Consider the following 144,179-nt stretch of genomic DNA (forward strand, 5'->3'; position numbering starts at 1 on the left):
TAACAACAGAACAAATATTCGTGTTCATAATCACAAAATAAACAAGAAAAAATTAAAGAGAATGAATTAGGAAACAAATCCCGGTGTTTATCCGAAGTCAAACTGGTGCGCTCCTCTTCTTCTCTACTCGTTCTATTGATTCAAGGCTTTCACGAACACTTGAATGTTGCTACTCCAAGAGGGATGCAAGCTCTCTTTCAAGAGGGGAAATCGGCAAGGGAAGGAAACAAAAAAAATAGGAAGACAGAGAAGGAAATGGAAGAGAAAAAGGTGAGAAATGTGTGGGACGTGAGTTGTGTGAAATGAGGAAGGGAAGAGGGGTATTTATAAGTGGGGATGACTGCTAAAAATAGCAAAGAAATATCAGCCACTCCCTCTCCCTTGGCTGGCCATGCTTGGTGCAAGTTTGAATGATTCATACTTGCTATTTTTAGTTTGGGGCTAAAAATAGAAGGCACGAAAAGATGAGGGGTTTGAAAGAAATTAAGAAAAACTTCAAGGGTTGTTTTGTAATTAATAAAATTAGTTAAATAAGTTGATTGGGCCAGCTTATATGGACGGTTTAGGCCTCCAAATCCCTTCGTGGATAGATCATCTTCTTAACACAATTTGGGCCCATTTTCTTCTTCAGGCTTATAACTAATTTTTAACTCAATTATTGTTGGACCAAAATTAATTATAAGATATATTCGATACATATTTTTGGACCATCTATGGCTGGAAAATTATTTAGCCATGTCTTGTTTCATTTGATACAAAAATTGCCCCAACGATTCAAGCCTTTCAAGGTGATTGTTGAGCTGATTTTCACCCTTTGTGCAAAATTGTCAAAAATAAATCAATTTTGTGTAAATTCATTATAAAAATAATTAAATTTCAATATGTTAATAATTTGAATGCAAATTAATTATTTTATAAATAAAGTATGAAATTTGATAAAAAAATTACTACGAAACTGCATGAATTGAAGCTCAAAAGGTGTTGAAAAGGTCTATTTATATTTTTTTGTTTTTCCATCTACTCTAAGAACGAAGTTGATCATGAGGAACATTTTAAGATTGTACTGAGAACTCTGTGTGATGATCAATTGTATGCTAAGTTCAATAAATGTGAATTTTGGCTGAGAGAAGTACATTTTATGGGCCATGCAGTCTCTGCTGAAGGTATTAAAGTAGGCCATGATAAAGTTAAAGTAGTACATGAGTGGAATCCGTTCAAAAATGTATCTGAAGCTCGTAGTTTTTTTGGGCTAGCAGGTTATTACAGATGATTTGCGAAAAGTTTTTCAATGATTACAATACCCCTTACTCACCTGTTGAAAAAGAAAGAAAAGTTTGAGTGGACAGATGAATGTCAGCAAAGTTTCAAGAAGTTCAAAGACGTTCTAACTAAAGCTCTAATTTTAGAACAGCCAGAGTCTGGTGTAAAGCATACAATTTTTTACAGATGCATCTTTGAATGGACTTGGTTGTGTACTTATGCAGAAAGGCAAGGTTATAGCTTATGCATCACGCCAACTTAAACCTTATAAGAAGAATTATCCCACTTATGATTTGCAATTAGCAGTTGTGGGATTAGCATTAAAGATATGAAGACACTATTTGTATGGTGAAAAGTGTCATGTGTTCTTTGATTATAAAAGTTTAAAGTACTTGATGACACAAAAAGATCTAAATCTTCGACAAATGTGTTGGATGGAATTGCTGAAGGACTATGATTTTGCCATTAAGTATCATCCTGGTAAAATAAATTTGTGGCTGATGTTTTAAGTAGGAAAACAATGGCAGCACTAACATCACTGCGAGCAAGAGTAAATATGGTTAATGATAGATCAACATTGGCAGAGTTAACTGTTAAGCCAACGTTTCTTTCTCAGATTCTAGATGAGTAGATAAAAGATGCACAGTGTGATTTGTATAAGCAACGAATGATGTTTGGCAAAGCAACAAATTTTAGTTTAGGTAAGGATAGTAAATTGAAATTCATGGGAAGAATGTTTGTACCAGCTGGAAATAATTTGAGGAATGATTTATTGAAATAACTCATTAGGGACCCTTCTCACTCCATCCAATAAGTATTAAAATGTATATAGATCTAAAGAGCTTATATTGGTGGCATGGGATGAAAAGAGAAATTGTAGAGTATGTTTCAACTTGTCTAACATGTCAAAGAGTTAAAGCAAAGCATCAGGTTCCCTCAGGTAAGTTGTATCCTCTAAAGATACCAAAGTAGTAGTGGGATAGAATCACCATGGATTTTGTGTCAGAGTTACCTCTCAGTCCTTCAAAGAAAAATTCAGTTTGGTTAATAGTTGGTTGGCTTACTAAGTCAGCTCATTTTCTTCCAGTGAACACTACTTATTCTCTGGAAAGGTTAGCTGAACTTTACATTTTTTAGATAGTACATCTACATGGAATCCCATCTTCTATAATTTCTGACAAAGATTCAAGATTTACTTCAAGATTCTAGAAGCAACTACAAGGATCATTGGGAACTAAGTTGCAATTCAGTACTGCATTTCATCCTTAGACAGATAGTCAATCTGGAAGAGTTATTCAAGTTTTGAAGGATATGTTAAGAAGCCGTGTAATTGATTTTAGGCTGAGCTAGGAAAGGTATGTTCTTTTGGTTGAATTTTCTTACAACAATAGTTATCATGCCAGTTTGAAAATGTCTCCATTTGAAGCTCTATATGGTAGAAGATGTAGAACGTCTACATGTTGGATGGAAATCAGTGAAAGAAAATTAGTAGGTCCTGAATTAGTGCATGAAACAGAAGAAAAAGTCTTTATCATTCGTAGTCACTTAAAAGCTACACAAGATCGTCAAAAAGCCTATGCTGGTCTGAAAAGAAAGGAGATTTCATTTGAAGTTGGTGATAAAATATTTTTACAGGTTTCTCCTTGGAAGAAGATTATCAGGTTTGGTTAGAAGGGAAAATTGAATCCACGATTTGTAGACCCATATGAAGTCTTAGAACAAGTTGGACCAATGGTTTGTAAATCGACTTTGCCTCTAGAATTGTCAAATATTCACAATGTGTTTCATATGTCTATGCTGAAAGGATATAGATCAAATACATATCATATTATACAAATTGAAGAGTTTGAGGTATAACCAAATCTATCTTATGAAGAAGAGCCTATTTGTATTCTGGCAAGATAAGTAAAAGAGCTAATGAATAAAAGGATTCCATTAGTGAAAGTATTGTGGAGAAATCATAATACAGAGGAAGCTACTTGGGAAAGAGAAAGTATAATGATAGAGAAGTATCCTCAGTTGTTCACAGGTACAATTTCCAGGGACAATTTTCTAATTAGGGGAGAATTATAACAGCCCGCCCAGCGAAGTCTCTATATCTGGCTACTGTTTGATGTGTTTTGGTAAAATAAGGATAGATGAGAGTAAGTAATGTGTTGTTTTGACAAGTATAGGATTCTGTGTGTATGTGTCATTTGATGAACTATTTGTTTTGGCATGGTCTATATTTGGCGAGCTCTTCTGTTAAGTATCCACCCAACTCAAATATTTTGGCGAACTCAATAAGTTCGTAGTTGTTATTACTTAAGTTTGGTAATTTGGCTAGTTAAGTTGAGACTTAGTTAGAATGGAACTAGACTACTATAGATGATAAAACTTAAATTAAATTAAGAGCATTTAATCACAGGAATTAAAAGAGTTAGTGGATTTATCTGATTTTCCCACTAATCCTTGTCTCTAAAATTAAAAATATAAGGTCAAGCGATGGTCTTTCTGAACATTTTTACGATTTCATATTCTTTCTAGATTTTCTTTGAAAAACTCTTCCAAAACTTAAGTTTAGAAAAAAAAACCTAATTGGAGTAGCGTTCGTAGTGATCAACTAACTAATACGTTAGTGCCAATTTACTGGTAATTACTGATGAACTGTAGGCTATTCTTTAATTCATTTATGTGTTCTTCGTTTTGCATGCTTAAGTATTAAAATGGTGTGTGAAAAAGGAAACTTCCTGATTCTATGTAAGCGTTGTTGATAGAATGATGATCTGATATGTTGAATTATCTTCATTTTAGCTTAAGAAGATAACGAAGGTCCAAGTGAATAGAGCAAGGGCCTGCTTTATAGACTTGTGTTAGAGTTTTTGGTGAGTTCCTTCTACTTCCATGTGTTGTAACTTTATTATTTTATATTACATGTAAGGTAAGTGTTCTTCCTTTGTAAAGGATGAAAAGTGTGTGTGTACGTGTGTGTGTGTGTGTAATGAATGGAAGTTGTTGTGTGGATAATGGTTATCTAAAGTCATCAGTCTAAATGCAGTATGTTTATGATATGAAATAAACGCCACTCTTCACGTTCAAGCCACTACCATCTTCTACTGATATGTATGAACTGATATGATTTGATATGTGAATGAGGAGATATGAAGATATGCTTGTGTAGCCTCCAGTAGGGCAGATGTATTGCAAACCGTATTGACAAATCACAATAAAACATGCTGTTCAGAATGAAGATTATATGAGGAGATAAGGGGGAAAGAATGAATGTGAATAAGTCTGAAAGATATGCTTTTGATTCTGAATTCCGAGGACGTGGCTGACATGAAGATAGATTTGTCTTGATTTATGTTAAGTCGGTGTTTAGTATAAGCCCAAGTTATGAGTTGGTGTACCGAGTTTGTCTAAGTTCTGTATACACCATTGGGCGTACCCTATGTGATGTATATGATCTCTGGAAAAGTTAATATATTATACTAAGTAATGTGTTGAATGATTTTTCTTTGGAATTCACTAAGTTCATATGAACTTATTCTGTTTTTCTTTTTCGTTCTCAAAATATGTTGATTGAAGGAAGTTTGATCAAGGGATACACCAAAGAGCTGTTTAGATTGTGAAATGTTTGTTTTGTGTCCGTATCATGCATGCTTTAAGGGGGTGGCGCCTACTTGTATTTTGAAAATGATGTGTATATAAAACTTCTGTTATTTAAGACCTTGTTTTGATGAAACTTTATAAAGTATTAATGTTTGAGTTAAGTCAATGTATTTTATTACTAAAGTATGCCTAGGTATTTTTTATATTTTATATAAAAAAATAAGAATATTTCAAAATAATATTTATTGTTTTATAAAAGTAATGGATTTTTATAAATTTACAAATCAATTGGAATTTAGTTGATAAGTATGTCATGATCTAGTACAAACTATTTATATCATTCACATGGTGGGTGTGTAAGAATGGCAGTAAATGTTTGTAATTTTTAAATTACGTAAATCGAAATTTGTAAATCTATCTAAAATTTAAATTTATTTATTATCTATAATATTATTTGAGTAATATTATTTATAAATTATCTATCGATATTCGAATTTATAAAAAATTAATTTCAAAAAATTTAATTATCTTTAGGAATGCCAAATTTGCAAAAATAAAACTAATTTCAATTTTTTTTTGGATATCCTAATTTGCAAAAGTTTGAATTTGAATTGGCTAGAATAATTTAGGTTTAAAGGTGTAAAAAACCCTCAAACTTTTTAAAAAAAAAACAATTAAGTCTCTGTCTCTCTCTCTCGCACTCAATTATGTAGTTGAACTTTCAAAATGCATCAAACAGGCCCTCAAACTTCTTAAAAAAAAAAAGCAATTAAGCCCCTGCTTTTTTTCACTCAATTGGATACTTGAACTTTCAAAATACATCAAGAAGACCCTTAAAAGTTTTCAAAAAAGCAATTAAACCCATGCTCTTATTAAAATTAGAAAAAAATTAAAAAATAAAAATTATTAAATTTTAGAAAATTATTAAATTTTAAAATATAAAATTGTAAAATTTTATAAAAATCATAAAAAAACTAGGGTCGTTAATTTGATTATGATTTTATAAAAATTTACAATTTTTATATTTTATGATTTTTATAAAAAATTTCTAAAGTTTAATAAATTTTAATTTTTTCGTATTTTTATTAAAATTTAATAATTTAATAAATTTTTTATTTTTTATAATTTTTTTCTAATTTTAATAAAGCCAAGGGATTAATTACTTTTTTTAAAAGTTTGAGGTTTTTTTATGCATTTTGAAAGTTCAAGTACCCAATTGAATGTAAAAAAAAGTAGGGGCTTAATTGCTTTTTGAAAAAGGTTTGAGGTTTTTTGATGCATTTTAAAATTCAAGTACACAAATGAGTGCAAAAAATGCAAAAATTAATTACTTTTTTTTTAAGTTCGAAAGCTTTTTAGACATTAAGCTAATATTTTATATTCATAATCAAATTTATAAGCATTTTACAACATGTGAATTTAAATATCCGGATTTTAGACTGTTATTCAAATTAATAATATAAATTTAAGTAATAAATGTGTAAAATACCAATCCACATCTACTTCCAATCCATAATTTTAAAATCTAAATTCAAATATAATTCCAAATATTAAATAGGGAATATCTGAATTCGTTGTACAAATTGCCAAGATCTAATAAAAATTACCAAAATTAAATTGGTGGGATTGTCCAAGTTCGGTGTAGGCCGAATCTAGGTGGGCTTGGCCTATAACACCCATCGTCAGTTACCGCTCTCAGATCTCTCTCTTCGTTTTTCTTTTTAATTTCATTTCAAATTTCCGTTTGTTTCTTCTAGTCTTTGATTCTCCGTCATTTCTTTTTCATACTTGATTTGAATCCCTACACTGACTTCGCATTCTCGTTCATTGTAATTATCCGAATTATAAAAGTAGAGATCATCAGAGACTGGCGATCAATTCTCTGTTTCGATTCTGTATATGCGTTAAGAGTGTGATATGGAGGGTTTACCTACAACCACTAAAGGAGATAAACGATGGAGATCGAAGAATCTGCAAACATCCAAGCCTTCTTTGTTGATGGCTTTTTTCTCTTGCATCGCTTGGCTCTATGTCGCTGGCCGGTTCGTATTCTTTCTCTTCGTTTTTATTTTTTGCTTCTCGATATTCAAATCCATTGCGCAAGTTTCGTCGAATTTTTCATTTTGGTTTGTATTTAGAAAGGGAAAAAGAAGATCGTAAAATCTAAATTCGCATTCAATTAAATCAGCTTAACATTTTTTTGTTGTTTATTGGTTTTTTAATAAATTTCCGTAGCTAGCAAATTTATTAATCTGAATTATTTTTTATTTTACGAAAATTTGATGAACATTAGGTTTTTTTCTTTTTCTTCATTTTTCTTTCTCAATTGTTAATTCCTCCGTCTGTTCGTGGAATTTGGTTTTCCATTTCGGACTGTATTTAGGGAAAAGTTAGGATCGTAGACTCTAATTTTATATTCAATTTCACCTTTTTAAAATAAATCTTCATAGCTGAAATTTTGATTAATCTGAATTTTTTTTTTGTGAAAAAGTGATGAAAATTAGGGGGTTTTTTCCCCCATTTTCTTCATTTTTATTTCTCAATTGTTTATTTCACCGTCTGTTCGTGGGATTTGGTTTTCCATTTCTGACAGTATTTAGGGCAAAAATAGGATCGTAGAATTCTAAATTTATATTCAATTAAATCAGCCTAACATTTTTGTTAATAATTGTTTTTAATAAAGTTTCGTAGCTAATAAATTTATTAATCTGAATTATTATTTATTTTGCGAAATTTGATAAAAATTATGTTGTTTTTCTTTGTCTTCATTTTTGTTTCTCAATTGTTAATTCCAATGCGCTAGTTCGTGGAATTAGGTTTTTCATTTCGAGTTGTATATAGGGAAAAGAAAAGATCGTAGAATCTAAATTTATAGTCAATTATATCAGCCTAACATTTTTGTTAATTATTGTTTCATTTCCGTACCTAACAAATTGATTAATCTGAATAAGTTATTTATTATTTATTTTGCACTGATAAAAGATTAGGTTGTTTTTCTTTGTCTTCATTTTTCTTCTCAATTATTAATTTCAATGCGCCATTTTGTGGAATTTGGTTTTTCATTTTGGATTGTATTTAGGGGAAAAAATAGGATCGTGGAATTGAAATTTATATTCAATTAAATCAGCCTAACATTTTTGTTAATTATTGTTTGTTTCTAATCAATTTCCATAGCGAGCAAATTGATTAATCTGAATTACTTATTTACTATTTATTTTGCAAAATATACTGATGAAAATTAGGTTGTGGCAAGATGCGGAAAACAGAACATTACTTGCTAATCTTCTTAAGAAGAACATGGAACAGGTTAGGACTCAAAAGCCAAACAAATTGTTCTTGTCATAGCCTATGTCCTTAGTTACTATTTGTTGTAGAATAGAATGTGTAGTATTTGATTATTGCTCACTGTAAAGTACGATGCTAAGTAATTAGAATGTGTCTATTTTCCCTATGATGTTTGTCTTTCCTATTTGTAGAGACCAAAGGTTCTTACTGTTGAAGATAAGCTGATGGTCCTAGGATGCAAGTACGCTCTTCAATTCTCATTCTTACCACCCATCTCGCTATTTTTATGGTATAATATGACTGTTTCTGTTTTCTTGCATCGTGCTAAAAAATAAACTTGAACTTTAGGGATCTAGAGAAGAGGATTGTAGAAGCAGAGATGGACTTGACGTTAGCTAAGAATCAAGGATACCTCAAGAACCAGTTGCGACAAAGTGAGTCTTTTTCAGAAAAAAAGCTTCTTGCAGTTATTGGCGTTTATACTGGATTTGGTAGTTACTTGAAGCGACAAACATCTAGAGGATCTTGGATGCCTAGAGGTTAGCCCTTCTACTAGTCTACTACTATGCTGTTTTGTTGTTTGAACATATACATGGCTAAATAAACCACATTTTTCTGGTTTTGACAGGTGATGCGTTAAAAAAACTGGAGGAAAGAGGAGTAGTGGTACGATTTGTAATTGGTCGGAGGTATATCATAATCTTTTACATTTAATTCTCATGTTTTTTATATGAATTATTTCTCTTCCTTGTTCTGTTTCATTCCTCTGCTATTGAAAATGCTGCAATTGTTGGGCACAAATGGGATTAATTACTCTGTAATTTGTAGTGCTAATCGAGGTGATAGCTTGGATCGCCATATTGATGAGGAAAATCATAGGACAAAGGATTTCTTTATTCTTGTAAGTGATAAAATTTGAATATGATTGCAAATTTGATTGCTAAATTTTTCTTTGAAGGCCTAGATATCCTGCATGAATGCTAAATCTTTTGTTTGCATGGATAACAAAACCATTCTCGCAATGTTTCTGTAATTGGATGCAAGACTTTGGCTTTTGTATAATTTTCCTTTTCCATTTCCTTATTGAAACCTGACTGACTTAAATGTTGACTTACCTCATTTGATTAATCAGGAGGGTCATGAGGAGGCTCAAGAGGAGCTCCCTAAGAAAGTAAAATTCTTCTTCAGTACCGCAGTTCAAAATTGGGATGCTGAGTTTTATGTAAAAGTTAATGATAATATTGATATTGATCTAGGTGGGACTTCTGCCCTTTTTAGTTGTATAGAATTTCACAACTTTTTGGCTCTTGGCTTATTTATATTTATCCACTAGAAGTCTAGAACTCTAATATATCATCTACCTTTTTCCTACTTGACAGAGGGATTGATTGGACTTCTCGAACACCGACGTGGACAAGACAGTGCTTATGTTGGATGCATGAAGTCAGGAGAAGTGGTTTCTGAAGAGTATGTATATTTGATATGTAGTTTGTTATTGTCTGTTACCTGAAATAGATCTCAACATAAACCTATATAGTTCTTTATACATTTCCCAATTCCTTTAATTGCTTATACCATGTTCAATCTTCTCAACCAAAAAAACAAAAAAGATCCCAATTATAGAAGCTAGAAAATAATAATCATACTCCAGTTTAAATATATTGATAATGCATCAATGAGGACATATAATCATACAATCTACCTATTTTTTTACCTTCCACAACTGTTCCTTTGTTGATTGAAGCATGTCTGGACAGTTTTGTATATATATCTTTGAATGTTTGATTGTGGTTTCTTTTCCTAACTACATCCGGGAAGATATTCATTCTTTTAAATGGTACTTTGAGCTTGAGTTGTTTACATCCTAAGGTTCTGAGTTCAGCTTTTGAGTACTTAAAATTTGTTTATTCCAGGGGAAAGGATTGGCATGAACCTGATTGGTGGAAATTTGGGGATGAGAAATCGTAAGTTATCTAGCTTCTGGATGATTGCACAACCATATTTGTGCTTTTTGTATTTTTCGTACTATACTCTTTTCCCTTTAGAGTGTCATCTTGCTTCATAGGGGTTCCTGTCCTCTTTAATAGTTTCCGGTTATATGATAACTTGATTGGCGTTCTTCTGTTCAGGTACTTCCAACATGCCTCTGGTTCCCTTTTTATTCTCTCCAAAAATCTTGCTCAGTATATCAATGTAAACAGGTTAGTTGTTATTTGTTAATGTATATCTTTTAAAGAATGAGATACACACTACTATGAGCTTCTGAATCTATCAAGAAACTAAGGGGTCTTGACATTAGCGATTAAAATAGTTTGTTGATTCGTTTTTGAAAAGTTTGTGCCATGAACTATTCTGTAATGCGATTAAATTGCTCAAATGTCTTGAGTGAATTTGAATTTTACCTCAGCTTATAATACCTGCAGTGCATCTTTGAAGACTTATGCATATGATGATACATCTGTGGGATCTTGGATGATGGGTGTTAAGGCAACTTATATAGACGATAATCGTCTTTGCTGTGGTAGCATCAGACAAGGTGAACTTGCCTCCATAATATATTCTTGTTAAAACTTTTTACAGCTTTTACATATATATCTGATCTTCTAATTTGCTTGGATAAAAAATTGCAATTTCAGAAAAAGATATAGACAAGTTAACACACAAATCACTTCAATCATTGAATAACTGTCTCTTATTTCACCCTCATTCAGATACTGCATATGAGCTCTAGGACTTGGCCGGTAGTTGCTTTACCTGTTTGATCTTTGGTTGGCTATTAGAAGCATGCACTTTAGCCTTTTGTTTTTATGATATATGGTTTACGGATTTATTTAGGGTTAATTGCACCGAACGTCCTCTACCTATAGCTCAGATTCTAAATTGGTCTTGAAGTACACTAGTATCACATCAATCAAGTTCTTTCATCAAGGTAGCAATTAGCTTGAGCCTTAAATGTCATCTCAAATTTGATGCAAAGCATATTTAAAAGATGTGGATCAAATTGTAATCATGTGCGTACCAATTGCATAGATAGCTTGATATGACGTGTCAAAAAAATGAGCATTCTATTTTTTGTAGCCACATCATATCCAAGGTGTTCATGCAATAGGTACACATGTATTTACAATTTGATCTACATGTTTTAAATGTGCTTCATGTCTTATTCGAACTGCCATTTAACGCTTAAACTGCTAGTTAAACAATATTTTAAGAATATTCGGTGCAATTAACTCATTTGTTTGTCAAATATTCATTTTATGATGCAGGGGGAGCTACTAACTTAACAATGCAGCTTTACATTAACAACCTATATCTTCTACTGTCTAATTTTCAGATAAGGTGTGTTCTTTGGCTTGAGAAGAGAACATGGCTAACTTTTTATCAGTTTAAAGGCCAACTAATTTGAGGGTTATCCGAGCTAGTTCAGATAGATGTTCGAGTGTCAAAATTACTCTTTTGCAACATCATGCGGACATCTTTTTACCGGATACAGCGGCATTAAGGTACTTTTGAGAGTGTCGGATGGATCATTTTATTAGTAGATATTGATATACGATTTATTTAGGGGGGTTAAACACAGCTTAATACTTTTTTCACAAGCTCCATTCTAGTATTTCATTTCTTCAATGTAGTAGCTTCAAGCCTCCAATACATTTTTCACAAGTGACTGCTATTGATTCCTTTCTTTGAGTTAATTCTGAATGCAGATTGGCTCGATAATTACCCAATCAGACTTGAGTACTTTTTTAGTTGAACTCAAATAGCTTACAAGCACTAGTGTCTCACTTACATCTTTATGTTGAAATGGCAGTGTTGAGGCTTTGATGATTTTGGTGTCTTAGGTTCAAGTCTCCACTTATGATTCTTTCTAGGATTAAATTGTTTTTTTTATAGATTTTATATAAAAATCTAAAAGAACAAAAATATTATCATAAGAATATTTGTTACCTTTTAAATAGAAAGATTTTTGTCATTTTTCAATTAAGTTGATGTTCAATTAAATTGTGACAACGACTCAGTTGAAGACTTAAATGATTTTATATTATCGGACAGTAAAATATGAATTGTGGTGGTATGCTAAACTAAAACCATTGGTTGCAAATTTTGTCAAAGTATAGGGACTAGGAGCAAAATTTGACTCTTTGGTAAATGAATAATTTTTCTTCAATTTCCTCTAAAAGAAGAACTCATAATTTTCGCCCTATTGCCTAAATTTAACCCCATCAGGTGGGCATGGGCAATTGGGTTATTAATTAATATAGCTCACAAGGATTATGGTTCCAATTAACAAAACTAAAGTTAAAATATTTGTAGAAATTCAAAAGAAACAAATAACAAGAATATCTGCGACTGTTTGAAAGAACTATTATAGGTTTTCATTTATCATGATTCTGTTTAAGGGCTCTGTAAGATGAAACCAAAACATAAATTAAAAAGAGATGTAAATTCTTGAATTCCAAAATCCATTTTGATTACTTGATTTAATCATGCAATAATTAAGCTAACCAAATATAATTTTTGAGTTCATTCAACCAATAATTTAAACTCCAAAAATCTAAAATAAAATATGTAAATCCGAATTAAATGAGTGACTCTAAAATGCAAGTGAAAGAAGAAACAGAGAAGTAGGGGTTTATTAGTTTATGGCCTGCTACCTTCTTGTTTCTATCAAACAGGGTTCTCGGAGATGATATTAAATAAGAGACCACTGTTTACGTGGATAAGTAGACTAACTTATCATGATAAGTCCTTTACCTATGACAATGCTTTTTGGTGTTCGCACGTGCTGGAAGTGGGTCCTTTGATTAAAACAAAAAGACCGCCCGACAGCTGTCTCTACTATGTTTAAAACATGACAACAGTTGAGGATTCACACCATTTTTTAACTTTGAGCTATAACCCTATTTTATTGTTTAAAACAATTTATATAATTTTTTATAATTAAATTTAAATAAAAAATTCATTTCTAGAACAATGAAATAAGCTATTTGGGGGAGTTCAGGCATGGGTTTGAAAATTTAAAAAAAAAAAAAATCTCAACTTAACCCCATTCGATGAATGAACATTTTATGTGTAAAGTTTAATCACTGTCAAAAAATAAGTGAGAACAATAAACGACTTTAAGAGTAACAAAATAAGCTAAGTGGGTATTTGGTCTTTAAAATGTAAGACAATCACATCGACTCAAGGTAATATTCGAAATCTAAAAGGAGAATGCAATTATGTAATCTTACATTACTGTTGGAAATCGATTCCATGAATCAAAAATACCCTAAGAATTTTCCTGGATTTAATATAGATGTAGGTGTCAGTTATAGATTTAATATCAATACAGGTATTTGTGATAACACCGATTATTTAACGAGGTTTAGGTTAAATGTATTATTAAATTTATAATTTCAAACTAAATATATTAATTAAGGGAAAAATTAAAATAAACCTTTTAAAATAATTGAAAATTATAGAAATTCAAATTCAAATACACTTTATTTTAAAATGATAATATAAAGAATGAATGGTGCATTTGGTTAAAAGAATCTAAGATTCACTATTCTTGAAATTATATTATTATGTTTGGGTAAATAAGATTACCCTGAACCAATAATATATTTGACAAACACATAATTTTGAACTAACATACATATGGCTCTCATTTTCTCCCCGGTTATCATTTCAATTGGGAAAGATTGGTTTTTATGCATTAGGACGGAAAATGGCCATCCCTCCTATTTTCTTTCCTCTCACTTTTCTTTCCAACAAAACACACTCAAAATTTATTTTTTTCCCCACTTTTTCACTCTTTCCTCCCATTCGTCTACTTTTCCACTTAACCAAACATAGCCTAAAGGATAAAACATAAAGCAAACCAACCAAAGCTCTAGCCTCATTTAACAAATAACTCAAACTAGAAAAATCTAATTGATCATACTTAAAGCTTATTTATCACAAGTGCACAATCACTTTCAAGTATAATGTTGCGGAAGTCCAAGAATGACAAAGAGACATTTAATCCTTGAATTTGATAATTTTTTCCATCATGATCATTGAACTTTTCTTTGTCCACATTATTCATGAAATTTGGTAGCTTTTTTCAATCTTCTCCTTAAACTTGTATTCCATTGAAGTGTAATGACATGGCACCGAAATTGTCATTTCATCACCTAAAATTTTTTAATTTTTTGTGTATCTTTTAGATTTTATATTAATTTTTTTAAATGTCAAGTGATGAAATGATACTTTAAGAAAGTACCACGTCGTCACACTTTAATGAAATCCAAGTTTATGAACCAAATTAGAAAGGTTTACCAACTTACAAAACTAATGTGGAGCCAAAGAACAATTTAAGGACCAAATGAAAAATATTACCAAATTTAAAGACTAAATCTTAGTTTATCCAAAGTTTTGATGAAATTTAAGGCAGGTAGGCCCCTGCCTCCTGGCAACCCACATCCTCAATTGAGTACACCTGGTCAGTGTGTGTAAATGCCATAACTTTATCAATCAGAAAAGCAGCGGTGGAGCCCACCTGTGGGACCCGCCACTAGTAACGACTTTTATAAGGCCACTGACTTATCATATTCCATTTTTACCTGAAAAGAAATTAAATTTCGCAATCTAGTCCCTGCCTTTTTTTTCTTCTTTAAATTTTAATTTTTTAATTTTTGAGTATTTCACTATTTCTCTCTATTTATATTCCATTTCAAAAATCGAAGTCTAGAGCTTCAAACACTGATTTTCGCCTGAAAATTTTCTTTTCATTTTCCACTCAGGTATGTATGATTCTTTGAAAACAGAAAAGCTTTTCCTTTTTCCTTATTTATTTCCACTTTAATTTTTCTTTTTAAAATTTTTTCCATCGATTTTAAGTTCAAAAGTAAAGGCTCTAATTGATCAAGAATCAAGATTAGGTTTCCGTTTAAATTCCACGTTATTATCGATCTAATCTCGATCCTTTGGGTGATTTTGAATTAGATCAGTTCTTTCTTTGTTTTTTTTTTTTTTGGTTGTCTGCTTTGTATCTGTTTGTTTTGATCTTTGAATCGAATCTTTATGTTCTGTTTGGTTATTGAGAAAATGGACGAATCGTGGACGTAGAAAACTAAAATCATTTCAGCTTTGACGGTAACTTTTCGCTTTCTCTTTTTTCAGTCGGAGCTGCGTTGTTATCTTTGTTCGCTGTTTTGTTGATGATCAGTCTTGATTCTTGATATCTTTTAATTATAATCAGTTCCAATGGTTTTTAAAAGCATTACTTTGTGAAAGCTAAACACGCTAGAATTCACTCGAATTTTGAATTCTTTAAGTTAAACTGCACTAGACTCTGTTTTAACGATAATATCAAAAGGTATTTACAATAATTATCGAATAGGATACATATGCAAGGATACTCTAAAGATTATTATTTGTTGATTGGAATCAATTGACTCTCCTACTAAGGAATCTAAGACATTTTATCGAATTTGATACTTGTTTGCATAGAATTTGGAGTGCAGGTATGATCAATTTGTGTTTTTTCTTTTCTTTTCTTTCTTGGGTTGCCAAACTTACTCATGTTAATATTTGGTGAAGTTTCACAGAGGAGGAATGGCTTCTGAGAAGAGGTCTGCTCTCAATAAAGAACTTCTTTTCTTAATCTTACAGTTTTGCAACGATGAAGGATATAAACGAACAGCTCATATGTAAGTTTCAGTTCAATCATGTTCTAGAATGGATGTTTTACTTCTATGTCTTCTGTTTTGATGCTTGGAACTGATTTGATTTGTAGATTTGAGCGTGAGAGTGGATGTTACTTTGACATGGAGTTTTTTGAAGACTTGGTGCTGAACGGAAAGTGGAATAAAGTCGAGAAATATCTTTCTGGTTTCGCAAGCATCAATGACAACAAGTACTCGACCAAGATTTATTTTGAAATCAGAAAGCTGAATTTCCTTGAGGCATTGGACAAGTGAGGGATATTGGTTCTCTTCTATAAGCATTTAGATAAGCATCTTCATGCAAATGTGCGCGTCAAGCATTTATTTTACATGCAATTGGTTGATTGTTGCATCAGAAATGATCGTGCAAAGGCTTTGGATATCCTGATGAAGGACTTGAAAGTTTTTGCTCAGGACAATGAAGAGTTATATAGAGAAATGACTCAGCTTTTAACATTAGATAATTTCAGGTACATGTTTCACACAAATGGTTAACTTCGGATTTTTGCAGCATTAGCATGATGATATGAGAGTTAAAAGATCCACCTGGGTTTTACAGGGAACATGAGTTGCTCTCTATGTATGAAGATGCAGAGTCTTCAAGGAAAATTTTGATGGATGAACTCAAGAAACTTATTGAAGTGAATCCAATTTTCCATGGAAAACTGAAATTTCCTGTCATCAAAAGCCAAAGGTTGAGACGTCTCATTAATCAAGGGTAGCAGCCTTTCTCTCAGTTTGTTGGTTTCCCTTCTTCTTTATGTTACGTTAGCCTTTTCTGAATAGATTTTATTCATCTCTTCAATAAAGTTAATTGAAATTACTTTTTAAATCTGTCTGTTGCAGCTTCAGCATCTACTGAAATTTTCCTTATTTCTAGACTTAAAGAACTAACTTTTTATTGTGATCTAACAGCCTAAACTGGCAGCACATTCAATGTAAATATCCTCAGCCTAATCCTGATATAGAAACTCTCTTTGAGGATCATGTTTGCCAATGGCCACATGATCATTTGTTCATGCAATCCACTGACAATCCACAGGTAAGGGAAGGGGAAAATTTCCTTTTGGTTTCCTTCTCCCAACAATTATAAGGACAGCAATTATCTATACAATGATGCTTATGGAATGCTTTTAAATTTTAATGTTTAGCTAGATGCATCACTACCTGTTTTCCCGTCCAGCTGGTTTTGTGGCCCTTCTACTGTAACTCAAGCTGTTTCTAGAGAAGATATCTGTGTCAGTGGTCCAATAACATCAGGTAGGGGTTATAATAATCATATTGGTGAGTTTCAGGTCTCAGAATTGAGGTGATTTAATGTATTCATTCTGTACATTTAACAATGTTTTTCTTACCTTTATTGCCACCTATTTAGTAGCTACAACTTCAGTTAATATGAGGGATTCCAATACCATGTCTCAGAATAGCCTACTGGGAGCTGAATATGAGGTAAGGAGGGCCAAGGTTACTGCAGCTTTATTTTTCACTGCTAACTCTAAAATTATTCATTTACCTTGATGCTTAGGTCGCATCTACTGTTCTTCATTCTGGTCGAAATCACAGCCCTGAATCCAGTGTTTCTGATGACTTGCCAATTATCTCCATGAATAATGGTATGCTTCAAAATTTTGAACCAGTCAGCCATACCGACTTGCCCAAGACTGTTGCACGGATATTGAATGAGTCATCTTCTCCAATGAGCATGGATTTTCATCCTGTACAGCAGACATTTCTTCTAGGTTAGTTGCCCTGCATGTCCTCCCCCTAAGCGCTTGTCATCGTTATAGGGATTATTTGATTGAATAGTCTATCTTGAATGATGTTCACCTATTAGTTTTGGTTCTTTCAGTTGGAACCGACATTGGGGACATTGGGTTGTGGGATGTTAATTTAGGGGTAAAAATGCTCTCAAGAAATTTTACGGTTTGGAATATTGGAGCATGCTCCACAATGTTCAAGGTTTGTCCCTTTGAATTTGATTTACATATCTTTGCAAGAAATGTTTTGTTACTTGCATCATATTAAACCTGAACATATTTGAATAAATGCAGACAGCCATGATGAAAGATCCTTGTATGTCTGTTAATTGTATTTCTTGGAGTCCAAATGGTTCTTTCTTTGGTAAGTTCAATGTATTATTGGAAAACTTTATTTAGAAATAATATCTAATGAATCGGATATTGTTTTAATTGTACAACAAACTTTTTCTCTTCTTGAAAATAGGGATTGCTTATTCAAAACATATTGTGCAATTATATTCGTACCATGGTGTCACTGATGTTCAGCAGAAGTTGGAGGTAGCTTCATGTTTTTTATCTGGTTCTACAATTATTGATTTCAATGGCCTGGACCTGATATTAACTTCTTATTTTCTTTTCTTTTTTAAATTTTAGATTGATGCTCATGTTGGTGGTGTTAATGATTTAGCATTTGCTACACCTAGCAAGCAACAGTTGGTCATAACTGGTGGCGATGACAAGCTAATTAAGGTGGTTTTTTAATCTTTCTCTCGGATAGAAATTTTTCATCATAGAGGAACTGATCCATCAACTAGCTGATTTCTTTTTCTTTTTTTTTTTAAGGTATGGGATGTGATTACTGGAGTACAAATGCATAATTTAGAAGGCCATGAAGCTCCTGTTTATTCTCTCTGCCCTCATTGCAAGGATGGTATTCATGTAAGAGTTACTCTTGATTTACTATACTAATAATGTGTGGCATTTTAGATCTGTTGGTGATCATATAACATATTTGATACCTTTTCTTCCAGTTTATATTTTCAACATCAGTGGATGGAAAGATAAAAGCATGGCTATATGACAACATGGGTGCCAGAGTTCATATTGATGCTCCAGGTCTGGCATGCACAACAATAGCATATAGTGCTGATAATAAAAGGTTTGATCTGTTTTCCATGAATCTTCATTCAATGATATAGAATGTTATTTTTTCAAATGATAGATGTACTAATTTTTGGTGTTTTAAATGGATATTTTCACAGGCTGTTTTCATGTGGGACGAATAAAAATGGAGAATCATTCCTTGTTGAATGGAATGAAAGTGAAGGTGATGCTAAAAGAACCTACCAAGGACTTTGTGAAAATTCTTCAGCTGTTGTGCAGTTTAGTCCAATTAAGGAGAATTTCCTGGCGGCAGCTGATGACCATGTTATTAAAATATGGGATATGGATAAGGTTGAGCAATTGACAATTATTGATGCAGGAGACTTACCAGTAAGTTCTTTAGTCTTTCAGTCTTACTTCTTTAGAAGTGTTATGCAGAGAAAGTTTCTAAAATTTCAGGTTGAAATTACATTTATGTTGAAATTCAAGTAAAGGTTTCACTGTAGTACATATAAAGGATAGTCTAAGATATCTACTTCTTTTCTAATTTGAAGGCAAACCCACATATACGATTCAACAAGGATGGGACCTTGCTGGCTGTTATTGCAAGCGAAAACAAAATCAAGATCTTGGCAACAGCCTATGGCCTTCAGTTGCTGAATGCATCAGTAACTGGTTTTGTTAATTCCTCTTCAGATGTCTCTGATGGTCCAAGAAAGGTCTGCATTTTAGTTGTTATCCTACTGCTGCTGGTAGAAATTCACATTTCCTGATTCTTTTTGTTTGGTTTAGCATGTAATAAATCCAAGTGTTGCTAATTTCGGAGAAGCTGATGCCCATGTCCCAACCGTGAGTAATCATGAACTGAAATTTTCCTTTTTGTGGGATAAATATCAAAGCTACCCATGAACTTTGGTCTATATATGGTACATGAATTTTGATTTTGTGCAGTTGCATACATGAAATTTCAATTTAATTCAATTTTCACAAAACACTAACACTGTTTGGTTGTTATCCTATTGCTGCTAGTAGAAATTCACATTTCCTGATTCTTTTTGTTTGGTTTAGCATGTAATAAATCCAAGTGTTGCTAATTCCGGAGAAGCTGATGCCCATGTCCCAACCGTGAGTAATCATGAACTGAATTTTTTCTTTTTGTGGGATAAATATCAAAGCTACCCATGAACTTTGGTCTATATATGGTACATGAATTTTGATTTTGTGCAATTGCATACATGAAATTTCAATTTAATTCAATTTTCACATAGCACTGACACTGTTTTCGACATAACACCATTTTGCATTTACATATTGCATATATAGATAATTATGTTTATCCAACATGAAAATAAATGAATGTGTTCATCTTTGCAAATGTTTACGATTGAATCAATATCAAAGTTTCATATATATAATTGAATTAAAATCAAATTTTCATGTGTATAATACTATCACATCAAAGTTCATATATTACAATGTACATTGGATCAAAGTCCATGTGTAAAATTTGAGATGCCCAGTTTTTTTTCTAGGATTCATACGGTGTCACCTTGTGCAAATTGTCCATTTTTGTTCGAGAACATGTCCTATGCTAACTTATCAGCCTCCCTGCAGAACTGCGATGAGGAAAGGATAAAGGATGCAAAGCAAAAAATTATTGATAACGCCAATAACAAATCAGGTGTTTGTAAGATCATCCAAATCAGCATGCCTTCTCAGTGCAAGTCCTTGCAACTCAATGGTTATGGGGAAGCAGACAAGGTAAATATCCTCAGTAAGAAATTTCATGGTATGAGGACTTAACAAGTTCAAATTTATTTGCAAATATTTTCGTTCAATGCTTTCATCCGGGTTATATCCTCTTTCTAAATATTTGCTTTGAGAGAGCGAAACCTCTAAAGCTTAGTTAACCTGGTTACATACTGCAAAGTAATTTTATCATTATCTCTTTCTCTGACCACTGCAGATATCAAGGCTGATATACACCAATGCAGGTAATGCCATTTTGGCATTAGCTTCAAATGGCACACATTTGTTATGGAAATGGCCTCAAAATGACCTTAATTTGAGTGGAAAGGTAACAAAGAACCAATTAATATTCAAAACTTCCGGGTTTCAATTTATAATTCTTCATTAGTTGGATGTTTAGACGTAATTTTGTGGAAACATTCTATGTAGGCTACAACCGATGTTCCCCCTCAACTGTGGCAACCAAGAAGCTGCTCGCGAATGATGACCAATGACCTTACAGACAGCACGCCTGAAGAAGCCGTGCCTTGTTTTGCTTTGTCAAAGAATGATTCATATCTGTTGTCAGCATCAGGAGGGATAATTTCCCTATTCAACATGCTGACATTTAAGGTTACTTTCCAATTTCTTCTATGCAACCGTTTGTTAAAGTTTGTACGAAATCCATGCGAATCACGGTCCACTAACTTTCTAGTTTCTACTGATTAAAAAGAAATTACAGTCAACTAGATAATCTCGATCTTTTCTTGAGCAGAGGATGATGTCTTTCATGTCACCATCACCTGCGGCAACAAGCCTAGCTTTCCACCCTCAGGATAACAACATAGTTGCTATTGGAATGGATGACTCCACTATATTGATATATCATGTCCGTTTCACAAAGGCATGTTTCTCCCCCTTTAAAGAGAAATATATAGTTGTCTGCAAGATAATGTTTTGAAGAGACGTCCTGAGACAAGGTGGTTGTTTTTTATTCACGCAGGTTAAAAGCAAGCTCAAGGGTCATTCTGGAAGAGTCACCGGGCTTGCTTTCTCTACTGCCATGGATTTGCTTGTTTCTTCTGGAGAAGATGCTCAGGTTGGTTTTTCTTTATACCTTAAATCAGACCTATAAATTAAGCAAGTCAGGTTAGTTGTAGATGGGGTCAATTATGATTTTAAAACTTTCAGGTCATTTTGGGTTCACGTCATCTGGATTTATCAGTCGGTTTCTTCAAATTGGGTCATTTTAGTTGAGTTGGGCGGGTTCAGGTTATTGATCAAGTTGGGTATTTGGGTCAGAATTGATTGGTCTAACTTAGATATAAACCATCTCACTATCATAACCCTGCTCTATTGAGAAATCATTGGCAAATTGTAGTCTGATTTTTCAAGGTGACAGAAACTCATAAATTATGTTTTGTACTTTGTTTCCCCCCTATAACTGCAGATTTTCACATGGAATCTTGGTGGATGGGGGAAATGTAAAAGCAAACAATTGCAGTTCCCCGATGAGAGAATCCCAGTAAGGGGTTCAAATACCATGGTTCAGTTTCATCAGGATCAAGTAAACTTCCTCGTTGTGCATGAGACTCAACTTTCAATTTATGAAGCCAAAGAATTAGGATGTGTACAGCAGGTATGCCTCTCTCCCTCTCATTGATATGCAAAGATGCTTTGTTGAATGAAGAAGTGGAAGGACGGAAAGATAAGAGTGGAAATGCGGAAAGAAAATAGCATTTAGCGTGGTTAGTAGGATAGAAAAGTGAGGGAACAAAAATAGGAAATCCGTATTTCATAGTAATGCATAAAAAAAAAAATTTAAACTTTCTAAATTGGGATGATAAGAGAAAATAAACTGAGAAAATTTTAAGTGTGTTTATCTCTAATTAATCAACGGAAAGAAGATTACTTTTTTTTTCTTTTCATATTTTTATCTTTTAATTTTTCCAATTTTTGTCGAGTGTAGTAAGGAAAGTTTAAGGGTTTGTTTGGTAGAATAGAAAAATTGAAGGGTGGAAAGAAGAGTGTAAAAGTGGAAAAAAAATCAATTTTGATTGTGGTTAGTGAAAAAGAAAAATGAGGGTAAAGAAAATAAGAAATATAATCATTTTTTTATTTTCGTGAATAAAGAATACGCCATTTCAATTTGAAATGATAGGAGGATCAACCTATTAGTTCAACCTAGAACCGACTGGTTGTCATATAATTGGAATGCACAAAACGAAGCTGAAAAAACCGGGTATAAAACCAGATGAACCGGCTTCAATATTTTCCGAGTTTTTAACTTTTTCTTTTGTTAATTTAGCCCATATTAATTATTTCTTCTAAGTGTGCTTGTTTTCTAAAAATTTTTCTGTTTTCTTTTAATTTTAATGAAATTTTTGTTTTTTACGTGACAATTGTTGAACCAAAAGTTCAGTCGGTTAAATTAATAATTTGATCGATTCAATCATCGATAATATTGGTTTAATCATTTAAGTAGAATATTTAATCTACTCTTGTATTCACAGTGGATTCCTGAAGATTCTACAAGAATATCGCAAGCAACATTGTCATGCGATAGCCAGATGGTATTTGCGTGCTTTCTAGGGGGAATAGTGTCAATATTCGGTGCTTCAGATCTCCAGTTAAAATGCCAGATCCTTCCCATTTCCTATCTTCCTTATACTCCAAGGTATGTCCACATGGTTCATCTGCAATTGCATGCATAGCCTTCCCCTTTCTGAATTCTATTTTTAACTGTTTATTTGATAATTTTAAACACAAATAAGACCAGATAAAAATAATCAATACTTTTTATACAAAACACAAAATTGACTAAATGTTCAAATTGAAGGGTTTTGTTTTTGTTTTAAAAGCATCTCTAGGGATTAGATTATTTACATAAGGATTAAATCTTTTTAAATGTGATCAAATAAGGACCAAGGCTTTTTAAATGGTTAAGTAAGAGCCAATTTTTTTCGAATTTGCTCGAATTAGGGCTTTCCGAATGTTGTTTGAAATCATGTTGTTTACTCTTTTTCTTTTCTAAGTAATATCTGGCTTGGTTTTCATATGTTATATTTCAAACAATTTTGTATTACAAATTGGGGCGAAATGCTTGAAAAAAGCCCCTAATTTGAACAATGTTGAAAAGGTCAACTCGTAAAAGGTTTGGTTTCAATTTGCGGATATCGAACAAAATATGAAGATACAAATGTTAGAACTTGAAAAATCATGTAAGCTATTAAGTTTAATAGTAGGTTTTCTGAATATAATGAATGGTGGGTGCAGAGGAAATGTGCACCCCCTTGCCGTAGCTGCAAATCCACATAAACCAACACAATTTGCAGTGGGACTGACAGATGGTGCAGCAATCGTTTTTGAGCCTCAAAAACCTGGTAATTCATGGTACCTTGCTGAATATGAGCCTGCAACTGCAAGCAGCTGCTTGCTCCAAGATGATTAAAAATATGTGAACCAATATTTTTAATTGCGCGTATACATAGAGAAAGACACACACGCATATATGTTTTAGATTTCAGAATCTTTATACATATCTTTTTGTCCCGTGTAATATTTGTTTGTCTTAGATTCGACAATCTTTATATTTGCATCTGTTTTAGTCTTTATTTTTCCTTTAAATTAACTCAAATCACCTTCTAAATTAATGTATCAGATTGTTGATTTTAAAATGATTAATCAAATTTTAAGTTCAGATAATTTCGAAATCGAATAAGTTATTTCTAGCGTAAGCTATTTTGATTCAATTGGACAAAATGACAATTTAAATTGTGGATTTAAATATCTACCATTCTAATTTGAATATTAATCTGAATTACTTATTTTGCGGATTTGGAAATGAATATATGAGTCTACCCTCCATAATTTTAGTTTCAGATTTATTTAAATATTTGATGGATAATACAAATTGTATTTAATTACTTAGATAATTGGCGAGGTTAAATCAATTAGATATTTTCAAAAAGTTGGAAATATTTACACGTTCATATGGAACGGGAAGTGAGGTTAAATTGAGTTAATGGGATTCAAATAAAACTGGAAAGCTGTTCAGTGTTCACTACTACATCTATGTCATGCAAGCACAATTGTAACACCAAAACAAACATAAGCAAATCATCAGTACCTTAAAGAAAACATGAGTACCATTATTTAAATTGCCATTAAGTTCTAACCCACACTTTTCTTTTCTTTTTTACAATCTTCAAGCATCCACCTTTGCTGCTGCAGATGCATAACTTACACTACTGTCTCGTGTACTTTTGCACTGACTCGATTGCTCGTACCGTAAGAATTTTATCTTTATTTTCGTCGAGCTGTTGCTCAGCATCTGAAATATACTCCAACATAACCGAACGACCATTAATAAAAAGTTTGGGAACTCAAAAGTGCCATTAATAAAATTGATATAATAGGTAGTTTGGGCAATTTTTATTGTTGTTAAAAGGGTTGAAAACTTGGCTTTCAAGAAAGCTTAAAACACTTACATGAAGAAAAACACTAATAGGATGACGTCCGCAGATCGTGTTGTCGTACTCAGATAAATATTGTTTGAATGCATCTGCATCTCCAGTTTCTATTATATCCATACCCATCTTGTCTAGCGCCTCAATTGATTTGTGTATGGCCCCGTACTTCTTGTCATAGTACATATAATTGAACCTGGCACAAAAAGCAAATATTACTTGGACTGGGGTGCAAGTGTCGGATGCATGTGGGTATGGTTAGATTTTTCTAGGTTTTTTCATGTATCTGGAGGATCCTTGGAGGTGATATCCCCATATCTATGTGTAAGGCATGAGTGTCCGATAGAGGTACTTCAGGAAAAAAGAAGGGCCAGAACAACCTAGGTTTGCAACACAATGTAGAAAACCATAACCGATATTGGTCTATACTCCATATCCATCCAAACATTGATTAACTTCGGCTAGGGCAAATCATAGAATAGAACCATGGACCAAATTTAAACCGTTGAACAATAAAATTTCTTTAAAAGAAAAGGACGTTTATTTTTGATAGGGTATGGAGTGAATAAACATCATCATTCGCCAGTCAGATGACTGGTGTTTTGAAAATTTTAAAGAGCAGCGAGTAAAATAAGAACTCAGAATAACATTTCATGTCGCCAGGAAAAGTTTACAGTCTACATCACATGCTACTTTCTTCTTAGGAGTTCGAGGGTGGTGTTGCTAGTAAACTAGGCCGCAGCAATATTCTAAAGTGTAGCTTGTATGCATGTAAGACATATTTTAGCTGCATGTGCATTGTTATAAATTAAGATGAAAGTTATAGGGAACAAGCGGCTGAATCAAACATACCGAGAACCCCAGTGACAAAAATCTGATGACACGGAGAAGAAATTATGAGGATCATCTACATATTTGGCCAACAACTTCCCGTACATTGCTTCATTTTCAGCGCTAAGAGCACCGACCAAAATGGGTATGATTTTCACTGGATGCCTGTAACATCAGCACCCAAATCAGCTTCAATTAGAAACAAGTTTAGAGCCTCTTTGATTATAAGGGGGGAAAAAAAAGAGGTTTTACCCCTCAAATACTTTTGAAAGATATGGCAAGTGCATTTCCATGCTATGCTCAGCTTCATCAACCCGGAGATTCATCAATTCAAATTTTCCTGTAGCTTTCAGCTCTTCAATGACTGAAATATTAAACAAATATAACTCACTTAAGTTTAGTATAAAGGACCACTTAAACACACAGAGAACTGCAGAGCTTTAGGGATAAAAAGTTAGAAGAGGGCAATATATTAGACATTTCAAACAACAAAAGGTCAATTCACACACTATTCATCTCAACCCGAAGGAAATAAAATAACACACAAGACCAAAAACCACAGTCAATCAGCTGCAACTAACGTATGAGAAATCATGCTGGAGTTAGTAACAAAGCTAATATATGATATGATAAGACAAGAAGAAAGGTGGGGTTTCAGCGTCAAAGAAAAATGGACATCACTTTACCTTCCAAATCAATGGGTAGGTCCCCTATTGGTGTCTTGTAAACCGTAGCTGTCGAGAGAGCGCATTTTGGAGTGTAATAATGGTGAGAAGGACCAAGAAGGAATACCCGAGTGCTGAAATTGAAAAATTTTCCAACATGTCAGCAAGTTTTGGAAATGAATGAATCCGATGAAGTAGTTACCTTTTCTTGTTCAAATACTATAATTTGAGCAATCAGTTCCACAATTTTGCATGACATTTGAACAAAATTTGGCTCAAAACTGGAAGTAATGATAAAAGAAAAATGAATGAGGATATTTCCTGAGAATTGAAATACATTCTAGCAATTTAAAGAGGAGAAATATAATAAAAAGACGCACATGTTTGTCGGGTCAATGTTACCAAAAGCATACGCAGCAGCACGACCTGAATATGAGTAGCCGGCATGCCTGAATTCCCAAGCCACCGTTTCAAACAAAACCAACACAACATATTAGAATATACATACATACATACATACATACATAAATACATACATACATACATTAATGTTAGAATAGGAACACACGATGAGGTGAAGCAACAAACTTACGGAGCAATTACGCCTCTTACATCAGAAGATTTAGGCAAGCCAGCCGCCCTGATCCATCCATCAAGCTCTTCCGATAACTTGTTCGCTGAAAAAAAGAATGTATATATATACACACATATACTAATATGGGAATCGGCAAGGTAACAGTTTAAGAACTAAACAATATTAGCATAGCGAAGAAAAAGGTTCAAACATACTCCACGTCCCTGTACCTTTTGTACATTTGAAATTTAGTCCTACTACTTTCATTGAACTTAGAAAAATGAAAGGAGTTAATAGTTGGACCTAAAATTTGAAATATGAAAAGTAAAAGATAATTAAAAGATTTCGGTTTTGTTTTACAAGTTATGGAGAATGAATTACCCAAATCCTTTCAAATACAAGTCGAAATTATTAATCTTTTCAACTTCAGAAGAGCAGTGCAGTAAATAATATCCTAATGTAACACTTAAAATTATTAAAATTTTTCATCTCTTAAAGCTTTATTTAATTTATGTTCCATAAATAACCCTACGAAATTACTTAGCTCAGCTCCTATTTTTTCCCTTTTTTAAAAAAAAAAACCTTCTCTCGAATTAAACGATATTTTTGCTACGATTTCATCATTCGTAGAAAAAGATGAGCAAAATCCAGAACCGAAATTAGATTATGAAAATCGATAGGGTTTCGAAGGAAGCAAAGAGAAGATAAGTAAAGCGCGCTGTAAAAGGACTTACGGTTATCAGTGTACCAAGATCCTGCATGCGAAGCTCTTCTGATTTTCTCCATTGAGAATCGGACCAAAGCCCTAATTTTTTTAAAAAAGAAATTATTTTTGCCGACGGAATTGGATTTTAGATTCAGATAATATATTAGCAATGAAAAAAGAAAAGAAAAATATAAATTAAAATAGGACTCTGTTTAAAGATTAACTGAATCTATCTGTAGTGGAAGCTTTGCGAAGTGTGAAGTGGAAGAGACGTGATTTTAAGAATTTAGTTAAGGGTAAATTCTAGATTTAGTCACTTATGTATATTTTAAATTACGTTTTGATTATCGAACTTTAAAAATTACGATATAATCACTAAAATAAAAAGAAAACTACTTCTATAATCAACAAGCGAGAAATCTCCAAAGAGAAAAACTTAAAAGAGTTATATTGAATGAATCAAAATAATGAAGGTGTGTTTAATGAATAATGAAAATATCTTTATATAAATTAACGAAGTAATTCCAGTTGAACAAAATAACTAAACAATTAGAAATATTCAAAATGTTTTAAATTTCGAAATAAATAAAGAAGAAAAACATAAAACTTAATAAATAAAATATTATATATATATATATATATTCAAAATTAAGTCTTAAAATCAAATGCAATATGATTTAAACTCGGATTAAAATGTGAAACTTGTAATTTCTCATAATAATCCCATCCAGAAAATTTACTTTGTAGCTTTCAATAAAATGATATAACTTGAGCCCCCAACTCAAAATCAAGTGATTAAAAGAGCATTTTGAAGCTAAGAGTTAGCTCTATCATCAGTCAGAAGACATCTCGACCCAGAAATGTCTAAATCTCATTCAAAAATGCATCGCAAGTTAACTGATTTTTTAGACTTGAAAATTGGTTAATTTGGTAAACTTAATTTAATAAATTTCACCCTATCCGTGTATGTATAAAGAGGATAATGACTCATTGACCAAAATGCAATAAACCAATAACGTTAGTGATCATATCTAGTATTCAAGGTTGGCTTCAAAATTCAAATTGGTGCCTTAGTTTTTTCAATTTGATACTTGGATTTTTTTTTGTCCCAATTAAGCAAGTTCAATGCATTTGATACATGAGTTTTTTTATCTCAATTAAGGGTTTATGTTTTTTTACTAGCGCTCCCGTGTCAAATATTCTTTGGGACTCATAATGTTATTTAACGTGTCATAATGTTCTATTGATGCCGATGCTAAAACTTTTGTTCTGTTAATAGAGCTTGTTCTTCACCATCTATGACGAGTGTTTGTTATTATTTTCTCTCTAAATTGTATGTTTCAATGAATTAATGAATTTACCTTTTAAAAAAACCCTCAAAAGTTTAAAAACATTAAATATCAAGTTAAACAACAAATGGTATATTAACCTTTTAAAGTATGTCTAATTATGTTGCCTGTTTCTATATTTACATAATTGAAATTTAGACTTGCGCTAGACGTGAACAAGGACCTTTCTATTTTCGGACTAAGGCAGTAAATAAAAAATTTAAAATATGTTATAAAATCAATAGACAAATGGTAAAGAACAAATAAAATGTGGTAGCAATAGAGAATGCATTTTATTGACCAATGAGGATATTTATAAAATTTCTCTAAAATTGTTATTTATAGGCATAAGAAATATAAATGAAGTAGAGATCTACTTCTAATGACTATTAAATTTAAAGTATATCAAAATTTATCTTGATCTTGATTGATACCCATTTAATAAGATATTTATAATGCTCCCCATTAGTAGATAATATGCATCGTTAAAACATTACTAAGATAAAAAAAACCCCGTGAGAAAAAACTACTAGTGAAGGAAAAAGAATACACATATCTATAATACGCATAATATGCTGCCTCATTAAAAACCTTACCAGAAAAACCGAATGGGACAAAACATCGATTAAGGGAAAAAGAATACAGCGCGTATTTACTCCCCTCATGAAAACATCACATACTTTCTCATATTCTACATATTCAATCTTGAATACTAGTTTTTCAAATGACTATTTGAATGTATTTGTTAAACATTTATATCACTATTCTTTTGAAAGTCATGAGTGAAGGAAAATTTGGGGAAAATACATTTTGATCTCTTCAGAGTTTCAATAATAATCATAGCAAATTTTAATCATGATTCTTCTATAAAAACACAAATAGGTATTTTGGACCATTAAGCCTCATTCAATTACTATTTATCACATATATTCAAATTATTTCAATTCATATAAATAAATAATTACCGAGAATTTCAATATGCTTCTAGCATCCTAAATCCTTCAAGGATTTTAATATAAATTTTACTATATAGTGGTTCATAAAAATAGTGGTTCATAAAAGGTTGTAATAATAACCATTAGATGCAAGTTAAATATTTTATGAATTGTGAAAATAATATGTCTAAAAACTTCATATTTTTATTCCACTTTTTGCAAAACTACTTCATTTGCACCCTTACTAGTTTTATATCTTTAGATATTTGACTCTTGGTCTAAAACTCTACTAATTTAATTGTACTTGAATTGTGTCTTTCTATTTTGATCAATTTATTCTATATCTATATTTCTCAATAGATTTATTCAATATCCTCCTTTTATTTCATTATTTCAATAATAATATTGCATGCAAAATTATTGTCGACCACTTTTATTTTTAGGTTCCACATTTTCTCGAATTGACATAACTTATCGAGATCTCTTATTTTCATTATTTTAAAATTCAGTTTTAGGTATCTAATCTCTTTTGGAGTTTTACTTATTATGTCTTGGGTCTCTTCTAGAGCACCCGCCTCCACTATATGACCATCTACAAAAAATTTCATATTTGGAACCGATCTGTTATTTATTCTAACTGATTGCCCTACTAGGACTTTGATTCAAATTCAAATATTACCTTGGTTATTCTCATTAAGTTTATAAATACATCTGACACTTAACTTGTAATAAGTTATCCTTGTTGAACTTTTGGTTCAAATTACTCTCCCCCTAACTCATTACAAGTTATTATTTCTCTCCCCCTAATGTCGGTAAAACTATTGAATCAAAATTGTCATCACAAATCATGTCATAATTGAATCTCCAATACATTCAAAACAACTAATAATACAAATAAATTTGCAATTAATATATATTCCCAACTTTTTTGAAGATTCACTCATCTTTATGCATTGTGGTAGAGCAATTGAAATATATACGCACATACAAAATTTCAAATATGGGAAATATTTAGCTATTTACCAAAAACTAATTGCAATGGAAAGTATTGATAACTTATTGGCTTGATGCGTACAACACATAAATCAAGATAATCTCATGTTGAAATAGGAAGTTTAGTTCTCATAAGTAATGGTTTAGATATTAATTAGAGGCGTTCAATCAATAATTTCTCTAAACCATTATGCATAAATAACAAACTTTTACAAAAGTTTTTCAAACTCAATCAATAAAATACCGAGATATAAACTCATTAGTATTAACAAGATGAATTATCTTAATTGCATGATCTAAAATTAATTATTTAAACAAGCAATCTTGCAAACGACAGATTGCAAGTTGATAACACACATGTGATTATTTCGTAAATGCATTTACCAAAATAATATAATATCAAAACCATCTACATTGTCGATGAATGAGCCGATATTCATTTCAGAAATGCAAGATATTAAATCTCAACTTTAGCTAGTGAGTTTCTAACCATCAATTTTCATTGAGAACAATTAACAAATGATAATTCTTTAAATTAACAAATGATAATGTCCATATGAATTCTCAATTAATTTTCGCATCATATATGATTTAGGATGGTTTAACTGGTCATGCCAAGTAGTAGATGTATTATATCGGTAGATCTTTCACATCAAATATTTTACTTTCAATATCTTAATGGGGATAATGACAAAAGAAGATCGGAAAGATAGTTACGATCAATTCAATTTATAACAAGAGTAATAAATATAAATCAATAACCCAATCCTCTTTTGATTCATATGAAATATAATTTTTCTTCATTCACAATCTCAATATGATATCCGTTATAATGAATATCTTTTAAAACTAATGCATTAACATCACAAATTTTGTGCTTTTTAGATATTGATATATTAACTCTTCGGAGCTTTCAACTAATTTTGTACTATCAAATATTGGAATAATATTTGTTTGTTTCAGATACCAAATAAGATAAATATTTTATATTTGTAATGATAGAATTCATTACTACATTCTCATATCCTTCCTCAAAAATATTAATGAAACAAAATATTTGGGCATACATACATATGTGGCCAATAATCTTTCATATCACATTGATAACATATGTTATATTTACCCTCTAACTCTTATTGTTGTCTTATTAATTACTATGTTCCCACTTTTAGTGGTCCATGATTATATTTTTATTTTCTTTATTTCATAATCACCATCATAAAACATGCTATCTCTTCATGTTGTCATGATTAACCTCCAATTATAATAAACATATGTAATAAATAAATCATAGTAAAATATACTTGAGATTCTTTAACATCATTATTATCACATGGGCTATTATCACAAGCACTATTATAAGTAGTAAAACAACTTTATTTTTACAATAACATTTATAATCTAATAGTAAAAAATCATTTAATAAACAAAATCAAAATTTTAGTGTACGATGCTTGAAAGTTATCCTATACACATTGTACCAAATTTCAATACCACATATATGTTATAAAATCTTATGATGCTTTAATCAAATATTTATAAATTCAATTTAAAATATATAATACAATAATTTCAAGCATATTTAATAACAATAGTTTAATCATCAAAAATTTAATCATCCAAATATCATACAAACTATAATTTAATAAAAGAAACTTAGTTTAAAAGAAACCTTAAAGTAATAATATTTTTCATAAAATAATTTTACCAAAATTGATCAATAAAGGAGAAAAACATACCACGTAAGGATTATATAAATTTCTTTACATAATGATTACCCATAATACGCAGGCCTCAATTGAAGACTGATATAGCAGTAGCTCTAGAAGGCAATCAATAACATCTTGAGTAGCAAATTTAAGTGATTGGATATTGCATTGGTTGTTGCTTGAAAGGGGTAAAGCTTGGTGAAAGGAAAAAAAATTGTGACTTATGGAGAAAACAATTTAGAAGAGAATCGTGTTGATAACATGTTATAAAACAAATAGACAAAAAGTAAAGAACAAAGAAAATATGGGTAGCAATAGAGAATGTATTTTATTGATCAATAGGGATATTTACAAAGTTTCTCCAAAGGTTTTATTTATAGGCATAATGTAACGCCCCAAAATTTATAATTTCATTGTTGTGAAAATATGACACAAATATTTGTCAGCTTTAGTGGTTATGTGTTTTAAAAGTGTTTGGGAGGTCCCAAGTTCAAGCCTTTTCTTGGGCAAATTTTGGTATTTTGAATGAATTAGACCTTACTATTGTTCAGTAGGCTTTTATTTGATTGTTGGGTAAATTATATCAGAATGGGTTTGCTGGTCTGGTGGTTGAATGGTGTGTTATTATGGTGGATGTTTTATGTTCAAATCCCTATGCAAGCAAGGGTATTTTTTTTTGCTCAGATTTCGGGATAGAGTTGTGTAATAGGGGGATTCTGAGTAGTGGATGTGTAGTGGGAATTAGGGGATAAGGTTAAGGGATTTTGGGGGTTATCAGGATTTTATTTTATCTTTTCTCATAACCGAATTTTGACTCTCTTTTCCAAAAAAATCATGTCATCTATTCTTCTCCTCCTCCTTCTCTTGCCAAAACTCTCTGAGTTTTTCTATATTTCTCTTCTTTTTCTTCTTCTTGATTTTTCCCTAACCCATTTATTTTCCTTCGTTTTCGCACGCGGTTAGTGCTTGCTTAGTTTCGGTAAGTGTTTCTCTGCGTTTCTATCATGAATCTCTTAACGACTTAAGTGGTAATGTTTTTTCTCTGCGATTTGGACATAGGGGGAGGCTTGGACTGGTGAATTCGATGTTCTCGTCTTAACAATAGTTAAATGGAGGGTTATCATTGGCGTTTTCACACGCAGTTAGTGCTCGCTTAGTTTCGGTAAGTGTTTCTCTTTGTTTCTGTCATGAATCTCTTAACAACTGAAGTGATAATGTTTTTTCTTTATGATTTGGGCGTAAGGAGAGGCTCAGACTGGTGAATTCGGTGTTCTCGTCTTAACAATAGTTAAACGGAGGGTTATCGTTGGTGGTAAGTTGGGTTTCTGTTCGTTCTTGGTTGTCAATTAGCTTGTAAATCCATTAAATTTATGTTGAGTGTCTTGATTTTAGGCTTTGGAGTGCTCGGGAACTGTTTTAGCATCAAACAAAACCAAGTGTGTACCCGAAACGCAAAAAAAAAAGGGATTTGGCGAATAGCCGAAATTGCTTGCTGTTTGGACAGCAGTAGTAGACCAACTTTGAAAAATCGCCATAAATTATGGAAATCAAATTAGAGGATGAATAAAATATAGAATTAAATCTTATTGAGTCTAGTTTCTCATAGAAGAAACGATGTAAGTAATAAAATTAGAAATCATGAGGTATAATAAACTTTGTGAGACAATGTCAGAATGAATTCGGGTTCCCCTATTCTAACTTTAGAAAATCATCAAAAATTGGAGAAAAATAATTAGGGGTTAAAATTTATATTTTTAAATTATTAACAATTCTATTTCCAATAGAAACAAATGGAAATATCATCCAAATTTTTTACTAAGAGATAATTAATTTTTAGCAAAGAAGGGACGAAGCTGTCAAACAACAGAACAGGGGTAAGTTTGAAGATTTTACTATACTTATTGGCCAAACGAAAAATTTTTAAAATTTGATGGTAGAGAGGTATTTGAGTCTAGTTTCAAAGACATTAAGCAGATCTTAATTCAGGATTCTGTAGCTCAAGATATAAATAATTTAGTAACAATGACTCAAGTAGATAGCTTTGAAGGAACATATAAGTAAATAATGAAAATATATATAAATAATTAACTAGCACGGGTTACATTAAAAATAGATCACGTGGCCAAGGCCAATTTGGGCCTAGTGGGCCACATGGGCGTGTGAGCCCATGTTTCTGAAAAATTCTGTAAGGTTGCATGGGTCGCCCAGGTCAACTGTAGACCTACTGTAGGGTTGATAAGCTTTACTTAGACCCCTATATATGTGATATGTGTGTCTGATTTCTATACCGAGCATGACTTATGATATTTGAATGTATGTACTATTAATTGCATAATGGCATGACATATTTTGTATATTACATTGCATCAGGGTGGGTTAATGAAATTTGGAGGAAGTGTCTGAAAGGCTATTAAGCCTGTTATCTGGCAGCTCAGCTGCAACCTTCTAATTATGTGCCGCATTTCAGTATAGCATGGTGTGTAGAGATGGGTGGGTTGATTTAATCCCTACATGGTGTGTAGAGGCTAGTAGGTAGGATTCTGATTTACTATGTCTGCATTCTATATCTGATATGGGCCAGGCCCTAATGTATTCCTGAGACTGTATCTGAATAGGCTAAGGCCCAAACTGATTTTGTGATGGGCACAGGCCCCAGACTGTATCTAACTGAATTCTGTTGATTATTTGTATGCATGTTTTATGTGGGGATTACACACTGAGTTTGCGAAAACTCACCCTTTCTCTGTTTAATCTGTACAGGTAATCCCCAGACTTGACGGGTCGGTGCAGCGGAGGACTCGACGGTGGCCACACGTAAATTTTAGACTATTTTCCGTTAATGCCTAGAATTTATTACTTATTTGGGGTTTTTGATGTATCTTTTAGACTATGGACTGGTTGGCTTTAAATTTGGGACTTTATACTATTTTTTTTTAAAATTGCAACTCCACAAAACACGATTTTTTTCTAAAAACTAAGGTTTTTCATAAATAGAAACGATTTTCCCTAAATTAATTGGTTACAAAAGCTTCCACTCAGAGGCAAGTTTGAAAACAAATCAACTAATTGTTTTCAAATTAAATAAAGCTAACTTACTGTAACGGTTTTTAAACTCGACAATCTTGTCTTCAAATCCCTTTCCATGTGACATCGCCAGATTCAGCCATAATGTCTAGGCCGGGTTTAGGGTGTTACATTTAGTGGTATCAAAGCCAGGTTGCAAAACTCGGCTGTGGATTTGGGTTTTAAAACTTGGTTTTAAAGAGAAGATTTTTAAATGGTTTGAAATATTTTTGAGTAAGTATGTGGTACACCGAGTCTCCGACGCTAATTCTGTAAGTGTTCTAAAAATTCTAATAAGTTTGTAAAACTATGAGTAGCATATTCTAAAACTACTATAGGTAGTACACTGTACTGAGAACACTGTAGATGGTGTATATTGAAAACAGTAGTGAAACTGAAAATTGTAGTAAGATTGTGATTCATGATAACAAACTTTAAACTTTTAATACTATTTTGCATAAAATATCTACTAATAGATATCGAAACTGTAATTGATTCATAAAATTGTTAACACAGATAAGCTACGAATTCTACGATAAGTGCACGAGGTATCCGTAGGCGGGGTACCAGAGGCCGAGGTAGAGGCCATAGAGGGGTTCGAGCTAAGTCATCGTCGTTAGGCAGCATGTCGAATCAGGATACGGGCGAGACGCCGGTTTCACCTGCTACAGAGACTGGGTCCCATGATCGCATGGCCAGGGATGACGCATTGTCCCAAGCTATGCTGAGGATATTAGAGAGGGTCGCTGGGCCCAACAATGGATCTGGGGGCCGAGGGTCGGTTGCAAAATGAGTCCGGTCCAATGGGGTTAAGCTATTCAAGGGTGTCACTGGAGTCGCCCATAGCATAGCTGAGTACTGGATGGAGGCCACGGAAAGGATCATGGACGATTTGAACTTTACCCCTGAACAGAAATTTAAAGGGGCTATTTCCTTACTTCGCAATGAAGCATACCAATGATGGCTGACCGTTAAGGAGGGCACTCAGCCCGAACGACTGACTTGGGATTTCTATAAGTCTACTTTTCAAGGTAAATATATGGGGGCAAGCTACATTGGCACTAAAAGACGTGAGTTTTTGAATCTTATGTAAGAGGATCGTTCAGTGGGCGAGTAGAGGCCGAGTTTCTGAGATTGAACTGCTATACGCGCAGTATGATGGCAATTGAATATGAGCATTATGTCCACTTCGAGGATGGACTCAGGGACAATTTGAGAGTTCTGATAGCTCCGCAGAGGGAGCGTGACTTTTCAGCACTGGTAGAGAAGACGAAGATCACCGAGGAGATGAAGCGCGCTGAGAATCAAAATCGGGATAAGGAGAGAGGTAAGAATAAGAGGGATTTAGAGCCCTCGAGTTCTACGATGAGGCCTAAAAAAAAGGTCAGATCTGGTGGGCCAGTTAGAGTTGGGGCCCCTGTTATACCTACTAGGATCACGCTTTGTGGGCATTGTGGAAGACGCCATCTGAGAGAATGTTGGAGGAAAACTGTGGATCGTTTAAGATGTGGGTCTACTTAGCACCATGTTCGACAGTGTCTGCTGAAGGCTGATCAGGTGCAAGCTGCGGGTTCTGGTACTGTATAGTCACCGAGAGTAGTTTAGCAGCCGCCTAGGGACCGTGGTCAGGCTAGGGGTGGTAATGGTGTGGATTATGGGCAGAGAGCACCGGACAAATGTGCTGGATAGACTGAGGCGAGACAACTGACCCTAGTTTATGCTGCTCGTCGTCGAGAGGATAGAATGCTCCAGACGTCATCACGGGTATGTTTCTTATTTTTGATGTGCCTTACACTGCGTTGATAGATATAGGATCTACGCATTCCTATGTTGCCTGTTCTATTTCCAAAAACCTAGGGATTTCGGTTGAGAGTACTTCTAGTAAGGTGACTGTGCTGAGCCCACTGGGGCAATCTGTTAGAGTTAGCAAATTGTACAGGGATGTTCCTTTAGAGGTTCAAGGGACAATATTTATGGTTGATTTGATTGAGCTTCCGTTTGGGGAGTTAAATATGATAATGGTGATGGATTGGTTGGTCAAGCATCGTGTTAGTTTGGACTGTGCGACTAAAAGGGTCGTATTGAGAACTGAAGAAGATAATGAAGTTGTTATGATTAGGGAACATCGGAATTACTTAGCTAACGTAATCTCTGCACTGGTAGCTGAGAAACTGGTTTGCAAGGGATGTGAGGCGTATTTGGCCTACATAAGTGTTTTCGCTTCTGGGGACTCTACTGTTAAGACATCAGAACTGTGAGGGATTTTTTGGACGTCTTTCCTCAGGAGCTACCGGGTTTACCTCCGAATCGAGAAGTGGAGTTAATGGTTTAGCTTTTTCCTGGTATAGCTCTAGTGTCTATCACTCCCTATCGAATGACATCGAATGAGCTTGGGTTCATCTGCCTTAGTGTGTCCCCGTGGGGAGCACCAGTACTATTTGTTAAGAAAAAATATAGATCCATGAGGATGTGTTTCGATTACTGACAACTAATTAAGTTGACTATTAAGAACAAGTATCTGTTGGAACGTCGGCACCCCTATAGCGCAGCGGAAAAATAAAACATCTAGCGATCCTAACCATGGATCCATGTGTGAGGAACAAATCAGGGTGAAATAAAGGTTTCAAAATTACAGAATCTTTACTCTGAGTAAACAGTGACGCCTTGGCAACGAGTAATCTGATCTACTATCGAACCAAGCCACAATCTATCGTGACTCCGACCTCTACGTAATCCACCCAGTTGACAATGAACGGAAAGAATCCGCAAAACTATTTTGGAGAAGACTTTGCTTTGACAGCTGTTAGACCCATCAAGAAAAGAAAAAACAGAATTTTTTATATCTATTTTCCGGGTTTCTAGAAATTAAATAAATATAACAATGTTTTTAAATCTAAAATTATAATTACATTAATTATAATAATGATTTTGATAAACTATATATTTATTTGAATTTGTATACGAACCAAATTCATGTTCTCATTATGCGTACAACAACCTTGTACATATAATGTATTCGATATTTGATTACCCAATTAAATTAATTCTATAATTAATTTAATTCAAGCGACAACCAAACACAATACCAACTATGTTTTATTCCGTTCATTTCAACTATAGGGTGTGACCCTGTAGGTTCTTATAACGTTAGCAATAATACTAGAACGATTCCAATGTTACAAACAATGAGTGGCACCTGGCAATGCATCATTGCCACCTAAGTCACAAGAAATCATGATTCGACATAACTTTTTTATGATTAACCTTTCATGCAATAATCCTTAAGTCCTTTATCTCTGAATTGGACACAAGTCATGGAATAGTCACACTTGCATAGTCCATTCCATGTTCCTTGATATCTTAAGTAGACTATGATATACAAATAAGTATGACATCTTATATCAGCTTATTTGAGCATGGTCATGCATTTCTAGTCTCACTCAATCAAGTGGCCTAAGATATTACTCCCATTATGTATGAGAGACTTCTCCTATATCGATCAACCATATCCCTCTACACAGTTACGGTATATTCAACATCATATTTTATCGAACAACCAGTTACGGTGTACATTTGACTGTATCAAAATATACAACTCACGCTGTTAGGATTATGATGATCTCAAGTTTGAGGATCATATACATATTAATCACTATGAGTAATGTTGTGACAATTACATAATAATCCAAGAAACATACTCAAAACGGGTCAGTCCAATATGTTGTTCTCTAACACACATATTCATGCATCGATTTTGACATTCCATATCAATGACAGCTCTTTACCATCAATCAACTACATGTTAGTCTTAATGCATTATTGTTGTCCTAGCCAACAATAATACTTGACTAAGGACCTTTTAAGAATAATCATATTATTCTCAGGACATTATTATAAAACAATTTATTTATACACACAGAAAAAAAACTGAAATAATAATGGTAACGCCTTATATTAATAAACATGATAAATCAAGTATGTTATTACAACCATCTCATGATTAATCTTTGGGTATACTCTAACAGTATCCACTTCTGAGGATGATGATTTGTTTGACTAGTTCCAAAGGGCGTCTGTGTTCTCTAAAATTGACTTGCGTTCTGGGTATCATTAGTTGAGGGTTAAAGAGGCTAATGTGCATAAGACGGTATTTAAGACTCGTTATGGTCACTACGAGTTCTTAGTGATGCCATTTGGACTAACTAATGCACCGGTAGCTTTCATAGATCTGATGAACCGAGTGTTTCAACCCTACCTGGATCGGTTTGTAGTGGTGTTCATCGATGACATATTGGTTTATTCAAGGACTGAGGATGAGCATGACGAACACCTTAGGATTGTTCTTCAGATTTTAAGGGAAAAACAGCTTTATGCTAAGTTCAACAAGTGTGAGTTCTGGTTACGTGAAGTAACATTTTTGAGTCATGTGGTACATGCTGAGGAGATTCGAGTTGATTCTCAAAAAATTGAGGTTGTATTGGACTGGAAGTAGCCTAAGAATGTGTCTAAGATCCGTAGCTTTTTGGGGCTGACAGGTTATTACCGACGGTTTGTGGAAGGATTTTCACTAATCGCAGCACCTTTGAATAAGTTGTTACATAAAGGTCTATCGTTTGACTGGACTAATACGCAGCAAGAGAGTTTTGAGAAGCTTAAGACTGTACTGACTAAGGCTCCTATTTTGGTACAGCCTGAACCTGGAAAGGAGTTTACGGTTTATAGCGATACATTACATGTCGGTTTGGGATGTATGTTGATGCAGGATGGTAAGGTGGTTACAAATGCGTCTTGTCAGCTTAAGACACACGAGGTGAACTATCAGACGCACGATTTGGAGTTGGCCGTTGTAGTCTTTGCATTGAAAATCTGAAGGCATTATCTGTACGATGAGAAGTGTATTATCTACACTGATTATAAGAGCCTCAAATATCTCCTCATTCAAAAAGAGTTAAATTTTAGGCAACATAGATGGGTTGAACTGCTTAAGGATTATGATTGTACCATTGAGTATCATCCCGGCAAGGCCAATGTGGTGGTCGATGCGTTGAGCTGTAGGGCTATGATCGATCTGAGAGCGATATTCGCTTGACTTAGCCTATTCGACGATGGAAGTCTGTTGGCAGAACTTCAGGTCAAACCGATATGGATTGAACAGATTCAAGGTAAACAGTTGGGGGATAAGTCTCTCAGGTTGCGTTTTTGTCAGGTTGAAAATAGTGGCACTACTGATTTTGGGATAAATAGTGATGGGGTACTTTATTTTCGCGGTCAAATTTGTGTACTGAATGATGAGGATTTAAGGCAGTCGATTCTGAGAGAGGCGCATGGTAGTCCCTATACTATGCATCCCAACGAGCATAAGATGTACCAAGATCTTCGGGACTTGTACTGGTGGCCAGGGTTGAAGCGTGAGGTTACCGACTTTGTTGCTCGCTGTTTGACTTGTTAGCAGGTTATGGTTGAGCATCAGTTACCTTCGGGTTTGCTGCAGCCGGTTAAGATACCGTTATGGAAATGAGAGCAAGTAATGATGGATTTCGTTAGTGGATTGCCTCTAACACCCACTAAGAAGGATTCTGTCTGGGTCATCGTGGACCGATTGACCAAATCTGCTCACTTCATCCCAGTAAGGACAGACTTTTCTCTTCAGAAATTAGCTAATCTCTACATATCAGAAATAGTGAGACTGCATGGGGTACCTGTCTCGATCATTTCCGATCGGGATTAAGATTAGACTTCAGTACTGCTTTTCATCCTCAGACAGATGAACAGTCAAAGAGGGTGATTCAAATACTGGAGGACATGTTGAGGAACTATGATGTTGATTTTCGAGGTAGTTGGGAGGAGTACTTGCCGTTAGCGGGGTTTGCCTACAATAATAGCTTCTAGTCTAGCATCCAGATGGCACCTTACGAGGCACTGTACGATCGTAAGTGTCGCATTCCTTTATATTGGACTGAGTTGGGCAAACGACGTGTTCTAGGTCCTAAATTGGTCTCTGAGACAGAGGCTAATATTAGATTGATTCTAGATCGTTTGAAAGCAATTTCTGATAGGCAGAAATCGTATGCAGATTTGAAGAGGCGTGAGATCGAGTATTCTGTGGGGGACTTAGTTTTTCTCAGGGTCTTGCCATGGAAAAAGATTCTAAGGTTCGGTCGCAAGGGCAAGCTAAGCCCTCGATTTATTGGACCTTACCTCATTCTGAAACGTGTGAGACCTGTCGTTTATCAGTTGGAGTTACCTCCGGAGTTGGACCGTATTCATGATATTTTTCACGTCTCAATCTTGAGGCGCTACCACTCTGATCCCACGCATGTTGTTTCTGTTGAGGAGATTGAGGTTAGGCCACAGTTGACATTCGAATTAATTTGTTACAATTTAGTACAATTGAAACACATGTTAAAGTAAACCAGAAGTTTACTGATACAAATGCATTTACTACTTGGCATGACCAGTTAGACTATCCTGGATGATATATTATGCTAAAATTAATTAAGAATTTATATGGACATTCATTAAAGAACCAGAAGATTTTTTAATTTAAAAGAATTCTAATATGTTTATTGTTCTCAATGAAAATTTTTTAGAAACTCACTAGCTAAAGTTGATATTTAATGTCTTGCATTTCTGAAACGAATATGGGCTTATCCATCCACCATGTGAATGGTTTTGATATTATATGATTTTGATAGATGCATCTACAAAATAATCACATATGTGATATCAATTTGCAACCCGTCGTTTGCAAGATTGCTTGTTTAAATAATTAATTTTAGATCATGCAATTAAGACAATTCATCTTGTTAATATTGATGAGTTTATATCTCAATCTTTTATTGATTGAGTTTGAAAAATTTTTGTAAAATTTTGCGCATAATGGTTTAGAGAAATTATTGATTGAACACCTCTAATTAATGTTTAAACCATTACTTATGAGAATTAAACTTCCTATTTCAACATGAGATTATGTTGATACATGTTGTACGCATCAATCTAATAAGTTATAAATACTCCCCATTACAATTGGTTTTTGATCAAGAGCTAAATATTTCTCATCTTTGAATTTTTGTATGTGTGTATATGTTCCAATTGCTCCACCACAACGCACAAAGATGAGTCAATCCTCAAAGAAAATTGGGAATATATATTAATTACAAGTTTCTTTATATTATTAGATATTTTGAATGTATTTGAGATTCAATTATAACATGATTTGTGATTAGAATTTTGATTCGGTAGTTTTTCCGACATTAAGGGGAGAGAAATAATAACTTGTCATGAGTTAGGGGGATAGTAATTTGAACTAGAAGTTCAATAAGGATAACTTATTACAAGTTAACTGTTAGATGTATTAACAAACTTAATGAGAATAACCAAGTGTATCTAATATTTTAATTTGAATCAAAGTCCCAGTAGAACAATCAGTTAGAATAAATAATAGATTGATTGAATCTAATAGTGGAGGCGAGTGCTCCAGAAGAGACCCAAGACATAACTAATAAGTAAAACTTCAAAAGAGATTCAGGTACCTGAAATTGAATTTTAAAATAATGAAAATAAAAGATCTCGATAAATTATGTTAATGATAAAAGTGGTTGACAATGATTTTGCATGCAATATTATTATTGAAATAATGAAATAAAAGGAAGATCTTGAATTAATCTATTGAGAAATATAGACATAGAATAAATTGATCAAAATAGAAAGACGCAACTCATATACAATTAAATTTCGTGGAGTTTTTGGACCAGTAGTCCAAATATCTAAAGGTATAAAGCCAGTGGAGGTGCAATTAAAGTAGTATTGCAAAAGCAGAATAAAAATATGAGGGTTTTTCGCTAAGTCCTGGCATTGATTATGAAAAGATATAGTATTCTTTTGTGGTGGATGTAATAGCCATTAGATATATTATTAAATTGACAGTTCATAAAGATTTAACTAGCCTCTAATGGTTATAGTTACAACCTTTATGAATCACTATATAGTAAAGTTTATATTAAAATCATTGAAGGATTTAGGATGCTAAAACATATTGAAATTCTCGAAAATTGTTCATTTATATGAATTGAAATAATTTGAACATATATGATAAATTTGACTTAGTAAATAGTAGTTGAAGGAGGATTATAAAATGATCCAAAATACTATTTGTGTTTTTATAAAAGAATTATGATTAAAGTTTGTTATGATTATTGTTGAGTCTCCTGAAGAGATCAAAATATATTTCTCCAAATTTCCCTAGCTCATGAATTTTAAAAGAATGGTAATATAAATGCTTAGCAAATATATTCAAATAGTCATTTGAAAAATTTCAAGATTGAATACGTAGAATATGAGAAAATATGTGATGTTTTCATGAAAAGGAGTAACTACGCATTGCACTCTTTTTCCCTTAATCGAGGTTTTGTCCCATTAGGTTTTCCTAGTAAGGTTTTTAATGAGGCAATATATTATGCGTATTATAGATTGTGTACTCTTTTTCCTTCATTAGGTTTTTATCCTAACGGGGCACATTATCTACCAATGGACATCCAAGGGGGAGTGTTATAAATATCTTATAAAGTGGATGTCCATCATGATCAAGATAAAGTTTTAATATACTTTAAATTCTAATAATTATTAGAATTAGATCTCTATTTTTTTTATACTTCTTATGCCTATAAATAGAAATTCTGATGAAGCATTGTAATCATTCATTTAATCAATAAAGTATCTTCTCTATTGCTTTCATATTTTCTTTTTTCTTTATTCTCTTAATCTCTCTTTATTTTATAGTAATATTTAATATATAAATTTGTTCTTTGAATAAAGAATTCAAAGCAGGAATAATATTTCAAAACTTCCAAACATCTTAGAAAATGTTTTAAACACTTACACCATGTTTGGTTGGGTGTATTGGCATAGCCAATACACCCCTAATCGGTGGGTCCCGCTTAATCCCCCTCTAATACTTTGTTTGGTTCAGTGTATTGCTATTACAGGTCTAATACACTACTGATCTAATCCCCAAAATCCACCGTTTTCTAATCCCTTCCTTGAGCTCAGATTAGGTACTGCTTCAATTTTGGTCCCTGTTTTACCCTCCCGATTCACGCTTCTGTTTTACCCAAAATCCACGTTCTGTTTCTTCCTTCTACCTTTCTTCTCCACTCTCCTCACCGTCTTCTCCTCTAACATCCAGTGTGTTCTGCTCCTCTAACATCCTCTGGCGTACCATTTGTGGGTGTGTTCTTCTTATCGAGATTTTTTTCCCTTTTAGTGTGTTTTCATAGTTCTTTATTTGGTGCATGAATGAAAAAGATGAAAATTTCTGGGTTTTGATGCTTGGTAATTTAGGAAGCCTTTATTATAAACTTTTTGAGATATTTTTTTCTATTTATTTGAAGTTCAATGATTTGGATATTGGAACATATATTGTTTTTTCATCTAACTTTCTCAAATCCCAAACAAAAGACCCCTGAAAAAAAAATGGTTCTTTTTAGATTTTGAAATAAAGGCAGAAAAATGGTGAACTGGGAGCTAAACAGTTGCTGCAATAATGGCCAAGTTACCTTTCTGGTTACAATTGGTGTCTTCACTGTTGTCATTCTTGTTGTAAGCTTCTTTCTTGAATTTTTTTTCTCTTGTTTATAACGAAGATTATCTTTTTCTTTGCTATGCTTTTGGTTGTTGTAAGGAAACAATATAAACACGGTAAAAACAATGGGGTAATTTTGGTAAGAGCTCCCTGGTTATGTTTGTTTGAAGGATGATATATCTACGGTTTAGTTGACTAAGCCATGATTGTTAGTTTTAGTTTAAAATTTAATAAGTTTCTTGTTTTGGAGAAACCATCGAATTGATGGTAATTTGAATTACGAAATAGATTAACAGTTTAAATAGTTTCTTGGTTTGCACGTTGAAGGAAATTGGGTTCTTTTCTGGGAGCATTTGTGATTTACTTTTGTAATACTTGTAAATCTGTTCATAAGGAACTCATAAATGCTATGGCATTTACAACAATTTTCATAAGTTGTTCATAAGGATGAGGATGCCAAGGTTTTAGGAGTTTTCTAGGAGGATTCACTGCAGTTGAATTTCTGTTAAAAGATACAGCATTCTTTGGAATTTGAACTGGTTGCCTCTGTTTGCTTAAATGGATTGACCTAATGTTTCCCCCTGATTGTTGTAGCTATGGAGAACAGTGCTGTTGCTGCCTTTTAAGCTCATTACAGTATTCTTGCATGAAGCAAGTCATGCAATTGCCTGCAAACTTACCTGTGGTCATGTAAGAAAGCCCTTTCCTTTATCACATGTCATATGAAGGGTTTAAACATGTCTTTAATGTGACCATTAGATTTTGGCTGCATAATTTTTCTACTAACCCATCTTGCTGGTTTTAGTCTTTGGATTATGGTCTGCTCAATTATCAATGTTCCTTTATCAGCCAACTAGTCTAGTTGAAGTCCTATAGGTGTTATTTGGAGATGTGCGTGTAAGAAGTGACTGTATTTTTAATGTGGCAGGCACTTGTTGATGCCCCGGATATGGTAAGAGGCCAAATGAACTTCAAGAGGCTTACATTGACAGATATCACAATTGACATTCCACGTGTTCCCAAGAACAAATGGGTTGATCGAAGCTATGGAGAAGGCTGGTAAGGACGACGACAGCTTTCACCAGCATTTGTAATGTTGTTTCTTGAAGATATGTTTTCTTTCTTATCACTCTTATGTTAACTTGCAAATGTTAAGAACAAATGGGAAAGTAGCTCGTGGGGTAGAAAGTTGATTGTCCAGAAGAGAAGAGCATCTCTCAACGACTTTGATAGGTTCAAGCTTATGTTGGCTAAGATCAAGGTCAGTTTCCGATACACCCCCTATTGTGTCTACCCGTTTTATACCAGAGTTCTTTTCTTGAAAGCACTTCCTCAAAACTTCAATCGAAGCTTGACGAGCTGTAATACGGTTTTGCAGAGGTCTGGAGTCATCAAGCAAGAACTTGCTAAGCTGAAAAAGGAGAATGCATCTTGAATTTGATATTGAATCATGGATTTTTGTTAGTTTTTGTCATCAAACAATCTGCAGGTTGTTCTTTTTTGTAATTTTTTCTTTTATTTACAAATGATTAAAAAGATTAAAGATCAGTTGAGAGATCTTTGTTTGCTATATTACATATTTTATAGTGAGTTTAATAGCAGGATATTGCTTTGCTTGCTGCAATTTTTCTTATCAAAATTCTGGTATTTATTTATATTCCCTTTATAGCATAATGAAAAATAAGACACTTAAGCTGTTTAAGTTTATAAGCTTCAAAATAAAAAGTTTTGATGTATTGTTTAGACAAACTCGAGCTGCTCAAGCTAGATATCGAGTTAATTATCTTACCTTAATTTATGTGTGTATATACTAAGTTTTGCTGATAATAAATATTAACCATTCATTCAGATAATTTTCCTATACATATGTATTTGTGTATATAAAATCATGCATTTATAAAGTAATAAAACACTGTCCAATACAACCAAGCATTTGGTTTAAATGATTGATACATGATCAAAACAAAAGAATAAGAAACAAAGAATGAGTAACAAACAGTTACATGTTAATTTTAATATTAATTATTTCAAATTATCTTTTATAGTATCATATATTATGATTTGAGTAAATTCATATAAAAATATTAATTATTAAGAATTTTATTAAATTATGATTTGAGTAAATTCATATAAGAATATTGATTATTAAGAATTTTATTAAATTATATATTTTAATTATAATATATTTAATAATAATTATGTTTAAATATGATTAAATTATTTATTATTGGTATTAATAATCTTATTAAAATTTAAATAACAATAACAATAATAATTTACCAAAACAAATTTCTGCTAATTATAAGAATTTTATTAAATTATATATTTTAATTAAAATATATTTAATAATAATTATGTTTAATTATGATTAAAATATTTATTACTGATAATAATAATCTTATTAAAATTTAAATAACAATAACAATAATCATTTACCAAAACAAATTTATGCTAAGGGTATTCTAGTCATTTTAGTATTTTCCATTATGCTATTACACCTCTATTCCATTCAACCAAACACAAGATTACTATTACGCCTCTATTCCATTACATTCAACCAAACAGTTGATTTGTTATTACACCTCTAATCCAATACACCTCTAATCCCAATACACCTCTAATCCAATACAGCGAACCAAACGCACCCTTAAAATATTTTTGACAAAGTTTTGAAAATAAATTTAAACTCCTGAACTTAATCAAAACCATTTTAAATCAATTGAAAAATTACTCTCTACCAGAAGTATCGATATTTTCCAAAATGTATCAATACTTGTAAAATTTTATCGATATTTCATCTTTTTATCAATACCAAATCGCTTTCTATTTTGAATCAAAAGTTGAACACAAACAATAAATATCTATACTTTGAACATTATATCGATACTTATTAAATTTATCGATACCAATTTTGCTTTTTATTTTTCATGATCTATTAAAAATGTCAAAAAGTATCCATACCCATAAAGTTATATTGATACATTTTATTAGGTATTGATAAATCATCTTTTGTATCGTTGGAAACTAATTTTAACGATCACCTGAATCAAGCATTAAATGTCTCTAGTATCGATACTTGTACAAAAAATATCGATACTTTTTGTTGTAGGTGAATTTCATTTTCTGGTATTTCCATCTAGAGGTGCTCATGGTAGGGCGGGCGGGTTCATAAAAAATTTCAGCCGGGTCCTAGGCTCGCCTGCCCGACCAAAATATGGGCCTAGAATTTTGTCCAGCTGGCCGGAAAAATTCATAAGCCCGGCCCGACCGTTTTTTAAATAAATACCAAAAATTATTTTAAAATTAAAAAAATTATTTTAAAAATATTTTTAAATTAAAAAATTTTACAAAGTATTTTAAAAATATTTTAAAATTAAAAAAAATTTAAAAAAGTATTTTAAAAGTATTTTAAAAGTATTTTTAAAATTAAAAAAATAAAAAAATAAAATATTTATTATTAAATTCGGGCCAGGCCGGGCCGGGCCCGGGCCAAAAAAGTAGTGCCCGAGGCCCGACCCGTTTTTTAATCGGGCCTCGTTTTTTTGCCCAAGCCCATATTTCGGGCCTATATTTTTACCCAAACCCTCCCATATTTCGGGCGGGCCGTCGGGCCGGGCCGGGCGCCCGGCCCATGAGCAGCTCTATTTCCATCCCAACGACTTTATTTATTCTCCCAACAACCACAACGGTTGGAAATAAACTAGAAGGTATAAATACCAGCTTCTGATGATCCTACAACAACAAGAGATATAATTAAGCATAAAGATCAATCAATTCAACTTTAGTGCTCAATTCTTTCATTCTTTTCTTGTACACACTTGTGAGCTTTTATTGTTATTTTTTAGCTCAAGTGTATTTTTATTTATTTGTGTTTTATTGACAAACATTCTGATTTTGTAAGGATTATTTATTAATTTGCTTCTTTGTAATTCTTTGAGAGGGTTTGTCTTAAGATTTGAGTAGAAATCTTAATAAAGCTGTAAAGTTAAACATTGTCCTAAAAATTGAACAAATTAGTAAATTTGAAAAATATTTAATTGTGAAAACTTAAGGTAGTAGAGTAGTCAATTAGGGCCAAACCTCTTAAAATCTTTGTGTTCATTATTTCATACTTTTCTTTACTTCCACCAAATTTTTGAAGACCAAGTTACCCTATTGGCAATTTCAGTTCAATATTGAGCTAATAAAATTGTTTTTCTTATTTGTCATTTATTTGAATTAATAAATATTTAACTCGAGGAGGAAGGTGGCTTACTCTTAAAATGATAAACTTTCAATTTAATCTCTTAAAATTTTAAAATTATAAGTCAATACAATCATAAAATTACACTTTAACTCATCAAAATTTATAATTCAATTTTAACGTTAAAAATAAATTTTGACTTCCACAATGACATTTTCAATTAGTGTATTAACTTTTATTATAGATGTAAGATCAAATACCAATTTCCCATTAAGTAGATTGAAATATATGACATGAAATAGGGCCTAAAATGAATGTTTCCTCTTACAATCAATGTTGCAAGAATTACATCAGTAGTTAAACCGATTAGTTCATTTATTTCCGTTACAACCAGTTCAACAGAAAAATAAGACAAAAATAAATAATAATAGAAACATGAAAATTCATTTTATAAACTAAAGCAACAAAATTAAATATTTAAACTAACTTAAATTCAGTCCAAATGATTTTTTTTTCCCAATTTTTTGCCTGATTCAATCGGCTTTTTATTGGTTCAACCGATATTGCATCAATTCAATCTTTCTTCGATACCAGTTGAATTGGTTGGACAAAATCTATCCAGCAATGTAGAACATAAACCTCAATTTGAACTAAATTCTTACCACGATTTCCAACAGCTTCTGATGTCAAGATATACCGATGACTAAATCTTAATGCAGATGTACTCAGATGGCCGGATAAGTTAAGAAACAACACAGCGCATTACTAGATCAGGTACAGCCACATTAACTTATAGTGCCTTCATAAGTTGAGTGGTGGCTAATTTCCCAGCTTCAATTCACGAGCAGGTTCTATAGCTGCAATATAGGTCCAGCCGATAACAGCTTCGACCTTTTGGAAAGATGTCAAGTCTGTAGGTTGATGGAAATCCTATATGTGAAGAAAGGTTATGTGATCACCCGCCCAATGGAGCTATTATTTGAGCAATGCCAGCAGCAAGATAAAAGTCCAAAGATTCCTGACTCCACAGGTTGAGCAATATCCCGTTCTCGTTTAAGTAGAACTCTAACGAACTCATCAGAGCTTAAATGCCCATCACGATTGGTGTCGAACACATGGAAGATGATCTCAACAATATTGTCCGTAAGTGATATACCACAGACCTGTATATGCACTGATAAGTTCATCATGATATTTCCAGTGAAAAGTCTGGTATTTGGCAATTATAATTCATGGCAGATCATCAAAGTTCAAAGCTAAATGGCAAGGGTAAGTACCTGAAAACATATATAAACTGAATTTAAAGCACGCATGCAAATCTAAATGTTGTACTAGTAATTTGCCACCCAGATGTTGTAAACAATGCAATCATGTAATCGGACAGAGATAAAAGGTATTGATGCATATCAGAAAACAGTTGTTGACAGATAGATTTTGTTAGCATGGGAAATTAACCGCTGTAAAGTCATTATGTCATCTGTTCAGAAAATCAAAATTACCATTACTTCAATCACCTTTTGAAAATTTGATAAGTTTCTATTGGTAAGTTATACCAGTCGCAAAAGAAAACATGAATCATAAACAACACAAGACTTACGTGATACGCTGCTCGTTTGAAGTCATCCTTTGTTAGTAGACCATTAATTTTTCCATAACTAAAAAGAGCCAAAGAAAATGGCTGTAGCTTTCTACGTAGCTCAGCAAAATGTTTGAATTCATCCAAGTTGATTCGAATCTCCCTAAGATGCGGTTCGTTGTTTAATTCATCAACCCGCTCAAGCAACCTGTCTAAATGACTCATATCAGCAGAAGCAACCATGGATAAAGCAAAATCCTTGGCTGACATGCTTCCTCGGACTTTGTAGTCATAGTGATCAAACTCCATTCTCAGAATCTACAATATACAATAAATATTAACTACAACAATCATCAAAACTTGTTGGTGTGGGGGAGAAACAAAAGAAAAAAAATGTAGAAAGGCGAAAGCTCTGAGATAAGAGCAGAAATTCAGTGCAATTTTCCATGCATTACAAGAATTCTACAAGTTAAAGAATACCCTTCAATTTGATAACAAAATCAACTCCTTCAACCACCAAATTAAAAGATAATTTTTGGCTCAGTCTTAACACCTATCACTCAAGCAGGTAGGCAATGGACTATAGGTCTCATGCCAGGAATACCTTGAACCATCCATGAATCCTAGGGATTATTTTCAAAATTACACTGTTATATATAGAATTATCATGCACAGACAGTCAAGAAAATGGCTTCAATTTTGATGGGCTGGGAAGAAAGGGGCTCACCTCATCCTGCAACTTTCGCATGAATTCAATGAATTTATCATGTTGAAGGCGCGCCTTTCCGTCTTTTCCGAAGAAGTACTCCACTAGACCTCCATCCTCCACAGAACCAGTAACTTTTAACCCAGTGCGAAGTCCATCCCTGTGGACTGCCCCTTGTCTGTTATTAGCTCGCATCAAAGCCATCACTTTCTTAAATTCTTCTTTATCGATCTCCCTATATAGAGATATTTAAGTCAAAATTATTAATTTGGTCAGATAAAAATGATAGAGCTAGTTCAAAATTGTAGTCAAATATATATAGAAATACAAACTCATTGTTGTCCACATCAAACATTTTGAACGCTATGGAGAAGCTTGACTCGGGGATGCTCAGTAATGTTACGAAAAAGATATACCTGTTCCAAAGAAACTATGTCGTGTCTGTATCTTCCAAATATAAAGAAGAAAAAGCACACAAACAGTCCAACTAAATTGTGTGATATAGGCAGCTTACTCTTTGAAAGATATAAGTCCATCAGTGTCCATATCAAAAAGCATAAAAAGTTCTGAAGGATCACACCGTAACTCGCCCGGACTCCTTTCCCCGCTCAAATATCCATCTCTAACAAGGTGGGATTCAGAAGGAGGAAAAACAGGAACAATGGCCCGCATTAGATCAGCCGGTCTCATGAGTAATTCTCCTTCCGGGGTTTGAAAAGAGGCAAAATACTCAAAAACCTGCAAGCATAGAGATACTATGAAGTCCTGAGTGCCTGACAGAGGGTAAACAACAAAATATTCATAAGATACATATTATGACAAAATAAAATTAGGTAACTCAGTCCAAAAAACTAAACAACAAACATCAGCGACTTCACTTCTTTAGAATCTAAAGGCAACAAACCAAAAAAGGGTCAAACTATGTCAGTCCATCCATGTACTTCGGTAAAATGTGAGAATTAGTCCCACTATTTCAAAAAAATAAAAGTTTCCTTGATTTAAAATTCTAAACATGGAGACCATTAGTATTTTCTATCAAAATTTGCTTATTATCAGGTATTGGTATGATTTCATGGATATATTAAATTTTTAAACCAAAAAGTGGAACGATTTAGTTTTTAAAATTTAACTAAAAAGACTAAATTTTAAACTCCATTCAAGTATATAATTTGACCAGATAAAATTGAATCGACTTCTTAGCAGTTATATTTATGGGAAGGATTAAATTGATTTTACAAATTATTCCAACAATCAATACTCAGCACACGTAATTCAACAATTTACCTTCTCCGGTGGACTCCGCAATCTCAACCGTTTCTCGTAGTTGAAGAAAACCTTTCGTCTATACTCCTCTGCAATGTAAAAACAAAACAAAACAAACCTTAACGCTAATTCGCCACCGAATATTCTGCTATCAATTAAAAGAGAGAGAGAGAGAGAGAGAGAGAGAGAGAGAGAACTTAAAAGAACAGATTAATAACCTCCAAAGATGAACTTAGAGCTATAATCAGGGAGCGCTAGTTTACGAAATGAGTTCTTCGAGCCATCAACGGCGGATTCAGCAGTTTCCGTTGACCAATCAGCGAAAGACAAAAACTGCTCATTAAAAAAACCAGTACTCCGATCCGAAGCTGAAAACGAGTACCAGCAAACCAAGCCGAAACTCGAACCGACCGCGATCCATTTGAGGAAGGAGCTGGCAATGGAATCCTTTTTGTTATTAGACTGGATGTTTGAAGCGTTGATGAGCGGCAGCGACGAGAATTGGCGGATTTGGAGGCGTTGATGGATGGAGGAGAGATGGAGGATGGAGGGTGAGGATCTTTTGAGAGAGGTTAAGGAAGCCATAGTTGAGGGTGGAAGAGGGAAGAGGGAAGAGGGAAAAGAAGGTGTTCTTAAAATACAATCAAAATTCTTCAATGCAATGAATGGCTTGGCATCAGCAGTGAGAAAAAGATGAAAGGATTTCTTGGGATTTCGATTTTAGGGGAAGAAAGGAAGAGTTGAGGAGGCAATCAAAAAATGGGATCCAAGATTCGAAGTCGAAATTATTTTAATTATTACTGTTGGAGCTAAGATCCAGGGGAACTTCATCTCGCGCCCGACCTATGCTAGACAATCTCTAATTCATTTTAGAAAAAGTAACAAAAATTTTATTCCATCAACTTGGAAACTTGCTCTTTTTTTTCCTTTTTTTTTTATTTGGTATTCTTTTTTCAATTTTTGTCAAACATTTTGATATTGTGCTATATTATTACTTAAATAAAATATATTTTTAATAAAAATTTTAGATGATAATGTGACATATTATATTTTTAATAAAAATTAAATTATGATGTAGCATAATATCAAAATACTACATCATTAAGACTAAAAGTAAAAAAAAGTTATCAAATTCTAGAATTAGTTTCAACTTAAAGACCAAGTTTAATTTTTTACCGAATTTATAGATTAAAATTGCATTATAGAAGGTTTTTTTACAAAAATAATATAAATAAACACGAAAATAGTATACCATACAAATTAATTATAAAAATGGGTCAATTTCTACGGTAAAACAAGGTATCGTCAAGTTATCAGGCGGTACCACCCTAAATGGGAAAAAAATAATATTTTAAGTAGTGTCGTCTAACATATTAACGACACCGGTATGAATTTTTAAAGAATATATGTATTGTCAGTGATTATACAGAACCAAAAATAATGATGAATAAAATATTTTTTGTTGTGGTGTTACATGTCACATTGAGAGTATCAATATGTTTTTTTTAAAGTGATAGAAAAAAAAAGTTGAATCAAGCGGCACCAACCTGACATCTTGCCGTCCGACGTGAGACGTGACCAATTGGTCACGACTCACCCCAACTTTATTTTTCTTCTTTTTTTTTGTTTTTTTCTATATAAGAAACGTTCCCCCCTCTCCTCCAACTGAAAACAACAAAGTAAGGGGAGAATTTTGGTGTGTTACTGATTTTGTTACAGCTTTGGAAAGAAAAATTTGTTTTTATTGGAGTTTTGGGAGAAGAAAAAAAAGTTGTTTATGCCGGAATATTGGGAGAAAAAAAGTTGTTTATATATATTTTTTATTATTGTTAATATTTTATATGTTTATACATATATTTTTAATAAAGATACTTATGTTTATATTTTTTATTTAGTTGGTGATTAATATTAATAAGTGGATATTTTCAATTAAATAAAATAAAAATAAAATTATTTACGAAAACGGGTTGTGGTAAATATTATTATTTTATAATGATATATTTATTCAATTTTGTTTGATACCGAAATTGGTTCATTGATTACAGCAACCAATCACACTACCATAATGGTTAATGTCCCAGTCAAAAAAAATGCTACTTGTTATTCCTAGGTATTTTATAAATTTGCATGTCATTATTTTTTTTAATTAGCATATTTAACTAAAATGGTAATTTGTTATAGATAAGGTGAGTACCACGTCTTGAGAGAAGTGTGCCCATGATCCAAGCTACCAGTCGGATGAACGTATTTTTCCCTATTTGGATGTCGCGATATTTAGAACGACAGCATTTATTAGGATGTTTGAGCTTAGGGCCAACTTGATATCCGCCTTGGTTGAGAGGTGACGCCTAAAGACCCACACATTTCATTTGCCATGTGGGGAGTGCACCATCACTTTAGAATATGTTGCATTGCAACTCGGGCTCCTAGTTGATGGTACTGTGGTTACTGGTTCAAGCAAAGTGATTGAACCTAAGTTGCTTGGATGATCGATTTGTGATAGTGATGTTAAGTTTACCAATTTGAAATTTTACTGGCTAAAGCAAAATTTCGAAACTTTACCGAGCAGTGTCTCTAAATGGAAGAAGATGTACATTGCTCAGGCGTGTATACTAGAGCTGATAGGGGGTACTCATGCTAGACACATTAATAATAAAGTCCATTTGATGTACATGCCTTTGTTGGCTAATTTTCAAGTTGCCCATTTGTACAGTTAAGGTTCAGCAGTATTAGTAATGTTGTACCATAAGTTTTGTCGAACGACAAATCACGATACACAAGAGATAGGAAAGTGCCTCCTGCTTTTGCTATCTTGGGCACTATACAGGATGACATTTTTGGCATCATTGAGTCACCAACAATATGTTTTCCCACTTTTAAATAGGTAAAAAAATGTAAAACATCAAATAAGAAATATTTTTTTATGAAAATATTATCTAACAAGTTTGCTTTCTTTTAGATCGTGTACTTGTCCAGGGATTAGGAAGTCGGAAACCCTCGTTGTGTACAAACAAATGACTAAGACATACGCTGGGGAGGAGGAAATTTTTTTTCAAAATAAAATTATATTCATGTCTTATGATTATTTTAGTTATGTTATTTTAATCATGTCACTATAATCATGTTATTAATTGTGCAGTTTGTGTGGATGTCATATATTGCGTCAGACATTGCGGATGTAATTTCCTAGTTGATTTACCACCATTCATACGTGTGGTGTATTAACTCACCCGTTTTGAATTTTCAACCGTTGAGTGGTACAACGAGGACCAGGTTTTACGACAATCCGGGTGTAAACAAGACGTTCCAAATGTTCCAATCAACTTCAACAATGTTCATGACATTAATAATAGAGGAAAAGATGCAAAGAATTGGACATTAGAGCATTAACAATAGATTGTAATGTAGAATGACATTAACAAACGTTAGACTCTTGTATGGGGGATTTCACGCCCTCGAAACCTGTGTACGTATTTTCATAAGACATGTTATCATTCGTTTGAGTTTCTAAATGTATTCAAAAGATAAAAAAAAAATATAACTATTGAATTACCCATGTTCTCGACTTGTTTACCCCAATCTACATTCTTTAATTCCATGTGAAAATTAACCGCAATGTGGTGGATGTAGTACACGGATCTCCACAGAACACCAGAATTCCTAATGACAACAATTAGCCCATTCGATCAATCGGAAATAATGCAAATGTTTCCTTGTCTAACAACATGCCTATAATGACCCGATTTCCAGTAGTGTCGAAAAATACGATTTCAAAACTCCATTTTCATAAACCAAGCCCATAAATATTAAATAGAGATATTTACAGAGTTAGTGTATAGATGAATTGAAATTCAATTAATTAATTAAGCCGAAATTATGTTTAATTAGGATCCGAGACTATATTGTAAAAATTTAATTGCTATAGATTTTAATTATAAAAATGCTTGAGGACTTAGTTAACAATTATCTAAAGGGAAAAATGGTTAATAAACCATTTTAAATAGGTGTTAGTGGATGGTAATGATGCATGTCATTAAACTTAAGTAATTAAAGGTTAATTAACTAAAACAGGATCAAATTGGTTAATTATGATTAATTAAATATAACATAGTAAAAATAGCAACTAAAGTGGGAAGAAAGATGAAAAATCTTCCTCTTCTTCCCCCAATTCATCAAAGCAAAGAAAGAAAATAAAAGGAAAAGCTTTAGGCAACATTAAACCATCTAATTTCAAGTAAGCCCCTAATCATTTTTATTTGATTATTATGGAAATTGAATCATGGGAGCTTGATTTACTAGCCTATGTACTAATTTGTAAAACTGTTAAAGTTTTAGAAAGTTGCCATTGTTGATTTCTTAAAAACTTAGGTGTGAAATTGACAAGAATTAAACTTAGTTTATGAAAATGACTAAATTGTAAAGCTTAATTGTTAGTTTCATACATTAGGTATTAAATTGAATAAAATAAAAAAATTATGGAATTTCGGTAGGAATAGAAAGTAGAAGGTCCCTAATAAGTATATGTGAAATCTAATTTTAATCTAAAGCTCTAGATTGAAAGTTATGATTGTCCGAGTTTAGGGACTAAATTGAATAAATTGCAAAAATATGTTTGGTTTTGTAATTGAATGTGAATAGAATGGAGTTTAATGTTGTTTATTTATTGAATTGTTATTCTTAGCAAAAGCCGATGCTAGGCCGTCGAGAGAGAAAGGAAATGCGAGAGCTGACAATGAGTGACGCAAGAACTCGTTTTGTATTTCTATAATTCGGGATCAATTTACTTATTGCATATTTGTGGTATTTTGTATAATGTGGAATTGAGGTGGTTATTTGAGTTGAATTGTTATAATTGAGATTGAATATCGAGTTAAATGACTAAATTGAATAGAATTGAAAATAGTGTGACCTAATAGATATATGATATTGGTTTGGAATTGAGTTGAAACATGCTATGTTATATGATGAACTGATGGTGAATTGAACTATATGATGAAAATAGATAATTGGTAACCCTATTAATTGCTCAGGTAGAGTTAGATATAGTTGGCATGCCATAAGATTGATAAAGTTCAGGTTACTTCAACTAGATGTCGATAAGCCATGGATGCATTTTCCTTCAAATGTTCTGATGAATGTTGGACACAACTTTTACTTCTGTTAAACCAATAAACACTGGGCCCAATCTATTTACTTCTGACGTTTCGTTGAGGCACTGGATGCCAAATTAGTGTGTTGGTTGGGATCCGTGTATCTGTTCAGGTCTGATTCATATTAATAAGGGATATAAATTGTGAATTGGTTAAATGATACTCGAAATGATTCAATGTTATGAAATTGTACTACAGGTACATATATACGATATATGATTACAGAAAGCATGTGAAAGAACATACGAACCAATTAAACAAGCTTGAGGGCTGATTTGGAAAGTTAACGAATAAATTGATTCAATTCAAAAATGAAAATTGGATATGATTGAATGTGTTATATTGAAAGGAAATATAAACACTAATGACATTGGTATGATATGCTCATATAGTTTCTTAATTGAGGCAATTTATAATTGATCTATCTGACATAGTTGGTACACTTTATGGCATATAAATGTTGATATGATAAGCCATAAAAGTAACATATTTTTAATCCCATTCTTGATGCGTTTTTGGATGATTTATTATGTAAATTAGTGAATTTGGTGCTCTTAATCCTTTAAATTCATGTTTCTATACTTAGGTGAGCATATGAGAGTGAAAAGAGTGAAAAACAAGCCAAAATCAGACAAAAAGAGTTATTTTCAAGATCCACACGGCCAGGGAATTTCCACATGGGCTGGGCATACGTCCATGTGCCAGCCCGTGTTGATTTCATAACCCGTTTCCCAAATATGCAGAAAAACTCGATTTTTAGGCTTTCTGAGCATTCTAAAGTCTATAAATACCAATTAGAAGAAGACCTAAGGGAGGACGCAGAGAAGATCAAAGAAAATACTTGAATAACACCATCGAAGCCAACTCAAAAGTGGATCTCCTTGAAGATTGAAGATCTCCTTTTAACTTCCTTAGAAGTTTTATTGAATTTCTTTATGTCTTGTGGTTTTTCTAACTTTGAGATGTTTTCATTCGGGATTATAAACTAATCCCCTAAATACTTAGGGGAGATGAAACATTTAATGAATCTTATTATTTAATTTCTATTTTACACGATAAATACTTGATTCTTGTTCTTAATTATGTATGCTTATTTTATGTTTTAATATTTTTGGGATATTAATTCATGTTTAATGTACTTATTTCAATGGAGAAAAAGTCCCTATTTGAGAGTAAATCTAGCATAATTGAGTGGAGTTGCATGCAATCCTAGAAATAGGACAACATAAATCTACATGATTAGAGTCAAATCAAATAGGGGAATTCATAGATCGAGTTAATGCGACAATATGGGTTTTAATTAGAAAGAGATTTCAATTAATCAACCTAGAGTTAGTTGTTCTTACTCTCGAAAAATATATTAACATAATTTAGGGATTTCTATGGATCAAGACACAAGTGAATAAATCATTTAATTCAGATTCAAAATAATAGGTGAAGTCTAAGTGGATTCTTTCCTGGTATTGTCTTTCTCTTTTGTTACCTTCGATTATTTTTCCATTTCATTCTCTGTTACGTTCGTAGTTAAATTAGATTAGTAAATTTAGATTAAAAACAATCACTTCAATTTATCAGCTAAATAATAGAAAAATGATAATTACTAGTACTTTTAGTCCTCGTGGATACGATATTCCCTGCTTACCATAGCTATACTATTGTTCGATAGGTGCACTTGCCTTTGTCGTAATTATAGTTAGTTTAGTGACCATCAATTTTTTGGTGTCGTTGTCGAAGACTAAAATATTAGGAACATCGATTTTTATTAATTTAGCCATTTATTTTTATTGCATTTTATTTTTGCTTTTAGTTTAATTTTTACATTTTAATTTTTCTTTAATTTTGCTTTTGGAAGGTTCCTTTATTACTGAGGAGATGGGTGATAATCAGAATAATCAGCTATCTCCTGTAGTGGTGGCAAATCTTGTAGGTCCTGCTCTTGTTCCTCGTGCTATGTACGATTATGCCAAGTCTAGTCTAATTAGGGCTGAATCGAGTATTGAGAGACATATTATTCTGCAAATAATTTCGAACTAACACCGAACATTATTCAGATGATTCAACAATTTGTTTAGTTCGATGGTTTGCAAGACGAAGACCCATATACTCATTTGGCCAGCTTTTTGGAAATTTGAGATACTTTCAAAATTGTTGGCGTCACTGGCAATGCCATTCGCCTACGATTATTCCGTTTCTCATTGAGGAATAAAGCTAAGCAGTGGTTGTACTCTTTACCACGAGATTCCATCACTACATGGGATCAAATGACCGAGAACTTCCTACTGAAATACTTTCCTCCGGCTAAGACAGCCAAGTTGAGGAACGACATCTCTTCCTTTGTACAGGTTGATTTAGAGACATTATATGATGCATAGGAGAGGTATAAGGATTTATTAGAAAGGTGCCCTCATCATGGGTTACCTCTATGGCTACAAGTTCAAACCTTTTATAGTGGTTTGAATCTCTCAACTAGGCAACTAATCGACGCAGCAGCTGGTGGAACTCTGAACAATAATCGACTTATGAATTTATTGAGGAGATGTCACTGAATAATCATCAGTGGCAAGTCATGAGGACGAAGCCAATGAAAACAGCCGATGTTTTTAATTTAAATGCGATAACCATATTATCAAACCAAGTAGAAATATTAAATAGAAAATTTGATGATTTATAACTTTCTACGTAGGTAAATCAGGTGACACAATGCGGTACAAATGGAGGTGGAATAAATAATCTAGAATATTTACCCTTCAGTCCTAGTACGAAGAATAAACATATCAATTATATGAGTAATAATTCTAGAACTCAAAATAACCATTATAGTAAAAACTATAATGCAGGTTGGAGAAACCACCCAAACTTCGCATGGGGTGATGAAGGAAATCAAAGATCACAACCACTTTCGGGCTTACAACAACCTTATCAGCTAGAGAAGAAGCCAAACCTTAAAGAGATGTTAGCAAAATTTATTTTGGCGTCAGAAACTCATTTTCAAAACACCGAGACAAATTTGAAAAATCAGCAAGCATCAATTCTTAGGCTCGAAAATCAGGTTGAATAGCTTGCTAAATTTATTTCAGAAAAGCAACAAGGTAGTTCACCCAGTAACACCGAACCTAACCCAAAAGAGCACATGAAAGCAGTTATATTGAGGAATGGAAAAGTGTTGGCTGAACCCGAAAAGAATCTACTACAGGAAACTGATAAGGTAAATGATGATGGGGTAAAACTCGAAGAAATTCAGACATCAATGGTTAAAAAATATAAACCACCGATCCCGTATCAGGCCAAGTTGAAGAAAGACCGCATGGATGAGCAATTTGGTAAATTTCTTGTACTTTTTAAACAATTACATATCAACTTACCTTTCGTTGAAGCTATTTCACAGATGCCCCCAAATGCAAAATTCTTAAAAGAGCTATTAACAAATAAAAGGAAGTTTGAAGAACTATCCACTGTGGAACTCAATGAGGAATGTTTAGCTATCCTCCAAAATAAACTGCCAACTAAGCTGAAAGATTTAGGAAGTTTTACTATTCCCTGTTTTATTGGTAGTTTAAATATTGAGAAAGTATTAGCTGATTTGGGTGCTAGTATTAATTTGATGCCTTATAAAATATTCAAGCAACTTGGGCTTGGGGAACCTAAACCCACTAGGATGAGTATTCAATTAGCCGATAGATCTGTTAAATATCCTAGAGGTATTATTGAAGATGTACTTGTAAAGGTATATAAATTCATATTCCCTGTTGATTTTGTTGTGCTTGACATGGATGAGGGTAGTGAGGTACCTTTAATTTTAGGTCGCCCTTTTTTAGCCACTGCTAAGGCTGTCACTGATGTAGGTGATGGTAAACTTGTGCTTAGGATAGGTGATTAAGAGATTACTTCTAAAATCTATGATGCCATACGATTCTCTAGAGAACAAAATGATTCTTGTTATTTTATTGACTCTATTGACCATGTTATTCAAGATTCATTACAGGAAATTATTCATAAGGACACGTTGAAACTGTGTCTTGTTCAAGGAGAAGAGGTAGATGACGATACTACTATGATAAGTGAGACAAAAATTGATTTAGATTCTAATGAGTCTTCACTGAGACAGAATAATTATAAGGGCATTGAGGTAAACGATGAATTAAAATTAAAACCCTCCATTGCATAACCTCTCAAATTGGAACTGAAGCAATTACCAAATCACTTAGAGTATGCATTTCTTGGAGACAATTCTACCTTGCCAATAATTATTGCTTCAAATTTGAAGCCAAATGAGAAAGATGAGTTATTGCAAGTATTAAAGGAATATAAAAAAGCCATATCTTGAAAGATTTTCGATATCAGAGGGATCAATCATTCTTTTTGCACCCATAAAATTTTAATAAAAGATGAGTATAAACCATGTGTGCAAGCTCAAAGAAGATTAAATCCTAACATAAAGGAAGTTGTTAAAGCTGAGGTAATTAAACTTCTAGATGCTGGAGTTATTTATCCTATTTCTGATAGTACTTGGGTGAGTCTTGTGCAGGTTGTCCTAAGAAAGGAGGCATGAATGTTGTAGCCAATGAGAAAAATGAGTTGATTCCAACGAGAACAGTCACGGGATGGAGAGTTTGTATTGATTATAGGAAGTTGAATGATGCCACAAGGAAAGATCATTTTCCTCTACCATTCATAGATCAAATGTTGGAGAGATTATCTGGTAACATGTATTATTGCTTCCTATATGGACTTTCAGGCTACTTCCAAATCCTGATAGCTCCCGAGGACCAAGAAAAAATGACATTTACATGTCCATATGGTACGTTTTCTTATCGAATAATGTCTTTTGAATTGTGTAATGCTGCTACTACTTTCCAGGGTTGCATGCTAGCAATTTTTGATGAACTTGTAGAAGACATTATGGAGGTATTTATGGATGACTTCTCAGTATTCGATAATTCTTTCCACTTCTGTCTTAAAAATTTAAAATGAGTTTTAATGAGACATGAGGAAACGAACCTTGTGCTTAATTGGGAAAAATGTCACTTCATGGTTCGAGAAGGGATTGTGTTGAGCCATAAAATTTCTAGTAAAGGGATTGAGGTTGATAGAGCGAAAATTGAAATCATCAAAAAACTACCTCCCCCTAGTTTAGTTAAGGCTATTCGAAGCTTTTTAGGACATGTTGGATTTTATAGAAGGTTTATTAAAGATTTCTCTAAAATAGCTAAACCTTTAACTAATTTGCTAGAAAAAGATGTGACGTCCAATATTAATCAAGAATGCTTCGAAACATTTAATACTCTTAAGGAAAAATTAATTAATGCCTCGATTGTGGTTGCACCTGATTGGAATTTACCCTTTGAACTGATGTGTGATGCGAGTGATTTTATAGTTGGTGCAGTTCTTGGACAGCGAAGAGACAAACATTTCCAGCCAATCTATTATGCTAGAAAGACTTTGATAGATGCACAGAAAATTACACTACTACAGAAAAAGAATTGCTAGCTATGGTTTTGGCATTCGATAAATTTAAATCATATTTAACATTGTCTAAAGTTGTTGTTTACACTGACCATTCTGCTCTTCGCTATCTTCTAACTAAATCGGATGCAAAACCTCGACTTATAAGGTGGATTTTATTATTGCAGGAGTTTGATTTGGAAATCCAAGATAAGAAGGAAGCTAAAAATCTTGCAGCAGATCACCTTTCACGACTAGAGAATCTCCATCTTAAGGAATTTAATGAGAATGAGATAAATGACTCGTTTCCTGAGGAACAACTCATGGTTATAACCAATTCTGAAGTTCCTTGGTTTACAGATATCACGAATTACCTGGCCACTAACATCCTACCAAAAGGGTTGACACATCACCAAAAGAAACAATTTTTTACCGATGTGAAAAAATATTTTTGGGAGGACCCTTTTCTTTTTCGTGTATGTGCAGGTTAAGTAATTTGAAGGTGTGTTACAAAATCATAAGCGAATAATATCTTGGAACACTGCCACTCAGGACTGACAGAAGGACATTACAGTGGAATTAGGACAACACATAAAACGTTTGAATCAGGTTTTTATTGGCCCACACTATTCAAGGACACTAACAAGTATGTTGCTTCTTATAATAGATGCCAAAGAACAGGTAATATCTCTAAGCGTGATGAAATGCCTCAAACTTATATACTTTCATGTAAAATATTTGACATCTGGGCATTGATTTCATGGGCCCATTCCCTAGCTCTTTTGTTAATAAATACATTCTAGTAGCAGTTGATTATATGTCAAAATGGGTAGAAGCTCAAGCTTTACCTACTAATGATGCTAGGGTGGCAGTTTGATTTCTTAAAAAGTTCTTTTCTCGATTTAGAACACCTAGAGAGATTATTAGTGATAAGGGTACACATTTTTGTAATGCTCAATTTGCTAATGTCCTTAATAAGTATAGGGTGCATCATAGAACAGCTACCCCTTATTACCCTCAAACTAATGGCCTAGTTGAAGTTGCGAATCGAGTACGCATCCTAGAAAAAACTGTGAAGTCAAATATAAAGGATTGGGCGAATAAAAGTAGATGACGCTTTATGGGTTATAGGGCTACGTATAAGACACCCATAGGAACATCTTCTTACAGACTTGTATATGGAAAGAGTTGTCATTTACCACTTGAACTCGAACATAAAGCATTTTGGGCAATAAAATTTCTAAACTACGACCTTAAACTTGCAAGTGAGAAAAGATTGATGCAGCTAAACGAGTTAGACGAGTGGCGAGCTAATGCTTACGAGAACTCAGGACTATATAAAGAAGTGACAAAGCGACACCATAACGCTCGTTTGAAGTAGCCCAAACAATTCACAGTTGGGGGTCATGTCCTTTTATATAATTCAAAGCTCAAACTATATCTCCAGAAACTAAAATCAAGATGGTCAGGTCCATTCGTGGTACAAACCATTTTCTCGTATGGTACGATAAAGGTAACACATCCGACATATGGCGCATTTAAGTTAAACGGACATCCACTCAAATTTTATAGTGGTGACAATTTTATAAATGATAGAGAGGAGCTTCGGCTCCACGAATACAAGGTAAGTTTAGCTTAGACTCTAAATAAGCGCTTCTCGAGAGGCAACCCAAATGTTTAACTTTTTCTAATGCTTTTAATTCCATTACATGCTAATTTAAAATCTAAAAAAAATGTGTGTTTTTTACTCACACGGCCTGAACACATGGGCGTGTTGCAGGCCGTGTATGAAATGGGGTAATCGAAAGTAAGTTAAACGGCCTGGCGACATGGCTGTGTGACCCACACGGGCGTGTGGGATCTCACATGGGCATGGGATAAGCGAAGGAAAACACATACGGGCGTGTCCTAGGCTGTGTGAAACCTGGAGCTATTTTTTTTCAAATTTAAATCAAGTCAGAGAGTTACACGGGCAAGACACACGACCGGGCCACACAGGCGTGTGGGAGTCCACACGGGCGTGTCCCTAGTCGTGTGAAAACTGGGTTAATTTTTAATTGCACATGGGCTGAAAATACTCCTCACGGTCGTGTGGCCCAAACCCTAGAATTCCTTTCTCAATTTGTCTTTTTCTTCTTCCTCAACCAAGCCACCCCTTCTATTTTATTTTATTTATTATTTCTTATATTATTTATTTTTATTTTACTAATTTTATTTATTATTCTTATACTTAGATTTTAAATTTATTTTTATTTTTCTGCTATTTATATTATTTTTAGTTTTTTTACTATTATTATTACAATTACCTTTAAGTTTATTGGTATCATTTAGTTTATTATTATTATTTTTCCGTTTTATTTTTATTTATCTTTCTTTTATTTTTTATTTTTAAACTTATTTTAATTATTATATTTTGAAATATATTTTATGTTGTTTCTAATCGAGTTATGACCCTTAATCTTCTCTATTATTTGTGTTTATTTTCTTATTAGTTTACTCGTAATCATGCGTACATTTAGATTTTACTACAATTCCGCTTTTCACTATTCGGAATTTTATCCAATATTCAAGGCGCTTCAGCTTTTCTCCTCTCTTATGATATTTTGTTTATACTATGATTATATCTGTTTGTACATTAATTACAATGTACATATTAAGCGTGGGGAGGTTATTTATATATTTATTAGAAAATCCATGAATTATGTCTTGTGTTTAACTAATTTTCTCATACTTCTATTAGAAAGAATTTTTATCGATTTGTGATTTTTATTGATGTGTTTTGGATTAAATTCATAGATATTTGTGCATTGGTTGTTTTAAACTTTAAGACATGAGAGAATCAAGCATGGTAAGTTTATTTTCAGAATTAAAAATTTTAGGTTGTTTCCCTGAATTGAGGTATTACCTTGAAATTTTAAATTTACAAGTTTGACATCAAAAACCATAATTTGTTGTGAGATTTTGAGCCTTTAGAGAATACATTTTTCTTGCTCATTTTATTATTGGTTATGAGTGTATCAATTTGATTTGTTATTCTAGAATTTGCTTCAATTATGCATGTCGAGACCACACCTTTAATTTGATATACTGAGATGATAAAGACACTTAGGTTTTAACCGATTTATCCCATAAAAGCCTATCTTGTTAATTAACCCTTAGTGAACCCCGTTGAGCCTAACACATCGTTTCATAATTTACCCACTAATTGTAACCCATAACTCTTTTTTTTGTTCATTGAAGATTTTTCCCATTTTATCGAGATTTAATTTGGTTAGTTGCCTAACTATGCTCTTTTGTTTGATTTGTTGAATTATCTATTATTGTAAAAAAATCAAAAATAAAAAGAAAATAAAATAAAAAATATTGATTATTATTTAGTTCTATGATTGAGCTTGAACAGTTAAATTAATATTTTGAGAAGAAGCTCATTTTCTTATTCTTGAATAGTTCTTAATTTATTCACTTGCTTTTAATTCAACATTTGCTTAATTTTCTAGTTTGGTAATTTATCAATTTGATCTCAATTTTAACCAACTTTTTTAGCCTTTCTCCACACCCTTAACCTAAGCCCCATTACAACCTCTTAAAGACCTTTTGATTTGTGTATCATATCATTTTATAGTGGTGGAGATTTGATTTTCATGCAAGCCTATGGTAATGACTTTTCTTCTTTGACTATTGAGTGCTTATTCTTGAACCTTAAACACTTCGAGTGATTTGAGTGAACCTTTAGTGAGGATGTCGATTCTTGTCAATTTTGAATTAAAGGTAATTACTTAGATAAAGGGGAATACCTATGTTTTCATGCTTTAAAAATGTTTGACTTGGATTGTTTGAATCTTTAGTGCTCTTTTAGTTGAATTATCAATGTATGATTATTTGTGAATTATGTCGAAACATTATTGATGAGAATTATAAGTTGAGAAAGATTAATTTTAATTGTGAGTTGAGGATTTTGCTTGAGGACAAGCAAACACTTAAGTGTGGGGATATTTGATAAACCATAAAAGTAACATATTTTTAATCTCAATCTTGATGCGTTTTTGGATGATTTATTATGTAAATTAGTGAATTTGATGCTCCTAATCCTTTAAACTCGTGTTTCTATACTTGGGTGAGCATAGGGGAGTGAAAGGAGCGAAAAACAAGCCAAAATTGGATAAAAAGAGTTGTTTTCAAGATCCATACGGCCTGGGCATTTTCACATGGGCTAGCCACACGCCCATATGCCAACCCATGTCAATTTCGCAACCTGCTTCCCAGATACACGGAAAAACCTAATTTTTAGGCTTTCTGAGCATTCTAAAGTTTATAAATACCAATTAGAAGAAGACCTAAGGGAGGACGCATAGAAGATCAAATAAAAGACTCAAAGAACACCATCGGAACCAACTCAAAAGTGGATCTCCTTCAAGATTGAAGATCTCCTTCTAACTTCCTTAGAAGTTTTATTGAATTTCTTTATGTCTTGTGTTTGTTGACTTTGAGATGTTTTTATTCAGGATTATGAACTAATCCCCTAGATACCTAGGGGAGATGAAACCTTTGATGAATCCTATTATTTAATTTCTGTTTTACATGATAAATACTTGATTCTTGTTCTCATTATGTATGTTTATTTTGTGTTTTAATATTTTTGGGATATTAATTCATGTTTAATGTGCTTATTTCAGTGGAGCAAAAGTCCCTGTTTGGGAGTAGATCTAGCATAATTGAGTGGAGTTGCATGCAATCCTAGAAATAGGACGACATAAATCTACGGGATTAGAGTCAAATCTAATAGGGGAATTCATAGATCGAGTTAATGCGACAATAGGGGTTTTAATTAGAAAGTGATTTCAATTAATCAACCTAGAGTTAGTTGTTTTTACTCTCGAAATATATATTAACATAATTTAGGGATTTCTATAGATCAAGACACAAGTGAATAAATCATTTAATTTAGATTCAGAATAATAGGTGAAATCTAGGTGGATTCTTTCCTGGGTATTGTCTTTATCTTTGGTTATCTTCGATTATTTTCCCATTTCATTCTCTGTTGCGGTCGTAGTTAAACTAGATTAGTAAATTTATATTAAAAACAATCACTTCAATTTATCGGCTAAATAATAGAAAAACGGCAAGTACTAGTACTTTTAGTCCTCGTGGATACGATATTCCCTCCTCACCATAGCTATACTATTGTTCGATAGGTGTGTTTGCCTTTGTCGTAATTATAGTTAGTTTAATGACCATTATGATATATGATTAGGGATTAACATGAATTGTGTATGAATTGATTGATATTAGAATGTGAGATTGAATGTATGCAATTGATTGAATTTGTATTCTATTGATTTGAATCATTAAAATACCACAAAACAATATCGCTCAGCGTATGGTTTGTTTTTCCGTGCACAAGTTTAGGTTCATCTTGAGGTCACGCTAAGTGATTCTAGCATCCAAGAGGCAATCTTTGACTCAATAATGTTTGTATAGTCTTTTTTGTTCGTTATATGGCATGTACCTAGGTTCAGTCGATTTTTGCATATTATACGATATGTCATTTTAGATTTTAGATTAGTGAATTAGAAATGGTCAAATGGTTGGATTGTGTGGGTGAAGTTGACAATTAAATGCTTTATATGAGCATATGAACTACTTGTGATCATACTCAAATGTATATGTCCATTTGATAATGTTTTGAAATTGCATAAGTGTCAAACATGGTATGTATAAATATGAATTACAAATGAATATGTGAATGATGAAATATGTTGGAAATGTATATTGGAAATGACATTTTGGTTGAAATTGAAGTTGGTGTTGATGGAAACGAATTACTAGATGATACAAGTTGGTGCCATTTTGGCCATTTTCAAAACAAAAAGTCGTGTTGCAACAACATACTCTTAATGTCACTATGAGACCTAGTCAATGAGTTACGTCGTGACGAGGAACCCCTGAAGCCGTGATGTCAACCCAACATTTTGAATTATTTATGATTTGGTCCTAATTTGACCTCGAGTTAGTGATAGAGCTTTCGTAAGCTCGTATAAGACCCAAAAATGATTACATATCATACTATACATGTGTATTACTCATATTTGGATGATTAATGGTTCAAAGTTGAATGTAATTATTTGAAGTTACCCCGACAAGGAATGTGTAACACCCCTAACTCACATCCGTCGTTGGAATAAGGTTTCGGTGCATTACCGATCAAATGGACATAATTTCAAACATTTCATATTATATAATATTCAAGTCAAAACCAATCAAACTCATATATCCTAGGTGCCTAACCAATGTACCCTCATTGGTACCACAATTATATCATCAAATCATATCATAAAAGTATCATTCAAGTCTAATTTATAAACATGCCAAATTCAAATCTATTTTGCCTATTTCATGAACACTTAAACATAGAATTAAATTCACGTGCACCTATCTAGATTTAGTTCAATTTATCATGCCATAATATGGCTTCAAAAACAAACACATATTTATATGTATATAACTAACCAATATTAACTTATAATCTTATTACAATTAATATACAAAATAAATATTAATTAGACACCCTAGGTACATGCCGACACATTTCAAAAGGATAAACATCACCACGTTTGAGTTTGGGACCATTGTTGGATGCTGAATCGGCGATCAAAATTAAGTACCTAACCTGCGCACGGAAAACAAAACCGTACGTTGAGTAAAAACTCAGTGGTATTTCTATAATCCGAATATTTAAAGATAAAAAAATTTACAAATATACGATGGAAATATAAACACATATTAATATTTAAATATTACAACAACCATATGCCAACTCTTTGAATTCATACATAATAGCATATCATATTTAATTTGTTTCAAAAATATCTCAATTCTCATACTTGCTATATAAATAGCTTTTCATAATATAATCCACATTTCATTTATACAATTTCTTTATCCATTCCATATTCAATTCATGAGTATATAACTAATATTTTCCATGTATTTGCAACATATTTCACATTCTATTTTCAATTCACTATTTCACTTCCATTTCTCATACCATGCCATTTCAATATCAATTATAGAACTTTATTATTCATTTACCCCTATTAACACAACTTGGACTCGGATGGATACACGGATCCAACCAAACACACTAGTTTGGCACCCAGTGCCTCATCGGATAATTCGAAGTAATAATTTGACACACAGTGTCTCATCGGCTAAACCGAAGTAAATTAGCACCCAATGCCTCATCGATTAATCCAAAGTAGTAAATTGACACCCAGTGTCTCATCGACTCGAAGTCGAAGGAATCCTTAAACTCTTCCAATCCTATGGCATGCCATCTATATCCGACTCAGCCCAATACAGTTAATAGGGTTCCAGTTCACTTTTCAAATACAACCAATATTCATTTCAATTCAAATAATTAATATATTCAATATATACATACCAATTCAATCAATATAAATTTAATAAATTCATCACATACTAAATCAACCCATTTCAATTGCAAAACACAATAATTCTCACCTCAACACTTACCATATACATTAAATTGAATTATAACAATTAAAACTAAATTCGGATTATAGAAATACAAACCAAAAATTCCGAGCTATTCTTTGTCTACTTTATTTTTTTTCTTTTTAGTCGAGGATTCCGGTACGACGTTAGCAATTGAACTTTGAACAATTAAAGCCCCTAAGGTTGTGGCTTTCTCTTTCCTTTCTTTCCTTTTTCTTTTCTTCCTTTCTTTCTTTTTCTTTTTGTTTCATTTCTATCTTTCTTTCTTTTTATTTATTCTTTATTTGTTTTATTATACATTATTAGATTATTATTTTGTTTTATTATAATATAATATAATACTTAAGTAAATATTTAATATATATTGTCGAAATCATTTTTTGATAAAAGGGTCGACTTTTCATTTAAAAACGAAAACGAAAATGGGAGTCGCCACCGATCATTTTTATGAGGTGTGATCGGGTCACCTTGTGAAACGGTTGTTTAATAAACAGTTTGGATTTATTAAAACAACGCTTTTGGTCTGCAAAATTCTTAAAAAAAGGGGTTCGGGAGTCGATTACGTACGAGGAAGGATTAGCACCCTCGTAATGCCCAAAATTGGTACCTAGTTGATTAATTAGTGTCTTAGTGTCAAGAATTAAAAACTTTGAAGAGATTTAAAATACGATCCTTTATTAAAATATTAAAATCTTCAAGAAAGAGACATATTTCACGTTAATCGAGAAAGAGAATTACGTCCCATAAGTTAGGACACAATGTCTAAAATTTCCGATACGAGAATGAATGCCGAAAAATTTACTTATTTCGAAAGATATTCGATTATCTCGGTTTTAGAAAAGACCATATTCCGTAAGTTAAAACACGATCTTTCATTAATTCTCGAGATTATTAAAAATTCATGCTTAAAAAAGGATTCGTGTGTTTGGATTTGTCGAGAAAATCGAAACCTCGTAAGTTAGGGTACGACTTTTCAAATATCAAAATATGAAGTTTTATTTTTCTTTCTTTGAAAACAAAATTTTTAATGTCGGGTAAAATGAACCATAATTTTGTGATAAAATGTGAAATGAATTTTGATGTCGATATACATAGCGAATAATAATAAATGAACAGCAATATGAAGAATAAAATACAGGAAACAGGCGGAAAATAATAAACAAAACAAATAATAAGGACAACAAATAAAAAATAGTTTAAAACTTAATATTATAAAATAAATATTATATGAAACAATCTAAGAATAATATTAATAATAATGATAATGATAATAATGATAATTTAAAGTTTCAAAATTATATAAAAGGATAAAAATGATATAATAAAATAAACATATTTACAGTATTTAAGTATATAAAATATAAAATATAATAAAAATAATAATGCAAAACTCTTTGATTTAATAATATAGTAAAAGAACAACATGTAAAAAAAAGGAAATAGTAATAGTAATAATATTAATAATAAATTAATTAGTTTAATAAAATAATAATAGAAAATAATAATGACAATTTAATTAATTTTACAATATGGGAATAATAAATAGGTATATGAGTACAAAGGGTAAAATAATAATAGTGGTAATAATATTAAAATAATCAATTTAAAAATAAAATAGCTAAAATAACAAAAAAGGGACTAAATTGAACCTTAAAACAAAATTCGGGGGCAAATCTATAAATAAATAAAAGGAGAGGACTATTCTAAACGCACGAATAACATGGAGGGGCTGCAAGGGTAATTTTCCTTTCTCCTCCAAAACGACGTCGTTCAAATAAGGACTAAACTAAAATCGCCGAAAAAACACGGGTAAAATTAAAAAATAAAAAAACTCGATTGCAAACAAATAAAAAAAGGGAAGGACTAAAAGGGCAAATATTGACCTTTGCCCGTTCTTTTTCTTTTCTGCTTTTGTTGCTTTTCTGTTTTTGTATATTTGGATCTGTTTTTTTTCGAATCTAAAAAAAAGGGAACCCCCCTATTATAGATTTTCCCATGGCTTTTATAGCCATTTTTACAAAGTTTTCATTGTTTATTCTTTCTTGTCACTTCTTGCAGGCAAGTGGGTGAAGCAAAGCAGCGATGGCGTATGGCGGTGGGCGAGGCATGCGGTGGTGGCGGAAGCGTGTGGCGGTGGTAAGGGATTGATCAGAAGACCTAGGTGCGGCGCACCTAGGGTTTGAAAATTCTTTGTTTTTTTTTTTTTTTTGTTATGGGTTTGGGCCATTAAGGTTTAGATAATTGGGCCTGTGAATTTGGGCTTGTAGTTGGGTTCTATTTGGGTTTGTAATATTTGGACTATTTTGCTGTTTGGGTTTTGCCCTGGGCAAATTTGGGCTTATACATATATATTAACTTAAAGTTTTATAATGATTTCTCAAAAAAAATCTACCTTATGTCGCCTCATAAAGAAACAATGGCATAATTACTTCTTTAGTCCTTTTAGTTTTTCTTTAATTTATAATTCAACTTTCACCTTATATGCAATTTAGTCCTTATACCTAATTTACTTTTAATTCAAGTAAATTCACTTAATCGAAACCTAATGAACTACACAACTAGCTTCGTAAATATTTACGAGTCCGATTTACAATAATAGAGTCCCGAGAATGCACTTTTTTTTAATTTGGTTCTTTTTAATTAATTAACCATCGAAACGTTAAAATTTCTTAACGAAACTTTAATACCACCTTAATGGCACTCCGTAAATATTTGTAAAAATATCTATGGATCAGTTTATAAAAACAAGGTCCCCATACCTTATTTTCTAAAACTACTTGAACTTAATAAATCACTTATATAACATAAATTATCAAATCAAAAGCCTTTTTAAAAATCACATTTGACTCGTAAATATTAAATAATGATATTTACGAACTTACTCATCAGATTTGGTGGCCCTAAAACCACTATTTTTGACACTACTAAAAAAATAGGTTGTTACAGAATGTAGCGCTCTGTAGCTCAAACCTGGCGATCGAGTTGAGTATCAAGGTGTTACAATGCCTCCGCAAGTTTGGCAAGAAAAATTGCCACGATTCCATGTTCTCAACCTTCACAATGATGAAGGCTATTGGTAGTACGTTCCAGTTACCGTCTTGTGCAGTCGTAATAATGAGGATTTGTGTATATTTCCCATACAGCTAGGTTTTATCAACTTGCACAAGTGACTTAAAGTGGGGAAATGCCCTAACACATGGATTTAATGTCCAAAACAAGCAGTGGAAAATTCTTTTCCTCGGATTTAGTTATTCATCCAGTTTATAAGCAGGCAGTGTCTGCAAGTCAACCATAGTCCCTGGCACATACTCTTGTATTGTGGCTAACTACCCCTGAAGTTCATCGTATGAAGCATCACAATCTTCGTACAATTATTCCATCACCATATGTTTAGCCTACCATGCTTTCTTATATGATGCCTAGTACTGAAATCGAGATTACATACTGACAATTAGGACCGATACAGAAATGGTAAGCATGCCTTTCACCAAGTTTCCCATGATTTTGCGTCATCTGTGAAACAGTGCATGTGTGAGGCCTTACATAGTTTTGAATCTCCTACAATTGCGACCTCTACATCAATGTAGCTCGTACCCGCCAGTTGCAACCTTCTGCAAACCTCCAACATTCCTCACTATATAATGTCGGTTTAAATACAACAACTTTGTATTCTATTGACACTTTCACGCTATACTTCTTCATAGAAAATACACATTCCTCCTTGTTTGGGAATTGTTAACCTACAACAAACTCTTCTAATTCAAAATCTGGTGTCAACCTGTGAGAAGGTATTATATTTAGGTACTCAGGAAACTTAGATGCATGCGTAGCATCGAGATCTATGCTCAACACGTAGGCTGAAAGATCATTCCGTATAATAATGTCACAAGTCGAGTTTCTAAGCGAATGGGCATATACATTATCATCATCGTTGTACCTTTATCATCGATATCATACGGGACCTCATCGAGATCAGGATCACTAAAATCTTCACCTTAGTGATCAGAATCACCATTATTATCAAGTCCTTGTTCACCATCAGTATCGAAACCAATCACCAATGGATGTATCTGTAAATGAGGACCTAGATTAAGGTAATTGTACACAATATGAGCACAATGTGGATTGCCACCCCCATGTTGATGTTGCTCCATAATCGCATAACATTCAGATTAAAGTCAAACCCGTATACAAAAGATCACTTATCAACAGACTCTCTCAGAATCTCTGTATACGGGTCATGAACTCCATATTGATTTAAGGGAGTGACATTTTGTAGAGTTCAACATTTGCTAACTTAACAAACAAATCAACCGGCTCAACGTTACCGGGCAAGCAATATAATGCGATCATAGTCTCTACATTATCATCCTCTACAAGTTCCATCTCCCTATATTTGCACGTCAAACTGGAAATTTGTAGAATAGTCTAGACATCCTGCTCCCACAACGTCGAACGATTTTCGCACTAATCTTTTGTTTGATTTCATCAAGTTTTACACTATTGTTAAACCTCATCACTATTTGATGGCGTGATTCAAATATACAACCAACTTTTTTTTGAAAAATTACCCCTATCGAAATGGACATGTACGAAGAATTAGTTATTCATCTTCGATTCTAAATATGTAAACTAAATTAAAAATAAAAATATATATTAGTTCCTATTAAAACAACTCTATACCATTTTAAAGCAATAAAATAACTTTTTATCATATAATACAACTTGCATCTCATACTATTAGTTATCAATATATAGCCACATAATCATACATAATAGTAAAATAAAATAAAAATATATAAAAATAATTACAAACTAACATTATCAATTCAAACTTGAATTTTGAAGTTTAAAAAAAAAACTTGAATTCTAAAATAGAAAACAAATATTGTTGATATTCAATCTTGATTTCTAACAACTCTTTTTCTCTCTCCTTTTATTTGGAACTCATAAACAACCAGAATTTTGTTTTTTGGCCGAGAAAAGGGTTTGGTGTCGCCACACAGTCAAGTGGTATGTAACAGTCTGATTTTCAGTGGTGTCGAAAATAGTGGTTTCGGGACTACAAAATCGACGAGAAAGTTCGTATAACTAGTATTTAAATTATACAAGTCTATAATAATTTTTATAGTGAATTTTGATTTGAGGAATTTTAATTAATTGAATTAACAATTAGTATGTGTGGTTTAGTCCAAAAGTCAAGTGGTTGTTGAAAATGAGGTATTTGGGACTCATTTTTGTGATTTTAGACCATAAATCTTTTTATTGAATATTACAGAGTTGTATTATATGTGAATTGAAGTTTGGTCCGAAAATTTTATTTTGATGATTTATTGCTTAATTAAGGTAAAAGGATTAAATTGAAAAAGAGGTAAAAGTTAATTGTAGTAAAGGGACCAAAATGGTGATTAAACCATGGTCAAAAAGTCCAAGCGGTGGTGGATGTCAATCATTCCACTAACTTTTGGGTTATTTATTCATTTAGTCCTAATTAGTTTAAGGCTAAATTGTAAATAAGTTTGTTTAATTGGAAATTAATATAATTGAAGGACCAATTGTGTAATTGGGCCCTCCTTAAATGGCCTAATAATAGAAATGATGAGGAATTCTTTAAATTGTGGTAAATTGCAATTAAATCCCAATTAAATAAGGATTTACTAATTAGTTTGTTTTTCAATATGATCGAAAATGGTGGTTTCGGGGCCACAAATCCGATGTTTCTGTAGACTGTCCATGCCCTGCCTCGCCTGACGGCTTTGAAATATGGGAGGTTCGGTAAAAATATAGGCTCGAAATATGGGCTTGGGCAAAAAACGAGGCCTGTTTAAAAACGGACGGCCTCGGCACCACTTTTTGGCTCGAGTCAAGCCTTCCTACCAATATAATAAATATATTTATTTATTTTTAATTTTTAATTTTTAATTTTAAAATACTTTTAAAATAATTTTTATTTTTTTATTTTTAAAATAAATTTTAATGTTTATTTTAAAAATGGGATGAGTGTGCAGCTTGCTCGGCTTATGATATTTTTCCCAGCCGCCTGGGAAAAATTTCAGCCCATATTTCGGGCCGTGCCCAGCCTAAGAGGCGGGCGAAAATTTTTCCTGGCTACCAACCCAACCCATGGATGTGTCTAGTTTCAAGTCATAAATATTTATGAGGTCATTAGTATTGTATTAAAATTTGGTTTGGAAATTTTAACGTTTGGATGGTTAATTAAATAAAAATGACTAAATTCTAAAATGGAAAAGATGGATTTATTAGTTAAAGGGGGTAAATTAAAGGGATTTGGATGGTAAATAAACCACCATTACCTATAGTGGACGATTTTGGCTTTCTTTTACCTAAAATTTCATGAATTAACTAAGGGTAAAATAGTAATTAAGTAAATAAATAAAATTTAAATGAATTAAAAGCCAAATTGGCTAGGAAAGTTTCATTGTTTTCTTCTTCCAAAGGCCGAAACACCATTGTTAAGGGGAGATCAAGCTTCGGCTAGCTAGGGTTCTTTATTGGGTACGTGTTTGATATCTATTTTTAGTATTTTTTTATGTTTTTGAGCTCGTATTAGTTTAATCTAGCTAACTCAAGGACTAATTTGTAAAAATTTCAAACGTGCCATTAATGAATTTGAGTTTTTCTTGAAGTTTTATGGTAAAATATTAATCTTGGTTGCTAAATAGGACTATTTTGTAAAATAGTTTTTGTTAATTTTAATGTTTAAGGACTAAAATGTGAAAATAATAAAAGTACAAGGACTTCGTGTGAAATAATTACATATAGGGGCTGTTAGGAGACCATTAATGTTTCGGTTGTACTGGGTTTAAGGTAAAAATGGTTAATTTGCATGTTTGGGGCTTAAGGATTAAATTGCATAAAAGTAAAATGTTTGGAGCAATTTTGTAAAAATGTCAAAAAGGACTTAAATGTATAAAAGAGTTAATTTTATTGTTGGATTCTATTAATTGAATTAAATTAATCTTTTATATCAAGAATGGATTGAAAATCGAGGCATTGAGAAGTTGTTGAATAGTCTCTGTACTTTGGCAGTTACTGCAAATCAGTCTTGTAAGTTCGCACTATTATTTCTATAATATAATTATTCTTTTTATACATTCTTTGTTATATAATTAAATTCATAGTATGCTTAATAATTGATTGGATGAAAATATCTAAGAAATGATCAACTGACGAGTTATCAGGCTTCGAGCCGGTGAATACTAAATGAATATTCTGCTCTGATGATACACACCATCGCGATGGCTGAAATCCTGCATATGTTATGGATTCTCGACAGCTTGTGTGAGCAGCATCGTGAATTAGTGAATTGAATGGCTACTTTATTTTGATGATATAGATCGTTTCAATGGTTGAGATCCTGCATATGTTGCAAATTCTCGACAGCTTGCGTGAGCAACATCGCGAACTGGTGAAATGACTGAATACTCTGTTATGATAAACGAATCATTACGATGGCTGAGATCCTACATACGTTGCGGATTCTCGTCAGCTTGTGTGAGCAGCCTCATGAACCAGTCAAGACCCTATAACTAGCTCAAACAAGTGAGATTTTGTGCTTACTGAAATGAGATCGTGCCTTACCGAAATTGGAAGAATTTGAGTTAAGGTACGGTATAATACTCACCCGTTGTGAACTGTGTTTGATAGGGATTACATTGTTATTTCTTATAATTGAACTGTTAAGTTTGTTGGTAAGATTTATCGTTAATTTCATGAACTTACTAAGCTTTCATTAAGTTTCTTCATGTTTTGTTCTGTGTTTTTTAGATTTTATTTTGGGGCGAGAAATTGGATCAAGCTACAACATCACACTATCTCAAGGACCCTTTGGTAGATTTTGAAACAACTTGGCTTATATGGCATGTAATAGGGATATTGAATATGTTTTGTGATTGATTATGTGTAAATTTTTGTATAACTTGGTTGCTTAGAGTTTTGTGGCCTAAGGTAAGTACATGTTTGATAACATGAGTCATGTTGTAGCATATGCAAGTGTGTTGAATGAGTTGAAAATTGGTATGGTTTAAGTATGAAATGAGTAAGGCATTTTGGTTGTGGAAGCAAAACCTTGGATGTGCATTTGTGACTTGTATGTCAATTTAAAGTAAAGAATTGTCTAAGTGTTGAGTTGTGGTGTCATTGATGACACATTGGTTTGGCACTTAGACTAATTGCTTTGCCATGTTTTGAGCATATTTGAATGTACTTTAAAGGTTAGTATGCATGTACTTTGGATATGTTTAGATATACAAGCATTTGGGTATGGAAAAGGCAACTTTTGGGTCAATTAATGGTGCACACGGCCGTGTGTCACACACGGGCGTGTTAGGTGCAAGGTTCACATAGTTTGACACACAGGCTGAGACACGGGCGTATGGCCTCAGTCAGTGAGTTACACGAGCAGGCACACGGTTGAGCACATGGGCGTGTGGGATGGCCACACAAGCGTGTAGGAGATCCATACGGCCATGTAACCCCTCTAGGTGAAAATTTTTTAGTTTTGCCTGAAATGTCCTAATTTGTTCCGATTTGGTCCTTGATTATTCGTAAACTATTTTTAGGGCCTCAAAGGCTCGATTTAAAGCCTGTACATGTATGTTTTATTTCTTTTTGAACATATCCTTATTAATGGAATTTATTTGATATTTGGATGCCAATTGTTATGAGAAGTCCTGATATATGTGTCGTAACCCTATTCCAGCAACAGAAACGGGATGTGTGTTACAAGTCCCGATTTAGTTTCAAACTTTTTCAAAGGCTTTCGTAAGCCTGGTTAAGGCTCGGCTTTGATTGTAATTCATGTTTAACATGGAATTAACTTGTACTTATTAATTATTGAGTATTATCGAATAAATCGCTTGTGAATATTCTGATTTACTGTTGTAGTAATCTCTACCTCGGGTCCGGCGACTGGGCCAGGTATAGGGTGTTACATGGTACCCATAAAAAAATCATTTTAGCTTACTTTTTAACAACGGCCAAATGTTTTAAAATTTGAAACCGGTGCCGCCAACCTGTCAAGCGGCACCACAATGCTAGCTTTTTTTTTCTCGCTTTTTCAATTTTTTCCACCACTCTTTTTTTTTAAAGAACACCAGTGTCACTAGGGGTGTTCAAATTTCGGTTAAAACTGATTTAACCTACTGAATCGATCTAATTTGGTTGGAGGTCGATTAATGATTTTCTGGAAGTTTGATTATCGGTTAATTCGGTTTGAAATCCAGTAATTAACTGAACTTAATAATTAATAATACAAGTTATATGTAGTTTAATTCGGTTAATTCGGTCAAATGAATATTATCAATTTATTTTTATATATATATTTTATACTTGTTTTAACCAAAAAAAACAAAAACATATAAATTTCGATTCAGTTATTTTTTTTTTGAAAAATTTCGATTCAATTAACTATTAGAGGATTAAAAAATTCGATTAATTTGGTTAATACTATGATGTGCACACGCTCACACCAACAAAGCAAACTGATCCGGAGGTATTACCATTAGGACCTATTACTCGATCTAAGGCAAAGAAATTCAGGGAAGCCTTGTTCCTTACTTGTGCTACGATTCCAGATTTATTCGATCATGTTCATGCCTTAGAACATAGGCTTTATAACATGTTGCATGCTGATATGTGACGTATTTGGGTTCTACTATGTATTATGTGTGTATTTAAGTATGTTTTGGTATTGAATTGATGTTGTTTGTGTTTTAATGAATAAGATTGCATTAGTTCCATTGAGTATATAAGTGTGTTTGCATTATGTTTACAGCTTGTTAATAAGTTTTCAATAAGTTTGCATTACTTTAATGCATGTTTGTTTTGTTTACCATAAGGAAACGTAATGGACAAAGACTTAAGATCTCATTTCTAGCTCGGTTGAAGCTCAAACAATAATAGACAGCAGCTTAAGACTTCATCTCTAGCTCGGTTGAAGGTCAAATATGTGCATGCAGCTCATCTCAGCTCGAAATAGTTCGAAAGATTGTTTCACTCATTTCATTTCAAGACATTTCTAGCTAGCTCAAACTCACTCCACCACCAACTCCAACCGACGAGTCCGTATAAATTAAACGTGTCCTATGTAAAGGCAAGTGTCCTATGCATTTGTGGCAGCCCATGTGGCGTCCAAACATGTGAGGAGCACATGACCGCTTGTGCACAAGTGTGTGTGTGCATGTGTAGCCGAATATACAAGGATAAGAACAAGGAGGTTGTCGTTTGAAATTTAAATGTATGGTCGCTATTAAAATGACGCCAAAAGGAGTTATAACTTCTTATTTTAAACCCTTTTGATTACACCACGAATTTCCATTCAACACCCTCTTTTGTACTTATAAATACATATTAAAATGATGTATTCAGGTTAGATGATTTATGAAAACAATTACGTTTGAGAATTTCTCTCAATTTCGGTTCTTCATTGAACTTTCCTTGGCATTTCGGACTTAGTTTGTTGTGTCAAATTTTCTTGATACTTGGGTTCCTAGATCGCTATCTAGAGGGTCCAAGTCCTTTTGACGTTGAACAGATTCGATTCGGGTTTGCTCAGTAGATTGTGCAAGTTCTTTCGAGTTTAACGTTATTCTATTCCAACGATAACTTTTGCCATTGTTGAACACTCAAGTTGCTACCTTGGCCGTTTCATGAAGCGTTCGACTTCACCGATTGAATTTCTTTTTGTTTTAAACGCCAACAACTTCATTTTCCTTCCATTTTTGTTCTTTTGTTTTACCCATATTTTCCCATGATTATTTCTTTAATTCCTTGCTGTTTTCTTGTTACAGGAACGTGCTTACAACATTCCTAGATCCGTAACATACAAAGATAGTCTGTTTCGTTAGACTACATCGTATCATCTGGTATCAGTGCATAGGGTTGGAATTGTTGTACTTTTCTTCTCCAACAAGAAAATTCGAAATTCAAAACAAAAAATATATATATCAGCTTCGAAAATTCAAAAAAAAACAACAACAAAAAGAGAAAGAAAAATCAGATTCAAAAATAAAAAAAACAAAAAAAAAACAAAGGAGGAATTGAAATTTATCAAGTTTGGGAAAGAAAAAAAAGTGTGTTTTGTTATGTTGAAATGTTGAATAATGTTTAGTTTTGTACTCAGTAATTGCGAAGTGCTTGGATATCAACCGAAACGAACTATTCTTATTTGTTCGGTGCTAGGAACGTTGTAAAGCACTTCTTTGCAGTAAGAAACTAAATTATTTAAATTCCATCCTTTTTCCTTTGTTTATTTTATTTTCTTATCCTCTTACTCTTTTATTATCCTTTCCCTTTGTTTATTTATTTTTTTCTCTCTAACCGTGTGTTTTCCTTATAGCCAACACAATTATAACAGGTTCTGAAATGTTGGATTAGTCCTTTAAAGAACTAAAAACACGAGAAATTGTGAGGGAAAAAGGCATTGAGCGCCAGGAGAATGAAGGGAGACAAAAGAGTCATTCACGCATTCTCCCGAGTGACACACGAGCTACCGAGTGCTATTTCAGAGTGCAGTTCTTTGGAGTGAAAACTAAGAGGTTTTGAGAGTGTCTTGTGAGGACTTTTACTTTTGTTTTACTTAACTCATTATCTATATTCTTGTGTGTTGCTTTAGATGACAGGATCAGAAGATCGTAGTGGTGGTGGAGATCAACCACCGATTTGCAAATGCAAGATATTACTCGCACCTTGCAACGCCTATTAGAAAATGCATTAGAGCCTATACACTCGCTTGGACAAGATTGAAGGGGTGGTTCACAATCATCCATAATGAACATAATGATGAAAATGACATTGAACATTCACCAAGGGTGAATCAATGACCAGGACGCACAGTTGACGATAATATTTCTAACATTAAAGTTGCCATACATTCTTTTCAGGGACGTTCAGATCCAGATGCTTATCTGACATGGGAAAGCAAGGTTGAACACGTTTTTAAGTGTTATAACTACTCAGAACAGAAAAAAGTTCGACTAGCAGCTATGGAGTTTGTTGACTATGCACTGGTATGGTGGGACCAATTACTGATTAGTCGACGACGTACAGGTGAAGGTCTAGTGAGAACATGGGAAGATATGAAGCGTATCATGCGGAGACGATTTGTTCCTTCTCACTATCATCGAGATTTATTTCAGAATTACAAACCTTGAAACAGGCAACAGAGCGCGTTGAGGACTATTTCAAGGAGATGGAGATGTCCATGATGCGTGCAAACATAGTTGAGGACCGTGAGGCGACTATGGCTCGGTTTTTGCGTGTTTAAATTCGAAATAGCAAACATTGTTGAAATGCAACATTATGTTGAGTTGGATGACATGGTGCATATGGCGATCAAAATTGAGCGACAACAACATAGAAAAGCTTCTACCGAGGTAATACTCCATTTAAATCTTTTTCAATCCTTTATACACCCCTAACAATGCCGGAAACATGCACCACAACCGCCATTACGGATTCGAGAGCGAGCGAATCCAAAGAAACCAAAGCCTCCCATTGCGATAATGGACGTGGCAAACAACCAATGGTGGCACCGAACGATCAAGAGATATTCATGCTTTAAGTGCCTTGGTAGAGGACATGTTGCTAGCCGTTGTCCTAATCGGAGGGTTATGTTGATGCGAGAAGATGGAGAGATCGAGTCGATTCGAGGAAGATGTACATGAACTCCCGACTAAAGAAGATGAAGAGAATGACCTAGAAGTTCTTGAATCTGGTCAAGTTATGGAGATCATGGTTGTCAAACGTAGTTTGAATGTGCAACAGGTGCAAGACGAGCAACAACGTGAGACTATCTTTCACACACGATGCAAGATTCAAGATAAGGTATGTGTTGTGATTATTGATAGCGGTAGTTGTACTAATGTTGCTAGTTCAGTGATGGTTGACAGATTAGGTCTTAAGACGACAAAGCATCCGAATCCGTACAAGTTGCAGTGGTTGAATGACGGTGGAGAACTTAAAGTGACGAAACAAGTGGTTGTACCGTTTTCAATTGGAAACTACAAGGACGAGGTCCTTTGTGATGTTGTGTCGATGGATGCTACTCACCTTCTTTTGGGGCGCCCTTGGCAGTATGACAAGAGGGCAATGCATGATGGTTTTACAAATCGATACTCTTTTATGCATGCAAGTAAGAAGATTACTTTGGCTCCTTTGACACCGAGTCAAGTAATTGAAGATCAAACAAGCTTGAAAAAGAGTAAGGAAGTTGCAAAGGAGAAGAAAAAGATGAGCGTATATGCAAGCAGTCGAGAAATCAGGAAATGTCTTTCCTCTCACCAATCCTTGTTTATTTTAATGTTTAAATATCATTGCTTATTGGCTGAGTTCCCTACTGATTTGCCTGCATCGATTGTGTCCCTTTTGCAAGAGTTTGAGGATGTGTTTCCGAAATAAACACCGAAGGGATTACCACCTCTTCGTGGCATTGAGCACCAGATTGATTTCATTCCAGGTGCTACCATTCCAAATCGACCAGCTTATCGTACTAACCCTGAAGAGACGAAAGAGCTTCAAAGGCAAGTTACAGAATTGATGGACAAGGGTTATATTCGAGAAAGTCTAAGTCCATGTGCTGTTCCGGTGTTGTTAGTACCGAAGAAAGATGGGTCTTGGAGGATGTGCGTAGATTGTAGAGCTGTGAATCAAATTACAATTAAGTATCGTCATCCTATCCCTAGACTTGATGACATGTTGGACGAGCTTTGCGGAGCCGTCATCTTCTCCAAAATTGACTTAAAGAGTGGATATCATCGATTCGCATGCGAGAAGGCGATTTAATGGAAGACAACCTTCAAAACAAAGCTAGGTTTGTATGAATGGTTAGTGATGCCTTTTGGTTTAAGTAATGCACCTAGTACTTTTATGCGACTAATGAATCATGTTCTGCGATCTTTTATTGGAAAGTTTTGTGTTGTGTACTTTGATGACATTTTAGTTTATAGCAAGACTTTGCAGGATCACGTAGAACATCTGAGAGCTGTATTGCAGACTTTGAGAGAAGAAAGATTGTATGCTAACGTAGAGAAATGTGTGTTTTGTACTGACAGACTTACATTTCTTGGTTACATTGTGAGTGCACAGGGTGTTGAAGTTGATCATGAGAAAATAAAGGCAATTCAGGAATGGCCACGACCGACATCGATTACTCAGGTTAGATCATTTCATGGTTTAGCTAGTTTTTATCGACGGTTTGTTCCTAACTTCAGCTTTTATTACCGCACCTTAACCGAATTATTAAGAAGAATTCCACTTCTTGTGGGAAAAGAACAAGAAGATGTCTTTCTAAAATTAAGGATTGTTTGACAAAAGCACCGTGTTAGCCTTACGACTTTGATAAAACTTTTGAAATTGAATGTGATGCTTCTGAAGTTGGTATAGGCACAGTTCTAATACAGGAAAAGAGGCCCGTTGAATATTTTAGCGAGAAACCGAGTGGAGCAACATTGAATTATCCGGTTTATGATAAAGAGATGTATGCACCGATTCGGCATTGGAGACATGGCAAGATTACTTGTTGCCTAAGGAGTTTGTGATCCACATCGACCATGAGGCTTTACGATATATCACAGTCAAGATAAATTGAACAAACGACATGCTAAATGGGTTGAATTCTTAGAATCTTTTCCTTATGTCATTCGATACAAAAAAGGGAAAGATAATGTCGTTGCTGATGCATTATCACGCAGATATGTACTATTGAGTTATCTTGATTCACATTTGATTGGATTTGCATATAATCGAGAGTTATACTCTGATGATCATGATTTTTGCGATAAGTATAATGCTTGTGAGAAAGGTGCAGATGGAAAATTCTACAGGCATGATGGATAACTTTTCAAAGAAAACAGGATATGCATTCCACAGGGTTCAATGCGTGATATACTGATCCGTAAAGCACATGAAGGTGGATTGATGGGTCATTTTGGGGTCACTAAAACGTTATACACCTTAAAAGAGCATCTTTTCTGGCCTAAGATGCACCGAGACGTTGAACGCTACTGTGAACGTTGTGTGACATGTAAGAAAGCAAAATCGAAGGTTTCACCACATGGTATGTACTTACCTTTACCTATTCCTGAATCCCCTTTGACTGATATTTCAATGGACTTTATTTTGGGATTACCTCGAACTAGAACAGGTCGGGATAGTATATTTGTTGTGGTTGATAGATTCTCGAAGATGGCACATTTCATTTCATGCCATAAGACTGATGATGCTGTTAATGTGGCTAACTTGTTCTTTAAAGATGTTGTACGATTACATGGTATTCCTAGGTCGATTATTTCTGACAGGGATGTGAAGTTTTTGAGTCATTTCTAGAGGACTCTTTGGAGCAAACTAGGTACGAAACTTATGTTTTCTACTACTTGTCATCCCCAGACTGATGGGCAAACTGAGGTTGTTAACAGATTTTTATCTACTTTACTTCGATCCATCATTAAAAAGAACATCAAAACTTGGGAAGATTGTTTGCCACACGTTGAATTCGCTTATAACCATGCTGTACATTCTGCTACTAAGATGTCACCTTTTAAGGTTGTTTATGGCTTTAATCCTATTACGCCTCTAGATATGTTGCCTTTGCCGCAGGAACAGGTGATGAACAGGGACGGTAAAGCAAAAGCAGAATATGTGAAGAAATTGCATCAACAGGTTAAGGAGAACCTCGAACAAAGGACTCAACAGTATACAAAGCAAGCAAACAAGGGCAGAAAGCGAGTCATCTTCGATGTGGGAGATTGGGTTTGGGTTCATTTCCGAAAGGAACGATTTTCAGCCCAAAGGCGGTCCAAGCTGTTACCGCGTGGTGATGGTCCTTTTCAGGTGTTGGAGAAAGTGAATGACAACTCCTACAAGTTAGACTTGCCGGGAGAATACAATGTGAGTGCCACATTTAATATATCTGATTTAACCCCTTATGATGATTCTACAGATTTGAGGACAAATCCTTTTCCAGAAGGAGGGGATGATGTGCGCACGCTCACACCAACAAAGCAAACTGATCCGGAAGTCTTACCATTATGACCTATTACTCGATCTAAGGCAAAGAAATTCAGGGAAGCCTTGTTCCTTACTTGTGCTACGATTCCAGATTTATTCGATCATGTTCATACCTTAGAACATAGGCTTTATAACATGTTGCATGCTGATATGTGACGTATTTAGGTTCTACTATGTATTATGTGTGTATTTAAGTATGTTTTGGTATTGAATTGATGTTGTTTGTGTTTTAATGAATAAGATTGCATTAGTTCCATTGAGTATATAAGTGTGTTTGCATTATGTTTACAGCTTGTTAATAAGTTTTCAATAAGTTTGCATTACTTTAATGCATGTTTGTTTTGTTTACCATAAGGAAACGTAATGGACAGCAGCTTAAGATCTCATTTCTAGCTCGGTTGAAGCTCAAACAATAATAGACAGCAACTTAAGACCTCATCTCTAGCTCGGTTGAAGCTCAAATATGTGCATGCACTCATCTCAAATCGAAATAGTTCGAAAGATTGTTTCACTCATTTCATTTCAAGACATTTCTAGCTAGCTCAAACTCAGCTCCACCAGCTCAACTCCAACTGACGAGTCCAGAAGCAGCTGAAACGTGTCCTATGTAAGGGCAAGTGTCCTATGCATTTGTGGCAGCCCATGTGGCGTCCAAACATGTGAGGAGCACATAACCGCTTGTGCACAAGAGTGTGTGTGTGCATGTGTAGCCGAATATACAAGGATAAGAACAAGGAGGTTGTCGTTTGAAATTTAAATGTATGGTCGCTATTAAAATGACGCCAAAAGGAGTTATAACTTCTTATTTTAAACCCTTTTGATTACGACCACAATTTCCATTCAACACCCTCTTTTGTACTTATAAATACATATTAAAATGATGTATTCAGTTAGATGATTTATGAAAACAATTACGTTTGAGAATTTCTCTCAATTTGGTTCTTCATTGAACTTTCCTTGGCATTTCAGACTTAGTTTGTTGTGTCAAATTTTCTTGATACTTGGGTTCCTAGATCGCTATCTAGAGGGTCCAAGTCCTTTTGACGTTGAACAGATTCGATTCGGGTTTGCTCAGTAATTGTGCAAGTTCTTTCGAGTTTAACATTATTCTATTCCAACGATTACTTTTGCCATTGTTGAACACTCAAGTTGCTGCCTTGGCCGTTTCATGAAGCGTTCGACTTCACTGATTGAATTTCTTTTTGTTTTAAACGCCAACAACTTCATTTTCCTTCCATTTTTGTTCTTTTGTTTTACCCATATTTTACCATGATTATTTCTTTAATTCCTTGCTGTTTTCTTGTTGCAGGAACGTGCTTACAACATTCCTAGATCCGTAACATACGAAGATAGTCTGTTTCGTTAGACTACATCGTATCATACTAGTTCGGTTTGATCAACCAAACGGTTAACCGTTTGAACACCCCTAGGTGCCACCAATGTGTCAGTGACTTGACACCATAAAAGAAATTTTTTTTTCATTGTATATTTATGGTTGTGTATAATTCCCAAAAATATATATATTCTTTAAAAATTCATACTAATACTATCGATGTGCCAAACGACTCCACTTAAAATATTATCTTTTTCTAATTATGGGGAAAAAAATTTTAGGAGATATCACCTGAGAACTTGGCACCCTATTTTTGTGTAGAAATCAACCTTTTATTTTTAATTAATTTGTATGTTATATCATTTTGTAGTTAATTTTTTATATTATTTTGTTTATAAAAAACCCCATTATAAAAGAAAATAATTATTACAGATGTGTTACCAAAAAAAACAGTTACAAAATCTAATTATTCAATGATTTTCATTGGTGATCACAACCAGATTGAAGTGGCCGGTCCAACCTAGAATTGATAATTCAGCCATTAACCTCGAAGTTAAACGGGTTTAAAAAACGAATTAAATTGCATGAGACGGGGGTCACAGTTCACCCTAAGGGACAAAAAGATGTCCTCTTATCATTCAATAATTCTATTGGCCAAGTCATTTATAGTGATGATTATGAATGTATAATTAGTCATAGGTGAGGTAACTTCCCTAACAGAGTAAACCTTGACGAGACATGATGATGGAGATGCCTTTCGACCAACCATACCTAGCATTACTGAATGATTCAAGGTTAGGGGGTGAAATGTGGTTTCTAAAACTTGAAAATTACAAAAATCAAACTGTCATCTGACCCAACCATCCGTGCACGCATTTGTTAAATATGTTACAATTCTACCTTAATTTCCAGTATATGTAAAACAGGAAATTAGAGTCAAATCATGTGTGATTTCAAACGCACTCCCCATGATTACACTCCATGTTCCGTTGGCCTTGTTGTGTTTTTTTCAAACACGTCGATAAGCTGTCTTGAGGTAAGAAGATAAAGTTATAGGTTTCCTTTGCTGTGTTATTCAATCCATCCTCGCCGGTCATGTCACCAGAGGTGCATGGACACACAATTCAACCATACCTGAGAATTATCAGTGAGAACTACAAGTTACACAACTAAATTCCAGAATCACAGTTTCGAGGGTCATTTTGGGTCCTGGTCGTTCAAGTTTAAAAGTAGGATCATCTCGGTTTCAGATCACTTCAGGTTACAGGTTACTTGTTCGGCACATTTTAGATTTGGGTCATTCCGGGTTCTAGTCATTTATGGTCTGGGTCATTTTCGAGTTTAGGTTGGTTTTTTATGATCAAATCAAGTTGATTCAAATGTGTTATTTGGGTAGGCTTATTCGGGTTCAAGACACAATTGACAGGTTTAACGATCAGAGGGTTCTTCATTAAAAAGAAAATTACCAGTATAATATATTACCTTCAAGGAAACTAAGTAGTTACATTGATTATCTCTCAACTGCTTTTTGTATTTGAGGGAACCGATCAGCCCATCGAGAATATCCTGCATCACAATCAAAACATAGCACACGTAAAGCCAATTCGAAGACGATATTAAAATAATTTCAATGTTTATAATTTTTTTTTTTTAAAATCTCCTTAATTTTGGAAGCCCTAAACTAAGGCAAACCTGCAGTAACAATCTCTAGAAGATCCATATCTGCTTTAGCAGCATCAGACATATCCTACAATAATGAGACATCTAAATATAAGTTCCAAGGCTTGTGAAACAAATCAGCAAATAAACTCGCATAGACGAACATAGCGTCAGCTTTTACCTGTCCCCATGAAGCCAAACTTCTTGCAATGAGCCGTGACAAGCTATCGAGACAGCTGCTACTTAAACTAGGATGATTCAAGAGAGCATTTTCGGATGTCATGTCAAATATCAAAGTGCAAATGCTTGAAGCCATCATAACAACAGATGGGTCATTAGTTTTCTCTGCAAACAAATTCAGGAATCGCTTCAAATCAGCATCTGGACTTCGGACGCAGAGGGAAATTTAGAGCATAAGTTACATGGAGTAACAGCAAATGCTATTCCATGAAAATTCTACACTGAAATATAAAGATAAGATAACACAATTGCATGAACGTTACTACACAAGCAGTAGACAATGTAGTCTAATTTATTTATCAGTTATCACTTCCTGTAGTATTTTATTTAAGTAAGATGTCGAAGACAATTCAAATGAGGCGGCTCTATCTGATGACTAAAATAGTACCTGTCCAAAGTGCCAATGCTTTCAAGAGACTAATAAATGTTGATTCATCTTCTGAAAAGGTAATTTGCTCCATCTGTTGATAAAAGAATGGGAGTCAGTATATTTCATAAATGTAGTATATTATGACCAAATATGATAACCACCACCTTTAAAAGATTCATAATTGTATCACACGCCAAGAAAATGCAACCATTATTCTCGACCCCATTTCTGTTTTGCTCAATCAACTTCATGAGGCAGTCCACCACCTGCAACCGTACCAATATTTTCAGTTCACACTATGAAATGACAATGTTAGAATCCTCCACAAATTGTAACGTGCTCGTAATATATTGACTAGTACATGGTGCTATGAATTGCATTTGGTAACACAGACATCTAAAGCATGTTTTTAATGGATTGGTAACAGCTTAATGTTAACTAAAGTAAGGGGATTATTGTACATGTAGAAATCACAATTTGAAATGTCGCTTCCAAGAGAGCACCTAGTTAATGGTTCTTGAAAAGAGTAGAAATAGCCAAAGAGGTCCGCATATGTTAAATGTATATACAGATGCGCATGTATATCAGAAAGATAGGCTTGACATATTCACTAATACACCTTTAATTGGTTTCTTTTTAAGTTACAATAGTTTCAACAGAATTAATCATTACAAGCACTGAACTGAAAAACTAACAACCAACTCAATTTAAACTAACCAACCAACCAGAATAAATTTGGGAGAGATCCCTCACATTTCTATAAGGTTAGGCTCAAACTTGGGGCTTCAACCTTGCCATTGAGCCAAGGCCTTATAGGCAGTTGAATTGGAATTAGATATTAACAAGAATGGGACTTTTAATTAAGATATACTTACAGCTTTATAACCTCCAGAAGAAGCCAAAAGTTTGCATCCTTCAATTTTCATAGTCTTTTGACACAACATTGGAAGCAGAAAGCATACAGAGTAAAATGGGCTGTATCAAAGTTAATTAGCGAAAATGTTCAGCAAAGTTGGTCAAGAACTACAGAAATCAAACAAAAGGCATGGGCATCAAATCATTAAAGAACTACAAAGTTAAGTTGTCATACCTTGATTCATGTTCACCTTCAACTGAAAGCATATATCCCAAAAGTTCCGTGATTTTATCTTCGCATGCAACAGGTGCTTCTGCAAGATAGCTAAAACAAACACAAACATCAGCTCAACAAAACATTCCACCGTAGGTGCAAAAGATCAAATCCAATGCTTGACAATGTATATGTGTGCCTGGATATATAAAAAGGAAATGACATAAATACTTTGAATGAGATGCCATCAAAAATACCTCCCAACAAGGCGTACTGAAGCAAGAAGATCATTTCCTACTTTTTGCCCATGTTCCTGCAAAATTTTAACAGTAAATAAAAGAGGTAAAGAAATATCATGATCATATTTCTAACCATACCTTTGCATCTTGCAGATACTCTAGAACCACACCAATTGTCTCATTAAGCCCATTGATCGCCTTTATGAAAGTATTTTCATCAAGATGGTGCCCTGTAATTTGAGTTTCTTTGTTAAAATTCTTAAATAAACAGCTTCCAATATGCATACTAGAAAATAAGGAACTCCAGTGCAACAAACTGAACAAAATTTTCACAAGGTAGCAAAAGCAACATACCTTCAGTTTCACCAATGTTTGATATCAACTTTATTATCTTCTCCACCAATGAAAAGACAATAGTCACTTTCTGTTGCTTTGAGATTATTGTTTCAGCTGTTGATGAAGAACTCTTAGAAGCTTCATATTTCGAGTAGGCTAGCTCATTCAGCAAAACAGCAACTTCAACCCTTGATGACTCTAAGACAAGCAATAGACACCTGAGAAATAAATCTACAAATAATGAACCATCCCACCCAATTATGGTAGCTTTACAAGAGCCAAAAGAATTCAACAAGCACTCCTTACCTGTCAGCTGGAATAGGATCCTGTACACTAGGCAAGTTTATTTGACCAATCAGCCAACCCTCACCCTTTATAGATACCATGGATTCAGCTAGGATAAGGGCCTCAAATTTTTCAGCAGGTGCTGCAATAAAATATCAAAAACATTATCACCAGTAAGTTTCACTAATTAAAACTTAGTTTTGATTGGAAAGGAAGATTGAACAAATTCAGTTCAACATACCTACACGGTTCTGTAAAATTGTCGCAACACCATCACGCATATGGTTTGACCAGTTTTCGTTTTGAATAACACGGAGAGCATCGTGAAGGAGTGTCTAAACGTATCGAGTGAAAATATTATCAATCAAAGTTAAGATGATTCCTAACAATTAGAGATCCAAAGCAATAACTTCCTAGAAAGAAAACAGTGGGGGGAGGGGAAGCATACCGAGTATTCTGAAGAGAAGATGGCAGACAGTAAGTGAAGTGCTTCAAACTTCAAGGCATTTTGTAGGAGAGCAAATTGTCTTGCTATTTTGGTCACCTAAATTGCAAGAGAAATGGTTTAAATGATCAAAATTTAACCATTGTGAACTAGACATTGAAAACAAAAGCTTAATGGCTAGAAAAAATCTAGACTCACAATGACTGACAGCTCCGAGAGATGATCGTTCTCAACGATGCCTTGTGACAGCTTCTTTAGCATCAATTGGACAAGCTTCATGGCAAGTTCCATCAAATGAGACCCTGCAGCAAGTTCACATACTATCACTTCTCTGCATAGACAGTAGAACTCAAATTGCAAATCCATAACACCATGTAACTAAATAAGTTAGGTCCCTAAAAAGTTAGGCACAAACACAGAATAGAAAACAACAAATTCTCTCCAGACTGAAAGCTACCAGCTATAATTATAATGAAGACCGTATAATATGAGGCCTTGGAAGTGCCAAATTCTAGAAATTTGTTATAGTGTAAGATAAGCTACCATCTGGCAGAGCGGACATTTGATGAGCAAGTAATTTAATCCCTCCGGATTCATACAGTGCTGTAAGTCCATCCTCAGAAGCAGTTGACACCAAGTATAAAAATTCATAGCATTCTTCAAGCACAGGCATGCCTGATCTGCTTTCAAAAAAAAAAAAAAAACCTTAGTTACAGAGACTAACAACACAGCAATGGACCATAAGTTTTGTTGTAAAACATTAAAAAGCTATGCATCAGATACTAGTGTGTGACATACAGAAACAAAGATATAGCCTCCAAAGATCCACCAAATAAATTGAAAAACTTTGAGAAATCTATCTATACTTGTGTTGGAGACATACCACTTACACCCGAATCCGAGTAACATAGTTAAAAAGCTAAAAATTCATATCAAGCACTGCACATTTCTAAATTCATGAATTTGAAACAAAGAGGAGTATGGATATAAAAAGCTTACTTCATTGACATTACTTCAAAAATCATTGGAACCTTGGAAACCATTTCTTTCGAAGAAGCAATCTCAGAAACTCGACAAAACGCAGACAGAACCGTCACTGACAGCTGCAAATACGCATCCCGGTTTTCACCACTACCACTGCTCACTACACCTTTACCCAACCCTTTTTTTAAACCAAAAAAAAAAAAACTATATTTAAGCATTAAAAAAAAGAATTGCAAAATCATATTTAAAAAAAAAAAAGAGTATGAATTAATACCAGTCCTTAAGAGACGGTCCAAGAAGTGAGGTCCAACGGCGTCGTAGATAGCCCTAAGGGAAACGAGATCGTCGCTTTTGCAGAATTTGGTGACGAGAAGCAAGCCAGCGAGGCGTTGCTCGTCTCGCTCGCCTTTTAGTAACTTCAAGCAATCTTGAAGAGATATAGATTGTGATTGTTCTTCTTCCTGCTGCTGCAGCAATTGTGGCTCCTCCTATCAAAAAAAGAAAGAACAAACATTATACATATGGCAGATAGAATGGAGAGAGCTGAAGGAATTAGTGTAAGAAAGAAAGGAAGAGGGGAGGTTTACCATGGAAGCCAAGGAAGGATGGCAGTGCAGAGATTTTGGGTGGGTTTTGGTTCCTTTGTTATGATTGACTTGACCCTAGTGGAAATATGTTTGAGGGAGTGTCCAGAGGCGTCTAGTATTGGGCCTAATTAATGGACCAGAAAAGAAAATCCGATTATTGGAATTTACAGGATTTAATTTAATTTGTTCTGAGAAAACAAACAGCTTGGATTTCAACTCACCCTAATTTCAATTAACTTGGATAAATTTTCAATTAAAATAAGTTGAAAACGGAAATGAAGCAGGAAACATAAAAATTAGATGAAATTGAAAGCAAGCAAAAAATCATTTTGTTCTTTACAATTGGGATATTAGGACCATCTCTACTGAGTCAACCTAATTTGGGATAAAAACCCAAAATCATCACCGGGGTCTTAATCCGTTGATTACTTCCTACTTACAATGTTTTGCAATAATACATTCAACACATGGCTGAGCTCATTAGTTCCATTCACGAAATGAATATTCTCCAGATATTATATATATATATTAGAAGGAAGTTCATTAATTTATTCTATGAATGGGACTATACAATTTAAAGAAAAAAAAAACATTCATCATAGGCAGTGAAAGACGAGCTCTATCAGCACAATAAATACTTCAGCATCAATAAAACATTATGGTATATTGACAATTGACTTTGTAACAACTTAAGCACAATATATCTAGAGTGATTGCAATTACTTAATGTAATAAGAAAATTTTTTGAAAAACATGCAAAATCATCCCTAAAATCACTTACTTTATACACAAATAAGACTTTATACACAAACAACACCAAAAAAGAGTTACAAGAGCAGAAAAAAACTTCAAAAAAACGAAAACTTACTAAACAATATAAAACAAATAAAAAAACATATAAAACTTAAAAGACATTATAGGTTATTCTGAAATACTCTAAAAAAAGAAACAGATTAAGAAGTTGATGGCAAAGAAATTGCTGGTGGATAGTGGAGTTTCAGCAACGATAAACACCATCATCTATCCATCACTATTTGTAAAGATGGCAAAAATATTCACAAAATATATCTGCAAATTAAAAAGAGAGAAAACTCACCGAATGAATGAAGAAAATAAAAAAATTTGTGAGAGGGAGAAAAAGACGCGCGGACAAAACAAAACAAAAAGAAGGAATAAAAGAAGAAAAAGATCTATATATTAATTTCTAAATTATTCATAAATATCTCTAACCTAAAAAGTCTACCTTATTACATTTTCTCCTAATTATATTTCTATAATAGAACATGTAAATGATAAATTTAATATTAAATTAATTATTCAGTTGATGCAAACAAACAAACCATATAATACACAAAACCAATGATTTGCAGCAACAGTTGGATATTCGATTTCCTTCTAGCAAGGTCTCCAGTGCATATATTTTAATTGAAATCTAACATGATTTTTGAAAGAAAAATATAGTAGGTGAGTGGTTGGTATAAACGTTTCAAAAACTATATTAACAGTCAAACTAGTCATGGATTCAATAATGATAAAATAAACAATAAAAACATTATAAATCGGTTGAATTACTTTTAATCTCATATTGAATAAATTTATTTATTTTTGTATGTAAATGGATTTTTGATCCAAAAAATACATCCATCACTATAGTCTGATTCCAAAAAGCAAAGAAAGAATACAAATTTATTTAAAGTTGATTTAATATGCAAATGGCAGTTAGAGCATCCCAACAGCAAGAAATTAATTGACATATGGACAAATTAGAAAAAAGATTAGGCTCTGGCCCCTTTTAACGGTCAAGTAGCAGCTGGATCCGCATTGGCTTAAAAGCAAGTGAGCTGTAAATTGGACGGCAAATGCCGGTTTTTGTGGCTTTGGATGTTTCTTTTTATAATCCCTGCATTCCTCTTTGCTCTCAAAATTCATTCTTCATGGCCGCCGCACCACAAGAAAATCCAACCCACGCCAAAGAAACCTGGCCATTAAGAAACGACGGAAACGAAGACTACTCCCAAGATTTCGAAGACCCGGATTCGTCCTTCGGCTGCCGTTGTTTCCGGGGACTTTTCCGGTGGCGGTTCCGGCTCCAAGGGCAGGGGTACTTGCTGCAACAAGAAGAGGCAAAAGAAAGCTGGTTGAAGAGGAAAGCCAAGGAACTGAGAGAGGTATCGGAGGTATTGGCAGGGCCCAAGTGGAAGAATTTCATACGAAGGTTCAGCGTTTATGGAGCCAACAAAAAAAGGAGGTCGACGATGAAGATGCAGTATGATATTCAGAGCTATGAACTCAATTTCGATGAAGGGATCCATAGAGAAGCTGATGCTGCTTTCCTTGATTTCTCTGCTAGATTTGCAGCTCCATGTGGGATCAACAAAGGGTAGAGAGAGAGAGGTTGGGGGCTTAAATTTAATATAATTTTTTTTGAGGGGGTCAAAAAGAAATTTTACCATTACATTGGTTTATAAGTTTATTTGCCCTGAATTGTTGAGCAAGACCATTCTTTTTGTACATTGTTCATAATCGTCATATGAATGATAAATGTTAATGAAAATCGGTTTGTTTGGGTGTAGTTACTTGTTTGGCATAATTACAATCTTACCTCCTATTCTTTTATCACTTTGGCTTTTAACCCCTTTTTTTCTCTTTTAAAATTACTTTATTCCTCGATCTTCAATCGTCAGTTATATTACTTTTTGTTAAAACAAAACTCACTGGACTATTAAAAACTTAAACGGTGATGACATGGTATCTTGTGTATACCGTATTACAATTTATGTTTACTTTATTGTTGATGTGGATGGTTCTTTTAAAATTTTTATGAAGTTTTATTAAGTATGCCTGAACTGTCATGTAAGCTACTACATGCCCCATTAAAATTTTACGAGTTCAATCAGTTTTTCTTATAAAAGAAGGGATAAAATGCAAAATTACAAATGAACTTTGGTTCAACGTGCATTATTATATGTGGACTTCTATTTTGTGTAATTTTATACATGATATTTTGGTTTAATTTAATTTTTACCAACTACTAACACAATTATCGATATAACACCAGTAAAAGTACCATAAAAGCTCTTCTACTAAAAAATGAGCAAATTAGCTCTTGTACATTAGATAAGTGAGCAAAACAGCCCTCTATTAAAATTTGGTGTTCATATATAATGTATAATAATAAATTTAGCCCTCAATGTTTACACATTTATTCAATGTGACCCCTACTCTTTTATTGAAAGTAAATTAGAAAATTTTGAAACTAATAAGGCTAAGAGGTGAACAAAGCCTTAGTAACAAATTAAAATCAAAATTTTAATTTTAGAAAAACTAAACTATATCAAATTAAAAATGAGATTAAATCTTAAATTTAATCATAATAGAAGGACTAAAAATAAAATTACACTGATTTAATTCTATTCCAATGGGTTTTTACAAAAATAATATAAAAAATAAAAAATTACCAAAATGTTATAACTTTTTTTATTTACCAAAATATATATAATTTTTTTATTTACCAAAATATATAAAAAAATAAAAAAAAACCTGAACTGATTTGACAACTCCCTGGGTGGAAGGAAGCAGGTTGGCGGCACCAAACAAGGGATCCCTGTTGGCGGCACCAGTGGAGGGATCCCTGTTGGCGGCACCACCCTTGAATTTAAGAGTGGTCGGTTGGTGGGGGGAAGAAGGAGAGGGGAAGAAGAAGAAAGAAAGGAAGAAAGAAAAAGAAGGAAAAGGAAAGGAGAGGAAAGAAAGAAAAAGAAGGAAAGAAAAGGAAAGGGGAGGAAATAAAGAAAAATAAGGAAAGAAGAGGAAATGAGAAGAGAAAAAAAAAAGAAGAAGAAGAAGAAGGGAAGGAAGGAAAAAAAAGAAAATAAGGTAATTTTATTATTAATTTAAGATTTTGTAATATTTGTGTGTTAAAAATAATGTAAAGTACATTTTACTTAATTTTATTAATTTATTTAGGATATATAATTTTGAGATATATTTAGCATGAAAAAATTCATGGTATGTACATTATATGTTGATTAGAATTTTTTATGAAATTGACTTAGGATGTTGAAATTAGTTTTATTAGGAAAATAACATTAAAAGTAAAATGATAAAAAATATATTTAAGAAAACATAAAATACGGAAAGAAAAACGAAAATTATATATTCACCGAAAGTAAGAAAATGCGAAAAAAATTATATCGTTAATAAATTTAAACATAATACACTGAAAAAGTATAAAATTATAAAATTTAAAATGACGATATTTTTAAAATAATAAAATACGGAGAGAAAAATACGAACAAATGACCAAAATAATAGTGTATTACTAACTTTTAAAAATTGAGAAATAGTTAATACAAATATTTTAAAAAATGTAATGAAATAATATAAAGTAATAAAATAAAATAAAAAATATTTTTATTGAAAGTAATAAAATCGGAAAAAATATGAGCAAATGGCGGGATAAGGATTTTTTCTTACACCAAATAAAAACTTGTTTTAGTATTTTTATTTTGGTAAATAAAAATATATATATAATATTTTGGTATTTTTTAATATTTTATTATTTTGTAATGTTTTATTATGGGTTTTATAAAAAATAATATAAAAATTACCAAAATATTATAACTTTTTTATTTACCAAAATATATATAATTTTTTATTTACCAAAATATATCAAAAAGTAAAAAACAAAAAAATAAAAAAAGAAAAAAACACACTAAATTTATAAATTAATTTTACACTAAATACACTAAATAATACGAGTAAATGGCAGGGATAATGGTTTTTTACACTAAATTAATTTTAAAAACACACTAAATTAATAAATTTAAAACATTATGTAAAATTATAAAATTAGAAATGAAGATATTTTTTAAAGTAATAAAATGCGGAGAAAAAAATACGAACAAATGGCCGAAGTAAGAGTTTTCTACTAACTTTTTTTTCAACTTGCAGGCATCGCAATGGCTTCATTGATTAGCAGCAAAAGCCACATATCTGATGCGGTTAATAACGCGGTATGAGTTATTATTTATTAATCACGGGTTCTATTTATTTAAAAAGGATAGACGTACAAAGAAATAATATTATCGTAAAAATTTTTCTGCAATTTAACACTATCAGGACTCGTACCGAGTTTTAAGGGGCCGTGTGAGTGTTTTGAAGAATACTCCGGATGCACGGTTGATGCCGTACTTAGAGCTAGCCGGATTTGGGTCCAGAGTACGATCCCAGATAATCGCCTCTGCGCTTTGATTTATTATCTGCGCTAGTGGAGCGGTGGCGCCCGGAGACCCACACTTTTCATTTTCCGTGCGGGGAGTGCACGGTGACCTTAGAGGATGTAGCGTTGCAGCTTGGGCTCCCAATTGACGGGAGTCCCGTAACGGGATTATCTGCATTTACCGATCCGGATGCACTTTGCTATCACTGCTCGAGCGTACATCATGCATATCATAGGGGGAGAAATCATGCCTGGTGCAAGCAACGACAAGGTGCATTTGATGTACTTGCCCCTGTTAGCTGACTTGTCCACTGTTAGCTCCTATAGCTGGGGCTCAGCCATGCTAGCAGTCTTGTATCGAGAGCTTTGTCGGGCGACAGATCTGAAAGTTCGCGACATTGGCGGATACCTTTCACTACTGCAGTCCTGGGCGTTGTATCGGATGCCATTTTTGGCATCGATTAGACACCAACCGTATGCTTATCCACTGTTGAACATGTGATAAAATATAACTTCTCGTTATTTGTAGTCATAATATATTGACTAATGTTACCAACCAACTCTAAACGATATATTTGTTTTTTGTAGGTGGAGTGGTCGTCCGGGTATCGGGCAGTCGTACAATGTCCCGCTATACCGCCTCATGATTGAACAGTATGCCCGGGATGGGGTAAGATGCTATTCTAATATTCATGCTATTCTAATATTCATGACATCTTACTTTCTATATCTTACACACACGTTATGGCTAATGATAACCATGTTATTAATCATGCAGGTTATATGGACGCCGTACCAAACGCCAGAAATTACCGTCGTGGTACCCTCGTCTGCGTACGTGCATTCGTACATATGGTGCACTAATGCACCAATTATAAATTTCAACATGGTCAAGTGGTATCACGGGGATCGGGTGCTACGGCAGTTTGGCTTCATCCAACCTATCCCGGATCCGCCGTGTGAGGTGAGAGAAGTTCACGGCAAGAATAAGAGAGGAAAATCGATGATAGATTGGGGAATTAAGCACCGAAAATTTGTGGTGCTGTGGAACGATCGATTTCGTCGAAGACCTCAGATGGTTATGGCTACCAACTCGCAACCATCAGAAGAGTATATGCAATGGTACTTTAGTTGCGGGAAGCCATATTTATACGGAGGCCAGTCGGTTGTAATCCCCCCGCACATGCAGCGACATGAGGGATCGGCCACAGTGGCCCAGCATGATCTGGATCCCATGGCATATTATTCTCCGCAACCACCAGAGCCCGAGCAGGAGCCCCAGCCAGATCCGAAACAATCTGGATTTGTCGGTTATCATCCGAATTTATCAGGCACTGACAATTTACCGAGCTTCCCAAGGCCAGAATATGCATACGGCTTTGAACTATTCGGATCCTACTCGCCCGACCCATATCCGCAGCATTATAGGACTCCCTCAGGTCCATCAAGTTCGTTCTTTGCCAACGAGGACCCGCCAAAATGATTTCCTCCTATTTTACTACACCACCACTGCGCCAAATGATAATGTCGGTCGTCAGGGCACCGAACGTGACCGTCGACCTCGAATAGGTATACCCTAGGACTACACCATCGAACCATCAATTTTAGGGTGTATGGCACATGTTTGTACATTAACACGTTTGTACTTTTTGTATCAATTTAATTATTCTAATTTAATTATTCTAGTTTTAGTTATTGTGGTTATTGTTCAATTTCTTTTTACCAATTTAATTATTTTAAAGTTGCATTATATTAAAGCTTAATTTAAGGTTATATGCCTCCATTTTCGATATAATATTAATAATTCCAAACGCCATATACTATTTTATAACTGAATTTGGATACAGTGTAATCATAATCATTTGTATAATTTTTTTATCATTACACATAAAAATTTTACAATATTAGGTCAATTACGACCCGATCCGGACGACTGTCTAATATGAAAGTTTCGGTTAGGGCATTTATTCCGACTATGACCATTTAACCTGCATATTCCACAACGCTTTCCGTCAAGCTTCTCCCTGATGTCTATTTCATTACGGATTCTGCTTGACTGCGGACGACCTATCGGATTCCTCCGCAGCCCTCTGTCTGGGGGAAGCTCGAAAGTCGTCAGATGCACCTCCCACGTTGATAGGTCAGGCAAGACGGGGAACTCATTTTCCCAGACATTCAATGTGCGCTCCAGCGTGTACACATATCGACATATTGTTCAACATTGACGTTAACTTTAGCACACGCTGCTACGACATGCGCACAGGGATAATGAAGTGTTTCGAACCTTCTGCACTCGCACCGTCGGTTTCGGATATCAACTCCGTAGGACCTAGTTGGTATACCAGGTCGACGACTGATGCTCTCAGTAACTCGAAATGTTTCCAGTCGTCGTGAATATATTTCTACATTCATTTACTTCACCAACCGACGGTTTGCGACCATTGTATCCCTGACATGTTCGACAAACACGTGTCCCGCCTTAATCTGGTTGACTTGCTGCTGACCCATTCTTGGCATCAAAGTAGCCAGCCTGTAGAAAGTAGCAGAAAATACAGATGCAATCGGAAGATGACTTGTTTTTAACAAAATAGCGTTGATCCCCTCGACTAAGTTTGTGGTCATTTAGTCATAACGAAAGCCCTCGTCAAAACTTTGAGCCCATTGCCACGGCTCCATTGTGCCCAACCATTGTCGGAAAGATGTGTTTGTCTGCCCCTCCATGTCACTCTCAAGTCGGATCATTTTTTGCCGGAACATATGTAGCTCTAACTCATACGCTGCATACGTATTAAGAAAAATAAGTTCTAGTAACTTGATAACATGAAATATTACAACTTATATTAAAAATATAAGGTTATCATTTACCCATTGCAACGACTTGTCTCTTCCAGTCTGCATTCTTGTAATCTTTGTGGAAGTTAGCCGCAATGTGACGGATGTAATAAACGGATCTCCACGGCACACCGGAACACCTGATTGCTGCAATTAAACCCTTCCCTCTATCGGAGATGATGCAAATGTTATCGTTGCTAATAACATACCTCCGCAGGTTTGTGAGGAAGAATTCCCAAGACTCCATGTTCTCTTTATCTACGATAGCAAATGCTATCGAGAGCACGTTTCTGTTGTCGTCTTGAGCAACCGCAATAAGTAGGATCTGTGTATATTTTCCATACAGCCAGGTCCCATCTACCTGTACAAGTGGCTTGCAGTGGGGAAATGCCCGCACACATGGATCGAACGTCCAGAACATCTGATGGAAAATCTTTTTATCGATCAGAATCGCCGTCCGGCCGTAATATGGTCTTCCCTGCAACTCAATCACAGTCCCTGGTACATACTCCCGCATAGCAGCTATCCAACCTTGAAGCTCGTTATACGATGAATCGTAATCTCCATACAGTTGCTCCATCGCCATCTGTTTAGCAATCCATGCCTTCCGATATGAGACTCGATACTAGAATCGTGCTTGCATTTCGACAATCAGTATCGAAACTTTAATGGTCGGCATGTCCTTCACCATTGGCATGATACACGCACAGATTGTTTTTGAATCAAGTTTTCCATGATCTTCTGTCATATGTGTTGATGTGCATGTATGAGGACCAACAAATTTTCGTATCTCCCACATCTGAGAACTTTTAATGAATGCAGCTCGCACCCGCCAATTACAGCCTTCCGCAGCCTTCCAACACTCCCCAACATATATTGTTGGAGTAGACACTGTGACTTTATAATCAACTGATATATTCATGCTGTACCGTTTGATGGCATATACGCACTCTTCTTTACAGCTGAATCTCTGGCCTATGAATAACTCCTCATCATCAGATGTTACGGCCAGCCCGTGACGATGAACTATTTCAGGGTACTCTGGGAACTTAGCTACATACGCTGCGTCGAGGTCTATGAGCGACATGTGTGGCCCAGGATTATTGTGTATCAAAATATGCCGCATCTGCTCCCCGATCAAAGAAGCGTTAATGTCTTCATTGTCGATATCATCAGGTACATCGTCCACATCGGGATCACCGTCACTATCGACCTCTTCATCCCAATGATCGCCACCACCTTCTTCTTCGCAACCACATTCTTCTTCACCACCAACCATATCAACAACGGGTGTAATATTCAGGTCGATACCGATCCCACCCATAGTTGATTCACTATCAAAGTATGATATTGGAGCCACCATCCACGGTTCTTCAGCCCCGTCTTCTTCATCAGATGCATTTTGCTCCATACCGACTAACTCAGCAAATAAGTGAATCGGTGTATTCTTGTCACTCCCATTCCCACAGTAGAGATCGACCATTGTCTCAACGTCTTCGTCGTCTACAAGTTCCATTTCGACAAATTTGACTGGATTTGTCGAAACTGGAAACTTGTAGAAAATTTTTACTATCCTTCTCCCACAACGTCTTAAAATTTTTGCATTAATCCTTACCTTCATTTCATCAAACGAGACATTTCTATTAAATCTCATTGCTATTTGTTGCTGACATTCAAATACACATCCAACACTTGTTGTCAAGATGACTCCGTCGAAATAAACGCATACAAAAACTTAGTATCCATCTTCAATATTTAATCTATTAAAAAATAAACAAAATCTCATAAAACATCTCGCATACGGATAATAAATAACTTAAATAAAAAAATTAATGTTTCAATATTCAATTTTGTACATGAAAGCCATTTAACCACTAATCCTAATAACTAACACAATAATAATATTAATAATTTTATATACAAAATAATACTAACTAAAATTATTAATAACTAACTATAAAAATAATACTAGTTTTTACTAACAATAATACTAAGTAACATCTTAATAATAATAATAATAATAATAATAATAATAATAATAATAATAATAATAATAATAATAATAATAATACTATAAAATTTTTAATTTTTTGTAATATTTTGATAATAAAACCCTAACTAAAACTATCAATTTGAGTTTTATTGATTTTATCTTAATAACTAAACTAAAACAAAAAAAAATACAAATTATACAAAACAATAACAATAACATAATCAATTATTTAAAAAAATACCTTATTTTTCTCTTCTCTTTCTCTCTTTTTCTCTTTTTTTCCGCAGCACCTCTTCTTTCTTTTCTTTTTCTTCTGATTTTTCTTGTTTCAGCTGGACAAAGTTCGTGTTTATAACACGAGTAGTGCCGCCAATTTGGTTGGCAGGACTGGTGCCGCCAACAGGGATTCCTCCACTGGTGCCGCCAACAGGGATCCCTTGTTTGGTGCCGCCAACCTGCTTCCCTCCATCCAGGGAGTTGTCAAATCAGTTCAGGTTTTTTTTTCTGTTTTTTATTTTTTTTTGTTTTTTTGTTTTTTGATATATTTTGGTAAATAAAAAATTATATATATTTTGGTAAATAAAAAAAAGTTATAATATTTTGATAATTTTTTATTTTTTTATATTATTTTTGTAAAAAACCCTATTCCAATTGCCCATTACAGTTAGGTACGCTTTTTGAAAACAGACAAAGGAGATTTTGGGGATCTCCAAAGTCCAAACTTCCATAAAAGGTCAAATTAGAGTGGCAATCCATATTTCAAAAGTCCTTTCACCTATTCAAGGCACAGCGAAATTTACTCGAAAAATAAGAAGGCTTCAACAAAATATTAGGTTTAGAAAAGGACTGAGCTTAACTTCACGAATATATTATGTTATAAAAAATATTATATTATTTATATTTATATTAAACAACTAATCTAATAACAATTAAATTTATTATTCAAAATTTGAAAAAAATTTACGCAACTAAATAACCCAACTAAAAATATAAAATTTTAAAATTTATATTTAATACAATAAAATATTTATTACATTTATTTGTATTTTTAACGTAATAAAATATTTATTATATTTATAGTAGTGTTTTTTAATTTAAATATTTTTAATATGTTAGAAAACTTTTATTTCAATATATTTCAGTGCATTATATTTAAAAAAAATTAATTTTAAATAAAAAAGAATCTAAAAAATTCAAATATGGGTAGGTCAGGTTAGGCAAAAATAAGCCAGGTCAGGCTCAAACTTAAAATTTTGAGTTTGAATACCTTGCATGGGTCCAACCCAACCCATGAAGACTTGTAGAGTGAATATCCTATTTCAAAAGAAATAATTTTTATATTTAAATTTAATTATAAAAAAAAATAGATATGAATATAAAGCCAGGCTGTCTGTAAATCTTAAGCGGATCAAGAGTGGATGGGGTGGGGTGCCCGGCCATGACCCCTCTCCACAATGCTATCTATTATTCTAGCTTAGATTTAGCTGTAATTCTCATCGAGACTTAGGGAGGTCTTCCCCTATTTTTAAGATGCATGACTGGGATAAAGAGGTTTAGGGATGGAATTCCTAATTAATGTTAACTAAAAATTTGACATCCATTTTTTTAAACCAAAAACATTAAGGTTGAATTAGAAAAGCAACATCATTGAAAGGGTAAGAAAAAAAAAGGCCTTAAAAGAAGGCTTTTCACACACATGCAATCAAATATGAGTGCTTTATATGTTAACATTGTTGCAAATTCAACATCTACATTACAAATGCTGAAATGATCTACCATGAGTGTTAAAAGGAATATAAATTATGGCAACTTTATTACACTGTCCACTCACTACTCACTACCCTTGTTCACAGGGACCCAAATAAAAGTAGCCAAAATTCATAATCTAACAATACCAATTAACCCTTTCTTTTCTCCCCAGTAAAGTTGCAATAATATAATCCCTAAAACTATTGCATGGCCACCACATTACGTATGTTTGGCTTTCTATGTAGTATGTTTGGTTTTGTCGTGTCGGTGATTTGCTATCCCGTCGGAGACGATCGTCGTTTTGTGTGTTTCTTTTTTTAATTTCAGTTTTCACCTGCAATACTGAAATTAAGGTTGGTAAACTTGGTATATGTTAAAAAAAAGAGACATGGAATTCTATGTGTATATACCTTTTACGTTTGGTCTTCAAGGCGGTAGAAGTAGATGGATTAGTATGCCAGTTTCTCTTCCTTTGATTGATGAACCAATTGTTTATCTGTTTTAATTGTAACCCTGTTTCTTGAACCAACCTTGCCTTGTCTTCCTCCTGAAATTGTTATTTTTTGTTAGATTAATATTAATTACTGTGCATGAAAATTATCATTTTCAGGGTTGGAATTAGAGTTTTCTTTATATCTTATACCACCACACCCAACAAAATTATATTAATCTTTAATAGAAATTATAAGGGGTTACAAAGTGGTTAAATTTGGATTTTATCTCAATAATAAATTCAATTTGGAGAGTTAACTTCACATTTAATTCTTCTATTATTATTAAATTATGCTTTAATCCCCATGTGAAATTATGATTACCACTTTAAAAAATCATTCTAATTCAACCTCAATATTTTAAATTTTTTATTTAAAAATCCACATAAGCCATTGAGGATGTTAGTGAATTAAATTAAAACATAATAGTAGAGACCATGTCATCACAAATTAATATATAATAAATAAATCTTCAGATTTTATAAGGATGGCCGTTCTAGAATAGTAACATTGGTTCTAATACTATATCAACAGATGTGGAGAAAGAGGAGAAAAGTGTCCTGATGAAGAAACAAGAGGAAGAAAATAATAAAATGAGTGCGTCCCCCTAAAGTATATATAAGAAAAAATATTTTAGTTGGATTTCGGGTCCAACTTCGGATATATTTTATTATGAGTCTTTTAAAATGCCATCATCCTAAACTCGATATTTGATCATCATCTTTTTGTCATCTTAGTTGACAACAAGGTCCTTGGCCTTTCTTAGTTAAGTGGACTAATAACAATTTTAATCCCTTTTAATTGTTATGTAATCAATCTAGACTTTTTCTAGATAATTTTTTTAAAAAAAAATCTTTGACCCTCCAATATTGTATTGGAATGCAGTTGATGGTTGAGCTAGAAGTAGAACTTACAGTAGGGTATGGCCACTTGGAATGTGCCTGCCACCAAGCTTTTAAAACCGACGTCGTATCCCCTGGAAGCTTTCCTGCCCTTCTCTTACGTAAAATTTCCTCCCTTATGTCAACAATCTTCTCTTTGTAACCCTGTAAGAAGTGTAAAAAAATTAAGCCACAATTGAATTGCGACATTTAAAAAAAAAACACACACACACACACACAATCATCAAATTTTATTACCTGTTTGAGTTCGTGTTTGAGTTCCCGTCTCACACGCTCCATCAAAGACCTTTCAGTCTCTGTCGGGATGAGAGGGCCAAATCCCATTGAATCAGGACCGTCGAAACTTGCATCAAACATATTTGCATCACTCTCCACTTGGTCTTCATCATCATCTGACATTGTTGCCCCCGTACCTTCCCCCGGTGAAACTCCTGTTTACGTGTCAAACATAAATCAACTATGCCACTCCGACTCCTAAGTGTGGGATATTGATCCGATTATAGGTTTATATATTTAGAGGGATTGAGTATTTGTATACATACATGCGAAATAAAGAAAATGGTGTTGGCCAAAACTAAAACTTTAATTTAAAAGGGCTTCAATGTCTCTTTGATTACGCCTTGAGAAAGCATGGGATACCAATGGATTAGTATAAAGCAAGAGATTGAAGGCAGCTATAAACAAAAATACCTGTTAAGCTCTGTAAGGATTGTTCAATTTCCCAGCATGCCATAACTGCTTCCATTGCGTGGACCCGAACATGTTGTTGCAATTGTTCTTTAAACGAACATAGCAATACAACATATTGCGTCTACATTAGAAAGCAATACCATCAAATTTTAATTTCTTCAAACCTTTCTATTGACTTCATTTTGGACTTAAATGCCACCCATATTTATAACTGATTGTAAATACTGTAGTGGTGGAATATTGCATTAAGTTTTGGGGTTAATTAAAATTTTTCAAAAATTTTAGGGTTTAATGAATTTCTTTTAAAATTATATAAAGAGGGTCTAGTTTAAATTTGAAAAAATAATGGCAATTTTCAAAAATTTAAAGGATTTAATTAAAATTTTCAAAATTTGTGTAGGACTCAATTAGAATTCTAAAAAATTTACAAGTCTAAGTAAAGTTTTTAAAATATTTGAAGGGTTGCCCTAAACCTATATACATATTTATAATTTAATCTATATGTTTTAAATATATTCTAAATTATATTTAAGGTAGCATTAGACGTCCAAACTAATGGTTAGATTGATATAAGACATTTATAGTTAAGGGACTCAATTAAAACATTTTAAAATTTGAATCATAGTTTTAGATGTTTGGAGAAATTAACCCAAAAACTAATATAAATGGAAACGCTGCTTCACTTTAATCCTCAAAATTGAGTGATGAAAACGCCATTATCCTCAAGTTTAGCAAACATTAGAAAACAATTAATTTAAAAAATGTTCCATTCAGGGGCTGGCGCCCAAAATTGTGAAAAGCAGCTTAATATTTTAAAGAGGAATACTTATTTATTTGGTCCTCTAATTTTATAAGAAATCATTTTAGTCCATTTAATTTTTTTGTCTCTTTTAATTTTTAATTTTATGTTATTTGTCAAATTATTCTAAAATGAAGGAATGAAAAATTAAGAATTGAGAAAAAAAACTAAAATAATTTATTTTATAAAATTGGACGATGAAATAAATCTTCTCTTAAAAATTCTCATCAATCTTTTGTTGGTAATTTAAAAAAATAAAATAAACCTGATTCTAGTGGGTGATTAATCACAAATGTTTTCCAAAAGAGCAATAAAAAATTCATAACTTTTAAAACCCAGAAAGGCAATTAAATTCTTTTTCATTTGCCACTGGGAATAAATTAGCAATTTGTGTAGTAGTAGCTTACCATGAACTGATCGAGTTCTTTGTCGTCCGCAACCAAGCCCTGGGCTGCGCCGCCGAGAGCGGAGTACTTGGCCACCACGTGCTGCGACTGATCCAGCTGAGCGTCGATCCTCGGGAGCTGGTCCACCGGCGTGGCGATCCTAAGACACGACACGTGCGCCGACAGTAGCTGCTCGTACAAAGGGTGGGCTAATATCTCTGCCTTGCACCTCGCATTTTGCCAATTCACCGCCGCATCTCCTCCGCTTTGCACCACGACGCCTTCGCTCTTGTTCATGGTCTCGCTGTTGCTGTTCTTCAATTCCCCAGATTCCACGGCGACCATGGAGTCCCCACCACCACCTCCTGCTGCTGCAGCTGCGGTGGCCGCCACGTCTTGGATGACATCGCTGTGGTTGCGTTGAAGAAGCGAAGACGACGAGCGCGATAGCCACCGGTTCGGGGCTTGGTGAGCCGCGGCGGTGGAGTCTGAAACAGTTTCCGCAATATGAAGGTTGAGGAAGCTCGGGTGATCAGAAAAATGATCACCGTGGGGCTGCGGTGGTGGCTGAGTCTGCTCCGAACGGAGGAGGGCGGCGTTTAACCAATTGGGACCGCCGGTTTCCGGAAATTGCGCCGGTTGTCGTTGGTGGTGGTGGTGGTCGGCGAAGTGAGGATGGAGAGGAAGGTCTTGGGAGGAAAGGTGGTTGTGGTGAAACGACATGAATGTAGCCAAATCGACTGCGCCTGGATGATTATGGATTCATGGTTGTTTTTATAGAGAAATTTGTATTATTGAAGCATAAGTGAAAAAGGTAAGAAATTATTACAAGTAGTGAGTTACTGTAAGAAACGTGTTTGATGGGAGAGTTTTGAGAGAATTGGAAAAGTATGGTTTTGAAGGAGAAGCTATTTTTCAGGTCCAGAAATCTTGCATATGTAATGAAAGGCCACTCTTTTCATTTTTTCCTTATTTTAATCACTATTATGAAAAATGGTGGAAGGAGGTGAGGGGGACCGAGACCTTTTTTATGCATTAGAGGCCAAAACTAAAGTGTCCCTGTGTTGATTTGTGACAATTTTAAGGTTGGGTTCCTATGAATTTAAATATTAACCTCTTTGCTGTTGTTGTAATATTGAGGTTAGATTTTGTTATATGCCTAGGTTCTACGTTGATTTCATACCTTTCTAATTTTCAAATTAAATTTATTAAAATTTTCTATTTTATTTCCATATATTACTTATAGAAATATGAGTCAAAACGAAAATTTCAAAGTTTGAAAAATATAATGGCTAAGAACGATCTACGACTTTACGCATTGCACAAGACTAAACGCGGAATTTAACTATTACTGTTTGGATTACGATTAAAATTTTGAATTTCGAAAAATATAAAGACTAAAATTGATCAAATTAAATTCACAATATGCAATACTTTGAACCAAAAGTTCAACAATTAGTCTCTAAAGTAAGTAGATATATGTACTGATTATTCAAAATAACTATAATTTTGTAATCTTTTTTCATCTTGGTTTTAAAATTTCTTTTGCTCTACAATTTTTCTCAATTTATTCCATGAACTTGGATTTAGTTAAAATATGACGATGTGGATATAAATTTTGTAGTATTATACAAACATATCTTTACAAAATCCAAATTTTTGTTACTTTATCCTTTTATAAAAGATTGGTTGGAGATCAATAATTGAAAGCCAGTATTTCTTTTATTAGGAAATGTTTTATAATCTCCAACACATACAAAAAATGTCATAGTAGTTATAGCATTTAGGTAACTTTGAATATATTTTCTTAAATCATTTGTCACTATAGCATAGGCTCAACTGGTAGATTAAACCATGATTTTGATATTTTATTAAGTTTTAAATTTTAAAATTTAATTTCTATAATTCAAATTAGATGTTTTGGTCCTTCTACTTTTAAAATGTAATTCAAATTGACATGTTTTGATACTTCTACTTTTAAAATGTTATAATCATCTTGTTATTATGTAAATTTTATTGGATTATGTTAATTGACTTTGATTTTTTTAAATATGTTTAGATATGTTATTAGTCCCTATATTTTGATAAAATTTGAAATTTAGTTCCTATATTTAAAAAGTTATTAAGTTTGACTCTTCTAATTTAAGCATCTTAGTCCAACATTAACTTTGTTACTATTCTTTGTTAAAATTTGTCAATTTGACATAGTAGTTACGTTGCCTTCATAAGATGTGATATATCATTGACGAAAAATAAACATGTTAACAAATTTTGACAAAAACTATCAACAATAATAATGATTGAACTAGGATTCTCAAATTGTACAAGTAGGAGGATTAAATTTTAACTATAAAAGTACAGGGAAAGATCACAAATTTTGATACACAGCAATACAACAAAATATTGATAATGTTAACAATATGAACTACCTAAATATTATAAATATAATTAAATAAAATTATCTTGAATAAAAGTACAAATACAAAATCCTAAATTTTAGCATTGTAGAGGAACCAAAATTAAATTTGGCATAGTATTTAAGATTTATTATTTGATACATGTGGTGGAGTTTTTTAGCTTTAAAAACGAGATTAAAAACTGTCATGTGTCATTTATATGTGGGTTAGTATCTAATACACCAAAGAATGTACTTTTTTATTCCATTAGTAGCTCTAAAAATTGACATGTGTTTTTTAATATTTATTTTTAAAAATTATACTATACTCTTGTAAGACACTTACCAACCTCTTGACACTACTTGGAGTTTAAAAAATCCAGTGCAGTATACCTTTTTTTTTTCCATAACCAACTTTAAAAAATTGTTATGTAGCTTTTTTCTTAAATATATTTTTTAAAATATTTTACTATACCCCCATAAGCCACTTGTCAACCCTCTGACCCAGTTTATGGAGTCTAAAAGTTGCACTGGTAGTGTACCAAATGAATTTCCTTATTCTAAATATCAATTAAGGACATTTGTCTGCGTCTTAATCTCACTTGTGGAGTTAAAAAAACTCTACCGCCCATGTATACTCAGAGGGATTCTTGCACGTGTCTCGTATGCATTCCATCTTCTGTGTGGTGAGTGTACAATTACACTCGAGGACATAACTTTATGACTCGACTTATTGGTAGATGGGGCAGTCGTTATGGGGGTAGTGGGTGTTGGCGATTGGAGCGCAATTTGCGAGCAATTATTAGACCAGCCGTCGGACAAGTTTCGTGGTAGTCGAGTAGAGATGAAATTGTTAAAAGACAATTTCAATTATATTGACAACTTGGCGAGTGACGTTGAAAGACAACAATACGTGCGGGCATTCATCATGAGGTTAATCAGGGGGTTTTCTAATGCTAGATAAATCTTGAAATCTGGTACATTTAAGGTGGCTACTACAACTCATTGACTTGAAAGAAACGAGGCGGCTTAATTGGGGATCAGTTGTGTTAGCGGCATTGTATCGAGAGATGTGTTGGGCGACAGAACCACAAAAAATTAAAAATCGATGGTTGCATACTCCTTCATTCATGAGCATGGTACCGACTACCATTTTTACGTCCCCGAGTAAACTCCCCTTATGAATTTCCACTCGTAATAAGGTAAAAATTCTCTTGATAATATAATTATCATAATATTTTTTTCATTATTATATATTTGAAATAACATATTATTTGAATATGTGGGATAATGAGGCGAGTCATGTGGGTATAACAGAGGAGCTCAAAGATATTCGGCTATTGTTAGGTCAACGATCGAAAGCCGAGGTTAGTTTTTGAAATTTTCAATTATATAATATTTATGTAAGTATTTGAGTTTTAATATTAGGTACTTAATAAAATTAATGATTTCATAATATAGTTTGAATGAATGCCATATGCTGATTCGAGAATTTAATAATGCACCCCGATCAAATTTTTGACCAATTACAATATCTAGGATGTTAAGGTGCCATTGTTAGTTTTTGCAATAATCAAGATGCACAAATCTAATCGAGTGATGTGCAGTTCAGGTTTAGGCAAAATATTCCATCGTCACCTAAGGAGCCCAAAGAACTGCACAAGATTGACTTGCAGAGGAGAACCGATAAAGATTGGCTGAAATTCCACACCAAATATATCTACATTTGGTAACATAGGTACAATTTCATACCTATGCATGAACCAATTCTCCCACCGAATTTGGTGACCTCTCTGGATTACATGACATGATCTAGACATCACAGTAAGTCATTATCGGAGGAGGAAAGTAGTAGACAACATTGTTGTAGGAGGCCAAGATGACCCTACATGAGGCCGCGATTGGGAGTACATGTCTACATGGAGCCATTATCTTCTTTAACCCCACACGAGGCACCGGTGGATGCAGCATCTCCCGGTCAGTAAGGTTCATATTATTTCAGAGTTTTCACTAACCGTATTTTTTTACACAAACACAACATTATGCACCATCATACCATGTGTCAACACCTTATCCATGTATATTTTTTTGCACCACATCAATCCCCGGCACCATATTACACGCTAATGTGGACAACAACACTGATGTATTCATCATCTCCGATAATTCCAACATTTTATCCGCAATCGGGTTATGCAATGCCATACACTTGTCCATCGATAGTATCACAAATACCCCTAGCATTATTTTTTTACTAAGGTGGCTCATCAACCACCTGTTACTACAACAGACAATATATGATGGGAACCGAGGATGACACGACACTCTAGCATGGAGGAAGAAATGAAAATGAAGATAAAGATAAAGATAAAGAAGATGAGGAGTCGAAACCCTAATGACGAAGAAATCCTCCTCGCAACCGACACTCACTAGGTTGTGGCACACATTTGGGTTGACGATGTCACTGAATATTTTTAAATTTTTTTTCATGTAAATCATCATTTACTTTGTTAACTTTTAGTTTGTATTGTATTAAAATTTTCCATCCATAATGTGCTTATTCCAATTATATCATAAAAGTTATTTTATTGTATTTTACATCAATAATATATTTATTTACAATCTAAGAAAAAAATCAAAAAATTATTTGTATTGTATTCTATTGTATTTCATATAAATAATATAGACTTATTTACAATATATGAAAAAAAATGAAAAATTACTTACATTGTATTTTACATCAATAGTATATCAATATTTACAATTTACCAAAAAATGAGAAGAAATGAAAAAAAATAAACAAATTGTTTGTCAGTTTTTTTTTTTATGTCTTTCAAAAAATGAATAAATGTTTTAATTAGGTATTCTCCTCAATGTTGCTCTAAGTATGGACATGTTGGCTTACTATGCCCTGGGTTCCTACAATAACTGCCTCAGTTGGTCTATCATCTCTCAAATATCCATATTGTCGAGTATCTGAGTAGAATTCGACCAACCTTTTGGCTTGCGACACAACGTAATATCCGATACCAACTCAAATGGAGCGCTTGAGATAAGTAAACACATGTTTTTTTTAGACCGGTAGGAATTCAAATTTTCATACTTTATATATGTGTTTTAGTTTGTACACTTCATCAGCATATCTCATACAATCTAGTCGTGTTGAAGCACATGTAGCAATTGTATGTGCGCATAGAAAATGAAGAGTTTGAAATCTTCCACAGTCGTAGGTCCTTCGTCCTAAGTATACACGGTATGATCCCTCGATAATACCTTCATTGGGTCTATGGAACTCCGTAGCCTAAAAAATTTGATTTGGATGCAAGTGACACACTGCAGACATAAAGTTTCTCTTTCTGTATTTTCTCTAATTTCTTTCATTACCTCATCGCACCAAACGTGATCACCCTTTATTTGTCCAACATATTTTTCTGCTCGGTTTGGAAATAAGACTACTAAGTGAAAACATGTTTCTTTGACCTCTGAGGTTATCGACAAATGACACGTCCCCTTTAATATGAAATACTAGGTTTGTTGTCATGTGCTTGTGTCGTAGACTTCCATCATATGATTGAGTCTATTACTCTTTGGGTATTCCATCGAGGTATTGGGCATTGTGTTTGTTTATAGCCCGTAAGTTCTCTAACATTTCATGAAAACGATCTTGGACGAGCTTGTACCCTGTCAAAGAAAATAAAGGGTATATCCATGAATGCAAACAATGTATATGTTAAAAAATGATATAGAAAATAGCGGCTACTAAATACCCATGTTAATAACATGTTGCCTCTCAACATCCTTATGATATTGGCCTATATAGTTAGACCCTATTTGTCGTATACAACACTTATGGTGTGCACGGTACCAGAGGCTTCCATGCCGATCAATTGCAACATGTATTCCGGACCCCTTATAAAAAATTATGCATATATCGTGTTACGACATAACATGCTTTCTTAAGTTAATCAAGAAGAAATCCCAAGCATCAACAGATTCTCCTTTTCTTATTACAAAAGCTATTGACAGAAATTTTCAATTACCATCCTATACAACAACCAACAACAACCGAAGCTCATATCTCCCATACATGAATGTGCTAGTAATTTGGACCAATGACTTACAAAACTGAAATGTTGCAATGCATTGCTTGAATATCCAATAATCAATCATCATAATACGCAAGTTCCGTTTGTAGATCAGTTACGATACCTGGGATGTACTAATTCAATACCTGACACCCTTGCCACAAATCATTATATGATTTATCCCATTCGTTTTGCATTTTTTTTCACAGCCTTCTATTTTGCAACCCATGTCTTGTAGTATGAAACGGTGTAATCGTACTGACTACAAATATTAACAATCAAAACTGACATAGAAATCTTAGGACTCTTTTTCACCATAGATAAGATAATGTCAGTGATCATGTCAGAATCCAATTTGGGATGATCTAGTGACATACATACAACAACATGAGTATTTCAGAATGAGTAAGACAATGTTAGAGAGAAGGAAGAATCCAATCTCAAATAATTATATGATGTAACCTCTAGCAACACAAGTATGTGGAACGTTATATTTCTTAATTTTTCAGAACCCCTCTTTTTTCTCATAGATGCCATGAATTTGGATGGACATCTATTGTCACATATTGCACACTTGGCCTCAAATTTTTTGATCGGGATTTAACATGGATGTTGACCCCATACTTTATGCGATATCACTTAACCGCAGCAATAAAAGCATTTTTCAAGGAAAACTTCATTCCAACTTGTAAATCGCCAACATTTAATGAAAAACTTGCATGGCCTGATCTTCTACGAGGAAGTTTTAGAAATTCTAACCAACCTTCAACATGGAGGTCAACATTAAGCATTTGGTGTAAAATCAGGTTGAGTTCCTTCAACATTGTCCAGCTCTTCACCGTTAAAACCACTCTCTTCTAATTCAGTAAGAACGAGCTCTGGTTCAAAAAATAATGCAATTTATGAACCTTTCGACCTAGACTCCCAGATTAGATCTTTATCGAAATTAGATTCTCTTCGTTCTCAACTCCTTGTTCGTTATCAACCTCAGTTGTATGTCTAGGGTTGGATGTCCCTTCGTCGGTACAGGTTGTAGGGAGTACATCATCTATTATTGTAAACCTTACGTTAAAACCAAAATCACTTGCAGATTGCCCACTGGTGTAACTTGATAGCATACCTGTATAAGTGTTTCCAACATAGAACATTGGCATTCAGAAGTTGAAATCAAAAGCACTCAAAGAATGTAGTGCTGAGGTGTCGAAGTTCGAGTAACCAACTAACTTGTTTCAACCAAATAACCTTTTTCACATATTTAAAACCAAAACATTATATAGAAAAATGAGTATGCATTATCCAAATTAAAACAAAACTTGAACTATTTACTTTTTTGGGCCAGTTTTTGAAATTTAGATTTTTAACATAACCAATCTTTTCCTTATGCAAATTTCCTTATGAAAATGAGGGTTGAAACTGATGAATGTTTTTCCATTAATGATTCTGACATTTTCGAATAGGAGTTTTGTAACAATGCTGTGAACCCATTGCACAACTATGTGGTTAGACTTTCTGCTTATTGTTGAACTCGAAACACCTTCATCGATGTCGACAAAGTCGACATATAACTCTAGTATAGCATTTTCACTAGAGTAATGCGAATCAAGCATCGTCCCGACCTCCATGTTGCTTGCGAGCTCAAATATGCCATATCTAACGGGGTTTAGTGACGTTAGATATCTATATTTCAAGCTCAAAATTATTTTCTAGCTTGAACTCGCCACTTTCCTCCTAATTTTTGACCGAATCTCGTGCAATTTTATGATCTGTTTGAAAGCCAATTCTAAAGATTGGATTGATGCAAAAACGACCTTAATTTTAGTGTCACAAATTTAACCATCATAATAAGTAACGACTCTAATTCGTCTAATTATCTTCAACCAAATAGCTTATATTACATGTTTAAAGCCAAAATATTATATAGAAAATGAGTACTCATTATCCAAATTAAAATGACACAAACTAATTTACTTTATTTGATCAATATTTGGAATTGATTTTAACATAAATAATTTTTCCTTATGCAAATTTCAATATGAAACCTATACATAGAATGTATTCATTTTATAGGAAATACTACCCTCAGATATCAAACATAACTTCAAAATTTTAAAAAATATTGGAAATGATGATAAGTATAGAAAACGCTTCTGACAAGAATCATTTTTTTGAAAAGTCTAAATAGTTTTTGACAAACACTTCTTGTTAGAAGCGTATTTAAAAAAAAAATTAGAATGTGATGTCTGAATGTTATTTGGGATTCTTTGGCTCAAGAATCTTTGGTCTAGGGTTAGGGTTATGAATTTTTTTCACAGGTTAGGGTTGAAAATTTAAGGGAAGAAAACGCGTCTTGAAGGACACATTTTCAACTGAGATGATAGTAAGGACACTGAAAGCGTGCCCTGTAGGATGCGCTTTCAGCTTGCCTAACAGTCACCTCAGATGAAAACGTGTCCTATAGGGTACGCTTTCACCGTCCTGGTTGCCTTCTCAGTTGAAAACGCCTGCTACCTCCCCTCACACTTTCAACGCTAACCCTAACCTGTGAAAAAATTTTAGAAACCAAGAATCCCAGGATAATTTTTAGATATTCCATCCCGAGAATCTCGGACGATCATGAGTTTCCACATCATTTGTTTTTTTTTTAATTTCCCCTCGGTTGCCTATATAAAAGGGGTTTTGTTCCCCCTTACTTCATCAACTATATCGGCCACTGTCCTTTAAAAGATAAAAATTCTCTTTTAAATTTTTTTTGTTTGAGTGTTGAAATTTTGGAGGGAAAATTTTATTTGTATTTATGTTTGATGGAGATATTTTAATAGTTTTAAGGCGTGTTTGAGTTCACAATGAAGTGGTGGCACTCAAAGATCCACACATTTTATCTGCTGTATGGGGATTAAACCATCTCCGTAGAAGCCCATTGCATTGCAACTTGGGCTCTAAGTTTACGGTGGTTATACGATTACGTGTTCAAGTATAACTCGAGCCCATGTTGACGGTGGTTATGTAGTCATAAGTTCAAGTTTAATTCCACAAGATGAGGATGCTTTATAAACCCCATACATAAGTTTGAGACCATAATCATAAGGAAAAACAAATGAGCTTTCCAATATAATCAACTTATTCTTTTTCTCCATCTCTAACAAAGGTAATATCCTTGACCTCCCTGTTACTATAACCTATGATAAAGTTAGGGACAATGAGACTTTCAAGGGGATAGTAACTCTGATGTTGAAGAAAAGCTAAAATGTGAATCGAGGTGGTAGCAATTGTTGTGATTAAAGAACTCATTAATAACCATAGACGTTGCCGCCCTGTAACACTCGAATCTGACGGCATCTGAAATTGGTGGATAAACCAAGTAATACTCTGAATGGCGTAGCACTATCCCCCAAACCGATGCTATTGGCATATAAAAGTGGATGCGTAGCATGCATTGGATTATTGTAAGGTATTAACCTTAGAAAGGATGAACTGTTAAGAAAAGGAGCTTGGTAATGAATTAAAGAATTTCGGGTAATTGGGTTGTCACCGTATTGGTTACGTTCTAACTAGGTGGTTAGGAACGAACGATGGGATGAACCTAAAAATATTATTATATAGAAATGTTAGATTTTCGTACACATATCTCTCTACAGCTATAAACCACTTCTATGACAGATTGAACATGATTATGATGCGAGTCAAGTTTTCATAGGGATAAATGTTTCATATCAGATAATCAAGTTAGGAAAAAGAGGAATTTTTCTTCTTCTTTTTCAAGAAGTATTTCTTTCTAGATCTAAAGGAACCTAGGGCAATCCCTTCTTCCAGTTAAGCTATGTTGTAGATCCGAATCTCTACAGGAGAATGCTCCATGTCAAGGTAAGATTTATGACCCTACATGCTATGATTGTGAAAGAGTAAATTAGGCTACTCTTGTGGCATGCTCTGGAGAGGCTCCCAAGAATAAACTATGAAGGACGCTCTTTGTGGCAAATTATGTGCTAAGTGAAAGATGTATTTTTTATTACTTCTAAATGTAAACAGCGAGAACAGTAAGCGCAAAATATATCTATGTGTATTATGGTAAGGTACTCGAGATGATTAAGATTTTTGTAGAGTTGGAAATTCTAAGAGATATAGCACGGTAATGGGAACGTATTCTGAAAATGAACATAAATATAACACTCTTGAAAGAAGTACTGATCATCTATGTATGGGTCTCTTCCTGAAGCTAAGGAAGTAATGCTTTTGTGAACAGGGAATGTAGGTAAGGTCTCAAAGGCACTAAAAGAAAGAAACAATCTCAAAGTAAGGTATGGTAACGAATGTGAATAAAGAAACGGGGATAGAGACAACTTTTGTTAGAGACTCGAGGAAGAATAAGAGCAACATGATGGTTCTTAAAACATTAAGTGCGGTGTGCAAGTAAGGTTCAGGTAGATAGTGTTCGCTTCACTAAGTTCCATTGAACTTATCTCTGTGTTATGTTTCAGGTGGTTTTAGGGGTCTTCGCTTGGACGGACAACGCTAGGGCTACACCAAGGAGTGGCGAGGTGAGCTATTTACATATAAAGCAAGCTTGTTGGCGTGTGCGAGTTTGAGTGGTTTTATAAAAGCCTTTCACATGGATCAGTTGTAATTAAATTAATCGTAGTTATAATTAAATTTTTTGATGTTGTTAATAAGATTTCATCATTGTTTATACTTACTCATTTTATTAAAGATATTCTTATATGGATCAGCTGTATTTGATTGAGATTTGGATAAGTAGAACTAAGTTTTAATTGTATAAGATCGATAGCGCCCAAGATTCAGATCCGGATTATCGGGTTGAGTTTAGGTGTTACACGTCCCGACTCGAGTTTCAGCTTTTTCTCCACTGTCAAGTCACTTCTCCCTTTAAAAGTCTTCTTACCCTGATTTTGTCACAGGTTATGAACAATGAGGTTAAGGATACTACCTTTGGTGGAGTTGGAGAAAAATAATAAGTTGATTATACTATGTTTTCCCTATGATTGTGGTGTCAAACTTATGTATAGGGTTTATAAAACATCCTCTTTCGATATCATGTAAATTGAACTCATGACCGCATAAACACTGTAACAACCTATTTTTTAGTGGGGTCAAAATTAGTGGTTTTGAGACCACAAATCTGATAAGTGAGTCTGTAAATACTATTATTTACGAGTTAAATATAATATAATATTAAATTCTGATATGATAAATTTTGCTAATTGAATGAATAATTGTACAAGTGGTTTATCCCTAGAGTCAAGTGGTTTTGAAAAACGAGGTATCACAACCTCATTTCTATAAAACGAGCCCATATTTACGATGTGATCATATATGTGTATTGAAATTTGGTCTAGAAATTTTGACATTTGGATATTTAATTAAGTAAAAAAGACTAAATAGTAAAAATTACAAAAGTTGCTCCCTATTGATTTTTCTTAGTTAAATGGCTTAAAAAGTAAAAGTGGGAGGTTTTATGTTGCAAACAGACCATAATTTAGTATTATGGATGGTAGGTGGAAGTTTTAGTTGATTTTTTTTATTAACTAAAATGTTAAATAATAAAATACGTTACATAAAAAATTATAAACATCATCTTCCACCTAAATTCTTCACCAAATATATGAAAGAACAAAACCTTAGGAAGCCATTGTCAAACCTTCAAGGTTCGGACATTCATTTCCTTGCATGTAAGTCCCTCAATTATCTATTTTTAGTAATTTTTATGTTTTTGAGATCGTTGTAGCTTAATCTAGCTAACCTAAGGACTAATTCGTAAAATTGTTAAATGTTTAGAAATATGCCATGGATGAATTTGTAATGTTTTTGAAGTTTGATGGTAGATTATTAATCTTGATAGTCGATAGGATTATTTTGTAAAGTGGTTTTGGTTAATTTTAAAGTTTAAGGACTTAATTGATAAAATAGTAAAGTTACATGAAATTTTGTAAAAATATGATGAATATGGGTTGTAAGGGATTATATGAAATTTGGTTGGTCTTGTTTGGGTTAAATTGTGATTGAATTGAAAGATTTAAGTTTAAGGACTAAGTTGATTAAAAGGCAAAAATTTAAGGTAAAAGTGTAAAATATAGATTAAGGGTCAAATATGTGAAATTAAGTATTTTATGGTATTTGAATTGGTTAATTGAATAAAATCATTATATTTAAATCAAGAAACGGATCAATCGGTTGATAATTGTGGGAAAGGAAAAGTCGTCGAATAGTCGTCATCGAGTGTTGGTTGCTATCGTATTTTGGTAAGTTCGTATCATGTTTATTATGTCTGTTAATGTCTTGATTAATTTATGTGTTTGATTATATGAATTTGAATGATAGTATGATCTATTGAATGGTAATGAAATGGAAGAATTATGGTTTGAAAGGTAAATTTGAGCACGGAATGATCTTGATATAACGAGACAAGCCTGTGTAAACTTAGTGAATAGTTAGGATACAAATGACATGTCATTAGAGTTTATATTCAGCAGGTACTATGTACCGGTGTTGGCTATGTGCCGTTTATATTCAGTAGGTATTATGTACCGGTGATGAATACCATATCGATGGCTTGAGATCCTGCATGTGTTGTGGATTCTTTGAAGCTTGTGTGAGCAGCATCGTGTATCGGTTAATGTTCTTTTATCAGCTTGTGTGAGAATTACTCTCTCGTGTATCTGAATTTAATTTACTATTGTTCTTCGGGAAAAACAGTTAACTATTGAAATGCAAATGGAATGAGAAAATATGATGAATTATTTCTGGTTGATTATATCTAAGTATATGATTATTGACATGTTATGTTTTTGTGATATGAAACATCCAGTTTTAGTTATTTCGAATTGTTGAAATGATAATTACAACAAAGGATTGTTAGTTTAATGATATGTACAATTTGTAATTAAATTTACAGCTATGTGATTTTTTGTTTTTTATAGACTTACTAAGTTTTGCGTAAGCTTACTCTATTTGAGTTTTCTTCCTTGTAGATTGTCAAACTTTTACTGTCAATTAGAACGTCGTTGGAGATCACATTATCCGTCAACTCTTTCGGTAGTTGTTTACTTATTTTGGCCCGGTTATAAGTGGCATGTAAATAGGGTCTTGATTATGTATGTTATATGCATTATGAATATGTTTCGTGCCAATTGAAGTATGAGATGTGTATATAGATGTAAATTCCAATCGATATTTTTGGTTGGCTATGATGTGTGGTGGCAATTGTATCTTTTTGGTTTTAAATGCATTTTGAATGGTTGATTTGGTACAAATGTTTTAGGTAACTTGGTGATGACTTGTGTCATTTGGGATGTAATTTTGTATTTGGGTTTTGGTATCTTGAAATGGTAGCTTATCACTTGATGCCTTTGTTGATGAATTGTTGTTGAAATTGTCATTTTGGTTTTGGTAATTTATGAACTTAGGATGAAATATGTTTGCATTTGAAAGTTTGGTTTAAATGGATGATTTTGGCATATGGTATTTGGGACTTAGTTGATGATGGAATGAGATTAACATGTTGATTATGTTTTGGTTTAAATGATTGTTGTTTATGTTTGAATTGTGGTGCCAATGATGGCATATTGGTTAGACACATAGGTTGTTTGTGAGTTGGTATATTTTAACATGTTTTGACATATTTTGAATAAGTTTGAATGTTGGTTAATGCATGGCTTGGAGTCTAAGAATTGGTATGTGATTTTACTTGTACTTGAAGGTGTTTTTGAGCACACACGACCTATAACATAGTTTGTCACACGACAAATGAAATTTGTGTATCTCCGGGCATATAACCACTGTGAACTGGAAGCCTGAGTTGCATTGTGATGGAATTTTAAGGTTATGGTTCCATCTCCACACGTCAGATGAAATGTGTTTGTCCGAGTGTTATCGCATCATCGTGAACTCAAACATATCTTAAAACCATCACAATGTCTACCTCAAACACAAATAAATCTCTCTCCAAAATTTCAACACCGAATAAAAAATATTTTTTTTAGAAACAAAAAAACTAAAATTAATATATTTATCTAAATTAAAAAAAACTAAAAACTAATTTTTTTTAAAAAAACCGGTTTTTTATTAGTGACGGCGCATGCAAAAATGCTTATGAGAACAAAAGTACATCATGGAGTCTGTATGAACCACGACAGGTAAGTTGGATTGTTCTAGTAATTTGTGTAGTAACCAGCTCCAGCTGTGTATCCTTGAATGTGGGAGCCTGCTTTCCACGTCACTCCATATTGCGTTTTCTTTTTTTTCTCAGTTGTCCGATAAATTAATTCCTAATGAAGTGGAACGTTGCAAATGTTTCCATGTCTTGTAGTGGAATTTTCCTTTTTGTTCGGTTTTATCAGATACAGTGTCAGACAGCAGTTCATTTTTTTTACCAGCATTGTTAGAATTGTGATTACATTTTAGATTTTTAAATTTATTCAAAACACATTTACGATGGTTCTATTTGTGAATTTATAAAAAGAATTTGAGGATGTGCAATCATTTTGAACAGGTTAATGAGACTCTTTAAATAAAAATAAAAACAATTTTTTAAAATTTTTGAGAGACTGAGAATTTCTAAACATGACTTTGCCCTTGAGATATTGAGAAGAAGATGTCAAATTTTGAATTTTGTTTCTCTATTACAATTAGATTTTAATTTTGATTTGATAGGATTAAATCGCGTTATTATATTGATATAATTTTTAGAAAAAAATATATTTTCCAATTAAAAAAGAAATTCATATCAATATGATGACATGAAATACCTAACTAATGATATAATAAATAAGGACTAAGTTAAAACGTTGAGCATAGTAGAGAGACTTAAACAGGAATTTGACGAGAAAAAGCTAAAACTTCGCGGAAATGGAAGAAAGGGGATGGGGGACCATAAATTACGTTGCATCTGTCTCCGCCACTCGCGTGACAACGACAACGTGGACACGCGTCGAGTGGTGACGCATTGGACAGCAAGCGGGTCCCCCAGCTCCAAGCACGCGACCAGATTAAAAGCGTATCAGAATCCTACACGTGGAATAATGAGGGATTGGGCATCACCAAGATTTTGACTTTCGGACAGCCGCCGGCTTAATCGATGCAACTGTTAAAATTGTACAGGTTTGATTAATTTTATGGTATATACGTTTTTGTATTTATAGGGATTTAGTTTATTTTTTAAAATCTAAAATTTAAGCCTTTTGTTATTATTATAAAATTATTCTATTAATTTCAGGTTGATTATAATATATTTTTGTGGGATTCTTAAATCCATAATCAAGAATTAAAGAATGATGCATGTTTCATTTTCATGGAGTTTTAAAAATCTCATTGATAGTGAATTTTTGTTACGAATGACTTGAATATTAATTTAATTGTGAAATAATTAAAAAAATTACATAGATTGTATTATTATAACTTACATAGTCAGAATTTATTCTAAAATATCAAAATTTTAGATCTTATTATTTCAACTAAATTCCATTTAATTCTTATATAAATTATTTTCACTCATTAAGCCTCCTACATATGTCAATATTAATTTGTTTAGTCTATCTAATAAAAAAAGAGTTAAAGCGATATAATACAAAAACAAAAAAGAACTGACTTCTTTTTTTTTTAGTCTATCTAAAATAAAATAAGAGATTATATGAAAATTGTAACCGGTTCTTTCGTTTTCGCCGGGAGTTTCAGAGTTAATACCGATATTTTAGCAACAAATCCAATAAATCTAAGTGTAGTCCTTGGTGTATTGATCTTTTTTAGAAAAGGGGTGTGTGCAAGTTGTTTATTTCAAGAATAGGATGGATTTACCAAGTTGTACTTTTTTTCATTATAACTAGGAAAGAAAATAGTACATGATCTCGCAAATTACTTCTGAATAAATTTTTAAAACCATATTTTAGAACTATAGTATTTCGTGATTCATTAGTACATCAACTTTGATTCTCTATTAACCAAATCCTAGGATAAAAAATATATTATTGTTTAAGGCTGACCTGGGTCAAACTAGGTTAGCCACCCAACTATTAGACCTGATCATGAGTCGAGCCACCACCCAGGTCCAAAGGTCTATCTGAAAATTGAGAGGGGTTGGATAAAAATATAGGCCCAAAAAGGGACTTGGACAAAAAACAAGACCCATTTTCTAAACGGGTATGGCCTCGGGTAGGATTTTTTGGCTTCGCCTGGCTCGAATTAGTTTTTTTGTTATTGTTTTTCTGTCATTTTGTTGTTGTTTTGCTACTTTTTTGTTGTTATTGTTTGGATATTATATAACTATTATTTTATTGTTAATTTTGCTACTATTTTAGAGGCAATTGCTTACTAAGTTGCAACTATCTTAGTGTTATTTAAGTATAAAGACTTTTTTAATGTATTTTTAATCTGTTGAGAAACATTTATTTTAATATTTTTAGTGTATTTGATATATTATATTTTTAAAATTTGTTATTATATAAAAACTAATCTTAAAAAAAAATACGGGCGGGCCGGGTCAGGATTAGGTTTAGCATTTTTAAATTAGACCAAGCTTGGTCAGAATTTTATGCCCATTTTTCGAACAGAGCTAGGTCTGAGCCTAAAAACAGGCCTCTCATAATAAAAAAAATCTCTAATGTTATAAAATCTTTAGTTGAGTTGACTTTACAAATTAATTTGACATCGATTTAATTAGAAAAACTAGAAAATAATTTTTATAAAAATTTAACAAATACCTTAAATGTAATTTAAAATTTTAAAATTTTCATATAACATAAATAAAATAACTTAAATCACTCTTTAAAAAACTAATTTCTTTAAAAACCTATTATTATTATTATTATTATTATTATTTTAAAAATTCTTTTATTTTTCTTTCACATATGTTAAAAAAAGTTGGTATAACATAAGAAATATTCAAATACGAGGCAATTTTGGTTATTAAAATTGTATTGTTTCATGAAAATAACTTTCAAAAATTTATTTATCGAAGATGGATTGATTTTCAGGAGAAAATAATTTTTTTATGTTTAAATATCCTGCATAAATATTTAGAACTTGTTTTCAATAAAACAAACATAATGCAAATTATATTTGTTACAAAATATTAAGAAGAATTTTACTTTGATAATCGAAATTTATTTTATAATAAGATAATATTTTCCTTGTACAAAATTTAAGCTAATATTTCGAGCTAGATTGAGCTTAGGTAAATATAAAATGTACTAATATTGATACATGCACAGATTGGGTTTAGATGGGATTGGGCTTAGGTTCAATTTTTAAGTCTAGAAAATCAGTTGATTTCCAACACATTTTGATGAGATCTAGAAATTTTTGGGTTGAGATATTTTGAATGATGAAAGAGCTATATCTTAGGCTGTGTTTGATAGGGGAAAACCAATTCCGGAATTGATTTTACACGTTTTCCAGTGTTTGATAGCAGGAAAATATTTTCCTTTTGTAAAACGAATTCCGCAACACGAGAAAACCTATTACAAATTTGGGGAAAATGTCTTACGCTTTTGAACTCGGTAAGACATTTTTCGGAATGACGCCTTCTTCTCCCCTTTCCCCTTTCCCCTTTCCCTTCCCCTTCCCCTTCCCTTTTCCCTTCCCCTTGGGTTGCAAATCAATTTGATCAAGGACCTCTTCCGGTTCCTCCTTAATCCAGGTAAGGCTCCTTCTTCTTCTTCTTCCGTTCTTTATTCCTTTTTCTTCTTTTGTTCTTCATCTTCTCTTCTCAGCATATTCTGTTTTGTTTCCTCTCTTCCTCTCTCGTTCTTTGATTTCTAACATTTTTATTTTAATGAATTATGCTGATTGTCATCAAATTGAGAGAAAGTATAGTAGCCGATGAAGATTACAGATTATCTATTGGGCTATTCGCCTCCTATTTGGGCGAATTTCCTTGCTGGATGATATTTTGGTTATATTTTGGTTATATACAGATGGTTGATTATGTCATTTAAGCATGTATTCTTCATAAATCTCCCATTGAAAAAAAAAAGAAAAAAGAACTTTCTTCGATTCGGTGGTGTTATTCAATGACTACCTTTTTTACTATGCAGGTGTCAGATATCGCCATAGATATGATTATGGAGCCATCATCCTACTAGGTAATCATTTTGGATTTGGTTTTAGCTATTACACAAGCTTCGAATATAAAATGCTAACATCACACAACTTACTTTTTTTTGATAAATCACACAACTTACTATCAAATGAATATACAAGGAACATCTTTGTGGCCAATGTCTAATCCCTTGCTCAAATTACCAGTGATGCCATGGACTTGTGATAGTTCACTATTTGTCTGCTAGGTGAGCAGATATGGAAGAGAGCAAAGCTCTTCCCCAAAACGTAGATGGATAGGATAAGATGTGGGCTAGGGTAATCTTTTATATGAAACAGAGTATTCATTGATGGTTTATTGCATTGCCTCTAGTGAGATTCATAGGCATCTTCACTAAATGTATATCATATGATAACCAGTTGGGTTTGGGTTAAGTCTAGAACTGTTTTCTACTTTTGCTTTGTGCATTTTTTGGCTAGGATGAGTTGTACAGGGCAAGTAAAACAAATCTTTAGCTTCTGAGAATTCCTTATTTCTTTTTCTGAAGAATTTTGTCAGCTCTACTTGATTGTACCAAAGCATCAAACTTGTATAAATATGTGAAGCAATGCCCTAGAAATGTGCGATGTTACTATTAGCTAGTAGTCGCACTTCCTTAGAGTCTTCTATTAGATGTTTTCGTACCAAAGTTCAAGAAGATATCATCGACGCCATATATTTATTTAACTAAAATATGGCTTGTGATATTTTGTCTGCATTTGAGGTAATGTTCTTAATAACATTAAGAAAATGATAGTAATTATCCCCTTTCTTTTTAATACATATTTAAATGGAAATGGTTTTTTGTGATCAAGATGAAAAGAATAGAGCACATATTTCGAAGTGGCTAAGGTTATCCATTAGAATGTATGGAAGTTTTGAGAAGTCATTGGATGAGCTGAGATCCTTTTTCAGAGAAGTCAAGGTCCGTTTTGAGTTCCTTTATTAATATTTCCTTTCTTTTTAGACTGTTTGGTTTTCTTGTGCATGGACTGTGGTCTAATGGTGTTACATAAGGTCTTTTCTCTGGCTTCACTTGTTTGCAGGACTTGGTTTTCAAGAACAAGGTTTGTAATATGAACCCCATATTCTTTTAGGGAAATATAGTCATTTTTCTCATGTTGTACTAGCTGAACTGTATTGTTCTTTTATATATGTGCTGCTATAATTTTACCGGGTTGTTAGACATTATCTTAACTCACACGACTTGTACCTGATGCAAATGTCTATATATACATGACAAACACATTCTAAACATGAAAATATGAGTTGCATTTTACTAATATCTCTTGTGACTGGTGCCTGATGTGATGTCCATATATCCAAACATGAAAATGTTGGTTCCAATTTACATATCATGAAGATGGTAGTTATACAATTTTACATTCATGTGTTTTGGTGTGATTGCAGATCAAGGATGGTTTTGCTGAGGGGAAAGACCTGGTTGTGTCTGTTATGTCTGCAATGGGGGAAGAGCAGATATGTGCTCTCAAGGACATTATTGGTCCTAAGTAGTTTCAAATTCATTTATTGCAAATCTTAGATGGTACCATAAAAGACTTTGGTAGTACTAAATGCGGTTTTGATGTTTTGTTTTGGGTTTGGATAGAAAAAAGAGAACAACAATATAACTAGTTTCTTGTTGTGCTATGGATTACTGTTTTGCTTTTCTTTTTCAATATTTTTTATTATATCGTCTTTATTTTTTGTGTTGGTAACATTTAAATTCTAGCTTTTAATTGCATATTACACTTGCGTTAGTTACCCAATATATTTTAATGTAGCAATTTAAGTTTGACATATCATTTAGTACGAGTTAATACAATATACTAGTTTTTAAAAAAATGAAATTTTCTAATAATTACGATTTTTTAATTTAAATCCCATGTTAAATATATGTATCACAAGAATCGATTGGATAAAAGTAGAATCAAATTAATATAAAATTTAAATACAAATAAATGTTTTAATAATGAAGAAGTAAAATCAAATCGGTATAATCTACAAATAGATGAACATTTGGAATTTAATTAGATAAAACTTTTATTAATAAAAATTTATTTATAAATAAATCATTGCAATATGTGTAAAAATAATTTAAAATATAAAAATTTATTAATATGTATATAAATTTATTAATATATGTAAAACAACTTTTCCGGAAAATATTTTCAGAATCATCAAACAATGAGAAAATATTTTACATGATTCAATCAAACACCGTAAAATATTTTCCAAGAAATCATTTTACGAAAAGTAAAACATTTTCCAGAAATCATTTTACGGAAAACATTTTACTGCCAATCAAACAGACCCTTAACTTCAAAATGCACTTTGAATAATCTTATTTCAAATTGAAGAGCTCAAAATATTGTTATTTTAGTGAAGACTATACGAGTAAAATTTTTGAACAAAATTATGATATGAATTACAAATTTTGGCCTTTGAATTAGTGTTTAAACCATATTAGGTTTACTTTTAATGTCTAGATTTAATTATATAAAACCTTAATGTAAGTGGATTGTCACATTAGAGCTGAAAGAGAGAAATAAAATTAAACAAGATTTAAATAAATACTCATATTTATATTACTAAAATATTTATATTTTATATTATAAAATATTTTTAATCATAATATATATTAATATAAAATTTTATATATTACTTAAAATTTAAATTCTTGTTAATGTTAAAATTACATTAATAATTTATAATATGATTAAATATATATGTTTTATAATTTTGAAAATGATAATATTTGATATTAATATTTTAATATTTTTTAATATTTTAAAATATTAAAATTTTATTATTAATATAATAATATTTGATTTTATTTAAGTTATTTTTATATAAAAATTATAAAGATTATTTTTCTTGAAAATGATTTGCCCTTTTCAAAAGGGAAAGTCATTTTTCAGAAAAATAGATTTATTTTCTGTTGACTAGTAAATCTTTTTCATTAATGAACTTGTTTTCCGCCAAACAAACACGAAAAAATATATAAAAAAACTTAAATATTCATCAAACAAACACACTAGAGGTGATCATGGGCCGGGCGGCCCGCCCGAAATATGGGAGGGTTCGGGTAAAAATATAGGCTCGAAATATGGGTTTGGGCAAAAAAATAAGGCCCGTTTAGAAAACGGGCCGGGCCTCGGGCATCACTTTTTGGCCCGGGCTCGACCCGGCCCAAATATACAATAAATATTTATTTTTATTTTTTAAATTTAAAATACTTTTTTAAATTTTTAAAATAAATTTTTGGTGTTTATTAAAAAATAGGTTTGTCTTGTCGAGCCGAGCTCGGCTTAGGAATTTTTCAGTGCCGGCTGACAAAATTTCAGCCCATATTTCGGCAAGGCACGGCCTAGGACGAGGTCAAAATTTTTTGGGCCGGCCTCAACTCAACCAGCCCTACCATGATCACCTCTAAAACACACCCTAATTTAAATTTAGATAATTGATTTCAAAATTTTTGCTCAAGCACAATCTCAAGTTTAAATTGAAAAAAAAAAGTTCTAAGAGAACTTTGCTAGCAATTTAAAATTGACCTGACTCAACTTTAAAATTAAACCAAAGAAAAAAAAAGTACCATGAAGATGCAGTGAGGTTGGGGGAGTGATTATATTGTGATTGGAAGCTAAACGCATGCATCTTAGGGTGAGTTTTGATGGGCGGTGCGTTTATCTGCGGTTAGTGTAAAAACAGCGGTGGCGGTGAGATTAGATACTGTAGTGATACTGTAGCGTGAGACAAAAAGTAAGCGAAACGCACTGCACCGCACCCGATTGCCGATCCAAACGCACCCTTAGTTTTTCACGTCGGCTCTCCATACCAATTTTTCAGATTAATTTATTTAGACACCCCAAACTATAGCTCAAATTTTAAATTAGTCTCCATACTTATTGAATTAACAAAGTATCAATATCTTATGGATTAACTCCTTTTGTCAGATTAACTGTCACATGGAAAAAAAAATTTAAAGCATGTTGTTTAAATGATATAATAATCTTTTAGCCTCTTTGAAAATTAACAAATCAATTTAGTGTATTTTAATCCTTTAATTAAATAAAAATTGTATTTTGGCTCATTTTAAAATTAATTCTAAATTCAATCTAAGTTATTTAACACAAAATTTTTAGTTTTGCCACCCCTAGTTTTTAAATTTCATCACGGTCTCCTCAAAACAAAACTTATAACTTTGTTCCTAGACAACTTGGACTTGATGACTTGTAAAAAGAAAAAGAAATAGGTTAATTTCTGCTATTGGTCCTTATAATTTATAAAAGTTGTGGATTTAGTCTTTATACTTTAATTTGACCATTTTAGTCCCTGTACTTTTTGAATTTTAAAATTCTAGTCATCACCATACGATAACTAATAAATTCATTAAATTCTACTATTTCCAAAATCTAATGTGCCAAACATATTATCGTATCTCGTAATGTTATGTTAACTTATTATTTCACACATTACTCACTACTTAATTCAGTTAATAGATTAACAATTGTTATCTATGTCAAGATTGAAATTTTAAAATTGAAGTTATAGGGACTTAGAATGATCCAATTGGAGAATATGTACCAAATATACAATTGTATGGATAGTACATGACTAGTAATTGAATTTAACCAAAAGAATTTAACCAAAAGAATTTAATCGCTTCATTTGGGCTACAACTTTTGCAAAGTAAAAGGACTAATAGCAAAATTCACCCAAATATCTTCATCATTTTAATGACTTGTTTTCTAACACATTATATTTAAGTTGTAGCTTTCAAAAAAATATTTAAATTATCAATGCAATAGCTACACAAATGTTTGAAATTTGATTTACATAGTTTAATTATGTTCTTCATCACATTGAGTGGTATTTAATGTCTAAGCTAAAGTTAAACCAATGATAATGTTAAGAATTAATTTAATATCTAAATCATAATGTGAAAACATTTAATGCAGTTAATCCTTTATTATTTAGCCTTTAAACGACAAGAATCTCATGCCAACGGTTACTTGTACGTCTACTCAACACTCATAATAAATGATTGTAGGTACTTCTATTCCCTATACACTATGGTAGAGTTAGGAAATCTGAGTATGCCTTTATTTTGGATAAAGTGATACCGAAATTGAGTGGGTGGAAGGCAAATCTCCTGTCTCTAACAACCTGCCTAGTTTTGATTAAGTCCACCATTGTTGCTATTCCCAACTTTTTTATGCAATGCTCTTTGCTTCCCTCGAGAATTTAGAGAGATTTGGACATATTGAACAGGAACTTCCTCTAAGGAGATTAAGAGAATAGAACAAAATTACACTTACTTAATTGGGAGGAAATTAAAAATCCCAAAGAGAAAGAGGGTTTGGCCTCAAATGCGCTAAATTGAAGAATAAAACTGTAATCATTAAACTTGGTTGGTGCATATTAAAGGAGAGTAACAAAACTTAGGTTAGATTTCTTCTTGCTAACTATGTTGAAGACAGAGTTAATCCTAGTTAAGTTAAAAATGTTTCTCCTATTTGGAGATCTCTCAGGAAAACTAGTGGCCTCATTGAACAAGGCTATAGATGAGTTGTGAGGAATGGTGAAATTATTAAGTTATGGTATGATAATTGGTCCAATGTTGGCATGACTAGAGCTATGATTTAACGGTTGTTGAGTGAGGAAAGGGTGACATGACCTTTAAACATGTCAAAGAGCTATACCGGAAAAGGGTGGAGCATGCCTTATCATGTGTTTTTCCTAAATAAATTACCAACATGATTGACAATACCCTGAGAAATTTGACCATACCATAACTAGATTCTATTTGTTGGAAGCTGGATGCTGAAGGAATTTTTTTGATGTTGAGCGCCTATGAGCTTGTTGAAGGATTATTGATTGATTCTTTTAACAGGATAACTAAAGAAAATGATATATGGAATGTTATTTGGAAGGTTAAAATTCCCTCTAAAATTAAAATTTTCTTAGAGGGATGTATTCATGATGTTGTCTCAACCCGGGTTTTTCTTTCTATAAGAGGCATTCAAGTTGGCATTTCATGCCTTTTCTACGACCAACAACAAGAATCTATTGTGCATGTCTTTAAGGATTGTTTAATCACTCAACAATGGTGGTCTAGTACTTGGTCGTCAAATTAAACAAGCCAACGTGCTCAGTTGGATTTTAAAGCCTAGTTGAAGTGGAACCTTAAATTGAAAATATGGCATCAGATTCACAAGGTTCCATGGAAAGTCTTATTTTCCTCTGTAATCTGGCAAATTTGGCTTACCAAAAATGCAAAAACCTTCAAGAATCGAAATATTCACTATTATGTTATTCGTTGTACGTGGAATAAAGCTGTCAAATTCTTCGCTATGTTTGGTTCGCTTCGTTTCTTCGATATGCCTTCTTTTATAGGGATTAAATGGCAACCACCCCTCAGGGTGGTTCAATCTTAACATGGATAGCTCTGCCATCATGAATTTTGGCAGAGTTCGAGCTGGTATAGTAGTTAGAGATAATAATGGGGTGTGACACCTGATCTGTCATAATTTGACGTATCAAATTAGGCTCATCGTGTCATTTAACGAGCTTATTTCTAAGCAATTTGAATGTCTTTTTAGTAGTTTAGCTTAATTTTATTTTTTGCAATGAAATAAGTGTGAATGCCTCTTTTTATTCATTTTGAGACCCAAATTGACCAATTGTGCCATTGGGGGCCTAACAACTGATCGAGTGTTGTAGGAACACATTGGTGGCCGAATTCAAGCAAGAATATCACCAAAGGAAGGGGTATTACGATATCAAAGCCAGGGAATCACAATACCCTCAACAAGCCTGAGATCAAGACAACTTACAATGGTATCACGATATCCACTTGCCAAAAAGTACCCCATTTCAAGACTGACGACGATATTGTAATATCCTACCCTGGGTATTACAATATCGATATCGTGAGGGGACAAAAAAAATACATCAATGGTAGTGTTTGTCTAATTGAAGCACCAATCAGAAAGACACATTCATGGGCATTTTGGTCAACAATTGTAGGTTAGAATTTGTTGCTAAAACAACCAATTTTGGCTGAGGTAAGAGAAGAGAGCATTAAGCTTAGTTTTGGAAAATTGTTTTATCTAGTTTCTCTTAGGTTTCTCTTCATCTTTTTTAGGGTTTATCATTTTTTATCTTTTTCATAGTTGTAGTGTAAATTTTCTCTATATATTCCTCTTGTTATTTCCATTTCCTAAGTTAGTTAAGTTGATTATTACTGTAGCTAGGGTTTATTTGCACATTTAGTACCCCTTTTTTAGTTGTAATGACATTCAACTCTTTATGTTAATGTCATTTCATTTTCTTTTATTTTCATCTATTAAAAGCTTCATCTTTAATGTTCTTTATTTATTATTTGGCTGCTAGATACTTGTCTTTACTTTTCTTTTAAGTTTTCTAAGTTAAAAATCCAAACTTTCATTTTCTTATTGACCTTAATGTTAACGGTTGCGATGTTTCCTTTTTTTATTGTTTGTTAGCTTAGTTTTTGTCACACCTGGATTCGTTAAGTCTTGAGTTGTAAGGGGATTCACGAATTTAATTGAAAGTTTTTCTAATCTGAATAGTTCTTTTTGTAATTAATGATAAGTGGTGGGCTGGTTAAGGAAGGTTAGATTCCAACCGTAATCTGGTTACTTTTGAACTAGATAAATTCTTAGGGAAGACATGATGATTAAGGTATTTCCAGGTGGCTATGAGTTGGTTTTGGTGTAGGGGGCCGGAGGGATGAAATATATAGGAGAGGCATTCTTCTCAGAGGATGATTCTTTTATTTTTCTGTTCTTCTTCTTCTTTTCTTTGGTTTGCAATGGAAGAGAGAAAGATTAAGGAATCTTCGTGCATGAAGGTGGGGGACTGAGATTTAAGTTTTAGAAATTGGAAATCTTGTAAGTCGGTAAGCTTTCTATTATCATTGTATTATCAGAATTAATAAAAGAACATAGTTAAAGATTTTAGTTAATTATTGATTATGTTCTATTTTGGGGAAAGTGGCGGATAACCATTTATATGGCCTCTGCATGTAAAGAGGTTATGTTTTTTTATTTATGATAATGAGTGGTTTCAGTTGGATTCTGAAATGGTTGTTATGTTGTATTGACTAAGGATGCTTGCGTAGCTAGAGAAAAAGGCTTAGTAGATGGATTCAACGACAACTTCGAGGTGAGTTCCAGACCTTAACTCTTAAATGGATATTCCCTATGGTAGTATCATGTGCTAAAAATATTTTAGTTCGTATTATAAAAATGATAAGTCAATCCATCACTAAAATTTGAAATATTGTGTTGCTTCCAGTACGTGTTAAGCTATATAAACGATGAATATGCTATGGTGAAATATTGATGTAGTGTGATTGCATGTGGTGTAATATGTAAATACTCATATGGTAGTAAGTTAACTATGTATAGTGGCTGATATGTTTGGCTTACTGATATGGGATAGTTTGGTTTAGAGTAAGTACAAGTATGATGCATGAATGGTAGGATTGGCGTACTATATGTCGCGTGATAAACAATATATGTTGACTGAATGTTTGTGTATTTTATGCATACTATTTATGTAGCTTTGAGGGAGGCTCGGTCAGATTGAGCCAAGGAAGGAGAATTAAATGGTACGAAGAATGGTGTGCACTAGTATATGAGATCCCCTTGTGTGGGGTGTATGAAAGACCTTTATGTGAGACAAATAGAAGTCTATGGCCATGACAACACCGTAAATGTGGAAAGTCCGCCAAAACTATCTTATGTGGAAATCCATGAGGATTATCTGATATGTGGAAAGTCTGCCAGAACTATCTGATATGTGGAAAGTTCGCCAAGACTATCTTATGTGAAGTCTATGAGGACTATATGATATGTGGAAAGTCAGCCAAGACTATCTTAATATGGGAGTCCGTTAGGACTATCGTATAAGTGGTAGTTTGTCAAGACTATATTACAAATAGGATTTTGAATGAAGGGATCTGCTTGTATGAGTCCTTTTAGAAGGGGTTCATTATCTGGAAATCCACTACAATGTGTGAGCTATATGTTTGTACGAAATTCTATATGAAAGATATGAAAGTCCACCACAATTGTCTCATATCTATGATTCTGCAAATAGGTGATTTGCTGCTAAGAATCTGCCTATAAATTATTTGTTTCAAAGAGAACCACTAGGAGTGGACCATCTAATAGCGAAACAAAGGCAGGATGAGATGTGCTGTCTGAGCTGTCTACAGGGACGAATCCAGGATTTTACTCTATGGGATGCGAAACTTTTAAATCTGAACGACCTTTTTTTAATGTAAAAAAGTGTCAATTTTTCTCGGATACTTTTTTTTCTTATCAAACAAATCAATTTAATGTTTGAATGATTTAACTATAAAAAATTAAAAGAAAATACAATCACACTATATAAAATTAAATATTTCTTTCCAATATGCAAGAAAGAATAACTAATATGTATGGGTATGGGTCAAATCAATTAATTCTGGAATGTGGCTTTAAAGTCCATATTGGGCCTCTAAGTTTAGTTTTTCAAGGCCCATTATACATTAATATTTTATTATTATTAAATTTACATAATTAAAAACTAAAAAATACTTTGTTAATATAAAGTATAACCTTATAGCTTAAAGGGCGAATTATATGAAATCCAATTTTGCCAAGGGAGGTGAATGTTATACAATGTGGACACCAAATCTAAAATACATGATAATTTATATATAAAATTCAAAAATCTAAAAATTCCAAGGGGACGACTGCCCCCACGTGACCCCCTGGATCCATCATTGTCTTTCTATTTGTAACAGCCCATTTTTAGTGGTGTCGAAAATAATGGTTTCAATAAAACAATTATGACCAATGAATTAGTATTTTATTAATTAATTAATGTTTATAGAGTTCGTATAGGGTCATATTAAATTTGGTTAAGAAATTTTAGTGTTTAATTAATTAATTAATTAATTAATTAGGATTAAATTGTAAAATCTAAGGGCTTTGAAATGAATGATTGATACATGTAGGAAAGGTGATAAATGTAATGTAAATTACTATCTTTCTAATTTATGTGCATGATATAGATGAATCATGTGTTTTATGTATGAATTTACTAGCTTGTGAGTTTGGTGATGTAAATAGGAATTGGATAAACTTATGAGCATGGTAATGGTATTACACATGAATTATATACATTGAGCCTAATTGGTAAGTTTACGTCTAAGATTTATACGAGCTAACTGAGCACTAGCTGCTTACGTTAGTTGTTTTCTTTTCTTGTAGATCATCGGAAAGCTCGACCTGCTGGAACCTATTTAGAGCATATTCACACTATCTGTCCATCACTTTGGTTGATGTTTTGTTATTTTGTTGATGGTTATAAATGGCATGTAATAGGAGCTTTAATGTTATTTTGTCAGTGTGGTATGGTTTGAGCTTATTTCTAGCTTACTTATATATATGACCTTGATTTTGGCTTTGTCAATGTCTATGTATATATGTGTTTTTAGTCACTTATTTATGCCTCTTGAAAGTAGATTGTTAATGGTGGGATGGATTGTGAATGAAATGATTAATTGATATGTTTGGTATGTGTTTATGGTATGGACTTGTAGCCTTGAATTTGGATTGAATTAGTGTATGAATTGTGGTGCAAAGTGAGAGCATATTGGTTAGGCACATAGGTTCAATGATTTTGACATGTCTTAGGTATGTTTGAATGTGTTTTAAACATGCGAAAGTGATTGGAAATGGTTTGGCTTGGTGTTTAGGAAAAGGCTGATGAACTGGCTGTGTGCCACACACAGCCTCATCACACATGCACACGGCCGTGTGTCTTATTGATTTTAGGTGTAGGATGGTTCACATGGTCTCAGAAAGTTACACGGCCTAAAGACACGACCGTCTGACCTTATTTCGAATATTCACACGGTCTAAGACACAACCTTTGAAATAGTCGTGTAACCCTATTTCAATTTGCACACAGCCAGACACACGAGCTGAGACACGACCGTGTGACTCATATTTCGAATTGTACACGGTTTGGCCACACGGCAATGTCCCTGAGCCACACAGCCTGGCCACAGAGCTTTGTGACCACTATTTCCAAAATTTTTAATTCTTTCTAATTCTGTTTTGTTTCAAATTAGTCCATGATTGTTCCCAAACTATTTTTAAGGCCCTGTAGGCTCGGTTTAAGGCCCATAAATGTATTTATTCTATGAATAAACCTTGTAATTAAATGTTAATATTTAAATTTGAATATTTATTTCTGTATGATGTTGAATGTTTCATTTATATTGTAATACTCCGTAACCATAATCCGGCAACGGAGACAAGTTTGGGGTTTTACACTACTTGTTTTGTATAAACAAACTTTCTATACTAAGCTGTAAGAGTGTCTTTATTATAGATCCAAGAGGTCCATAATAAGAGTCTGAGTTTGATAAGACAAACTGCTATTAATAATCCACAATAGAGACTATTCACAAAAAATGGTCATATGTGAATATCTGTGGTCATTTGTGCAAGACGTGTTATGGGAATTATTTATGGATTATCATTTACAAGCTCATAAGTAAGAATCCACGAAGATTTACCTCTCGAGGAAATAGATGAATAATGAGCCATGAAGGCAACTAATGGAAATGGAATTGTCAAGGAAAATCCACCAAGAGATCATCTACTATTAGATCAGTGTTCTAGTGTTGCCTCTATGAGAGCTCATTGGTGGAAGCGATATGTACACTAGCTTAGTATGGCCAATCATAAAATCTTGCACTTCCAAGTAGTCAAAGATATATCAACTACAATCTAGGAAGATTGATTATTCTCTAGGTGCAAGAATGAACAAGCGATGGTATCACTAAGGGAAACATGCCAAGCCTGAGTAAATCAGTTTATATGATAAAATCACAATGACATTGAGATTGGCGTATTGTCCTAATACGGGCTCGTTAACCTTCCCTAAGGGATATAATCACCCATTTTATTGATAATCTCTATATCGATTGAAGAGATCATATGAAGAACACGACTGGTTCGTAAGAGAAAATAGTTTGAATAGTCGTGGACTGAATATTGAATGAGGAACGGATTAGTAAATCTCTTGATTGGAATAAAGAAATAAATTGAATACATAAGAAAATATAAACTGAAATACTTGAATTAAATAAATAAACTTTTGAATCAAAATTTAGTTCAAGAGGAAAAACAAAAGAGTTACGAAAAGTCGAAAAGAAAATAATTAAATCTACTCCTAAACTACTAGGGTTTTTGAAGGCGTCTAGGGCGACTTAGTTACATCAATCCCCTAATGTCTTATTTTTAAAGGTGTTGGTAGCCTAAATTAGGTCTTCGACACGTCTTAGGTCTTCGTATAAGTTTGATTGCGCATACGAAAATAATCCTGACCAACTTGGTTAGCACGTCGATGTGTGTCATGCCACATCCCTTGCGTAGCGTGACACAACACCCAACTCAGCCTTGGTTATTTTTTTTGTGCTTCAACATCCCAAGAATCTTGTGCACTAGTCGACCCTTGCTTCCACGTTAATTGGGCCTTTATATCTTTATCCTATATACTCAATAAAACCAATTAGCATAACCTAAGGCCCGTGTCAGCCTATTGGGTCACAACACCTACAAAAAGTGTTAAAAAAACTATTTTTATTAAATTTTAGTCCTAAGGCCTAATTACTAAAAAAAATATTAAATATTAAATTGCTTAGAGAACAAACTCCTTAAATGCAGAATTGACCCGAATTGATTACTACATTCGACGACAAGTCAACTAGCAACACTGAGATCCTTGTTGTACCTAAAAAAAAGGAAAAAGAAAATTCTCACACCCAAGGTCTAACGAGTCTAAGATTAAGATGTATTGTAATAAAATAATTTTTCTAGCAAAGTATAATCTGCCCAATTACTTATTTTGGCATTTATGTGTAGGCGTATAGTAACTGCCATATAAGTAAGTGAAGATTTTATTTTAGGATATTCTGCTATTCAAAGGAAAAGATTTTGTTAAGAAAAAATGTAATTATTGCATGAGTTATAGCCAAATATTTATAGTATGCCTAGTTATCTGAGTACCGTGCTTGTTAGGTTTGTACGGTGATGTGGTTAGAAGTCAATTGGATTGGTAGGTCAAGTAATATTCATTCAGGATCCTTATTTATGTTTTTCCCGGAATATGTAGGCCACTAAGAAGGACAAATTATGAATTCGAACTGGTTATATATATTTTTAGTAGGGTTCGTGGGGAAGTTTTCTTCTTCCTTTGATATTGCTGTCCGATTATTTTTCTTTATTTTAAATGTCATCTTTCTTCATTAGACTGGAAACTAAAAAAATTTGGGAATAATCAAAGGATGTTGTATCTTTTGGTAAGTTTGACAACTTTGCATGTTAAGAGTAAGGGTACTATGATATATATATATATGGATCAAGATATGATTAAAAGGTTTTGCATGGGGTTATTTATAGATAAGATGCTAGCAATTTGTTTGTAATTGCATTGTAATGGTGAGTTCATGTTCTTTAAGCAGTTGTTGCTACTAGTTCGAACTGGATGTCTGAGTCTGGAGTTGGTAGCTGTAGTAGGTGAGTCTTAGATGAGTCCTTAATATCGATTCCTACAAGTTTTTCTAGATAAATCTTTGTGATCAATGTTTCAGCATCGATGAATGTGTACTTGATTTGACTGTTGAAAATATGTGTTAGATCCTAATATAGTGTCTTCGTGAGTCCGGTATGTAGTGGACTGTATGTATGGATGTATATGTTTCTATAAAGCAACTGTGTATGTGTGTCTGAGATGTGTACTATGATATGTGTTCATTTGGTGTGTTTGTGAAGCGTGTAATAAGTATGATTTGGTTAAGAAAATGAGTATATCATATTTGAATGTGTACCTATGTTAGGTATATGAGGTGTGATTAATAAAGATGGGGAAATAGGGTGTAACTGAGTGTTGAGAGATTTTGTGATGTGATTTTTGACACCACAGTGGTTTTTAAAGAAGTTCGTCGGGACAATAAAAACGAGTTGTGATATGGTAATCTGAAGAAAGTCTATGGCCATGGCATAATTTTGAAAAAGGGGTAGATAAAGAACATTTTTTCAATTGGGGTTTTTCTATGTATCCCAAGGCGATGATGGCATGTTCTATTAGCTTTTATGGCATATTCTTTTAGTTTTTGTGGCGTATTTCATATGTTGCCTTTGTGACATATCTCTGTCTAGCCCTTATGGCATATTTTGATAAATCTATTATAAGAGTATAATCTATCTAAAGTTATCTGGTATGAAAAGTTCTATGTTGAAATTGAATAAGTCTTAAACAAAGTTCTTGTAAGAAGTATGAATCAATATGTTCAAAGAGGGTATCCACTGTAGTTATCTGTCAATTTATTGTAAGGGCATATTTGGTGTAAAAGCTCATTAGGTTGAGCTATTTATGCTAGTAAGGTGGAAATATGAGTTATTTAGTATTTATTGTAAGTGATTAGTATCATGTCTTGTTTTGAAACTTAAATGAATCTGAGTTGTTCGTTATTTAGGAGGTCTTATGCCTTGTAACAAAGGCATGTGGATTTTTCTAGATGATTTAAAGTATATCTCTTCAGTATGAATAATTATTTGGTTGGGTCAGAGTATAGTCCAACTTAAGGTCTGATTTAGCAAGAACAATAAGGGAATCTGCTAAAAGTATGGACAATATGTGGTATCCGCCAAGAACGATGTCTACGATTAACTGTTTTAGAATAGTTGTTTAAATTTTATCTAAAGAGAAAAGGAAAAAAGAAAGGTAGTATCGTCTGTTAAGATCTAAAGACAGCTAAACAGTTAGCTGAATGATGATACGTTAAGAATTGTAAGTGGCGTATAAGTATGAGATCATATAATTGGAAATGTGAAGGTCTGTAACGATCTGATAGTTGGGGGTGTTGGAAAATGAAGCTCGAGACTCCGCTCTTGTAAATATTTACGATGTTAGTTGTGTAGTTAATTAAATTTTGGCTAAATGAGTTTGTATGAATTAAGCATTATTATAGTATAAGGACTAAATCGTGTATAAGGTAAAAGTTGAATTAGAGATTAAAAATTAAGGGATTAAACTAGTAAATAACCTATATATATGTATAGTGGACGACATTGATGGTTTGTGTTAAATATATATTATAATTTAATATATATTATATGTTTTAATGAATGAAATATAATTTATATTTATAAGTTATAAATTAATAATAGTTATTATAATAAAATAAATGAAAAGATAGTGGAAATGAATGAGAACATTAAAAAACAAAATAGGAAATAAAAGAAAGAAGAGAAGAGTGGGATGACAACCTAAGGGTTTCAAACTTTTCAACTTCAATTGGTTAGCCAATTTAGTCCGTTTTCTTGTAATTTTTATATTTTTGGAATCTCAGTGTTAAGTACTACCCGACCCATGTCAAAATTTTAACATTGATTAAGATTTTAGATATTGTTATTGTTGAATAGTTTTAGTATTAGTGATTTAATTGATAGATTTTTAAGCTAGAAAAGGAAAAAGATTAAATTGTAGAACAAATTGTAAATTTTGAGTAATAGGGACTAAATTGTGAAAATTTTTAAATTTAAGGGTTTAATTAAAATAGGAGCTAAATTTAGCTTAAAGTGAAATTAGTATAAAAATATGTAATTAAATGTGAAAAATAGGGACTAAATCGTGTATAAGGTAAAAGTTGAATTAGAGATTAAAATTAAGGATTAAACTAGTAAATAACCTATATATATGTATAGTGGACGACATTGATGGTTTGTGTTAAATATATATTATAATTTAATATATATTATATGTTTTAATGAATGAAATATAATTTATATTT

General features: G+C 33.2%; 10 protein-coding genes and 1 non-coding gene across 18 annotated transcripts; 6 read left to right on the top strand and 5 right to left on the bottom strand.

Annotated features, from left to right (window-relative positions):
• Nucleotides 1–6,487: 6,487 nt before the first annotated feature.
• On the top strand, nucleotides 6,488–11,965 carry LOC105774018 (hydroxyproline O-galactosyltransferase HPGT3). Its single transcript, XM_012596311.2, has 12 exons — nucleotides 6,488–6,893; nucleotides 8,094–8,157; nucleotides 8,328–8,377; nucleotides 8,485–8,675; nucleotides 8,765–8,825; nucleotides 8,965–9,037; nucleotides 9,269–9,392; nucleotides 9,516–9,603; nucleotides 10,050–10,100; nucleotides 10,266–10,337; nucleotides 10,560–10,672; nucleotides 11,471–11,965. The coding sequence occupies exons 1-12, from the start codon at nucleotides 6,769–6,771 to the stop codon at nucleotides 11,491–11,493; spliced, it is 1,035 nt and encodes a 344-aa protein (XP_012451765.1). The 5' UTR covers nucleotides 6,488–6,768; the 3' UTR covers nucleotides 11,494–11,965.
• A 2,846-nt stretch (nucleotides 11,966–14,811) lies between these two features.
• Nucleotides 14,812–24,106, top strand: LOC105774033 (topless-related protein 1). 4 transcript variants are annotated; one of them, XM_012596341.2, is made up of 27 exons: nucleotides 14,812–14,906; nucleotides 15,706–15,815; nucleotides 15,902–16,081; nucleotides 16,187–16,300; nucleotides 16,390–16,548; nucleotides 16,746–16,872; nucleotides 16,982–17,090; nucleotides 17,206–17,279; nucleotides 17,356–17,569; nucleotides 17,680–17,789; nucleotides 17,882–17,951; nucleotides 18,054–18,127; nucleotides 18,224–18,319; nucleotides 18,413–18,508; nucleotides 18,601–18,728; nucleotides 18,832–19,063; nucleotides 19,228–19,392; nucleotides 19,466–19,522; nucleotides 19,742–19,798; nucleotides 20,288–20,434; nucleotides 20,640–20,750; nucleotides 20,852–21,034; nucleotides 21,177–21,305; nucleotides 21,405–21,500; nucleotides 21,852–22,040; nucleotides 22,915–23,078; nucleotides 23,678–24,106. In XM_012596341.2, the coding sequence occupies exons 2-27, from the start codon at nucleotides 15,721–15,723 to the stop codon at nucleotides 23,850–23,852; spliced, it is 3,351 nt and encodes a 1,116-aa protein (XP_012451795.1). In that variant the 5' UTR covers nucleotides 14,812–14,906; nucleotides 15,706–15,720; the 3' UTR covers nucleotides 23,853–24,106. The 4 variants fall into 4 exon arrangements, with proteins under 4 accessions (XP_012451795.1, XP_052488760.1, XP_052488758.1 ...); XM_052632797.1 differs by having other exon boundaries at nucleotides 14,860–14,906; nucleotides 15,714–15,815; XM_052632800.1 differs by lacking the exon at nucleotides 19,742–19,798.
• A 301-nt stretch (nucleotides 24,107–24,407) lies between these two features.
• LOC105774100 (uncharacterized) lies at nucleotides 24,408–27,903 on the bottom strand. Its single transcript, XM_012596445.2, has 8 exons — nucleotides 27,675–27,903; nucleotides 26,959–27,043; nucleotides 26,747–26,815; nucleotides 26,388–26,500; nucleotides 25,954–26,065; nucleotides 25,723–25,866; nucleotides 24,892–25,066; nucleotides 24,408–24,734 (listed from the first exon to the last, which is right to left on the bottom strand). The coding sequence occupies exons 1-8, from the start codon at nucleotides 27,724–27,726 to the stop codon at nucleotides 24,609–24,611; spliced, it is 876 nt and encodes a 291-aa protein (XP_012451899.1). The 5' UTR covers nucleotides 27,727–27,903; the 3' UTR covers nucleotides 24,408–24,608.
• A 16,762-nt stretch (nucleotides 27,904–44,665) lies between these two features.
• LOC105798991 (uncharacterized) lies at nucleotides 44,666–46,878 on the top strand. Of its 2 annotated transcripts, none has more exons than XR_008197083.1 (4): nucleotides 44,666–44,900; nucleotides 45,849–45,944; nucleotides 46,183–46,515; nucleotides 46,633–46,878. XR_008197083.1 is itself a non-coding variant. In XM_052632915.1 (4 exons), the coding sequence occupies exons 1-3, from the start codon at nucleotides 45,182–45,184 to the stop codon at nucleotides 46,315–46,317; spliced, it is 321 nt and encodes a 106-aa protein (XP_052488875.1). In that variant the 5' UTR covers nucleotides 45,073–45,181; the 3' UTR covers nucleotides 46,318–46,515; nucleotides 46,633–46,878. The 2 variants fall into 2 exon arrangements, 1 of the variants encoding a protein (XP_052488875.1); XM_052632915.1 differs by lacking the exon at nucleotides 44,666–44,900 and adding an exon at nucleotides 45,073–45,271.
• Nucleotides 46,879–49,791: 2,913 nt separating this feature from the next.
• Nucleotides 49,792–53,889, bottom strand: LOC105773575 (calcium uptake protein, mitochondrial). Of its 2 annotated transcripts, none has more exons than XM_012595577.2 (7): nucleotides 53,201–53,885; nucleotides 53,004–53,071; nucleotides 52,234–52,457; nucleotides 52,052–52,135; nucleotides 51,741–51,954; nucleotides 51,035–51,331; nucleotides 49,792–50,600 (listed from the first exon to the last, which is right to left on the bottom strand). In XM_012595577.2, exons 1-7 carry the CDS (start codon nucleotides 53,565–53,567, stop codon nucleotides 50,385–50,387), a joined length of 1,470 nt encoding a protein of 489 aa, XP_012451031.1. In that variant the 5' UTR covers nucleotides 53,568–53,885; the 3' UTR covers nucleotides 49,792–50,384. The 2 variants fall into 2 exon arrangements, with proteins under 2 accessions (XP_012451031.1, XP_012451032.1); XM_012595578.2 differs by having other exon boundaries at nucleotides 50,550–50,714; nucleotides 53,201–53,889.
• A 6,552-nt stretch (nucleotides 53,890–60,441) lies between these two features.
• On the bottom strand, nucleotides 60,442–60,548 carry LOC128042016 (small nucleolar RNA R71). The gene has a single exon (XR_008197224.1). It is a non-coding gene; the product is annotated as a small nucleolar RNA R71 (small nucleolar RNA).
• A 23,189-nt stretch (nucleotides 60,549–83,737) lies between these two features.
• LOC128041692 (uncharacterized) lies at nucleotides 83,738–87,139 on the top strand. The gene is made up of 5 exons (XM_052631993.1): nucleotides 83,738–84,346; nucleotides 84,518–84,751; nucleotides 85,070–85,264; nucleotides 85,979–86,165; nucleotides 86,457–87,139. The coding sequence occupies exons 1-5, from the start codon at nucleotides 83,738–83,740 to the stop codon at nucleotides 87,137–87,139; spliced, it is 1,908 nt and encodes a 635-aa protein (XP_052487953.1).
• Nucleotides 87,140–89,203: 2,064 nt separating this feature from the next.
• Nucleotides 89,204–94,785, bottom strand: LOC105774038 (uncharacterized). Of its 2 annotated transcripts, none has more exons than XM_012596352.2 (19): nucleotides 94,663–94,785; nucleotides 94,350–94,563; nucleotides 94,091–94,253; nucleotides 93,635–93,771; nucleotides 93,290–93,393; nucleotides 93,095–93,190; nucleotides 92,888–92,981; nucleotides 92,668–92,788; nucleotides 92,380–92,579; nucleotides 92,164–92,255; nucleotides 92,044–92,099; nucleotides 91,808–91,897; nucleotides 91,593–91,692; nucleotides 90,882–90,983; nucleotides 90,736–90,808; nucleotides 90,289–90,452; nucleotides 90,141–90,195; nucleotides 89,931–90,014; nucleotides 89,204–89,582 (listed from the first exon to the last, which is right to left on the bottom strand). In XM_012596352.2, exons 1-18 carry the CDS (start codon nucleotides 94,663–94,665, stop codon nucleotides 89,959–89,961), a joined length of 1,920 nt encoding a protein of 639 aa, XP_012451806.1. In that variant the 5' UTR covers nucleotides 94,666–94,785; the 3' UTR covers nucleotides 89,204–89,582; nucleotides 89,931–89,958. The 2 variants fall into 2 exon arrangements, with proteins under 2 accessions (XP_012451806.1, XP_012451804.1); XM_012596350.2 differs by having other exon boundaries at nucleotides 93,635–93,774.
• Nucleotides 94,786–96,496: 1,711 nt separating this feature from the next.
• Nucleotides 96,497–97,234, top strand: LOC105774673 (uncharacterized). The gene has a single exon (XM_012597234.2). The coding sequence runs from the start codon at nucleotides 96,522–96,524 to the stop codon at nucleotides 97,044–97,046; it is 525 nt and encodes a 174-aa protein (XP_012452688.1). The 5' UTR covers nucleotides 96,497–96,521; the 3' UTR covers nucleotides 97,047–97,234.
• Nucleotides 97,235–100,073: 2,839 nt separating this feature from the next.
• On the top strand, nucleotides 100,074–101,366 carry LOC128041693 (serine/threonine-protein phosphatase 7 long form homolog). Its single transcript, XM_052631994.1, has 3 exons — nucleotides 100,074–100,357; nucleotides 100,472–100,553; nucleotides 100,662–101,366. Exons 1-3 carry the CDS (start codon nucleotides 100,074–100,076, stop codon nucleotides 101,364–101,366), a joined length of 1,071 nt encoding a protein of 356 aa, XP_052487954.1.
• Nucleotides 101,367–106,405: 5,039 nt separating this feature from the next.
• On the bottom strand, nucleotides 106,406–110,664 carry LOC105774070 (homeobox protein knotted-1-like 3). 2 transcript variants are annotated; one of them, XM_012596403.2, is made up of 6 exons: nucleotides 109,747–110,664; nucleotides 108,541–108,661; nucleotides 108,088–108,281; nucleotides 107,863–107,994; nucleotides 106,868–107,004; nucleotides 106,406–106,791 (listed from the first exon to the last, which is right to left on the bottom strand). In XM_012596403.2, the coding sequence occupies exons 1-6, from the start codon at nucleotides 110,446–110,448 to the stop codon at nucleotides 106,788–106,790; spliced, it is 1,290 nt and encodes a 429-aa protein (XP_012451857.1). In that variant the 5' UTR covers nucleotides 110,449–110,664; the 3' UTR covers nucleotides 106,406–106,787. The 2 variants fall into 2 exon arrangements, with proteins under 2 accessions (XP_012451857.1, XP_012451856.1); XM_012596402.2 differs by having other exon boundaries at nucleotides 106,406–106,799.
• Nucleotides 110,665–144,179: the final 33,515 nt, after the last annotated feature.

The sequence above is a fragment of the Gossypium raimondii genome, chromosome 6, assembly GCF_025698545.1.
Source record: "Gossypium raimondii isolate GPD5lz chromosome 6, ASM2569854v1, whole genome shotgun sequence".
Lineage (NCBI taxonomy): Eukaryota > Viridiplantae > Streptophyta > Magnoliopsida > Malvales > Malvaceae > Gossypium > Gossypium raimondii.

Excerpts from the sequence above, each read along its gene's own strand:
- LOC105774100 (XM_012596445.2), bottom strand. The coding sequence starts at position 27,726 with ATGGAGAAAATCAGAAGAGCTTCGCATGCAGGATCTTGGTACACTGAT. Across the intron at positions 26,501-26,746 it reads AACATTGACCCGACAAACAT|CACTCGGGTATTCCTTCTTG; the intron begins GTGCGTCTTTTT and ends TTTCAATTTCAG. Across the intron at positions 25,067-25,722 it reads TTTTGTCACTGGGGTTCTCG|GTTCAATTATATGTACTATG; the intron begins GTATGTTTGATT and ends TTTTTGTGCCAG.
- LOC105774673 (XM_012597234.2), top strand. The coding sequence starts at position 96,522 with ATGCCGGTTTTTGTGGCTTTGGATGTTTCTTTTTATAATCCCTGCATT.
- LOC105773575 (XM_012595577.2), bottom strand. The coding sequence starts at position 53,567 with ATGGCTTCCTTAACCTCTCTCAAAAGATCCTCACCCTCCATCCTCCAT. Across the intron at positions 51,955-52,051 it reads TTTGATGTGGACAACAATGA|GGAGATCGATAAAGAAGAAT; the intron begins GTTTGTATTTCT and ends ATCTCTATATAG. Across the intron at positions 50,601-51,034 it reads TCAAACGAGCAGCGTATCAC|GTCTGTGGTATATCACTTAC; the intron begins GTAAGTCTTGTG and ends GTGCATATACAG.
- LOC105798991 (XM_052632915.1), top strand. The coding sequence starts at position 45,182 with ATGGTGAACTGGGAGCTAAACAGTTGCTGCAATAATGGCCAAGTTACC. Across the intron at positions 45,272-45,848 it reads TCACTGTTGTCATTCTTGTT|CTATGGAGAACAGTGCTGTT; the intron begins GTAAGCTTCTTT and ends TGATTGTTGTAG. Across the intron at positions 45,945-46,182 it reads GCAAACTTACCTGTGGTCAT|GCACTTGTTGATGCCCCGGA; the intron begins GTAAGAAAGCCC and ends TTAATGTGGCAG.
- LOC105774018 (XM_012596311.2), top strand. The coding sequence starts at position 6,769 with ATGGAGGGTTTACCTACAACCACTAAAGGAGATAAACGATGGAGATCG. Across the intron at positions 6,894-8,093 it reads TGGCTCTATGTCGCTGGCCG|GTTGTGGCAAGATGCGGAAA; the intron begins GTTCGTATTCTT and ends GATGAAAATTAG. Across the intron at positions 8,676-8,764 it reads AGGATCTTGGATGCCTAGAG|GTGATGCGTTAAAAAAACTG; the intron begins GTTAGCCCTTCT and ends TGGTTTTGACAG.
- LOC128041693 (XM_052631994.1), top strand. The coding sequence starts at position 100,074 with ATGCACTTTGCTATCACTGCTCGAGCGTACATCATGCATATCATAGGG. Across the intron at positions 100,358-100,471 it reads GCATCGATTAGACACCAACC|GTGGAGTGGTCGTCCGGGTA; the intron begins GTATGCTTATCC and ends TGTTTTTTGTAG. Across the intron at positions 100,554-100,661 it reads AACAGTATGCCCGGGATGGG|GTTATATGGACGCCGTACCA; the intron begins GTAAGATGCTAT and ends TTAATCATGCAG.
- LOC128041692 (XM_052631993.1), top strand. The coding sequence starts at position 83,738 with ATGGAGAGATCGAGTCGATTCGAGGAAGATGTACATGAACTCCCGACT. Across the intron at positions 84,752-85,069 it reads TGTGCGTAGATTGTAGAGCT|GATCACGTAGAACATCTGAG; the intron begins GTGAATCAAATT and ends AAGACTTTGCAG. Across the intron at positions 86,166-86,456 it reads ATCGAAGGTTTCACCACATG|GTACGAAACTTATGTTTTCT; the intron begins GTATGTACTTAC and ends GGAGCAAACTAG.
- LOC105774038 (XM_012596350.2), bottom strand. Across the intron at positions 94,254-94,349 it reads GGACCGTCTCTTAAGGACTG|GGTTGGGTAAAGGTGTAGTG; the intron begins GTATTAATTCAT and ends GTTTAAAAAAAG. Across the intron at positions 91,898-92,043 it reads TCAGTACGCCTTGTTGGGAG|CTATCTTGCAGAAGCACCTG; the intron begins GTATTTTTGATG and ends TGTTTGTTTTAG.
- LOC105774070 (XM_012596402.2), bottom strand. The coding sequence starts at position 110,448 with ATGTCGTTTCACCACAACCACCTTTCCTCCCAAGACCTTCCTCTCCAT. Across the intron at positions 108,662-109,746 it reads AAGAACTCGATCAGTTCATG|ACGCAATATGTTGTATTGCT; the intron begins GTAAGCTACTAC and ends TTTCTAATGTAG. Across the intron at positions 107,995-108,087 it reads TCAAACACGAACTCAAACAG|GGTTACAAAGAGAAGATTGT; the intron begins GTAATAAAATTT and ends CACTTCTTACAG.
- LOC105774033 (XM_012596341.2), top strand. The coding sequence starts at position 15,721 with ATGGCTTCTGAGAAGAGGTCTGCTCTCAATAAAGAACTTCTTTTCTTA. Across the intron at positions 16,082-16,186 it reads TTCCTTGAGGCATTGGACAA|AAATGATCGTGCAAAGGCTT; the intron begins GTGAGGGATATT and ends TTGTTGCATCAG. Across the intron at positions 21,501-21,851 it reads CTTCTGGAGAAGATGCTCAG|ATTTTCACATGGAATCTTGG; the intron begins GTTGGTTTTTCT and ends CTATAACTGCAG.